The 121,896-nt window shown below is 40.4% G+C and overlaps 1 protein-coding gene across 4 annotated transcripts; it reads right to left on the reverse strand.

The window, feature by feature from the left end:
* Positions 1 to 11,947: 11,947 nt before the first annotated feature.
* MTNR1A (melatonin receptor 1A) lies at positions 11,948 to 115,398 on the reverse strand. Of its 4 annotated transcripts, none has more exons than XM_045017286.1 (4): positions 112,569 to 112,926; positions 108,598 to 108,655; positions 107,135 to 107,331; positions 11,948 to 13,711 (listed from the first exon to the last, which is right to left on the reverse strand). In XM_045017286.1, exon 4 carries the CDS (start codon positions 13,575 to 13,577, stop codon positions 12,843 to 12,845), a length of 735 nt encoding a protein of 244 aa, XP_044873221.1. In that variant the 5' UTR covers positions 13,578 to 13,711; positions 107,135 to 107,331; positions 108,598 to 108,655; positions 112,569 to 112,926; the 3' UTR covers positions 11,948 to 12,842. The 4 variants fall into 4 exon arrangements, with proteins under 4 accessions (XP_044873221.1, XP_044873220.1, XP_044873222.1 ...); XM_045017285.1 differs by lacking the exon at positions 108,598 to 108,655 and adding an exon at positions 109,532 to 110,066; XM_045017287.1 differs by lacking the exons at positions 108,598 to 108,655; positions 112,569 to 112,926 and adding an exon at positions 115,349 to 115,398.
* Positions 115,399 to 121,896: the final 6,498 nt, after the last annotated feature.

Here is a 121,896-nt window from a genome sequence, read left to right on the forward strand (position 1 = left end):
CAGGCCCTCAAAATAATGATTAAAAAAATTGGAGGGTTTCTTTTTGCTTGTCTTCTGGTTTCCAAATGGTGACACTGTGGTCACATTTTCAAGCTTTACTCTGCAACAACGAGGGCTAGAAACGTAATTTTTGTTTTAAATAAAAGCTGAGTTGCTCATCTAGCCACTGGACTCCAGGATCTGTGACTGAAGAACAACAGATGTTGCCAGATTCCCAATAAAACCATAACCATTGGGAACATGGTGTTTCATGTCAGTGATAGAAATGTAGGAAAGTATGTTTTTAATACCTCAGCTATATTATATAAGAGGGTGTAATTACACATCTTGGGTTCAAAATCCTTTCCCCTCACAAAGAGTTGGTGTTCTCTTGATTTTTTTTCTTATTGCCTTGTACTAGGATGAGAGAAATTTTACTTAGACTCTGATACTCTGAAGTATGGCCAGGGCACGTGTATGGAGTTCCATTGACTGTTATAGGACCCGGCGCAGTAGTAAGTGTCCACCACATAGATCAGATCGTAGGATCAGGCTGGAATTTGTGAAATTTCATCCCCTGCATTTAGAAACAAAATTGTACCTCTAATTTTTAGCATAATCTTACATTTTTAAAAGTTCTACATTCAGTCATTTGGTAGTTTGAGAGAGATGGCTAAACATGTTGATAAATTCATTTTTCAAACTTGGGGCGTTATGGAGGTAATTAGCTAAACATGAGCTCCTAGTTCAATGGTGTGGCCAAAATGTGCAGGCATAGGCTACACCTACAGTTGGAGCTGGGGGTGTGATTCCCAGCTCGAGTAGACATACTTGCACTAGTTCTCATGGCACTAACACACTAAAAATAGTAGTTTAGCCGTGGTAGCACAGACAGCAGTGAATGGTGTTGAAATGGATCTTTTAATGGCCCACAGTTGGGCAGTGGTTTACCAGTACCAGTGAGAATCTGGAAACCAGTATGCTTCATGCACAGTCATTTATTTGAGAGAGAATCACACAGGCAGTTAAAGTTACATGGTGTACATTCTTTTCCATAAATCTCAGTTTCCCAAGCATTAAACCCTCAGTAACTATGTTGCCTTATACAGTATCCTGATTGGCAAACAAAGCAGATATATCTACCAGCTCTAGATGGAGACTACTTCTCTTTCTTCTTTCTCCTCTAAGGCACTTGGTCTGTCTCTCAAAGCAGATGACCTCTGATTCTAAGATCCCTTGAGGCAAGGTCTCAGTTACCCCAGTGACTTCCATCTCACAGACTCAAACCTCTTTGGATATTAATTGGGGAGCTGATCTGATTTCATTCATTTTGCTTAGCATTTATATACCCTTTTGTTCTCAAAGGAATCACATGTTCCAGAAATATGCCTTGTAGGCATTTATTACTGGTTTTCTCCATAATTTTGGAAGGGACTGCAAAGCAAACACACAGACAGACCAAAGCTCATCCATAATCTACCCTCTCATAAATCATTCACTCAAACTCTTAGTGTGAGGTTATTCAAAAAGGGTCATTTTAAGCCATGTCACCAAGCCTACTGCTCGCATGATCTTACATGTTCTTTACTTTGTGAGCAGGTTCTCTGCTGATATATTCCAAAAAAAATCGGGATTAAAACACACATGCCCATTGAGCCATTGTTCACCATTCCAGTGCAGTTTCAGCACCTCCAGTAGTATTCCACTCCATTTATCTAATGCTAAGAGACTCTTGCTCCCAAAATCCTCTAACAGGTTCAAACATACTAAGCCATACCAAACTCATGCGTGCCACATTTATCCATATTAATCACAGCAATTTATAATAATTTGGCACCATCTCAACAAATGGCAGCATGGGCTAGCTGCCCTGAGTACAAACACTCTCAGACCCCTGTGGGGCTGTACTCAGGGTGGCTAGCCCATGCTGCAGCTCACCTTGCCTGTGCTACCACAGCTACACTGCTATTTTTAGCGCACTAGCCTAATGACAAACATGAGTATGTCTACTTGAGCTGAGAGTCACAGAAGTGCAGCCATAGCCTTAGCTGCATAAACAGGGGGATCTGGAGTAGGAGCAGAGAAGTTACAGTACCGCTGTATTTGGCAGTGGTGCAACTGCTGCAGGACTATTGTGTCCTGTTCTGTTGGCCCGAATTCAGGAAGAATGTTGGTAAGTTGGAGAGGGTTCAGAGAAGAGCTATGAGAATAATTAAGGGATTGGAAAACATGCCTTATTGTGATAGATACAAGGAGCTCAATTTATATAGTTTAACATAGAGAAGGGTAAGGGGTGACGATCACCGTCTATAAGTGGAACAAACATTTGATAATGGGCTCTTCAGTCTAGCAAAGGTATAGCTTCCAATGGCTGGAAGCTGGAGCTACTCAAATTCAGACTACAAATAAGGTGCATGTTTTTAACAGTGAGAGTAATTAACCATTGGAACTACTTACCAAGGATTGTGATGGATTCTCTAGCACTGGCAATTTTACATTCCAGATTGGATGTTTTTTTCTGGAAGGTATGCTTCAAACAGGAATTAATTCAAGGAAGTTGTGTGGCCTGTGTTATACAGTAAGTCAGCCTAGATGATCATAGTGGTCTGTTCTGGGCTTACAATCTATGAAGCGATGGTGTGCATAACTGTGTATTCACTTTTACACTTCCATAATTACATACAACCAGGTAATGACAGCAGAGTTGGCTGAATAATCAAAGCAACTGAAAACACTGTATGTGAAATTGTTCTTCAATATGTTACACATTCATGAATTAACATTCAATTAAAATCTTGTGTAATTCTCCAACATGAGGAAGTTATGAAAAAAGTCCATTTATATTTAAATTTTCACAAATTTCATCCAATTTAATGATCATACAAATGTTCAACAAAATCTTGATCACTAGATATGTACTCGTAGAATGACACATAACAGGCGAAGTCTGGGTTTCACATACATTTATGTAGCTGTTATGAAATTCAGTGTAATTGAAAGCAGAACTAGGACCATCAGGTTCATTAAACTGCCCAAAGGACCATCAAGTTCATTAAACTGTTCCAAATACTCAGCCATAGGAAATTGGTCAGGCTGCAGGTAGACATTTATATGAACAATAATTGTAATAACTACATTTTTATACTAACTGGGCAGGACAACCATTTATAACCTACATATTTCAGGAGATTTAGCAAATTACTCCCTGCCTGGAAATTCTTCCCCTAGCTACTTTATTGTGAAGTTGGTCATTAAAGAGGTTGTTCGTCTTCTTCAGACTGTAGTGACTAATGTCAGAGAGAAGATACAAACTAGATGAACCATTGGTTGGAACCAGTATTAGCGAGGCCATTAAGGTAGCTGTGCTAGGGAGGCGGGAAGGCCCCTGGGAAAGTAGGCCGAGTTGTGTTGTCTATCTGATATGAGGCTTCTCCCTATTGGGAACCAAACACCACCTCCCAACCAATGCTGTGAATCTACAGAGCACGAGCTTTCTGCACATTAACTGGCCGTGTGGACCTTGCTATTGTGTGCTAAATATTCCATAGTGCGCTTTCAATACTCCTGTTTCAGTGCATGCTAGTCAATAACTTTCCATGTAGACAAGTCCTCAGTGAGAGTTTGTTCCCTCCCTAAGTCCAGGAAGCAGCAGGGGAGGGTGTCATGTGACTGCAGAACAAGAAGAGCGGGGCAGCAGTGTAACCACCTGCATTTAATGGAAATAAAAGCAAACTGTATGAAAAATACAGGACACATCTTTTTAAGGAACATCACCTCGTGGTGGTTTATTCATGGTACAAAAAATATACATTGGCATCACAGTGTAGAACCCTTTGCATGATTATTGCTTAAATTATATATATTTGTAGCTGATAAAATGCTTATCCTTATTAGGTATGGGTGGAAGCCCATCTGACATCCCTTAAAATAAAGGACTGGTGGTTACATTGGGGTGGGGTACTCTGGCACACAGCCGAGAACACTGCTCGTGAAAGAGTGGATTGGCTGCAAACAGGTGGGTGGGGGGGAGACAGGTTGGCAGCATGCTCAGAACTGGGGGATAAAGGGCCATGGTTTGGAATATGAAATCAGAGAAGGGTTAATTCTGAAGGGAGAGGGAAGGAATTATCCTGGAATATGGCATGAGCTACATACTGGGTTGGGGCAAATGCTCAGGTTGAGCATATACATCATCAGTGCAACTATCATCCTTCTGTTCCAAGGGCTGTACACTGGTATTTTGGATTTAAACATGCATATTTTGATGTATCGCCTTGTGGAAGCAGGGAAAGAATTAACAAGGCAAGCATTTATACCTTAGTTACAGACAATAACTAGCAATAATACAGACAATAATGAGCAACAACTGCATTTTGTTTATACACAAGCCATTCTGCTATCTTATTTTTCTCACTCCTAGAAAACACAAGCCTGCATATTTGGTTATCAGTACAAGGTCGTAATAACTTTTTACACAGTTCTTTTCCTCTCGCCTCACACTATCCTTACTTCTACAAGTCTCACGTCATTAGGGTTACAGCTGGCCTAACTCTTGCTAACTGACTGACATGCATTAAAATCCCCTTCAAATCCTTGTTAACTCTTTCTCTGCTTCCACAGCCTGAACATGGATACAAATGTCCACCTGAGGATAGTATAGCTGTCCATCCTTGAACAAATTCTCCAATGTTTCATTGGGTATTCAGTATTCTGTCACACTTTCTAATTTATGGCTTCTTAGCAGTAATTTAGGTTACTATTCCAGGGCTTGATCCTACAGCAGTTAAACAAGTAGTTCTTGCTGAAGTCAATGAGCTTACTCCATTTTCATGAGAATACTTGTCTGAGAAAGAGTTCTCAGGATTAAGACCCATTTACGTGTTTGTAATTAAATGCAATCCTTGAGCACCCATAAGGGGACATCACTAAGGGGAAGTGTGTGTGGAAAGTCTATTTCCATACATCCATAGAGTTACATATAGGTGATCATTTCTGAATATCTGCCAAAAGCTTGTAGGCTTTCACCAATATAGGAACATTGAAGCATGGCTAGATAACAGAAGTTTAATCAAGCCATTGAGTTAATATATTTACTTTATTTAAAAAATAAATCACATAGACAACTCCATTGGATGAGGTTTATTTTGCAGAGATTTGGCAGGCAATTTCATATTCCTCAACAACCTTGGTATAGAGCTGGATAGCTGACAGTGATGGACTCTTTAAAATTAAGAGAGAAATGTAGCTAGTGTATGAGAGGTGTCCTGTACATGTATGAAAGTAAATACTGCCAGATCCTCAGCTGCCATAAATCAGTGGGGCTATGCGGATTTACATTAGCTGAGAAGCTAGTCTTTTATCTTTAATATTGTTTAATATATTGGAATAATTTGTTTATAGGCATGTTATACATAATGTATCAAATATTATGGTCAGTATTCAGTAATATGGTTGTTTTGGGTGGCCAATGTGTATTAAAGTAATCCCAGATCAGTTTTAACCTATGCACCTCTTCCTTTCACCTTTCCTTTCTTTCTTCTAGAATAGAATCTAAGAGGTGTATACTGTGGGCAAGTTCCACTCTTTGTTATGTAATTATAACTTCCTAGAAACATACAAGGTATTGAGGTAGGATTTTTTCCTTATAATTGAAAAAACTGAATCACATAATGGGGTTCTCATTTAAATTAGGCAAAAATTTGAGCTACAGAACATGGTGTATGAGGCCACGACTACTGTGTTTTTCTACAGATTCTGAATTGGCAAGCAAGTTTAGATTAGCTGGCACATAGCTAGTCTAAAGCCTCAGTCAGCAAATGACAGACAGTAGCAAGTCTTAATTCTTTTAAAGTTCTGGGAATTATTAATTATAAACAGAAAGTGCACATATTGGAACAGGATTAGAGAATATCTGTTATTTTGCATTACTACTGGTTTAGAAACAAGCTACGTTGAATGCTAGGGTTCTAGGATTTTTACACTGACAGTGTGTGTGCTTATTGTATTTAGGTTGTTTGCTGTGCAGTTTCAATGGACCAATGAATTCCTTTGTGTCATAACTCTTTTTGAAGCTAATCAACAACAACATTGCAAAGGTAATTAAAAAAGCAATCCAAAGGTGCAGTATAGACTGGTCATAGCAGGATGAGTTATTTGTTACTACACAGACTGATTACAATAGAATAGATTATTGAAAAATAATCTTCTGAAACCTAAGGTAAAGAAAAGCCAGATAACAGCTTTGTTGTTGCTCTGATGTCCATATAAAATAACACATTATTTGTTGTTGTTTTTCCGTGTAGCAGAGTGGAGAGAAAGAAATATTGTGACGAGCACTATAAATAAATTATTCAAAATTAATGTACATAGCTGCAAACTATCAGTTTATATACAATAAACACTAACATATTAATGTGTTAATTTCTGTGCTACTTAAAAGGAAACAGTGCTTTACTTTTGTGTTACATAAAGCTTTCTGTGAAAATCATCACAATAAAACGACTGTACCAAACAGTGCAATAATGTTATTCAGGATGTGATGACACACAGTGACAGACTGGTTGTTAGCACAGCCAGGATTATACATAAAAAAGAATTTTCATAGGGCAAATTGAGACTCGTTTAACCTTTGATCCTACAATTACATTGCAGGAATGGGGCCTTAAAGAGTGAAAATCACCCATATTCAGAGGGCCTATGCACCACTTAAGCTTCCAAAATACAGATTAATTGGATTAAGTGGTGTAGCAGCCCTATGCTGGTTTTCTACATGGGGTGAATTTCATCACTTTGAAGGTAAAAATATCTTTACTTATATCTCAGGGCTCATCCATTTGTACAGTTCAATTGCAAGACAGTTTGTGTAAACCCACAACTACCAGAGCTTAGTCCTATTTTTACTGAGAAAGAAGCATCCAAGGTGCTGTAGACATTACCTATTGATTATAGATGGCCCAGTTCTGTGAGGTGCTGAGCAACTTCCAGCAGTTCATCAGCTTGCAAGCCCCTCACAGTATCAGGCCGTAAATCATTCTAGGGAACTAAACATTGGTACTTTGGTTTTAATTTGCAATCGTTTTGCATTTGGATGTGCTACTGGTTGGGAGTGACTTCGCAAAGCATTCCTAAAAACATACTATGGAATGGTCAAAAAATAAGCAGAAAAATGTGAAGAGGTCAGCAAATAAATTTCCTAAAACTTCCAGCCAGCTGGTCATTAATTTGGGGGCAAACAAATAGCTACAACCAACAATAGCCCCAAAAGAGCAAGAGATTAATCTTTTTAAATTATTGCTATATTTAGCAGCTCATATCACCACCAACATACACAATTTCTGTAGTTTTAGAATTAATACAAATATTTCAAAATACCAGATCTGAAAAATGTTCTTAATTTTGATTACAGCCTGCTCACCAAAATATAGACCTTTTGTATAATATATGATTTATTGTGTTTAGCAAATGAGTTTTTTATTAGAATCAAAAATATATATTTAGCACTTGTGAATTAAAAGGGATTTTAATTCCTCAGATAACCAGGACTAATGGTTGTTTCAAGGCTTATATGTAAGCTTCCAGTTTGAAACAGGCAAGTGAAGAAATCTTTGACAATACTAAATTCACCGATGGTTAGGCTTCTGAAACTACCTTTATGCTACTTTATCAGATTAATCATAAAATGTTACATTGTTTTAAGTGAAAATATTTGTTTTAAATTAGGCAAAACTTTTTGTAGTAATTTAAATAGTGTATTTCTTATGTGACTAATATATGGTGGTCTTGCCTCCCTCATTATTGTGATATAACTACACACTATAAGCAATGTCATTACACAGCTAAGCATCCTCTAAGGATGAAATCACTGAAGGAAGCTGTGATATACTTTATACTGTTAATCATATCATATGATGATACCACAATAGAAGAGAACTGGTTATTTACACAGCGGTTTTTACATTACAGATTTGAACGTAAACAAAGATGAGTCAAGTACCTTGATAATGCAGTGACCAGCTTGTTCATCTGGAAAATGTTTCATCATTGTTAGTTAGGTTCATTATAAGCCTGAAGTGAGTGAAGGACAACATGAGGCACCTGTTTTTAAGGTAAGAAACTATTCAGTTGCCAAAATGTTAGTGTGGTTTCAAGTATGTATGAATATGTTCTGTTTAAGCTCATAATTTATATTAAGTCAACTGTACAATAATATATGCCCAAAAGATATGAGATGCTTTTAAGGTCATCTGCAGTTAAGGAATTATAGAATACAGTGAGTATTTAATGTTTTCAAAGACATCTAAGCTGTTGAAAACCAAATATTTTTCTAGTGTTTCATGTAATTATTTTAATGAACCAGTTTCAATACAGTGTATATTTTAACATATAATAACAATGTGCTGAAAAACTATTAAAACCTCTTAGTCCTGTAGAGATGGCTGGAACTATCTTAGAAAAGCTCAAGCATCAGTGATTGTGGGAAGTAAATATATGCCAGGAGAGGATGGCGAATGATTAGAAAGCTATGATAGCTGAAACTTTTACAGATCTAATTCAGTGGATCGTTCCTTTTAATGATCGTGCGAGTTAGGGAGAGAACAGTCCTTGCATAGTGTTTGAAAGGATCTCAGCCCATTAACTGAAAAAGCTGAAACCTGTTCTTGTAGGGAAAAAAAAGTTTTCACCTAACGAGTTCACTGGAAGTAGAGATTTACTGAAGGCCAGGGCCTGCCTAGCTGCACTTCCTCCCTTCCCCACCCTCTTCATTCTCTTGCCTATGCATGGAACACATCTATGGGTAGGCCACATAGGAGGTAGCTGGTCCAATACTAGGAACCATCTATTCCTTTGTCCCTCTACCACAGGGTAGCAGTGCCTTCTCTTTTCTGTTATTCTAGTCTGTTAATCACTCTAGGCTTTTATACAATTTTCATCACTAGTAACTATAGATGAGGTGTTTAGATACCAACATTTCAATAAGCTTTTTTGGACAATTTTGAGAAGCAGCCAGGGCTCTAGAGGCTTCCAGGGGTTAGAACAGGGTCACATGCTCATTTTGGAAAGCAGCAAGGGAATTTGATATGATTATCTCAATCATAGAATCATAGAATCATAGAATTCAAGATCAGAAGGGACCATTATGATCATCTAGTCTGACCTCCTGCAAGATGCAGGCCACATAAGCCGATCCACCCACTCCTGAACTAATTCTCTCCCTTGACTCTGCTGTTGAATGCTCCAAATCATGATTTAAAGACTTCAAGTAGCAGATAATCCACCAACAAGCGACCCCTGCCCCATGCTTCGGAGGAAGGCGAAAAACCTCCAGGGCCACTGCCAATCTACCCTGGAGGAAAATTCCTTCCCGACCCCAAATATGGCTATCAGCTGAACCCCGTGCATGTGGGCAAGACTCTCCAGCCAGACCCTCTGGAAAAGGCTAACAATATCCCAACATTGACCCTTTGTACTAATTACCAGTGTGGCACGTTATTGACCTATTGACTAAACCCGTTATCCTATCATACCATCCCCTCCATAAACTTATCCAGCTTAATCTTAAAGTCATGGAGGTCCTTTGCCCCCACTGTTTCCCTCGGTAGGCTGTTCCAGAATTGCACTCCTCTGATGGTTAGAAACCTTCGTCTAATTTCAAGCCTAAATTTCCTGACTGACAATTTATATCCGTTTGTCCTCGTGTCCACATTAGCACTGAGCTGAAATAATTCCTCTCCTTCCCTGGTATTTATCCCTCTGATATATTTAAAGAGTGCAATCATATCTCCTCTTATCCTTCTTTTGGTTAAGGAAAACAAACCGAGCTCCTCAAGTCTCCTTTCATACGACTTTCATTCCTCGGATCATTCTAGTGGCCCTTCTTTGTACCCGTTCCAGTTTGAATTCATCCTTCTTAAACATGGGAGACCAAAACTGCACACAATACTCCAAATGAGGTCTCACCAACGCCTTATATAACGGGACTAGCACCTCCTTATCTCTACTAGAAATACCTCGCCTAATGCATCCCAAGACCGCATTAGCTTTTTTAACGGCCACATCACATTGCCTACTCATAGTCATCCTACGATCAACCAGGACTCCTAGGTCCTTCTCCTCCTCCGTTACTTCCAACTGGTGCGTCCCCAGCTTATAACTAAAATTCTTGTTAGTCATCCCTAAATGCATAACCTTACACTTCTCATTATTGAATTTCATCCTGTTACTAATACTCCAGTTTACAAGGTCATCCAAATCTCCCTGGAGGATATCCCGATCCTTTTCCGAATTGGCAATACCTCCCAACTTGGTGTCATCCACAAACTTTATCAGCCCACTCCTACTTTTGGTTCCGAGGTCAGCGATAAATAGATTAAATAAAATCAGACCCAAACCGAACCTTGAGGAACTCCATTGGTAACCCCCCTCCAACCCGACAGATCACCCTTCAATACGACCCTCTGCAGTCTCCCCTTTAACCAGCTCCTTATCCACCTCTGGATTTTCATTTCGATCCCCATCTTTTCCAATTTAACCAGTAATTCCTCATGCGGTACCGTATCAAACGCCTTACTGAAATCAAGATATATTAGATCCACCGCATTTCCCTTGTCTAAAAAATCTGTTACTTTCTCAAAGAAGGAGATCAGGTTGGTTTGGCACGATCTACCTTTCGTAAAACCATGCTGTAACCAATTGTCCCAGTTGCCATCGGCCTCAAGGTCCGTAACCACTCTCTCCTTTAAAAAATTTTCCATAACTTTGCATACTACAGATGTTAAACTAACAGGCCTGTAGTTACCTGGGTCACTTTTTTTCCCCTTCTTGAATATAGGAACTATATTAGCTAATCTCCAGTCAAGCGGTACAACCCCCGAGTTTAGAGATTTATTAAAAATCATCGCTAACCGGCTTGCAATTTCACTCGCCAATTCCCTTAATATTCTAGGATGAAGATTATCCGGGCCCCGATTTACTTCCGTTAAGTTGTTCAAGTTTGGCTTCTACCTCAGATACCGTAATGTCTACCCCCATATCTTCATTCCCATCAGTCCCTCTACCACTATTCCTTAGCCTTTCATTAGCCTCATTAAAGACCAAGGCAAAATATTCGTTTAGGGATAATCTTGGCATGGTACAATATCTAATCTCCACTCCGTTTAAAGTTTTAAGCGGTCCCACTTCTTCCTTCTTGGTTTTCTTCCTATTTATATGGCTAAAAAACCTTTTGCTATTGGTTTTAATCCCCTTCGCTAGGTCCATCTCCACCCGGCTCTTTGCCTTTCTCACTGCTTCCCTACACCCTCTGACCTCAATAAGGTAGGTTTCTTTGCTGATCCCTCCCATTTTCCACTCCTTGTACGCTTTCTGTTTTTTCTTAATCACCCCTCTGAGACGCTTGCTCATCCAGCTCGGTCTAAAACTGCTACCTAAGAACTGTTTTCCCTTTCTCGGGATACAGGCCTCTGACAGCTCCTGCAACTTCAACCTGAAGTAACCCCAGGCGTCTTCCGCCTTTAGATCCCTAAATATGTTAGTCCAATCCACTTCCCTAACTAGTCGCCTTAATTTAGTAAAGTTAGCCCTTTTGAAATCGTAAACCTTAGTCTCAGATGCAATTTTGTTTATCCTTCCATTTATTTTGAAACGAATTAGCTCATGATCACTCGAGCCAAGGTTGTCCCCTACAACTATTTCCTCAACAAGGTCCTCGTTACTCACCAAAATCAGATCTAAAATGGCATCCCCCCTCGTCGGTTCAGCAACTACTTGATGAAGGAATTCATCAGCTATCACGTCTAGGAAAAGCTGAGCCCTATTATTATTACTAGCATCCTCCAGGCTTCATGTGGTTGAGAGTTCAGCTAAGCGGTCAGACCCCACAGAGACCTCGTCCTTCTCCAAACAAACTCCCGTTCCTCTCAGATGCCCCTCTTAAGTGCATTTGGCTTCCTGACAGGCCCAGTGTCTGGTAATTCCTAAAAACATACTATGGAATAGTCAGGGAGGAGCAACAGGCACTTCTCTCTGCTATCTCCAGAGGATATCTCCGCCATTCTCTCCTTTTGGGTAGCTTCCAGGTTTCTCCCAGTTGTATTTCTCCTGGACATTAGGGAAGTTGGAAGATCCCATACCTCAAAATCACCCGGTGTGCTTTGAGCTCCTGCTGAACCCATGTGTGCTCTATGCCACCCCTCAGCATGCCCTAGTTGTTCTATAGGCCCATGTAGCTTTTGAGATAATCACACATGCATATTTTTCCTCCTCTTTAATTTTTTTTTTTAAAGGAGAACTCAACAAGGGCTGTAGAGTTACCTGAAAGAAGTGGTGAGGCTTACTTGCCACAAAGCTATGACTACTGTAGGAACTTAAATATATAGACTGAGATTCTTAGTGAAGCATTTCAAGTATTCTCCCTCGTCTTTTCACGTTCCCTCACACTGGAATGAATAGCTCCCATTTTTCCTTTAACAGAAGTTGTTAAGGATGGCAGGATCAGTACCATAACCTGCCTTGCAATTTAGGGAGTCCAGCTGGGGGTAGTGATGCTTTTTCAAACAGTTTTATGTTTATGGCAGTTCAGTTCCAATTCATCTTCAGTTATCTATGTAAAACAAAATTTTAAAAAGTCTGTAACCCTGTAATACCGTAAGCATATAAGTGAGTCATTATTTGAAAGATATGTTGTACAACAGGAGGCTCTTTATGTCAAGGCTGTGTTACTTTGGCTCACAAATACTGTACACAGAACATTGTCCAAGTAACTTTCATATAGGACTGGTATTTCACTACAGCACTTCAACTGTGTGGCTAATAAAACAGATCTAGGGTTTGAATGTTGTAGATCGGCAATGGTGAGGGCCCCATTTTCACACAGAGTCTACCTTCACTTGATTGTTGTTCGTAATCAGTGGTGAGGGTTTGGTTTTCATCCTATCTGCTGCATCGTTAGAACTATCCTGAAAGAAAACCTTTGCTGTACAAATTGTGACAATAATTCTCTTGTATTCTCTTCTGAAATTCTGGTTCAGGAGTCCATATATGATGGCATTAAGGCAGCTGTTGAAATATGCCATGTAGTAACTGGATACAAACAACCACTCTGGAATCCTGGGGATTATTGTGTCTGGGTCAACAGCCACAGCCAGGCCTATGAAGTTCAAAGGAGCCCAGCAGATCGCAAACAGTACAAATACCACAAACATGGTGACAAAGTTCCTAAAGTCATGTGGCTTCAGCCTGGGCTTGTTGTCAGGTTTAACCCTTCGCCTTACCTGAATAACAAGGATCCATATTCTCAAGTAACAGAAAGTAACTATGGCTATGGGAAGCATGAAATGGAAAAACACCACTGCTATTGTATATGGTGAGCTCACAGATTGTGCAAATGTGCACGAGTAGATCCGCGGATCATATTGTAGAGATCCAACAAACAGATTGGGAACAATAGCAACAAATGTCAGGATCCAGATGAGAATGACATAGCACAGAGCATTCTTGTCACTATACAGCTTGTCATACTTGAGGCTGTGGCAGATGTAGCAATATCGATTAATAGCAATGCCTGTAATGTTGAATATTGATCCAATAACACTTAGGCCCATCAGGAAACCACTGATTTGGCAGTGGAGGTAGCCCAGATTCCATCCATTATGAAATACAGATGTCAGGACCAGTGGGTATGGGTAGATCGCCACTACCAAGTCTGCAATGGCCAGGCTTACAACAAATATATTTCCTGCAAAATAAATATGGAAAAAATATTTATTTCTCTTTTTTCTTTTGTTCTTTGTGTCTCTCCATATTTTTAATAGCTAGTCTCAGAGGAAAACTCTAATTTCTATTAACACCAAACTTTATTTTCATGTATTAGAAATAAGAGAGTTATTTTTCTTTAAAGAGGAAATGGTTCAATTCTAAGGTGTACCTTTAAAACAAAGGTTTTATTGGGTTTAGTTACCATAAAAATTCTACATTTATTATGTCATTTACTTGGGTTCTCCTACTCACACAGATCCAGAATTCATGTCTTATTAAAATAGTCTCTTGAAAAATGAGCATGAATAATATGACGACTAATATGGTGCCATTTAAAACTCTCATTCACTTTTCACATTTAACTCCATTGCTTTTCCTTAAGTTATCCCCAAACTTTTCTACTTCTGAAACTTAAATCTGTTTTCCTGTTTGTATCTCAAGCCTTTCTTGGATATTATCTTAATAAATTGTAAAGACTCCAGCTACAATATTGCAATTGTATTAATATTTAGAGAAGTTATCCTTCTGGTATTTCTCAAGTAAAGAGTTTCTAAAACGCTAAAAAAAAAATCCAAATTTTTCATCCTAACAAAGATAGTTTTAAGATCTTCCAAATGGAACACTGATGCCACATACTCTTACTTCTTCCTGATTGCGCTACCTAAAAGGTAAGCAAAGCAGATGCAGCAGCAAAGAGAAGTTGCTAAAAAGATACTGTTGACTTTTTAATGGGCTTTGGATAGGGCCTGCAATCAAGCAGGTAAATCAGAATCAATTTATTTTAGGTACTTATACAGCATCCATTGCTGTAGCATCTGAGCACCTCATAATCCTTCAAGTATTTTACAAATGTATGAGTTTATATTCAACTAGTGTATCCTTATGCATTTTTAAAACTAGTCAATCTACATGTTTATTTGCAGTATGAAGATTGTTATTCTCATAAGACATTTACATCATACACTGGAGGTCACATGTAAGGTCTTATTGCAAATATAGAAACTATCTTCCCTCTAGAGTGCTTAATCCCTGTCTACTGAGCACATACAGAACTCTTAGTTCTGCTAATCCCAAAGGAATAGTGTACACCAGGTTGTAAAATTCCACTCGGTATCACCACTTTATTTAAACACACAACACTTAGATATAGTGAAAATGATAAGTTTATTATCAAACAAATTCAAGCAATAGAGAGTCAGAATATTGGTAACAAATGGTTACATATAAAACAAAATCATAACATGTTTTCTAGCGACTAACAGGGAATTCCCCTATTTCCTACAAGACAGCTTACCCCAAGTCTTTTCCCCAGCGTTTTCAACCAATTTAGTTGAGACCCTTGCTTCTGAGATCAAGCCCGCTGGCAGCTTATCTTCACAGACTGAAGTAATCACTGGGGGTTCCTCTGCACCACCTAGATATAGTCTCTCAAACCATTGTTTTAGTTTGAGAACAGGATATCATTCTGCACAGCTCATTTTTTCCCCGTGAGCTTTTTTCATTGATTTCACATCCCTCCATTAGCATTTGACTCAGTATGTAAATGTTTCTCTGCTGTAAAGCTTACAATACTTCACTTGCATGTAGCCAGACAGCTAAACATTTCTTACCTCCTGTCTGGTGGAACCATTCTAAAACATGTCACCTTACTTGCTTTAAGAACATAATTTTTTGTACATACATAGCTCTTTAAATATCACCTGAACATACATCTCTCAATCATTAAGATGACCAGTATGACACAGACTTTCATTAGAGACCTTATGTGACACTCTTTCATGAACTAGAATGTAAATTCCAGACCCAGGGGATCCCTGTAACTCTAATGCACTGCTAATAGTTGATATCACATGGTCCCTAGGTCACAATCAGTAATTTACAAAACCTACAATAATAGGTGTTCAGTGTCCAGAAGATTATACAATGTAGGGAAGCGTGAAAAAGAAAAGTTCTGTAGATGCTGGAAAGTTTGTCTCTTTCACAAACAGAAGTTGGTCCAATAAAACATATCACCTCACCCACCTTGTCTCTCTGGGACCAACACCGCTACAACCACACTGCAAATTAAAAACAATGATAAGCAAACCATGGAACCAAAATTCAGATAAAAAATTGTGGCAGATTGATAATAAGGGATGAAATCCTGGCATCATGGAAGTAAATGGAATATTTGCTATTGACTTCAATGAGGCAAGGATATTTTTTAAACAAGCTGAGGACTATGGGCAATACTAATAACTGGTAGAACTAGTAATGCACCAAAAAACCCAACGTGTTCTCTTATCTTTCTATAATTTTTTTTAAAAGCCAATTTACTAAAAGAATTTATTAAAAGTAAAAGTAAATTTTCTAACACAGATGTGTTTGGGACAATGTTTTAGTCAAGTTTTTCAGCATGTAAGCAAGTACCATACTGTTAAACTATAACTGAAAATCAGCTTTAAAATGAAAATACCAATGCAGTAACAAGCCCTTTGAACTACTGCAATTCTCAACATTGTGCTCCACTTCTTTTAATATAATTACATTAATTATAACATTGAAAAAAGCGTTTCTCCTGCTAATCCCATGCTTTAAGTGTTCATAGGGAAATACTAAATCTCAAAACACACGCAGAGATGCAGAAATGTGGAAATTATTTGGCTCAGAACAGCATGTGGGTTTTTTGTATTTTAATTGTATTCAATTCAGGCACATGATGCCCATTAATAACAGAAGCTGGGATAAACGGCCTTATTTAAAAGATTAAGATACACTGTTTTTATAAGTTTTGTACCTAGTTTTCTAGTTGCCTTTCTCTTGTTGATTTCTGAAGTTGTTTCCTCTTTTTGTCTGAGGATCTAATGCCATCCTAGGGTCTGCTTCTGCTGAAGCCTGTGGCAGAGGTCCTATTAATTTCAGTGACAGCATAAAAGGAGGAAGTTTGAATAGAAAGAGAAGGAAAATATAAAATCCATTCCGTCTGTTGGTCTTTGCTCACAAAATCTGTCCATGACCCATTGGAAGATTGTTTGCAGAATGCTGTAAGTGTGTAAATACAACACTATATAAATTACAGGTGGGACCGAGTCGCTTCCTATTATAAGGCTCTGTTTCATTTGCCCATAACTTTGCCAAACTAACTATTTGGGCTGAAATTTTCCATGCTGGTTTCTTCTGCAGGCTGATTTTTTTCTCCCAAAAAAACCTTCAGCCATAATGGTTTAGCCACTTCCAAGAACAAGACTAGGGAAAAAACTGTTTTGCCCATATTGGAAAAACTTTGATCTCTTCTTTGAAAAAAATGTGCTAGCATCTCTGGACTTTGGAGCTGGGGCTTGAAATTTGGCCGCAGGGGGATTTCCATGTCAAGGGCTTGCCTTTTGCTTTCCTTGTGAAAATCAGTCCAAATTTGCCCAAATTAACAGACTCTTGAAAAATCAGTTTGCACGTGCTCAGTAGAACATGTGTAGATTTTTAGTTGCTAAATCCCCAAATGATTCTGTCTGCACCGGGCATGCTCCAGCCAGGGGCTGAGCAGAATTCTGCCTATAATTGCAGCTTTGGTCTCCTATTCGCTGGGCTGAGGTCTGGCAACAGAACTGAGAGCAAGCAGCTTGTCAGCCTGTGCTGGTTTGAATTCAGAATTCTCAAGAGCTAGACTTCATGGGGGCACGAGCCAGAGGGGGAGGCTGTGCAAGGAGGCTGGTGGGAGAGGAGAGAACATTGTGCAGTAAATAAGCCCTGTGGCTACACTCCGAACAAATGTTGAGAAAACAAAATATTAAATAGCTGTTCATTAATTGAGCACCTTCCACTGTGTGCACTGAATGAGCAGGGGGTTCTGTGGAAAATACAGGATGCCATCATGCAATTAAAGACTATATTGCAATGCATAAACACAAGGGGAGTTAATTAAGGTTTCACATGCCATCTGAATTCTGGTGTTTCCTAACTTTTGAGTGCTTGACTTTTCAAACTTAATAATGTTCTTTTAACTTGTAAAGAAGTGTGGAGAAAGTTGAGCTGGGCTGACTAGAGTCACTAGGCTCTGCTTTTAGATAGTCCAAAGAAATGCTCCATAAAATATTGGTAGAAGAAACCTGTGAGACTGCTCTTAAAAAGTACATGTTCCATATCAGACCAAACTGCCATCTTACAATTTTTACTAAAGAAAAAGAAAATGATTTTCCACACAATTCCACTTTCCCAAGAGGGAAACACCACATAAAATGAATGGAATAAATGAGACACAGGAAAGTTGTAGGAAAGACTAATACTATTAATTTTCATGATGCCATTGCCAAAATAGATGGAGAAGCAGCACAGAAGATCCACAGGCTGTTGTACTGGCAGTAATTGATATCTCTGTAATACATAGCATTTGTATGCTTGTAATGATCCCATAGACTATGTTTGGGCTTGATCCTTCAGCACTGACATTAATCAGAGTTTTGCCTGTGACTTGAATGGGAACAGAATCTAGCACAATACGAGAAGAACCAATAAAGGACAAAATTGCCAATGTTGAACCTCAGACTTAGCATTGAGGGAACTCAGCACCAAGCAGCCACATTAACAGGGAAAAGAGGCCCAACTTCTGCCCTCAGTTTTGCTGACACAACTGAGAGCAGACTTTGGTCTGAAGACCTGATGTCAAGGGGGAGGTATTGCTAGGGGCAGAATTGTCTCTCTCTGCTGGAAGCAGTGGTAAGAATCAGAAATTTTGGAGGTTTTAGATCTATGAGGCAAAATAACTACATTTTATAAGGTTGGTGAGTCCTATTTAAGATTTTGGGATTATGGAAAAACGTTAATTGAGTAGTAGAGTGGGAGGACTGGAGATCTTATTTTAGTGGCAACAGTGATAAGGGATTGCTATTATTTTTCAAACATTTATTTAGACTAATATTTTCCAGTTTGCTGTTTCTACTCCTTACTTTCTTATGCTAACTTTTTATTCTTCACCCAAAGAATAAAATTATTTTATTACTACATTTATTTTCAGGTGGATTAATGGTCTAGCCATATTGTTAATCCTTGGTGAATACACCAATCTGGTTTCTGAGTTTCAGAGAACAATTTTAGTTTTGAGAAATTTGGCTCTGAGAAACAAGCAAACCAATAACCAGCACAAGCAAAGCAGCAATAACTTAAATATGAATAGAAACAAAAGAAAATCTAGAATCATCTCAATGAAGGGAAGAAAAGAAAAACAAACAAATAATTATTTTACATGTATAGAACAGCAGAGAGTTCATACTTTGTCAACAGCCACCATGCTAGAAATAGGAAAACTATTTTCCACCTAAATAAATAGATCAAATCAAACATCTGCATTCCCCCCCTAAAAGTTATTAAACACCTGTAATTGATCTTCTCCCTTTCAATCTTCTTTACACCTCAACCTCTATGCTTTTTACCCTAACGTTATTTCAAAAATTCAGTCATACATTGGGAAAAAAATATTTTCCTGAAAAAAGACCAGTTTGCATCATTAACATCATTTTAATGACACATTTAGTATTTGTTTTGTATTAATAGCTAGAGGCCTCAGCTGTAACACGATACAAGACTCCAGTCCCAATATCTTCTAAACCTGCATGATATGTATGCATGTTTAACATATTACCTGCAACCTTATTCTAGCTTCTTGCTTAGGGACCTCCCACATCCAAGCTCATTGCTATTGCGATGTGCCATCTGCTGTGTATTGGGTATCCAGGAGCCACAAATACAGACTATATTGCATTCAGGTAAACAATGCCTTCTCTTTCTTTTAGTGGACTGTTCACATTTCATATTCACCTAGTCTAAAGGGACACAAGCATGTTTTTACATTTTTCCGAGACATTTTTCAGCCTTTCCTTTTTTACCATAAGTGTTTATTTTGAGGCAGGACCTGATCCTATGTCCACTGAAGTCAATGGGAGTCTTTCAATTGACTTTAATAGTAGCTGGATCAGGCCCTTAGTGTTTACTTATTAATTCCCCACTCCCTAATGATAGTGATATGTAACATTTACAATCTAGGGTCAATTATGAAATCAAATTTAGTTTCTGATTAGAATGTCTATGCAGTTCCTAACTGCTTTTTTTTAAATCACCTCTCAAACATGCCCAGATGTGAATGTAGAAGCATTAGTTTCTGATCTTGATATAATTATAGGCTAGGCTTAATTATTGGGATTTTTTCTATAAATGTAGGTCAAACTCTCTGGAAGTATAACTTGTTCAAAATGCTTCACTGCCAGGATTTGGTACCCTTATCACCATAACTTCACAGTAAAGCACCTTGAATTCTTCTAGTCACATCTTATAAGATTTCTGGTAATTGCTAAAGTTTTTACTGGTTATGTCCAGGGGTGTCTCATTGTATTTTATTTAATCATGAAGCTATATTTTCCCTTTAGTCTAAATATTTTCTCATTTAGTTCTATAAAATGCACAGGCTTAAAAGATAAATCCAAAGTTGTACTGTAGACTGGCCGGACTCACCCCTGCGGCGTCTCCTGCTGGTGACTTCCGGGAATTAGCTCGATTCAGCTTTGGAGCGCCCTCTGCAGGCTGGTGATCCGCTTGTCCTCTGGCCCCCTGTGTCCCTCCCTGGACCCGGTGCCCCTTTTACATGGGGTGCTGCCCCCTGGCAGTAACCCCCTTTCTCTCAGGGTCTCCCCTCCCCGGGGGACCCCCACCCTCTATCTGCACCTTGCCTCAGTATTGGCTACTGCCAGTCATTGTCTAGCCCACACCCTGGGGCAGACTGCAGTATCAGCCAACTCATCACTGGCAAGGAGGGTTTGGACCTGCTGCCTTGGCCTACCCCTGGGCTGCCCTCTGCAACCCCCAGTACCTGTTAGCCCAATGCTAGGCCACTGCCTGGGGCTTTCCAGGCTAGAGCTCCCCAGCTCCTCAGCCTTTCCCCAGCCCTGCTTCACTCAGGTATCCAGTCTCTAGCTCCTTGCAGCCAGGCCCTTTTCCCTCTATAGCTAGAGAGGGACTGTCTTGGCTTCTGGCTCACAGCCTCTTATAGGGGCCACCTGAGCCTGATTGGAGCAGGCCACAGCTGAGCCTACTTTCCCCAATCAGCCCAGGCTTCTTGCCCCAGCCTAAAGGGTGCTTTCTCCCGCCACAGCCCCTTCCCAGGGCTGTTTTTAATCCCTTCAGGGCAGAAGCAGGGGTCCACCCTGCTACATGTGCATTATTAGATAAACAGCTAATTCAACATTATGTCACCAAACACGTGTGCAGCAAAGAAGGGAGAGTCAAACATTGTGCTCCATAGTCATAAAACCAAACATCCAAACAAGCTGATATTCTCCTGTAAAACTAGCAACACTTTATTAAACTAGCAATCCTACTCCAGAGCAACACGATGCTAGGAGTGACCACAGTTCCAGATTATAGTATTTCACAGGCAAACCAGAAAGTACTGGTCTAGATTGTATGGAAAACAAGACTAGAAAGCTAAAAACAGTACAAAGTGAATTTACCTTTACTTTGCAGAAAAGGCCATGAGCTACTTTCCTCTGGATGCCATTTCTGTTTTGTAGAATAGAACGGTGCATACTCTTAGGAAGCATATCATGCTGCCATTTTCCCTGTGACCACACTGTTTTGTGAGGTCAGTGTCCCCTTTTGGTTTGCACAAAATGGCATGCAAAAAGATTAGACCAATCATGAACAGGCTACCTTCATACTGTGTGACAAGGGATGCCCTAAACATTCCTTCAATTTTAAAATTTGTTCATTGATAACTGCTCTCCAGTGGTTTTCTAAGTGTCCAGCGCTATTTAAATAACCTACTCTTGTTTACAGGACCAGGAATGCAAAGAAGTAATTTAAAAAATGTTCCATTTACATTCAAGATATCAATATGTTCATTACTTAGTACAACTATGATGGGCCTAGGTCTGTTAGAAATCAGCTACAGTCTCTGATATAGTTATTTACTACACAGTAGGGAGATGATCCTGCATTCCATGTGCACACTGATATCCCCAAAAAATAAATTAGTTGCAATATTGAGTGTTCGACGAAAGCAGGATCAGGCTCCAGTCCAGTATCTTCCCAGCGGCAATGCACAATGTGAAAACTGCTACATCAAAGTATCTAATTCGGAATTCCACAAGGGTTAAGTGCCCCAAAAGTATTATATGGAGAGGAAAACTGTACCCTGCAAGTTGAGTCAATTACCATTTCTTCCCTTCAGGGTTACTTCTCAGCCATCATTTCAAAGCCAAATAAGTTTGCTTAGATAAGTAAGTTTGATCAGACAGTCCCAGTTTCACTGAAGCACAGGTCCTAGAGGATTAAGAAACTAATGGTCTATACAACTCTGCATCAAAATGGTACAAAACCATTCAAAAGAAATGCAGAAATAAATATTGTATAAACTCTTGTTACTCTTGGGAACTTCATTCATTTTACAGATCATAATATCAACTCCCTTAGATGTGAAATGCCTATTTTTAAAATCAAGGCTCTATTTCTAAACCTGGCTTGCATCAAAAATTCCACGTGCATATTAAATTTTAATTGCGTGACGGAGGCCTTTGGGGTTTACTCCTGATTAACAAATTAAATCTGGTACTGCAGGTGGTCATGCAAGAGGATGTGAATGGCTTTAAGCCCAGCGTGTACATTTCAGCATCAAACACGTGCATGAAAACATCTCACTCTAATTTTCTTTTTAATCTGAAAAGAGGCCTTACATTACATTAGGGCTTTATTGTTATAATTGTTAGACAATTTCTCATAATGGAAACAATGTTCAGAAGGGCACGAAAAATCCAGGATTGTGATCCTTGACCTTGCAGGCACGTGTCCTCTTGCCATAGGACTATCACCTAGTGAGGGCTAACCAAACCTAGTGTGTAATTATTACAACCATAGAATTTGACACATCCATAATGTCAGGCAGGAAGCTTGTTAGCACTCAGTAGACAGTATTAAATATTTACACTCCCACTCATTTATAACAAGCCTAGTAAGGCAAATATTTTGAATACCACAGTACAGCTCAGATTCTGTCAGGAGCTGAGTATCTTCAGCTCCTATTGAAGTCAATGGGAACTTAGGGTGCTCAGGACTGGACTCCAGGAGAGCAGGAACGATATACTATGTGTGAGAGATGAGAAAGAATAGATACATAGCTAGTGTTGCATATAAGATCATAATACTGTGTTTAGATTATACTTAACTGTATACTGCAGAACAGAGTTATCATACAGAATCGTCCAAAGAAGCAACAGCAACAAATTGATTTGAAATGCCTGCTCATCCTCTATTCAAGGAAAGTATATGCAAATTAGAGTGGTTGGAGGAGAGCAACTGTAGGGACTCCCACTATACATGGAATCAAATATTAGGGATCAGCTCCAGGTTGGCCTTGGCCAAATAGGTTGTGCATATGAAGAAGAGTGACTAACAAAACAAGTTTGCAAATAAAGGATAACGTTTAAAACAATGGTGCCTAAAGTTAGGATCAAATGTCCATATTTAGGTTCTTAAATAAGTTGTCCAATTTCCAAAAGTGCTGAGCAGCCAGCAGCTCCCTTTGACTTGCACAGAGAAACACATGTGAAATGCTTATGATGTCAACAATATCTCTGAATTAGAGCTAATGAACTGGGAAGATTTCTGCAAACAATTTTGCAAAAATGTGTTCCTATTTTTCCATCAAAATTTACAAAATTCAAAAATTTTTGACCAGCTCTACTCTCAATACTAAAACCTGTATAAACAGAGTTCCCATTATATTAATATTGTAGGTTCTTGTGAGCTGCAGAGAACTGAAAATGGTCACCCAATTTTAGATTCCTGGGTAACGTATGCTTAAGGCCACCTCCCATTCTGACGTTTGTATTGTGCTTCTAAGAAAGACCTCACTTGGTGAAAATGATCAAACTGTATTGGAGTTGGGAGAACATGGAAAAAACCCAATGGGGAACCTGGGCAAAAAACAAATGGAAATAAATGCTTGCTTACTTAACCTTTTCCATGCCTCAGTTGACATAGGGAATATTTTAGTCAAACAATGTAGGCTTATTATTATTTTGAATGTATTTATGGGGCAACAATATAACACAGTTTATGCTTTATAAAAAAATAAGACACTATCTATCCTAAGTAGCTTACAGTCTACTTCACTTGTAGACAAAACAGATCAAACCCAAATAGTAGGTATTTACCAAATGATTTTGGAAGGGTTTAAGTAGCTAGCAGTGGTCAGTTTTATAGGCTTTGTAGAAATGCATTTTCAGGAAGGATTTGAAGTAGAAGGTGGTAAGTTATCTGGGCTACTGAAATAAATAAAACCTCTGTGGACATAATCGTTCTGTTTTTTAAATTTATATTTTTATAAATATTTTATAACAAATATTTTGGCTCGATCGTCCAATAGATGTGGCTTGACGTTTGTGTACAAGATTTTTGCTTAAAAAAGCAGCATCAAATCCATAGGAGAAATATTCTCTAACATTTTTATCTTGAGGTGGAAAATCTGTTGCATTAAATTAAAACGGAGGTATATAAAATCAATAGATTTTTAATGCATTGGAAGCTATTGAAGAAAGTCACACTAATTAACTAAACAAAATCTTCTGATGCCAACAATTGAGATTTGCAAACAATCCATTACCATTGTTTGCATATCTGAAATAACCATTGAAAAACTGATTGCTATTTAATCACTATCTTACAAATATTTGAAGTACTGTACGCTAAACAAAACTTAGTATCTTCTATGATAATCAAAATCAATATCATTTATTGTATCACAATGATAATCTGAACCATTCATTTTATAAACTGGGTAGAGAATTTCACAGCTGTGCAGATTAACAGAAGTTTCAGGTTTGTCAATAACGTGTAAAAATCCTACGTTACCGAGGTGTTCCTATGTTTTAGCCCTCCCCCAAGGTCGTATTATCTCTTTTGGTGCATGGTATGGAAGAGATCAAACAAGCTCAAATAATAAGCCAAATGTGGCTAGTAAAAACAGAGTGGGAAGCAGTATTAACTGCTGTCACCCTGAGAGGGTGAAAGCACATATCTCCCTCTCACTCTTGGATCAAAAGACCTAATCGTTACGCAGCATTATCAGTGGGTAAACCTGTGGAGTGTCTGGTATCAATCCAATATTGTGTTCAGGATTAATGCTGTTGATGCATTCTGTGGCTTCCACCCCCACCCTCACACTGGGGATTGAGGGGTAGGGTGAACCACAGACAGGCTACCAATAGCAGCGCAGCATGTGTATGAGCCATGTTGTCATGGGGGTGGGGACTGGAGCCCAAGGAAACACAATGGCATGTGGGCAGATTGCCTGAGCTCTGTGGTACTGGTTTTGGCTCTCAAGGCATCTGCAAGGATGGGAATTCTCTATGGATCCGTGGGCACAGAGTGGTTTGGAGGTACCACCATCTGTCCCCTTCAAATGTCCACGAGCCCCTCCTCCTGAGAGAGAAATGCATCAGAAACTGAATGGATTTACCTGAGGAACTTATCCACTTTCACAAAATGGGTTTATATTGATCATTTCCACCTTTAATTTCTATCATTCATTTACAAAACAATTCCTACAGATCAGCCTATGCTCCAGTGCTATTTCTTTGCCTGGATGTTTCAGAACACTAGTGTTGTTATCACAGTTGTAGAAACTGTATACAACTGCTTAGAACAACAATACTACTTAGTGTCACAAACTGCAGCACTGGACCCCTGCAGAACATTTTCTTCCTCAGCTGCAAGCACTGTGGAGACTGAAAATGAAGTGTAAGGAGATGAGGCTAGAGTAAATTCCAAGCAAAGGGAGGGCAAGGAGATGAGGGTGGGGCCGCAGACTAAAATAGGAATCGGCAACCTTTGGCACGGGGCCCGTCAGGGAAATCCGCTGATGGGCTGGGATGGTTTGTTTTCCTGCAGCGTCTGCAGGTTCGACTGATTACAGCTACCACTGTCTGCTGTTCGCCATTCCAGGTCAATGGGGGCTGCGGGAAGCAGCGCGAGCCAAGGAATGTGCTGGCCGCGGCTTCCCACAGCCCCCATTAGCCTGGAGCGGTGAACCGCAGCCAGTGGGAGCTGCAATCGGTCGAACCTGCGGACGCTGCAGGAAAACAAGCCATCCCGGCCCATCAGCAGATTTCCCTGACGGGCCCCGTGCCCAAAGGTTGCCGATCCCTGAACTAAAAGAAAGCAACAGAAAAAAACAGGGCATGACACAGAGAGAGAGAGAGAGAGAGAGAGAGACCCCGCCACCATCATTATTATATTTGTATTGTCAGGGAGCCCAGACAGGATCATGCCCAAAAAAACTGTACAAAAAATAGGAAGAGATGGCCTCTTTCCCTGAGACCTTACAATCTAATTTGCAGCATGACAAAGGTTAACAGACAATGTGTGTGGGGGGGGGAGGAAGGGTGATGGTAAATATAATAAAAATCATACAGTTAATGAAGTTGCTATGTGCAGTTACATCCATGTAACTGACAGCAGAATTTGTATAAAACTCAGCCCAGTAACATGGAGGACCAGACCATGCACTGATTTAGCTTTCCATGCAGCTACATTGAAGTCAGTGGTGTGTCACAGGGTTTATGGATTGAATTTGTCCATGGTATTATCCCGGGGAGGAAAAGATTAAAAAACAAAGAAGAAAACAACATCCCTCCCACAGCCCCACACATAAATCAGAAGTAATATAAGCATAGCTAGCCATCAAAGCAATCCCAACATTTAACAACAGGAACCAGGGTAGAGAGCCAGCAATGTTAATTAAACATGAGTTCTTAAAATAGCCACCCCACTGCTTTCTCCTCAATGCAGATATGTAGGACATCCACCAGGGAAATACAAAATAATGTTACAGTAAAATTCAACTGAGCAGGGGTGGTGGTGTGTTTACTCTTGCTCCCCCCAACCCAGTCCCCTTTCTTTTCTTTATCCCTTTCTTTCCTTCTTGGACTTATTCTATCTCCTCACTCCCCTCTATCTTTCCCCACAGCATCTTCTCTCCTATCTGCTTTCCCTGTGAGTTCCCTCACCTCTCCATTTAAATCCTTTTTCTCCTTTTGCCTCCTAGTTCCTCTTACTGCCCTGAGTCCCTGAAAGAGGTGGGGAGGAGCAGAAAGAAAGAGTCCTTATTTCTCTCCCCCCCCCCCCCCCGAAAAAAAAGTTTATGATGCCTTAGATAGGAGCGCTCAGCTCTGCTGTTACTGAGGGGAGTTGATGAGTTGGTGTAGTGGCCTGCAGCTGTCTCTTTGTCTACCTGCAAGGCAGTTGGCATCCCTAGATAACTAAATTGAGTTGTTTTAATACATTAATTAGTAGGATCTGTTTGTGTGGGTAACTTTACAAAGGGCTCTTTGGCAATGGAACACTTGGGGGGAAACTGTGCATAGGGGGAGAGGGAGGTGATGTTAGTCCCTCTCGAGAACAGCTCCTTGCTCATCAGTTCATTAAGTGGAGAGGGGAGACAGGAGGCTACCTGGCTGGGCCAATGGAAGGAGGAGCTAGGGTCATATGATCCACTACCATACGGATCTTCTTCCTTGTGAAGAGCTTGCATAAAGGCCTGAGGAATCTACTTCAGACACTGGGCTGCAGTAACCTTTCCAAAACAACTCTGCAGGGGCATTCCATGCACGCGCGGGGGTGGGGAATACCACCCAACATGCCCCTGCCCAATACTCACCCTAGCAGCTAGATTGCTTTGTCCCTTACTATTTTAGCAACTGTCAGAACAAAATGTTTAACCTGAACTACATACACAGAGTGCCGGTCAAAACTTAAATGTGTCAAGGTTACAATTTATGTTTCAGACACCTGGTTTAGGAATAGCATTTAAGCTAGTAAATGCCAGTATAAAATCTGTGTAAGAAAGTACTCCTGCTACAGCAAGCAAATCAAGTAATTGCAATGACAAATAATATGGTCATGTCAAAAGCAGTTGTATAACTTTGCTTCTTAGATCTCGCTTACAAGAACCCTAGATTCAAAGGTATGATACAGCAGAACTGTTTTATAAAGGTATTTTGGGAAGAATGCAGTTTTTCATGGCATCCATTCAGCAAGGTAATTTTCAGCATGTGAGTAGTGTCACTGACTCCAAAGGCAACATTCATTAGCTTGAATATAGGCAAGTGCTTAAGTAGCTTGCTGAATAAGGGCATAGAAAAGGAACAAATCTGCAATCAACATTTTGCAGTGGGGAAGATAGAATATTACTTTCAATCCAATATGTATTGTAATTTATTTAATAAAGTTTGCAAAAAACTCTATTCAGTTTTTTTTTTAATTAAAAGTTTTAAAAAAATTATTTAGTCTTCGGCGCACTATCAATACCTTCATGCCACATCAAATCATGATGTACAATTTTACAAATGCACGTGAATTAATCCATCGGTCACCACTGTAGTGTATTCACTAGGCCTTTTCATAAATTAAAAGAATGCCAGTTGGCTGGGATATTGTAGTTATAACAGTGTGGATAGTTCCATCAGAGCTTCACTGATAGCCGATATATGAATTTGGAGTGTCTTGTCTTTATACAATATGACTAATGACTACTCATGATAGCTTCCTGTAACAAACCCCGTTGCCTACTCTATTCCCATATCTACTCTAGTGACACCATCAGAGGACCCAACCACATCAGCCACACCGTCAGGGGCTCATTCACCTGCACATCTACTAATGTTATATAGCCATCATGTGCCAGCAATGCCCCTCTGCCATGTACATTGGCCAAACCGGACAGTCTATATCTAAAAGGATAAATGGACACAAATCAGACAGCAGGAACGGTAACATACAAAAGCCAGTAGGAGAACATTTCAATCCCCCTAGACATTCAATAACAAATTTAAAAGTAGCCATCCTTCAACAAAAAAAACTTCAAAAACAGACTTCAAAGAAAAACTGCAGAGCTACAATTCATTTGCAAACTTAACACCATTAATTTGGGCTTGACTAGGGACCAGGCGTGGCTGGGTCACTACAAAAGCAATTTTCCCTTTCTTGGTATTGACACCTTCTCATCAATCCACCCTGACTGAATTGGCTTATCAACACTGGTTCTCCACTGATAAGGTAATTCCCTTATCTTCATGTATCATTATATAATGCCTGTATCTGTAATTTTCACTCCATGCATCTGAAGAAGTGGGTTTTTTACCCATGAAAGCTTATGCCCAAATAAATCTGTTAGTCTTTAAGGTGCCACCGGACTCATCGTTTTTGAGCTCATGATAGGAAATTAGAACTGCACTATTATTTGGGGAAATGTGAAATATGCATGAATGCTTGTGATTATATCTTTTCCCAATATAATCTTTCCCCCCTTAGAGTGAATGATAACACTTCCTTAGACTTTGGTGGGAAGAGAATCAGGCCCTGAGCCCTGGTATACTCTACAAATTTATGTCAGTATAACCACACAGTTGTATCGACCTAACTCCTGGTGTAGACAGCATTATGTCGATGGGAGTGCTTCACTGCACTGCTACCACCTCTCAGGGAGATGAAGTATTTATGCTGATGGGAGAAGCTTATATAGAGTTCTGTTTTTTCCTACCCGAGGGGATGTTTTACTCCACTTAAAAGAAATTTACCAAGCAATGAATATACTCAAAGAACATTCAAGATGTGACAGAAGCTAATTGACCTTTTGTACCTAGCCCTAATGGGGTGACTCCTTGGCTATTTTCATAATGCACCGTGTTGTACTTAGGTCATTTCAAGTCAGGCTTTGTCTACACTACCCAGCTTTTAGCAACATGGCTGTGCCACTACAGCCAAGCGGCGAAAAGGCATGCAATGTAGCTGCTGTTTATCAGGAGAGAGCTCTTCTGATAACAAAAACCTTCCACTCCCAACAAGTGGCAGAAGCTTTGTCAGCAGGAGGACTCTCCTGCCAACAAAGTGCTGTTCACACCGGCCCTTTTCGTCGGTAAAACTTTTGTCCTTTGGTTTTTTAAATGACGAAGTTCTAGCGTAGACAAAGCCTTAGTCTCAAATAAACTTCCTTCTTTTTAATACCTTCTGTCACACAATCTTAACATTTTTCAGTGTATTTTGAGTAATTAAATAATACATGGCTTTGTTGCACGTACGTATTTAGTAACATTAGAATGTGGTTAGAAAGTGCATCTTTCCTCCTATCAGCACTGAACAAAGTACTTTACAATATACAAAGTTATACATCACCAGTGCAATGAGTGCATTGGCAAACATGGTAGCTTATACTTAGAATAGGCTCAGAAATTAGGACCAAATTCTATTCTCTGTTATAGTAATGCAACTAACTCGACTGACTTCAAACAGGTTGAACTAACCCAATGTACTGAATGCCTCCTAATGTCATTATTGAGGATATTATGTTGGTACACCTGAGCCTGGATTTGGTAACTTTAATCTTGCACATTTATCTAGGCTTTTCCTCCATGTGTAGTGGAGTTGAATTTTTTTAGAAGCTTCTGTTTATCTAATGTTTGATGGGTATAATTCAATTACCCTTGGTTCTTACCTGCTGTGGTGCCCAAGCAATTCTGTCAGGTGCAATGCAATAAACAAAGAAGCCATAGTTGGAATTTTTATTAGTGTAAATCCCACCTGGATAGTTTCTAAGGAATAGAAAGATGGACCTCAGTTTAATATCTCAGCTGAAATATTTGTAATCATTGACTTCTTTTTCAGGATACAGAAATGATATTTGCTCATTGCAAGAATCAAAAATATTCACTGCAAAAATCACAAAGTTCAGAGCTTGTCACATGCATTTGAACATAGCTCCCTATGCAAAATGAAAATAAATATGGAAAATCATTCCTACAATATAATCCTGTCTCATTTTAGACTCATAATATTGTGTCTGTTATAACTTTACTGATAGAGCCCTTTCTGCTTTTTTATTTCTGTTTTATGCAGTTTTTTAATCTCTATTTAAACATGCAAGAATAAGTCTCACACCAAAAAAAGCTTTTAAGGAAACTGAACAGCTAAATATAGACAGCTAAAGATAGTTTCCTTTTAAATATTCAATGAGAACTCAGCCTGTTCTCCCTCTAAACCTTACTCTTGAGTTCTCCATCCTTTTTTTAGCTACACATCTATATGCAAACCTACTTTATTATTTAACAAGATTTAACAAACCAGAAAACAACAAGGAAATTCTTCACTTAGGAAGCTAAAAATAAAAAAGGGCGCTGACAGAAGATGGGATAATTATCTCAATGGATAACAATCAAAAATTCCATTATCAAATCTTGAAAGGATGGCAAAATGCTGAGAAAATGGAGAGGTACTGCCTAACCAATATATGTACTTTTAAGGCCTAGTATAATGGCACCACTGTGATACAAATGCATTATAACATGAAGTTTATTATTTAAATAGTGCATTGTGTCCAAGTTATACTACAATCTTAGTTCCTGACCCCAATGGCAAACCAAAGTGACCAGATTTAAATTCATCCATTTGGTTTTCTTTGAGAAATCTCATTTCAGTAGGGACAATCACCTTTAAGTCTTTTAGAATGTCCACGTAAACTGGCTGAGCTCTTCTAAAGAGGGCTGAAGATTAAAACTTGGCAGTAACCACTTGGTGAACACATCCTCTTTTCACTTCCTTTTGCATCCCTATTAGGGCCTTCTAGCTTTCCTTGTTTCTATAAACATTCCTTTATCCAGATTTTTAGGTGAAGTGGGGTTTCTGACACAAGGTGGGAAGTGAAAGACAGTTTTGGCCTCTTGGCGAGCCACTTAAATGCAGTGGGTATTTTCCCAGGTGAACACAAGACCGTATTCTATCTGCAGGTAGACAGAAGCAGATAGATGCCTTTGATAGTAACAGAAAGTTTAATAGAAAGGTTGCCCCCAAATAAATGAGAATGTTTAGTTCTTTGATCTTGTAAACAAGAAACAGAATCACTTACCCCACCAGCACTCTGCGTGGAATTGCTCTGCCCCCATGATGCTACAGTGGTGGTAAAGGGAAAGGGCTTTTTGATAATCTGGAGAGGTGGCTCCTTCAAATCCATCTTATAAGACTTGGGGGTCTCAATGCCAGCCATTGAAAAGACAGAGTGCTATTTGTTACATCTCTATATAGTCTTCTCCACAGGCTAGTGTTCATTACAAGTACCAATTCCAACCCCTTCAGTCAATGATAGCAAAATTCTAAGTGTTGCAGGTCTTGTTTTGCCCAGAAACATACGAGTTAGGTCAAGCCATTTCTTTACTGATTGAACTTTTATCTTAACTGCAATTACTCTTATTTGTTATGATAAAGACTAGGGCTGTCAATTAATCGCAGTTAACTCATTTGATTAACTCAAAAAAATTAATCGGGATTAATCGCACTTATAACAATAGAATATTTATTGAAATTCATTAAATATTTCTGGATGTTTTTCTACATTTTCAATATTGATTTCTATTACAACACAGAATACAAAGTGCACAGTGCTCACTTCGTATTATTATTTTTGATTATTTGATTATTTTTGATTTTGTCACCCCATCTCAAAAAAGATATATTGGAATTGGAAAAGGTTCAGAAAAGGGCAACAGAAATGATTAGGGATATGGAACGGCTTCCATATGAGAAGAGATTAATAAGACTGGGACTTTTCAGCTTGGAAAAGATACGGCTAAGGGGAGATATGACTGAGGTCTATAAAATCATGACTGGTGTAGAGGAAGTAGATAAGGAAGTGTTGTTTACTACTTCTCATAACACAAGAACTAGGGGTCACCAAATGAAATTAATAGGCAGCAGGTTTAAAACAAATAAAAGGAAGTATTTCTTCACACAATGCATAGTCAACCTGTGGAACTCCTTGCCAGAGGATGTTGTGAAGGCCAAGACCATAACAGGGTTCAAAAAAAGAACTAGATAAATTCATGGAGGTTAGATCCATCAATGGCTATTAGCCAGGATGGGCAGGAATGGTGTCCCTAGCCTCTGTTTGCCAGAAGCTGGGAATGAGAGACTGGGGATGGATCACTTGATGATTACCTGTTCTGTTCATTCCCTCCGGGGCACCTGGCACTGGCCACTGTCAGAAGACAGGACACTGGGCTAGATGGACCTTTGATCTGACCCAGTAGGGCTGTTCTTATTACAAACAGATGCACTGTAAAACTGATGAATTGAAAAATACTATTTCTTTTACAAGTACTGAAGTGCAGTCTTTTTATCGTGAAAGTGTAACTTACAAATGCAGATTTTTTTTGGTTACATAACTGCAATCAAAAACAAAATAGTGTAATACTTTAGAGCCTACAAGTCCACTCAGTCCTACTTCTTATTCTGCCAAACACTAAGACAAACAAGTTTGTTTACATTGACGGGAGATACTTCTGCTTTCTTCTTATTTACATCACCTGAAAGTGAAAACACATGGCACTTTTGTAGCCTGCGTTGCAAGTTATTTACATGCCAGATATGCTAAATATTCATGTGCCCCTTCCATGTTTCGTCCACCATTCCAGAGGACATGCATCCATGCTGATGATGCTCATTAAAAAAAGTAATGCGTCAATTAAATTTGTGACTGTACTCCTTGGAGGGAGAATTGTGTCTCCTGCTCTGTTTTACTTGCATAATGCATATATTTTGTGTTATAGCAGTCTTGGGCCTGGTCTACACTAGGGTGGGGGGTCGAACTAAGGTACGCGACTTCAGCTACACGAATAGCGTAGCTGAAGTCGAACTACCTTAGTTCGAACTTCTTACCTGTCCAGACGCCGCGGGATCGAAGTCTGCGGCTCCCCCGTCGACTCCGCCACCGCCGTTCGCGGTGGTGGAGTTCCGGAGTCGACGGGAGCGCATTCGGAGTTCGAACTATCGCATCTAGATTAGACGCGATAGTTTGAACTCCGAGAAGTCGAACGCTATGTGTCGACCCGGCAGGTAAGTATAGACCTACCCTAGGATGATGACCCAGCACATGTTTGTTTTAAGAACACTTTCACAGCAGATTTGACAAAACGCAAAGAAGGTACCAATGTGAGATTTCTAAAAATAGCTACAGCTATTTAAGATTCTGAAGTGCCATCCAAAATCTGAGAGGAACGAGGTGTGGAGCATGCTTTCAAAAGTCTTAAAAGAGTAACGGTGCAGAAACTACAGAACCCAAACCACCAAAAAAGAAAATCAATCTTCTGCTGGTGGCATCAGACTCAGATGATGAAAATGAACATGCATCAGTCCGCACTGCTTTGGATTGTTATCAAGCAGAACCCATCATCAGCATGGAAGCATGTCCTCAGGAATGGTGGTTGAAGCATGAAGGGACATATGAATCTTTAGCATATCTGGCACGTAAATATTTTGCAATGCCAGCTACAACAGTGCCATGCAAATACCTGTTCTCACTTTCAGGTGACATTGTAAACAAGACGCAGGCAGCATTATCTCCTGCAAATTGTAACCAAACTTGTTTGTCTGAGTGATTGGCTGAACAAGAGGTAGGACTGAATAGGCTGGTAGGCTCTAAAGTTTTACATTGTTTTTTTTAATGCAGGTTTTTTTACATAATTCTATATTTGTAAGTTCAACTTTTATGATAAAGAGATTGCACTACAGTATTTGTATGAGGTGAATTGAAAAATAAAAATTTGGTTTTTTACAGTGCAAATATTGGTAATAAAAATAAATATAAAGTGAGCACTGTACACTTTGTATTCTGTGTTGTAATTTAAATTAATATATTTGAAAATGTAGTAAGCATCCAAAAATATTTAAAATCAATGGTATTCTATTGTTGGTTAACAGTGCAATACTTTTTTTAATCGCTTGACAGCCCTAATAAAGACCAAACCCTGCTCAGTTATACTGAGCCTGTGTATCAGAGAGATGATATCATTGCCACTTTTGCTTATCACCTTGCTCTTTCTTTAATTATTTGTACTACTATTCTCCAGAGTTGGAGCACTAGTGTACAGCGTGCTGTACAGATACGTTAAAAGACAGTTTCAAAGGAGAACTGAGAGGATCCAATGGGTAATGTCTATATTAAAAACCTGTTCCCGTTGGCCTGTTCCAGCTGACTCAGGGTATGTCTGCTCTACAAAATTAGGTCGTAGGCTTGCAGGGCTCAGGAGCTGTTTAATTGCAGCGTAGATGTTTAGGCTCATGCTGGAGCCCACGCACTAGGACCCTGTGAGGAGAGTCTCAGAGCTCAGGCTGCAGCCCGAGCTGGAATGTCTACATGACAATTAAACAACCTCTTCCTTTATTAAGTGGTTATGCCACTAGTAAAATATCTGTGCTTATTCACTCTTCTCCCACAAACCAAGTCCTGTCAGCAGATCAGAACACATGTACATTTCCATTGGCTATGTTTGTTTGCAGTTGCCCTTTCACTCTTGATTTTTCATGCTATTACCAAGGGGCAGTAAGACTAGAGTTCACTGCTTTCAGAATACTGCTCTATTGTTAGAATACTATGCCTGGAAGCAACAGAATTAAAATATTAGCTTTTGCTCATCTATGTCATTCATCTTGAGAGCTACTTGAAATGTCTTTGTGGACAGTAACTCTGGGTTATTCTTTTTTATGCAGTTCAGAAAATAAAGAGCAGGTTTATTTTTTATTGAATTGAAATGGAGCGTGAATAAATAACTACATTTTAATGGTAAGATATTGATCTTTGCAAGTTCCAATGCTGTAATCAATATTGGACCAGTCCCCAGATTAGTATACCTGTCAAGTCTGTCTAGGTGTTGGCTGTAGAACTTTCCCTGCTTTTCACTGCTCATTCTCCAGGCAGACGGACTGGTTTTGTTGTTGTTGTTGTTGTTTTTTTTAAAGAAGCAGGAACACTAGACTGGGTTGAGAACTTGATGTGAAGTGGTAGCACTGAGCTAAGACACCTGCCTGAAATGTAAGTTCTGCTAAAAGGTCAGAGGAAGAAGCAGCAAAAGCTGCTACCCTTGGCATTTTCAGGGGTAGAGAAATGAGGAACTCCCCAACCCTAGGGCTATCAGAGAGCTGCAAAGCTGCTTACTGCTCATCTCCACCAGCCAGAGTCTGAAGCTAGATGTCTGGCAGCAGAAGAAACTAGAACTAATTCCCTTATTAATAATGTTCAGCTGAAGGGATTGCAGCCAGAATGGACATTACATGAGGCACATGGGGGGAAGGATTTCTTCCTTCTGGGGATAATAGAGGGGAAAATTGAGGAGGCGGCATATTCCAGCTCCAGTGAATGCCTCATAGATCAAGATCTGACACTGATCAACATTTAGAGATGCTCTTTTTTCTTCTTCAATTCTTATTATCACTGCATCTTTTTGACGTTTCCTTCACCTAGAGGCAGTGGAAATTAAATTTTAAAAAAATAATATGTGTCCAGCAGCATATACTCCATGATTCTGGAGCAAGAAAGACAAAAAGACAGAAGGCAAGTGATATGTATTAATATGTACCTACCATTAATGACAGTTATTTTGATCTTCTTTCTTGGTAGGTACTGGCATACTACTCTGCTCTAATGGGCTGTAGACAGGGGCGGCTCTAGGAATTCCGCCGCCCCAAGCAGGGCGGCGCGCCGCGGGGCGCGCTCTGGTGGTCGCTGGTCCCGCAGGTCCGGGGGAACCTCCTGCAGATGCAGAGCCGCCCAGAGGGGGGCGCAAGAGGGGCAATTTGCCCCAGGCCCCGAGCCCCACAGGGGCCCCAACCAGAGTTTTTCGGGGCCCCTGGAGCAGGGTCCTTCACTCGCTCCGGGGGGCCCCAGAAAACTCTTGCGGGGCCGGGCGCAGGAGCTTCTTCGCTCCCGGTCTTCGCCGGTGGGGGGTCCTTCCTCTCCGAGGCGGAAGGACCCCCCGCTGGCGAATTACCGCCGAAGACGGAGCGGGACCCGCCGCTGAGTTCAGCTTGGTCTTCGGCGGTAATTCGGCGGCGGGGGGCCCTTCCGTTCCGGGACCCGCCGCCGAAGTGCCCCGAAGACCCGCGGCGGGAGCCCCCCTCCGCCGAATTACCGCCCAAGACCGGGCTGTACTTCGGCAGCGGGTCCCACTTCGGCAGTAATTCGGCGGCAGGGGGGCCCCCGCCGCGGGTCTTTGGGGCACTTCGGCGGCGGGTCCCGGAACGGAAGGGCCCCCCGCTGCCGAAGTCCCCGGGCCCCCGGAAACCTCTGGGCAGCCCTGTGCAGATGTGCCTGCGGAGGGTCCGCTGGTCCCGCGGCTCTGGTGGATCTCCTGCAGGCATGCCTGCGGATGCTCCACCGGAGCCGCGGGACCAGCGGACCCTCCGCAGGCATTTCTGCAGGAGGTCCGCCGGAGCCGCCTGCCGCCCTCCAGGCAAAATGCCGCCCCAAGCGTGTGCTTGGCGCGCTGGGGTCTGGAGCCGGCCCTGGCTGTAGATAGTTAAAGGAGACCCTCTCCATAACAATATATCATATTCACATTTCAACTAGGCAGACACAGAACATTATTGAATGTCCCAACTTAATTCTTACCATGAAGAATTTGTAGATCATGCAGGCAGTTAAGAGAGAACACTACTTTTTCCAATGGCCTATATCATGCTAAAGGTGATTTGATTGTACTCCTGATATCCTCATGTAAAGCCGCACTGGAAGTCTTACACTATAGTTTGTATAAGTGTCCTTTACTTGAGCTCTTGATTTTTTTTAAACACATGGCAATAATCAATTCAGACTGAGGCTTTATAACTAATATGCAGATTTTCAACAGCTGAAAATTTGGGTGGTTAAAGTTTGGTCAAAGTTTAGGCCAAACAACCTTGACAATATCCCAGTAACAAAAGATAAAGCCAGTCTCTATTGATGGCCTGCAGACCTGTCAGAAAATGAAAGTCCCTAAACTCTGCACTGTAATGTAATACCTTTGAAGTCTATGGCATTACACTAGCATTAAAACACCTTCATGCTTTCTCCCATGATGCCTCTTCTGGTTGGGCTGAGCTCTCCATAAACATTCACAAAGCTACTTCACTATCCTTCTTCAAACTCTCCTTTGCTATGGTAACTACAAAAAACTTGACAACGGTAAGCTCACTGGTGCATTGAGACTGGTGCACATTCTACCCTGCTGACCAATACTGTCTCATTATTTCCTTGTACTTCCTATTATATTACTTCTAAGGAGGAGGTCCAGGTTGGTCTGCCTGTAAGCTTTTTGGGACAGGAACAATCTTTCTGTGTTTGTACAGCACCTAGACAAAGGGATCTTGGTGCTTGACGAAGGCTCCTAGACACTGTGGTACTACAAATAGTAAATAATAATAATTAATAAATACAGCATAGTGGAGAATCAAACCTATGCTTTTAGCCTTAAATTATCAACACTATGCAAAGAAGGATAGATACACAATTCTTTTTAAAAATTAACATCCAAACCCTGTCCGTTATTCTATTCTAAAACAGTCTGTTAGGAATATTGTTAGAGATATGAACATACAATTCTTAAGCAACCAAGAGCATTTGAACAACTTATTTGTTCTAGGGCTTATTCCTCAATCACATTACTCAGTGGATGTCATGGCAATGAGTATGAATGTTCTTCAAATCACCCTATCAATCATGATCTGAGATATCCAAAGGGTCCTGCTCCTGGATGGATAAACTTGATATGAGAAGCTTGCCATTACAAATGGCCATTTATTAACACAAGCATGAAACAGAACTCAAACAATTAAGCACCTAAGAACAGGTCAGCAATGACTTTATAGCCCTCTTCCAGCATAACATACTGGATCTAGTAGGTACAATTTCAGGGATTTCAGACTTCTGTTCCACAGCCAGAACTGACATCTGCTCAATCCTATTTAAAATGTTAACTGTAAAAATAAAAGTTTAATTTGCTAATCTTTGGCACTGGCTGATGATTATAAATCATAAAACATGATTTATATTTCTAGTTACTGTCGTCGTCTTGCTACAAATCAGCAAAATCAGTGTTAGAAGAATTTTTGAACTCTGATTACTTATATATGTTAGATAAACTCTCTTTTGACCCCAGTGTTAGCCTACAATTTTGAGACTGATATCACTTGAAAGAAACAGAAAGGGCTTATCATGGCAGCTCAGTCACAATTTGAACTACACAGCTGTTACTGCTAATCTACAATGATTATGCCTAGCGGAGTAGAGGGGTCAGAGAGAGTAACGGATGAATACTTAATAGCACAAAGACTTATACATTGAAGGTGATCAACAATCTTGGTACTCCTCTGGTTCTTACCTGGCTGAATCTGAATGGCTCAGTGTAAGAAACTTTACCAGAGGTGAGAAGGAGATATACAAAAAGAAATAAGTGGAGTAGTGTCCGAAAAGCATTTACATTTGCCCATGGCGTGCCTGCTTTTGGAGGCTCAATATGTGAACTTAGAGCTGGATGGGAATATTTTGATGAAGCAGGTTTTTGTCAGGATAAGCGGATTCATGAAAACCAAAATGTTTGGCAGAAATGTTTCAGTTTTGATGAACTTTTGCTGAAATACAGTCAGGCAGGGTCCTGACTGAACCCTGCCTGGTTTCCTGCCACCTCACCTAGTGAACTGCTGAGGAGCCTAGAGTTTCAATGGTGGTTCTGGGGCAGCCCCATCATGCTGACACCTCAAAGTTGGGGACCCCAGGGCTTCCTGGTCCATGGCATGGAGGCTGGCAGCCCTGGAAATACTGAGTGGACTTCTAGGCTCCCCCACTCCTTTGCCTCACAAGGCTTCCTCCAATTGCAGGGAACTCCCTGAGCTGTTCTCTGCTCTCTGGGAGCAGCAGAGAGAGTGCCATGGGGGCAGTGTGAGGAATCCCTGAATTAGGGCAGCTGGCTGCTCTGGTTCTTTCAGGAAAAAAAAAAAGAATGGATAACTCAGTTTTTCCAAAATGAAAATTATTTGGCATTTTCACAGAAAATGCCTAAGTTTTATTCCAGTTTGGAACTAAACATTTTTGAAATGTCATAAGTTCCTGCAGAACAGAAATTCCAAGTTTCTACTAGCTCTATCTGAAATATAAATGGGCCCAACCCAGAGAATTTGGACCTGGACTTCTAACCTCCTACCCACAAGTTTAGGTTGGGGGGGCTGGTTCAGGCCCATGTATAATCTGCTATGCAGGAGACATGCCTCTGGAATGAATTAGCAGAATCCCAAAGATCCTCAGTTAAGTAAGGTTTATGGTTAGTGAAAATGTTTCAAAGAGTCATTTTTTGGAAATAGGAAGTCACATATCTGACAGCAAAATTTTGCCCAATGAGTTTTGGAGAGCATAGATATACTTGGGAACAGTTCTGCATAAAGCCAACCGTAGCCACCATTAGGAATATACTCAGTTAATTCAAAGGTTTTATTAATTTAATGAATAATTTTCCCCCAAAGAAGATTCTTGCTGCTTCATAAAGTTTTAATTTACATTTGTAATATATTTTAAAAATCCTGAACAGCTCTGAGCTGTGAGTTAAAAGACATGGAAAGATCTTCTTCCAGGCACTTGTTTGCTCATGCAATAAATTATACACAATATTTACGTACCTGCCAAGCTTCACTCATTTGAAGTGAGACTAATAGCTGGCATGCATTCAAAATTCATTTGCTCAAAGAAAAAGTTATGTATAAAGAAATGCTGACATAGCTAAAAAAAAAGCTTTGTTTGAGCAACAGTTGAGTATTCAAATTGCAGTGGTGGATCTATTCTAGGCAATTTTAAATATACATTCTATGAATACAACCAAAGATCTGTTTTAAAAAGTAGAATTAAGTGACCTGAAAATTGTGCTGTCAGGTTGCTCTCACCTCTTAATGTTTGGGTATTGAGTTAGTCTCTTCTCTCTGGGTGGGATTACAGACAAAAGAGGTGGTGAATAGGTTCATAAGTAAATGTAACGTGGAAAATAAATCTAGAAGGTACTTGTAGCTATTGACAAGGCCAAGGATATTATGGACACTAGTTTTGGATACATTATCTTTTAGTTTTTGTTTACTAAGACACAATTTGTAATATATTGAATATTTTTATAAATTTTTTCTACAAAAATTACCACCTATGCAAAAATCTTCCATGAGATTCCAGAATCCATAGTCAACTGGCATGTGATAACTAACTCAGTGGGTGTTTGCACTGTATCTTAATTCCTTTTAAAGCTGGGTCTAGGTTGAATGCTGCCAGTAGTAAGAGACAGTGGTAGGAATACCACCGTAAGTAGGAAATACACATTGTCCCTGAGGCTCTCTGCTATGCTGGAGCAGGAAAGTAATTTGCAAACCTCATATTCAGGAGGCAGCATACTACTCCCCTGCATCTTCAAGCTAGTGCATAGGGAAGCAGCATTATGGTTACCCACCAGTTCTCGTGTTGAGGGGGAGGGCGTAACGTGGCATGCAGCCCATTATGCTCCCTCAAATACTGAAGTAGCCCTAATGCAGGCCCTGTGCGGGTGTGTTAAGACTAGGCACAATCTAGCCTTTAGTCTTATACACATAAAGCCACTGTTAACAGTTTAAATAGAGTGTAATTAGTAATCACTGATTTAAAAGAGAGAACTCAATAGTTAAATTTGCAATTCTAGTCGATGAATCTGAAACAAGATAAATATCTGTAATCATAAGGCATACTCAGATGGATGTTGAAATGGAACTGCCAACTCATTCCAACTTTTCCGTAGAAAAATAATTGTAATAATAGACTATACTGAATCCAATGGCAAACATGTAAATGATTTTTTTCCTAACCTCTAAGATATTGATGCATGAATTTTATAAACAGGAAAAGCCATTCCAGGACATTGGAGGATTTGGAACCGTAAACAGGAGTTTTAAAGTGGTCATTTTCGACAAAAGATTGACTGACAGTTTTGTAATAAAATGAAGTACCTACAACCACCAAACTAAAAGCCAACAAAGTGTAATATGTGGAAGAGTATTATCTTTAGAGATGTACATCTACATTACAAGAAATGGAGATGCTTTGAAGAAATGAGATTCAGCTCCAATGGATGAGCTTTTCAGCATCTAATTTCAGGCATGTACTCCCAGTTACAGTAATGCAAATACAATATCATCTAAACCACAAGAACAAATTAAGGTCTGCACAATAGTAAAGGACTTAAATACAGTAATTTAAGGATTAGTATTTTCCTACTAGCTGGATACATGATGAAAAAAATATTGTAATTTGGGCACATATGTGGTATATAATTGCTTGAAGTAATAAGGAGACTGAATTATGCTGCCAGTGATCCTCCACCGGTATAAAGCATGTGAAAAGCATACCCACTGACAGGTACTTCTAGTGAATTAAAAGTTTGTTTAACTGCTTTTCCTAGGCAGTAAAAGTCATAGCCAAATCAGGTAATGGGTTTGAGTCCCTTCTCAGTGTAAATTAGGAGTAATTCAATTAAAGGCAATAGAGTTTGACCAACTTAACATTATTCGGAGAGGCAAATCAATCTCAGCATTTTTAATGAATATTTAGCTCCGAATCATGATCAAAGCCGCATAGCTATGCAGCGGCATAAGAGAGAGTTAGACCCCTCTCTCTGCTTCCATGTAGCATCACTGGACTTTGGGTCTGGGAGCATAACGGTAAGCAGATTCTGAGCACATGCAACTTCCTCTTTGGAGCAGGCGGGCGGGATGGTCAATAGAGTACACAGAGACTAGGCTCTGACCTCCAATCTTCCAGCCAACTCAGTTGAGACAGCAAGAAGGAGTAATAAAACTATGGATATGGGGCTAGTAACCAAGTACCCACTGGAGTAAACTGGGTTGCACGGAAGGAATATGCTTTGAGACCCCTTTTAATAGGGCCAAAATAAATGCTGAGGAAGAGCCATAAAGATTCACTAGATGAAAAAGATAAAACAGCATTAAAATTAGCTACAAAAGGCCTTGTGTTTGTCTCCATATGAAACAGTCACATGTAGCAGAAGTATATCATGGCCTTCTTCACTCTTGTACAGCTAATGGATGTGGCAAGCAGCTTATCAAGCAAGTCAATCTGAATTCCATTACAGCAGTATCAACCAATCAGTTATCTATTTGGTGGCAATGGCTGATGCAGCAATGAAATATGAAAAGCAGTCAATGAGATGTATTTCTCCAGTGACAAGAGAAAGCTCTTCCCTGGTGAGTTATATACAGTTATATACTGCAAACAAAGCATTAACCTGTTCCCCAGTGACATAGCACCAACTGGTGAGTGTCAGGAAGAAGGTTAACCGCCTTCAGAAAGGGCCCTGGTCCCCTTAATCTTATTGAATGATACTTTCAAAGCCACCATGGGTATTTGCATTCACATTTTACAGTAATTGTAATTAGAAACTGGCCCTCCAGCTCCTCTAGGAAAATCTCATCCACCAACTTCTACCTTACTCCATTGGTATTCCTATTGATTTAAATCAGGCCACTTGCAGAGTATGGTATTACCCACCATGAATAGAGATGCCAGAGCCAAGACCAAAATAAAGAGATGGAGAGGGAGGGGAAAGACATTTTTGTCTAAAATCCAAGATGCTGTGAAGAGAAGATGAAAACAGATTTCTGTAAACTTGTCACATTGTATGTCTACTTCACAGTTCTCTGCTGTACAAGCTGTGGTGAAGGATCTCAGTCAGGGTGAGGTGATTTTTAGTGACAAATATAGTTCCTGGCAGCAGGATTCAACTTGACTTCTAAGCTTACGGAAAACTGTAAATGTTTTTAGATAAATCATATACAGAAACAAATGCACTTTGTATAAGGGTGAGAACACAAAGGAAATACAGTGAAAAAAATAGAATAAAAAAGACACCACTACAATATTAAACATGATACTCCTGTTGCAATAAGGGACTTTTTCTGAAATGGATTTTAACAAAGAAAATATATTTCTTCAAAATACCTGTTTCATTTTGCCAGCCTCTCTTTCTTGATCCCTCATCTCAATAGTTATGTTAGCAGCATTTGGGTACCCAGTGCCTCTTTGTCATCTCTATCTTATACCATTATCATTCCATTCAGTCCTTCTCCTCTCTCTTCTCTTTCCCTGTGGCCACGAACCACCTCTCCTGTGTTTGCCCTTCTTCCTTCCCCCTCACACACAATTAAATCACTTTCTCCTCATCTTAGTACCATACCTACCTTCTGAGTGACTTCATTTGTCATGTTCATAACACTTCTGATTTCATAGGAACATATGATGTAAGACTGGAAGGAACCTCCTGGATCATTGAATCCAGTCATCTGCTACTGCAAGCAACCCCATAATGTAATCCTATTAATAAATTTGTCAAACACCATCTTAAAATTAGTTAGGTTGTTTGGTCCTGGGAATAGTGGGAGCAATCAGACAGGGGGCCAGGACGACCATTTGGCCAGAGCCTCAAGTTCAAAGGGGACCTCAAATTTAGACACTTGTTAATTTTTTGGCACTTTATAAATTTCACAACTTGTTTTTATGCACATTCCTATCGGACCAAAACGTGACACTCTTTCAGCTTAAAGCTGCAAATTTAAGCAAATAAGAGATATGATTTCGTAAAAGAAATTTTTTGCACAGAAAGGCTAGAAAAGCATTTGTTAAATAAAAAGATATTCAAATTATGTCTCACTTTTTTTGATGCCTTATTTTGTTTTCATGTATCATCATTTTTTATTTTTATTATGGCAAGGGGCTTCAAAAGCCTGAAGTGGCCCAGACCTCTTTGGACCTCTGAAAGGGCCTGGCTATTCCTCATGGAAAGCTGATCCAGAACCTCACTCCTCTGATGTTTAGAAATGTTCTAAGTTCTACCCTAAACTTTTTCATGACCCGTTTATACCCACTTGTTTCTGTATCAATATTGTCTTTTACCTTAAAATAGCTCTTCTTCCTCCTTAGCGGCTACCCCTTTGATGTATTTATAGAGAGCAAGCATATCCCCTCTCAGCCTTTGTTTTGTTAGGCTAAACAGGTCAAGCTGTTTTAGTCTCATCTCATAAAATAGGCTCTCAATTCCCCTGATCATCCTAGTAGCTCTGGCCCACACCTGTTCCAGTTGGAATTTGTCTGTCTTGAACACAAGTGACCAGAATTGCACACAATATTCCAGATGAAGTCTTAGCAGTGCTTTGTACAATAGCATTAATACTTTCCTCTCTCTAATGGAAATACCTCAGTTTATACATCCTAGGATTGCATTTGCCTTTTTCACAGCTGCATCCCACTGATGGCTCATAGTCATCCCAGGACTGACTAATACACAAAGGTCTTTCTTCTTCTCCCATCATTTCCAACTGATAAGGCCCCCATTTACAGCAGAATTCAGATTAGTCCCTAAGTACATAGCCTTGCATTTTGCACTATCAAATTCCATCTTATTTCTCATTCTAGTCTTCAAAGTCATTCAATTCTTCCTACAATACTCTGATCCTCCTCTATATTGATGATGTCTTCCAACATTGGGTGGGTGTGGGTGGGGAGAGTGAGTTGGTCTGGAAGCATGGGTAGGACAGGGCTGGCTCCAGGCACCAGCGCACCAAGCAGGTGCTTGGGGCAGCCAATGACAAGGGGCGGCATGTCCGGCGCGTCGGCGGCAAGTCCCTCTCGGAGGGAAGGACCCACCGCTGAATTGCCGAAGAACAAAGTGGTGGTGGTAGAGCTGCTACCAAAGTGCTGCCGATCGCAGCCTTTCCCCCCCCCCCCACCGCTTGGGGCGGCAAAAATGCTGGAGCCGGTCCTGGGTAGCGATGTGGAATTATTCACTATAATAACATAAATATAAATATAACACTACTGGTTTTAACTGGAATTTGAGTATGTTGTGCTGGGTTCACAAATTATTATGACAACTAACAAAAACTAGAACAGAAGTTATATTTATTGATATGTCATTATTGATAAATTAGACATACTATAATATTTAAAGAACAGTTCACACCACATGGAAAAACTTTAAAAAGCATTCAATTTAAGGCAGAATTAATTTAGTTATCAAATTACAGATGTGTGCATTGTCAGCAGCTCTTTAACATTCTAACTATGAGTTTTGCACCAGTTAAGTAATTCTAATGTCGTATTCCAGGAATGTACAAAATAATCATTTCAGAGCACTCTGAAGGAATTTAAAATTCCAGAAGCTATTTTGCCATTTGAAGCCGCAATAGCAGTCACTCTAACTGCAGGCAGAATGTGCTGGTACTATCACCAGAATTAGATATCATATTATGGGCCTACTAATTTAAAAATAAATAAAAGCAAAAACCATTCCAGTGTAATTAGATTGCCTGTAATTAGATTGCCAGAACAATTTAATTTCACAAATGCTATGTTAGAGAAGAAATTTCTTGGGGCCAAATGCATTTCTAGTATAAATAGGTGCAATTGCTTGCACCTCTTTGCAGAGTTGCACCGGCTTGCACCAAATTGGAATTTGACCCAGAGCCCCTCCAGAGCCATAGCGTAGTTTCACAAAAAACTATTCAAGACAGAGGTGGTTAGTTTCAGAGCTTGTCCTTCAGTAAATGGCACTCTGTTCTTAGGTCCTCTGAATTAATCTTTGGAAGAACATTGGTAAGTACTGGTGATCTGGGAGGACAACATGGTCCAGAAGCTAGAACAGAACATGATGTTCACAGTCAACATATTGTGGTAATCAGTGCTTAATTTGTAATGAAAGAGGCACTGGGGCTCAAGCAATATTTTTACTCTAATAACTGACACAGCAAGCGCAGAGGACCTGGGGCTATGAACTACCAAGCCCAGAGGTGCCAGGACTCAGCCAATGCAAGCCTTGGCACAAATTATGCATTGGTTGTAATGTCCCACATTATCCCTCAAAGTGTGCAGCAGCATCCTGAGAGGGCAGATCATAGAATCATAGAATATCAGGGTTGGAAGGGACCCCAGGAGGTTATCTAGTCCAACCCCCTGCTCAGAGCAGGACTAATCCCCAGACAGATTTTTACCCCGGTTCTCTAAATGGCCCTCTCAGGGATTGAACTCACAACCCTGGGTTTAGCAGGCAAATGCTCAAACCACTGAGCTATCCCTCCCCCCACAAGGATCATCTGATCATCTCTGCATACCCTCCTCATTGACAGGACACTGGTAAGACCCATGATAGAGGTGTGTTCACTAAACTCCAAACATCTCTCTCTTCACTTAAGAACACATACAGAATCCACAGTGTGCTCACTTGTATGTATAGAGCCAAAACTCATTTGGAATAAATCTAATTGTTGATATGAAAACCAAATATCTCAGGCCAAAGTTGTCATCTGCATGTGTACACTGCAGACCCTCTCCCCATTCTCCACCAGAGATAATTTCTGGTGACTCTAGTACAAAGACTGCCTTTCGATTGGCTGATGTAAGATGCATTTCCATGTTAGTAGTTTATAAGTCCTAAGATAAAGTTAAGTGGATGCACTGGAAGGACTTCATCTCTCGAATCAGACATTTTATACATCTCAGGTCAGACACTAACCATCCCAACACCTCACCTTTCCCCTTCCCACCATTTGTGTTACACTATGTGGATAGCTAAGAAGAATTGCGCTATTACAAGGCCTACACATAGGTCTCAGTGATATATAGCTTTAATATTACATTCATGACCATGTCATAGATAGATATTTCAAGAATATCCATGGCCAGGAATCTGAATGCTAGTGCATTAATGATGACCAGCCTGGCATTCAAGTTTAGGGTGACCAGCCGAAGTTTAGTGTTATTGTCACTGTCGCTCTGTGCTTTAGAGATTTGCTGCCAAAAGAACATCTCATGAATGTCTACCACTTCATGTCTTTTCTCCCCATGCAACTTACAAGAATAAGAGATGCAGCAAAAGGCAGGAAACAAACCAAGAACCACCATACCGAACCCAGATCTAGCAACATGCTAGATTTCCAAGGAGAGTCATTCTATCTTCTTAGTTATCTGGTTAGAACTGTGACAGCTGTGGCTCTGAATTTAAAAAAAAAAAAGTCACCTGGCAGTTTGCAAGAGGCTTTTTTCTCCCTCCCCTTTCTGATACATTCCACATTAAAGCAGAATCTGTGTATGTCTGTGTGTGTGGAAAAACCCTTCTAACATCCTCCTCAATTTCAATTACTTCACTATTGGCAATTCATCCTTGGGCAACACATCTCTCACACATGCAATATCATTCAAATGAGGAAAAAATGTTCTTGTGCCACATTCTTAACGGAAAGGTCAAGAAATAGAATGAAAAACTGCACTCCAAACGATCTGAGAGCTCAAGAGAGACCCTTTCCTCCAGCTCACAAACTCACTTCATGTCTATCAGAACATTTAGATATACTGTATGGATCAATCCTGTGGAAGCCAGTAAATAATTAACAAGGTTTTAAAGAGATCTTAATGAATGTTAGTTAGCATGAGTTAGGTTAACTGTGACCCTGGTGACGTGAGGAAGCAAGATAATGTAAGACAGAGGGAATTGTGTGAAAGTTATTACGACCTTGCAATATGCAGTCTTGCAGTCTTGTTTTTCTAGTGAGATAGCAGAGAAGCTTATGTATAAACAAAATGTATTTGTTGCTTTTTACTGTCTGTATTATTGTTAGAAATTGTCTGTAAAAGGTATAAAGGCTTGCTGTGATTGTTTACCAGTTGAGAGACCTGTCCAGGACTGGGGTGACCCTGTGTCCTATGGCACTCTCTCCCTCCATGGTAATTACTGGAGAAATAATAAAGTATTTGGTTTTGCTGCACCCAAACGAAAAGCGAGAACTGAGTTTTTCTTCGACAATTTGGGGGCTCGTCCGGGATGGCAACGCCCACGGACCCACAGACGGCTACTACGGATCATTCCCCTTCGAACCCCATGGCGCCACATGAGAGGTATGAGACCTTTTGAAATCTCTATTGGGGTATCGGAGGAGGACTTTCCGTGAGGACGTCTGTCTCTGTTGGGCTCACGCCATCTGAACTTAGTGACTGTGCAGCAGGATCAGATGCAAAGTGGTATTGGGGAGAGGCCCCAATAAGGTTAGTTTATAGCAGTACTGGGAACTGCTGAGTTGGCCAAGGAAATGCATAAGGTAATGCATAAGGTAATGCATAGGTAAATGCATTAGAATGCACCGGTGCTGAGGGGTTTTTACCGCCTCAAGAGGGGTTGTCATACCGCCTCATGGTATTGGTCCGGACCAGGTAAAGATGCATCATGAAAAAAAAAAAAAAAAAAAAAGAGATAAAAAGGTTAAAAAAAAAAGGGTTAAAAAAAAAAAAAAAAAAAAAGAAAAAGGAAGAAAAAGAGGCCTTGGTGTGTGTGTGTGTACACCAGTGTGAGTGGCTGTTACCGGGCTAGCCCAGTAACTAGTGGATCTTTAGGAGATCCGACCCACGGTGGGCTGACTCAGCCTGGCATAGTCCGGCGAGGAAGCTGCCTGGGTCTAGGGGTGTGTGAACCCATCTTCCCTCCCCTTTCCCTTCCGTGTGGGCTACTGACAGTCTAAATATTCCACCTTACCCCCTAAGGGTACCCCAGCATATTACATGTACGTACATTATGGTTCTAAAACCTGCAGGTATTTAAATGATTGGAATTTGTACACGCGTGAAATTTCATTTAAACAATGCCCATTAGAAGGTACCTTCAATCTAGATAAGATCATATATCTCAGTGGAGCTTTAATCACAGAGAAAAACCTCTGACACAGTGTGAGCAATTTGTCTAGGAACGGGTTAATTTGAAATTCGGCTTAGCCCAGAGATAAAGGAGAAGTTGTTTTGTGTTCAAGGTCATGAATTAGTGCGGACTATGCTAAGTGCAAAGAAAACTGCTTTGCACTTGTGGAAAATAGAGACAGGCAAACCGAAGGCAGTACAGATTGCAGAATTGGAATTATATTTGCAAAGCTTAACTTCCCAGTGAGACATGTGTGAGTATTAAAGTGGTTTAAGGCTTGGGGCATTCATGTTTTTCCTGAGTGATGTGGGAGCATTCCCAACACTCTCCATTGTTGTTTTATTATTTGTAATGAAGCTTTAAAATTTGATTGTATGCTCTGTCAGTCTGATCACCTGACATGAGGGATAAATTAGTAACAGGAATTTGTCACAGTTTGGTGAGCAATTAATAATGGGGGGGCCCTGCAGAATTTACACCATCTCTCTGTTTACCCTTGTTATTTTGTGTTTGCTTTGTTTGGTATTGTTGGTTGCATGATTAAAGGTGAGCTCTAATAGAATAAGGAAACACTATTTAGCTTTGGCTCTGTTTTGTTTAACCGGTTACTGATGTTTTTCTGCTCTGTTCATTTGGGCGTTAGGTGTGTGAGCGGAACTGAACTTCTCGTTCGTAATTCCTCAGGGTGGAAGCCATGTGTGCGATGAAGCTCTGAGGTTGTCCTGAGATTTTTACAGTCCCGCCCCCCCGTAGCGGACAATATAATAGAAGTAGAAAAATTTGGCTTAGACTGTAATTTTCTCTGCTTTCTGTGTAATTTTTTTTCTGTTTAAGTGTCAGCAGACAAATGGGTGGGTCTCTGGGTAGACCCCCAAAGGGGTTAGGATTATGTGTTAAGTAAATGGCCATGTATTTTTGCCCATGTGGCAAGCCTTACTAGGGAGGACTCGGGTAGTCTTGTGAGTAGAAATGTTTTGGGGACAAGACCAGAAGGGTGAGGGCTAGTTGTGAAGCCCACCCTCCTAGCTAAACTGGTAGTGGAGCAAATTGGTGCAAAATGGAAGGGACGGCTCAGCAAGAAAAAGGATCGGGCCCAGGCGAGCAGGCAACAGACAGAGTGATTGGACAACAGGTTGGAAACTTTTGAGGGTGTAGTGGAATAAAGGAGTAAGTGAATATAAGCATGAGAATTTCAAATATTCAGAAGTATATTTGGAATGGTGATTTGAATTGGTAAAGTGGCTGTTGGAAGGGAAAAGCAAGTGAGGACAGTTTTTTGGTGTCTTTGAAATGTTTGTAAATAAATTCAGGCAAATAAATTTATTGGATTGTAATAATTTGGCTGTGACCAATTTTGTTAAATCAGTTGAAGACTGTATACAGTACTATGTAATGATAATTTTATTAGGCTCTACAGGCACTATAAGTGGTGATGTTTTCTTTCAGTGTACCTTGATTTACTGGCACAGTAAAAAATTATGTTGTGTGTTCTATGTTCTGTCTTGTTGTGTTTTTTTCGTAGCCAGAATTGTTGTGTTTAATATTTTCATGAGATGGTCTGATTTGATATCAAGCGGAAATGTTGGATTGAGATGCAGATACTTGTTTTGTTCAATTTAGAATACAAAGTGTTTGGTTACATCAGAAAATGTGATATACTAAAGTCTAATACATTTTCTTAAGTAAGAGAAAGAAACTACATTGGCCACATCTTTTAATTGAGAATTGTTGTTAAAATTTGCATACTGACAGGGTTAATTGGAAGCGAGGACATGAAAAGTTAACCCACTCCCCATATTGTACAAGGGATCCTTCTGGCTACCTCAGACTTTTAGCCAGAGGGCTGGGGATGGTGGATAGCTATTGGACTAGAAGTTATATTAAGTGGACTTCTCAAAGTGGGTGTGCTTGTCCTGGCTTGTTCTTCCGAAGTTCTGTAATAAGGTTATTTTAGTGAAAGGGTATATGTGGCATACATTGAATGATAATACTTCTGTACTGTATAACAGTACTGTTTATGTGTTCATGGTATGAATAAGGTGTATAATTGAAGAGTAAAAGTTTCCTTTGTAGGTTAAATGAAAAAAAAAAAAAAAAAAAAAGCCAAGAAGAGAATGGCTAACATGCGCTGGCCCCAGTCAAGGACACCGCTTGGCTGCCTACCAAGAGAAGAGGGGGGGGACTGCTTGCTGCAGTTACACGAGATTGGTGTGCACCGGCCAGCCCACTCTCCTCCTTGGGACCTTTTGTAAATATTCAGATTGATTTTATTTAAATGTCTAAATGTTGTGGTTAAGAATATGTATTAGTTTTAATTGATGTATTTACCACTTGGGTTGAAGCTTTTCCCTGCAGGACAGTAGATGTCTTTGCTTACAGATTTTGTACCACGTTTTGGCATCCCTGTGACTATCAACAGTGGTCGTGGAACTCACTTTACTGGACAGATTGTAAAGGAGTTATGTGCAACTCACTGCCCTCACCACCCACAGTCTGCTGGGACAGTGGAACGCCGGAACGGGACTTACAACAAATGAACTGGCCAAGATTTGTGCTGAGACACACTTAAAGTGGCCAGATGCCCTTCCTTTGGCACTGATGTGTATGAGAGCCATTCCCAATCGAACGACTGGACTCAGCCCTCATGAAATTTGACAGGACACCCAATGCTGACTACCAACTGCACCCCCACTAACCCCAGCTCAGATGGACATTCATTTGCTGGATAACATAATGCTTAAATATTGTCAGGCACTAATGAAATGTGTTAAGTCTTTTTATACACAGGTGATGGAAGCACTACCAAAGGATCCTGTGCAACCTTGCCACTCGTTGGAACCAGGAGCCTGGGTCTACATAAAGATCCATCAGCGAAAGACTGCCTTGGCTCCATGCTGGAAAGGCCCTTTCCAAGTCCTGCTGACTACCGACACCGCTGTGAAGTGCCACAGACTGACTGCTTGGACCCAGGATTCTCACTGCAAAAAGACCCCTCCACATCAGAAGAATTTTCCTATAGATGATTAGCCTATTCTTTCTTCTAGTTCTACTGTGCTTCTGGACAGCTTCTGGACAACCTCTCCCTTGTCCACTGACAGACCAACTGTGCCTTTAGACTTTTCTAGAAAAAGCACAGCTATTAAAGGGTGATATGTGCTGGAAACCTCTCCCCTGTAGGATGCTAAACCTTGATTGTTTTGGGAAGGCAGAAGAAGCACTCACTCCACTGCCATTGCCAAAGTCCAGGAATTCCTGACTAAAAGGACATTGAGAACTGACCCTGGTGAAGAAACACAGAATTACATACTGGCAGGAAGAATTTTGTGGGACCCATGCTTGGGACTGTGGTATTAATTGGATTTTGGGGTTTATTCTACAGGCTGCGCCCTGTGTTCTGGATAAATCCTTCAGTATGTATTGCCCTCCCTAATTGGATTTTAACTGACATTGCCCTTATCCAGTTTTCTACATACCCAGATTGCTCACAAGGGGCTGCCATTAGATTAGCACAACAAAAGGCCTGGGTTATTTCCTCTGGACAAGAAGGGAATTGACCAGATCCCTGTGGGCTGGGGCCAATAGTGTAGTAGTCATTTGGACTATTCTTAAAGGCCAAGAACATGATAAGAAATTGGGGCAACTAGAAAAGGCCACTAGTCTTATTTTTGAAGCTCAGCTATCTTAAGTACAGGCTGGAGTTGGTGAGTTACATGTCATTTCCACCCTTAGTTTTATGACCCAGAAGTTACTGACAGAGATGGTATTGAATATCACTGAGGCTGGGAAGGCATTGCAGTGGGATCTGGACCAGACTTGGCCCACTGCCCTTACAGACACGTCAGGAGTACCATCTGATCTGTGGTCATGAAGACATACTTGGACACTTTCTGGATGGAAGTGTGGACATTCACAGTGCTCCTTCCAAGCATATGGACCAGTTAGGGGGTGTGGGCTCCCACATACCGAATCCTGCTGGGTCCATGGGGAGGATGCATGTGGAACTGAATTATTTACCGAGACATCTGGGAAATTAGACCACCTGGTATACCTACCTGATTTATAGACAGTACCCCTAGAATAACACCTGACAAGATATACATATTGATCTTACCACTGCTGCAGCCAATTATATCATTTACTGGCCTGCAGATAGAATGCAGATAGAATGTTGTAAGTAGCTCTTGGATTTCAGGTATATCTTGATTGGACTAGTGTGGTGCCTGATCGGTTTCAAAATTTGCTTTCATTGTTACCAAAGGTTCAAAGAATCTCTGAATTGCAAGGGCAAATTCACATACTTTAGAATATATATTAAGCTGAAAGGAATGCCTTTCATACAGCTTATAGGGTGTTTACTTTATGTGCTAGTTATGATGTTTTGTGCTTTGTGTTCACGATTGTACGACAGCCCCATTATATTATTCCTATAGGATTGTTATTGTTTTTTGTGTTGTTAGTTTAGGATTATGTTATTGTTGTTGTTTTTGAAAAAAAAAAACATAATTATAGTACTAATACCTTTTATGTTCATGCTAATCATGCATTGTCATTACGTCCCATGACGGTTGACATGTTTGCTGTAGACTCTGAAGTCCATGGTTTCATGCGAATTGAGAGTTGAAATTGTTTGTTGTACTAGAAGTACAAAAGGGGGGAGTGTGGAAGCCAGTAAATAATTAACAAGGTTTTAAAGAGATCTTAATGAATGTTAGTTAGCATGAGTTAGGTTAACTGTGACCCTGGTGACGTGAGGAAGCAAGATAATGTAAGACAGAGGGAATTGTGTGAAAGTTATTACGACCTTGCAATATGCAGTCTTGCAGTCTTGTTTTTCTAGTGAGATAGCAGAGAAGCTTATGTATAAACAAAATGTATTTGTTGCTTTTTACTGTCTGTATTATTGTTAGAAATTGTCTGTAAAAGGTATAAAGGCTTGCTGTGATTGTTTACCAGTTGAGAGACCTGTCCAGGACTGGGGTGACCCTGTGTCCTATGGCACTCTCTCCCTCCATGGTAATTACTGGAGAAATAATAAAGTATTTGGTTTTGCTGCACCCAAACGAAAAGCGAGAACTGAGTTTTTCTTCGACAATCCCATGACTGAACTAAGTTGTCACTCTTTTTTGACCACCTAGCTATATACTGTATATCTAGAAAAGGTCAGAGTATGTCAAGCATACAAAAGTGAGATACCTACAGAACATAGCAAATTAGAAAAGAGTTAACCACTTAAAAGCTCAAGACACAATTGGAGTTATTACCCACCTTTTTCCCCCACCACTCCTGGTCTTCTCCACCCCCCCATCCCCAAACTAGAGTTCTCAAACATGAGTTGAAAATAATCTGCAATAGAATCTCTTCTACGAACATTGACAAATACATTAGAATTGGCATAAAATCTGCAGAGTTTAAAGAACATACATCTCCTAGTTCACTGCACACTACACACATTTATAGTTTCATTAAAATCATCATTACTTTAGTAAGGGCTTTTTTCCCCTGTAGAATTTCAACGTAGAGTTCCAAAATCTTGAACCATTTACTCGTTAATGGGCTACAAGTAACTTGGAGAACAAAGAGTTAATCCTTTTTATTCTTGCAGACAATGTAACAACTGGTCTTTATGTTCTGATGTTGACTCTCCCCAAAAGGACATGATTCAAAAGTAGGTGCATTTAATACTTCAAAGGCCAGATTCACAATAGTGTCCACACAGGCCCCACGAAGGGGGCCATCAGAGGCTAAAAGCCCATCAGTCTTGGGAAAAGTCTAGGGAGATTATTATTTGGGTTTGACCATTCATAACTATGAAATATGATCTGATCATGTCCTGAGGTATTAAAGTTGCAGTCTATAAAGTTTGGGAGCATAAAACTTTTAGAAGTTTATCAGAAATATATAAAGATACTTTTTGAGGTTTCCCAATGGTCATTTATGTTACAGTCTTTGAGAAACCAATGAAAGAACCACGCCCATAGAATGTAGACTAGTTTTACAAAGAATTAACCGTTATATCATACTTTTATTAGTTACATTTGAATAATCATCTTAATTATCAACATACCATGTTGTATGCAGTGAGAGAACAAGCTTTTAATCACTGGGTGCATAAATAAGGATTAGGACTCCATAAATCTTGAGAGGTAAAGCTGGAACAGAACACTGAAGGGTTTTTTCCTAGCTCTTTCTTTTCAGATTTTGCATTCCATTTATGTGGCTGTATGTTGGACATCTACAACTTCATAACTATGAAGACAATAGGAATTGAGGGCACTCACACACCACGCAGGATCAACCATTTGAAATCGTGTTTGATGGAATTTGATGGGCTGTATTTTTCGAATAATTTCAGAGTCACGAGCAAAATTTTAAGTGGCAGACGTTTGTGAAATTCATAGAATAAGTACGTGCTGGGCCATATAAGTTCTCTTTTTAATATGTAATATGAGAAATTATACTGAACATATAATGGAGCTTATGCTCCAATACGTCTCTTAGTCTATAAGGTGCCACAGGACTCTTTGTTGCTTTTTACAGATCCAGACTAACATGGCTACCCCTGTGATACTGAACATTATGTAATTCATGCTTTTGAAAGTTTGCTGGGAGATTAACTATGTCCTAGTGGCTCAATTTTATTGGATTTGGAAAATAGTTTTAGTTGCTGTGAAAATTACTGTTCAAGCAGTGATTTGGACAAAAGTATTTTGTACTAAAACTATTCCCAAATGTATAGCTATCTACACATACACATATTGTGACACAGAAAAGCAATGACTTCTAGTTTGATTTCACGTATGCCTCCATATAGCCTATAATTTCAGCTAATCTAAACAATATTTTGTTTTCTTTTTTCTCATAGTGCATCTCAGGGAACTTGATAAGTACATTAAAAAAAACCAAACAGATGAATGTCCAAGAAAGTCACGGAGATAGTAGAGAAAAATGAGGAATTAACTTACACAAGTATATATAGATGTATATATGTCTAGTCTCTGTTTTTAATTTTCAAAAAACTGGTTGCATAAGGACATAAGAAATTCAATAAGGACAAATGCAAAGTACTCCACTTAGGAAGGAAAGATCAATTGCATACATACAAAAAAGAGAAATGACTGCCTAGGAAGGAGTACTGCAGAAAGGGATCTGGGGGTCAGAGTGGACCACAAGCTAAATATGAGTCAATAGTGTAACACTGCAGCCAAAAAAAAACAAAAAAAAACACACCACATCATTTTGAGATGCAGTAGCAGGAGTGTTGTCAGCAAGACATGAGAAGTAATTATTTCACTCTACTCTGCGCTGATTAGGCCTCAACTGGCAGTGTTGTAACCAGTTCTGGATACCACATTTCAGAAAGGATGCGGACAAATTGTAGAAAGTCCAGAGAAGAGCAACAATGATTAAAGGTCTAGAAAACATGAGTAAGGCTACATTTTAGTCACAGGTATTTTTAGTAAAAGTCATGGATAAGTCAAGGGCAGCCAGGACTTGTACCATATATCCCTGACTAAAATGTGGGTGCTCTGAGGCGGGAAGGGGTGCAGGGGGTGCTCTGGGATAGGGGGCAGCCCAGGGGCTCTGTGGGTGCTTTAGGGAGGTGCAGCTGAGGATCCCCACTAGTGCTGGGGGGAACAGGTGGCAGCATGCAGTCTGGGACCCCCACTGCCGCTGGGGGTGGGCTGGCAGGCTCCCTACCTGGCTCCGTTTGGCTCCCAGAAGCAGCTGGCATGTCCCTGAAGCCCCTAGACAGAGACACGGTCAGGGGGGTCTCCACGGTGCTCCCACCCCAGCATCTGCTCTGGCACCTGCAGGCAGAGGCAATGCGCAGAGTTGCCTGGCCGCGCCTCTGCCTAGGAGCCAAGGGAGGAACATGTTGCTGCTTCCAGGTTCCCCTCCACACACACACACAGGTAAGCACCACCCAGAGCCCAAACCCCCTCCTACACCCCAACTCCTTGCCTCAACCCTGAGCACTCTGCTGCTGGAGGGAGGGGGGGCGCAGTGCACAGTGGCTCAGGCAGCCCCCAGACCAGCCACACTGGCCACTGCAGAAGTCCTGGAGGTCCCAGAAAGTCACAGCATCTGTGACGTTCATGACCTTTGTGACAGACCCACAGCCTTACCTATGAGGGAAGATTGAAAAGACTGCGTTTGTTTAGCTTGGAGAAGAGAAGACTGAGAGGGGACATGATAACAGTTTTCAAGTACATAAAAGGCTATTAGAAGGAGGAGAGAGAAAAATTGTTCTCCTTAACCTCTGAGGATAGGCCCATAAGCAATGTGCTTAAATTGCAGCAAAGGAGGCTGAGGTTGGAAAAACATTAGGAAAAACTCCCTGTCAGGGTAATTAAGCACTGGAATATAATGCCTAGGGAGGTTGTGGAATCGCCATCATTGGAGATTTTAAGAGCAAGTTAGACAAACACCTGTCAGGAATGGTCTTGCTAATACTTGACATGAGTGTAGGGAACTGAACTAGATGAGCTCTCAAGGTCCCTTCCAGTCCTATGATTCTACAATAAACTGAAATAGTCCTGAATCAGTTTTAACAAGCATGACTAACGCTTACTCAGTGAGTCAACATGAGCTTCCAGGACCTTGGTAATCCAGCAGTGGTATGTTATCTCACAGATGAGTAATTCTTGAACCATTAAATTTATTAGATGCAAATAGGTTTTCCCAAACCATCATGAATGAAAATCATCTTTCCACCTGGTTCTTTTTTTTTTTTTTAAGGAAAAAAATTAACATTGATATTGTTAAGAAACTGTAATTTTCCATAAAAATTTCAGTTTCCCCCATACGTCTTTTATAGTATCTTAGGTTACAGAGGGAATGCCAAGCCTTATTATAGAACAATTTCTTCTTCTTAAAGAAGTCACCTGAACTTAAGGTACAACCAAACAAATAATGTCACCACACTGACTGGCACTATATTTTTTTTAAATACAAAAAGTTCTCTCTCATTCCAAACAGTTATAAAATCATATCTTCTTAAAAGAAGTATCATTGTTTAACTGAAAATTTATGAAGTATTTTAAATAGAAAATACATGCCATAAAAATGACATAACCGCAGCAGAAAAACCACTGGATATTATTGTGCTAATCTAACCCTTCTGCCTGTCTGAGTTGGCAGCAACAAGGACTGGGTTCAGTATCTAGGGGTTCCATTTCAACAACACTATGCAAAACCGGCTCGAGCCCCCACCCAGTGACCTGGGACAATTACATACCACACCACCCGGGCGCCTCTCGCAAGCACAGAGTCTGAGTGTAACAAAATCCTTGCAATAAAGGAGGGAAACAATGTGGCATTATGTTAGGGAAACACCACAAACAGGATTCATAACACAACCCATGAGCAAAAGACCCACCCCCAAGTAAGTTTGGCAGTGTCTTTTCCCCTCAGGGTCTTAAGTCCAAAACCGAGGCCAACTGCCCCACCTCTCCGTGGGGCTCTGCTGCAGCCTTCACCGCGAGCCACTCCGTTCCATCAGCTGTCCCGTGAGCTGCTCCAGCCATCCCACGAACGGTTCCACCCCGCCAGCCGCTCAGCAACATATCTTCAGCCCCCCTCTTCACCCCATCCCCCGCACTCAGTGATTTCATCTCTTAGTAATTTCAGCTCTTTAGTGATTTCAGCTTGTAGTAGGGGAGCCTCAGTGCTGGTGCACCATTGGCCCAAAGTGAATTCAGCTCAGCAGCCTGTAACTAGATTCCTAATGGAATCAAAATTAGCTCTGATATTCCACAGTGGAGAGAGGAGGTGGTGCGATTGGTGTTTCAGGCCCTCAAAAGGGGCGCATACCATCAGGTACAAATGCCTGTCCCCAGCCTTTCTCCATTCACTGGGTTTTGGAACCCATGTCCCTTGTCTAGCGAGTGCTACTTAGTTGATAGCAAGTCCCTCTGTCATAAAACAGTTCCACTGTCCTTGATTCAAATAATCAGGGTAACACTTTATTCTTCCTGCCCCAATAACAGAGAAACTGGGGATTCCACAGCAGCCAGTGTGACCATTTGAGCTGCTGTGAGCTCATGCTAGGTGGGGTGAGTGTGCCTATGCAAACACGATCAGCCCCTGAAGTTCTTTTCCACAACTTGCCACAATTCACCACCAGATGTCAGGGTAGAGCTCATCCCGACTCTGCTTACACTAATATAGAGAAACTAAATCAATACAGTACTTTTCATTTATATTGTTGTACTAGTTTTCAGCTTCATTATGACTGATTTTCTCAATGAGAATTTCTTTCATTGAGGATTAATTGCAATGCTATGGAACAACAAGCTTGGTACTGAGTACAGCAGAGTTCAATTTTGTAGAATGCAGATTAATCCATCTTGAATTACACTTAATCTTTGTTAGTAGATTAACAAAATGTATGTTCCCATTTCTTGCAGCTTACATAGAAATGCTTGCTGTAAACATAGATTGGCGCTCAAGATCCAAATCTTCTATAGTTATGGCTAGGACAAAAAACATTAACTGTCATTGGCAAACAGTTTATGAAATATGAAGACACAGCCAAATCAGAAAAAATAATATTTATATAAAGGTGCTTCTTGATGTATCAAAAAATTCTTCTCTTAATGTCTCCTCCTGTTCCCACTTAAGTTAATGGGGCCCTTAGTGCTCTTTTAAAAAATTATATACATAGGGTCAAATTCATCATTGGCATAATTACAGTGACATGGAGTAACCCATATGATAAATTTGGCACACAGAATGTTGGTAGACATATGAATGGTGGCAACGTAACTATATACTGCAGGAGGTACTGAACCCTCACTTGAACTTTAGTTAAGTTCAGATTCATATCCAAATTCCCAAAACTGAGCCATTCTTTGTAGATGACAAATCTGAGGAATTGTCACAGATTGAAGTGTCACTAGAGGTGGTTTTGGAATTAATTGATAAACTTAACAGTAACAAGTCACCAGGACCAGATGGCATTCACCCAAGAGTTCTGAAAGAACTCAAATGTGAAATTTCAGAACTATTAACTATGGTTTGTAACCTGTCCTTTAAATCAGCTTCTGTATCCAATGACTGGAAGATAGCTAATGTAACACCAATATTTAAAAAGGGCTCCAGAGGTGATCCCGGCAATTACAGACCGGTAAGTCTAACATCAGTACCGGGCAAATTAGTTGAAATAATAGTAAAGAATAAAATTGTCAGACACATAGAAGAACATAAATTGTTGGGTAAAAGTCAACATGGCTTCTGTAAAGGGAAATCATGTTTTACTAATCTATTAGAGTTCTTTGAAGGGGTCAACAAACGTGGACAAGGGGGATCCAGTGGACATAGTCTACTTAGATTTCTAGAAAGCCTTTGACAAGGTCCCTCACCAAATGCTTTTACGTAAATTAAGTTGTCATGGGATAAGAGGGAAGATCCTTTCTTGGACTGAGAACTGGTTAAAAGACAGGGAACAAAGGGTAGGAATAAATGGTAAATTTTCAGAATGGAGAGGAGTAACTAGTGATGTTCCCCAAGGGTCAGTCCTAGGATCAATCCTATTCAACTTATTCATAAATGATCTGGAGAAAGGGGTAAACAGTGAAGTGGCAAAGTTTGCAGATGATACTACACTGCTCAAGATAGTTAAGACCAAAGCAGACTGTGAAGAACTTCAAAAAGATCTCACAAACTAAGTGATTGGGCAACAAAATGGCAAATGAAATTTAATGTGGATAAATGTAAAGTAATGCACATTGGAAAAAATAACCCCAACTATATATACAATATGATGTCAAGTATCAGAGGGGTAGCCGTGTTAGTCTGGTTCTGTAGAAGCAGCAAAGAATCCTGTGGCACCTTATAGACTAACAGACGTTTTGCAGCATGAGCTTTCGTGGGTGAATACCCACTTCTTCGGATGCAAGTAGTGGAAATTTCCAGGGGCAGGTATATATAAGCAAGCAAGAAGCAAGCTAGAGATAACGAGGTTAGATCAATCAGGGAGGATGAGGCCCTGTTCTAGCAGTATCTGCTCTAACCCCGCAGACAGAGACCAACACCTAGAAAATCTCCACCAAGCATTCTCAAGACTACAGTACCCACACGAGGAAATAAGGAAACAGATCAGCAGAGCCAGACGTGTACCCAGAAGCCTCCTACTGCAAGACAAACCCAAGAAAGAAACCAACAGGACTCCACTGGCCATCACATACAGTCCCCAGCTAAAACCCCTCCAACGCATCATCAGGGATCTACAACCCATCCTGGACAATGATCCCACACTTTCACAGGCCTTGGGTGGCAGGCCAGTCCTCGCCCACAGACAACCTGCCAACCTGAAGCATATTCTCACCAGCAACTGCACACCGCACCATAGTAACTCTAGCTAGGACAGTGGAACTGTTTTATGACAGAGGGACTCGCTATCAACTAAGTAGCACTCGCTAGACAAGGGACATGGGTTCCAAAACCCAGAACCAGTTTCTCCTCCCTTGGTTTTCACACCTCAACTGCTAGAACAGGGCCTCATCCTCCCTGATTGATCTAACCTCGTTATCTCTAGCTTGCTTCTTGCTTGCTTATATATACCTGCCCCTGGAAATTTCCACTACTTGCATCCGAAGAAGTGGGTATTCACCCACGAAAGCTCATGCTGCAAAACGTCTGTTAGTCTATAAGGTGCCACAGGATTCTTTGCTGCTTCTACAATATGATGGGGGCTAATTTAGTTACAGCTTATCAGGAAAGAGATCTTGGAGTCATCGTGGATAGTTCTCTGAAGATGTCCATACAGTGTGCAGCGGCAGTCAAAAAAGCAAACTATGGTAGGAATTATTCAAAAAGGGATAGAGAATAAGATGGAGAATATCTTATTGCCCTTGTATAAATCCATGGTATGCCCACATCTTGAATACTGCATACAGATGTGGTCTCCTCATCTCAAAAAAGATATACCGGCATTAGAAAAGGTTCAGAAAAGGGCAACTAAAATGATTAGGGGGTTCGAACGTGTCCCATATGAGGAGAGATTAAAGAGGTTAGGACTTTTCAGCTTGGAAAAGAGAAGACTAAGGGAGGATATGATCGAAGTATATAAAATCACGAGTGGTGTGGAGAAAGTGAATAAGGAAAAGTTATTTACTTCTTCCCATACTATAAGAATAAGGGGCCACCAAATGAAATTAATGGGCAGCAGGTTTAAAACAAATAAAAGGAAGTTGTTCTTCACACAGTGCACAGTCAACCTGTGGAACTCCTTGCCTGAGGAGGTTGTGAAGGCTAGGACTATAACAGGGTTTAAAAGAGAACTAGATAAATTCATGGAGGTTAAGTCTACTAATGGCTATTAGCCAGGAAGGGTAAGGAATGGTGTCCCTAGCCTCTGTCTGTCAGAGGGTGGAGATGGATGGCAGGAGAGAGACCACTTGATCATTACCTGTTAGGTTCACTCACTCTGGGACACCTGGCATTAGTCACTGTCAGTAGACAGAATACTGGGCTGGATGGACCCTTGGTCTGACCCAGTATGGCCATTCTTATGTTCTTATGTTATGGCTCAAGCCCATCTCTGTTATGAACACAGATCAGCCAGGTATTTTTTTAAGATGCATTCATCTGATCCAACCTGGTAATTTGTTATAGAAATTGTTAAATAAATAGTATTAGAAAACAGTGGGAAACAATAATATGCAACTTGATTGTTTAATATTCATAAATCTTATCAACAAGACTCATGCATTAGGGATATATTTTCCCCTTGTTGAACATACACCAGTCTCATTAGTATTACTTGGACTAATTTATGCATATTAGGAGGTGAAGAGGACATTTAGCAACCACATTAGCAACTGCATGGATACGTGCTCAAACAAGCCTATCATTTACTTCTGTGTACTTGTGGAAGTCATTATCTGAAACTTTTCAATCATGCTAAGTAGGCTGGTTTGCTGTCTTTGTAAATATTTGCAGTCCGTTACTTACAATGCCTTTCAAAATGTGTACTTTTGAACATCTCCTTGATATATTTTACACAGTATTAAATATATCACTTCTAACTTATTTAGCACCCTGAAAAGTTCTTCTCATTAGGCATATAAATTCATTATTAGTCAAGTCATTATACTACGAGAAAGCCAGGCACTGGCAAGTGATTGATAGGAAACAAAGTTTCAAAGTCATCATGCAGTCACATTCCTAACAGATTAAATGAAAATTATAGTCTGGTAATAACTTTTCAGAAATTTAAACTAACTGTAAACAAGCTTCAAACACACAACTTCTAATCTGGTTAAATATATACAAAACAATTCACTTTCTTATGGAAATTGATCAACTTGTAGAACTCCTTTCATTAATATTTGGCTGCTTTTGACTATCAGGACATAAGTGCTTATGCTCCACCTTTGATGCTCTCAGCTCGGAGCACGAGGGACGTCACGGTACATATGTGGCTGCCCCTATGGGTACTGCTTGAGAAAACTTTCCCACGCTGCTGCACGAGACACGCACTGCCTACAGCATAATAGATATGTGCAACACATCTCAAAGAACATTAGTTACAAGAAGGTGAGTAACCATTTCTTGTGGAGAGATGGATATAAAATAAAGAAAGGCTAGCATGGAAGAAGCATGTACTTTTCATTTTGAATGGCTGCCAACCCAGCAGTGAGAGGAGACAAGGTTAAGTCTGTTGGTGAAAACTAGGCAATAGTAAGAATATTCACAAATAGGTTCTATATAGATTAACCACAATAAAAAAACTGAACTTGAAAATCTTTTTACAGCATATAGTAATTAAGGCAGTCATGTAACAAAATCCAGACTCTTATTTTTACACTGGTATATTATTATGGAATAATTAATAGTTAACAATGCTATTTCCAACTGCATTTTCAAAAAATACACTTCTTTTTCCTGTAAAACTGTTTGCTCCAGAGAAAACTGAACAGCATAGAACAATATAAAATAAAGGTAAGCAGGACAAACTGAAATTGCTGAAGAAAACCACAGGCTATAATTTGTACTGGGATAGCCATGAAGAGTAATTTAGCAACATGTTCAATATATTTTTCATCAGGCCTGTGAACAGTGACTTTATTCAAATAGTCTTAAATTATCTATAGAAGAACTCCGTTCCCTTCATATTTTCTTGGACTTCATAAGGACTAAATAAGAATCAATATAAAAGGATAGCCGGTGGTTCTGTTGATACTGGTGGAAACTAAAAGTAGAAACCCCTCATGCATAAAGGGAACAATCCTTTTCAAATATTCAAAAATGAACACAAAACATGACTTCATATAAACAGGGAGGACAATTTTATTATAGATTTTCTTTTCTTTTACAGAACATGACCATCAGTCCTTCCAATGGACTTGCATTCTCTGTGTAGAGAAGCTCTAGCACTATCAGTCATGAGCTGGTGAATAAAATGAAGCAATTTTGCTGTTTCATTCCAGTGAAATAAGTTCTGTTGCCACAAGAAGGATTTTCTGGAGGGGAAGGTTAAGGCCTCCAGCTCATTATTCACTGTGTAATTTTGGCTTTGAGTTTTCTTTTCCTTTGCTTGCTTATTTTACTTATTTATTTTCACATCAGCATTCAAACCTGTTCCAAATCTTTGAGGGTGCAGAGGAAATAGATTCGCTTCTAGATGGCAATAAAATGAGACTGTGTGGTGTTCATATCTTCCTTATTCTGGATTTTTTTCTTAGTAACCCAATTTTGTAAAACAAAATGGTGTCCTCCCCACAGCATGACCTTGCATGCCCATAGAGGACACCATTTTGTAGTTTACGCCTTGTATGCAAAAAAGTTGTGGCATGCCTTACTGAAAGTGTCACGGTATGCCACTGCTCAGGCTGAGTTTTAAGACATTCAGGTGCTGCATATCCTGTTCCGCAAAGCTTTCCAGATATGACCACGTCACTGTTTGCCTATACAGTCCATGTGCACACTTTGTACTATACTCTATACCCACTCCTTCTCTTCAGGTTAGAAATTTGGTTCTTTATTCAGCATACTCTTCCTATTGTAAAGCACTGATGGCACAATATAAATAAGACCAAGAGCAGCAGAAAAGATATTGGCCAATCAGTTATTTAACAACTCAAGCATCACAGCCAGTTGGTTATTAAAATAACATAGCTGTTTTCCCTCTCTCTTTTTTGATGGACTCTGATAATAATGATAATGGGGAAAGGGGCTGCTGATAGGGTCTTCTCTGTGAAGAACAGAAGTACAGTAACTTTCCTAAATGAAAGATTAAGTTGATCATGAGAGAGCCATACTGAAGAGAAGAGGTTGTAAATGCCATTCTTTGTCCCAGGTTTGGATTACTCTCTCGCCTTTGAAAATAATCACATAGCAAAACTGGATAAATCAGGAGACTCTCCTCTTTAGGGTTACTATTTGTAATCAGTGAGAGTCTGTCTACCTGGGCAGGAAGGCTCATTGTCAGCTGGATTGTAACTATCCCTGCAGTGACTACAGGTGTATATAGGATAGGTATCCTAACATTCTGTCTCTTGGTTGTTTGGTGATTAGAAAAGAGTCAGTGGCCTCTGCTCATTTCCTAGCAAAGAGATGTTTGCAGATCACAAAAACCACCACCAGATGATGACCCTGATTGGCAATCTCAGCAGAGAGGCCAAGTAGTGAATGGATCTGAACTGCATGCTCATCTGTAAAGGTCCTCAGTCAAAGGAGGCAGCATATTGGCAATATGGGGAAGTGTGCGCTATTGATAGCTAGATTTAACTTCAATTTCTAAATTAATTTTAGAAGAAAACAGTCAGATGGAGAAAGTTTGTCCTGAGAATCCAAGTCAAAGTCCTTGTTACCAAAACAAGAAGATAAACAGTTTTCTTATTGGAAAAAAAGAACAAAAACCAGCTTCTTGTAGAGGATCTTCGCTAGATTGTGAAAAAAATCTGTAGGTTCTTCTGGGGACATACTTTCTTTTCAATACAAAAGAAAAAAGTAGTGTCTCCTGAAGAAGTAGACTTTTGGCCCTGTCTTCTTCCCTTACTTGCTATTACTATGCCAGGTAGTGGAGGTGAAAGACTGCTATTTCATTAACAAGATTACAAAAATTGTTCCCTGCAGATATATAAAAAAAGAAAGTAGAAGAAATGTGGGTAATTCATTGTTAAATGAAAGAATGTTAAAAAAAAAACCTAAATCTCTCCAAGAAAGTGAGTGCCAGAATATCAGAACTGACACACATTGAGGGCACAATGTTCTTCTTGTAGGAACAACAGTAGGCTGCTCCTTCATTTTAACTGACTGATGATTGTTAGCTTTAAAACTGCTTTCAGTTCTCTGCAAGAATGGTCATAACTAAGTAGTAATGATTAGTAGACGTTTTTAGAAAAAAAATGCAGCACTTATAGTTAAGTGTGTCTATTGTACTGAGAAGAAGGGGAGAAAGGAAAACATTAAAACTGGTTCTCTTTTGGTCTAATCCTACAGGGTGCTGAAGTCCCTCAACTGTTGAAGAGAGCTAGAGTTGAGGGACCTCAGCACTGTACAGGAGACATTCTGATTCTGTACCCTAAAGGACTACAGCTTCTGGGAAATTCAGACACATTGTAGAATATGAGACTTATCCAGCAGTCTTTAGTCAGGCAAAATCCCCACTGATTTCAGTGGGGTTTACCAAAGTAAGGACTGCATGATCGGGGTCTATCATAGGCTGATTGCAAATTACTGCTCAGTAAAGAAATATATTATGGTGCGCAGTGCTGATTCAAGAAGCTATTACAAAATGACTGCTGTATAGTCAATCAGTTGTTACTAGTGCTAGAATATGAGTGAGAAATGCTATTTAAGTAACAGTATTCTATTTATGAAAATTGGTGGGTAAGGTGAAAAGTTCTACATTTTGGATTGTATCTCTAGGCTTGAAAAATGTGGAATATTTTTCCCTCTGGTGTCTAAGAGGTGAAACTACACACACTTGAACAGATTTTTGAGCAATTCCAGTATTTTAATGGATTTTTAAATATTATGAAACTTTGCTATAGGTCAACGGCATGTTTAGATATAATTTGAATTTAGTAGACTTTATTTTCTAATTAACTAGAGATTGTGGGCCCAATCCTCCTCCCACTGAAGTCAAAGACAGTCTTGCCATTAACTTCATCGGACCTGCATCCCCCATTAGAGGGGTCAGCAACCTCTGGCACATGACTCGCCAGGCCAAGCACCCTGTCAGGCCAGGCCAGTTTGTTTATCTGCCACATCAGCAGGTTCGGCTGACTGTGGCCCCCACTGGCCGCGGTTCACCTCTCCAGGCCAATGGGGGCTGCGGGAAGCGGCGCGGGCTGAGAGATGTGTTGGCCGCAGCTTCCTGCCATCCCCATTGGCCTGGAGCAGCAAACTGCAGCCAGTGGGAGCCGTGATCGTCCGAACCTGCCAACGCGGCAGGTAAACAAACTGGCCCAGCCCACCAGGGTGCTTACCCTGGCGCGCTGCGTGCCAGAGGTTGCCAACCCCTGACCCATTATAATAAAAATGGGAAGGGAGGAGGAAGCTACTACAAAAATTAGCTGCATAAGTTAATTTATATCATACCACTGAGTCATAAGAAAATAAAATTTTAGTAAACGGCAGTGAACATGGCAAGAAATTCCTGTTGCACAGGAAAATGTGGATACTTTAATAGGGGAAGATGTGAAACAATGCACTGCTACAATACCAGTATAATCTGTAATAAAAGGCCATAGCTTCTAGACATGGCCAACATACTTTTCCAACCGCCTTGCAATCTTAGATTAAGCCTACCACTGAGCCCCACTATTTATCAATGGGTCTTACAGGTTTAAGATATTCACTTCTCTGTTAAATTTTACCACATGACTTTGCATATTTTTGCCTATAAATTTTGCCACTAAGGACTGTCCCATTTTCTGTAACTTACTTGCCAAAGTAGCATTTGCAGCACTTTGCTGTTGCTGACTCCTCACACATTTTTTTTCATACCAAACTCCTTCCCCCCGCCCGCCCAATGAAGGGTCTGCCCATTTCCAGAAGCAGCATACTCCCATCCTCGCATGTGGAGGAAGGTGGAGAAAAGAATGGGGCTATGGTTCCTCCTACTCCTCACCATTCCCTCCTCTCTTGCTCTTGAAGGTTCGGAGTGGGGGAGAGCACAGAACTTTCCTGCTCTCCCTCTACCCAGGCTGAATAAGACTTGAACAATCACACAGAGGGAGAGAGTGGAACAGCTATGTAGGACTGAGTCACAATCAAGTCATCAGATGTTAGCCCAAGTGTTGCTACTCTCACAATAGCATTGCAAGCCTCACAATAAAATCAGACATTGCAAGAAAATCTCAGCTCCCTGATTTAAACCACTTTCCTAGAAATGAAAAACGTACTTACTAATTCCAACTGATTTTCCAATTTAGTTTAGAATCATGCCAGTCTCAGTAAGGTTCCAGGTTTCATGGCACATAGGGGGGAGGGATAGCTCAGTGGTTTGAGCATTGTCCTGCTAAATCCACGGTTGTGAATTCAATCCTTGAGGGGGCCATTTAGGGAACTGGGGTAAAAATCTGTCTGGGGATTGGTTCTGCTTTGAGCAGGGGGTTGGACTAGATGACCTCCTGAGGTCCCTTCCAATCCTGATATTCTATAATATGTCATTTAGAAACACCATATGTTGGTGTTCCTGAAATGAATTTTTTTATTTTTTATTTTTAGTTCATGGAATTTTCTAAGCCATATCTTCTGTGCACCAGAAATTCTGAGTTTCAGCCAGCTCAGGTTAAATCTCATGAGAACAGCTCACAAGACATATGTACTATTGATTCTGAACTCATCCCCTAGCCCCCATTTAACTTTGAATCTATTCCCAGACTCTGATTCAGTCTCAAACCTGAACCCTACTCTGAATCTCATCTAGTTCTGGAATCAAATACCATGCTTTTGGTCATCTCTACTATTTACTTTGATCAACTTTTCAAATCTCTTTTCCAAAAAAATCACAAATACCATTATTCCAACTTTTTTATTCGCTCTGTAGTATTACAAATATGATTTTGCTGTCCCCTAAATAAGAAAAGATGCACTGGACTAAAAAAGGCAAGCCTCTAGATGAAGTGGAAATCATATTAAGGTTTCTTTTTATTCTCAAGCAAGTAACCATTCATGCACGATAGTTAAAAAGAGCGAGCAAGATGACGTACTTCATTTCACTGAACCAAAATAAGCAGAAAGAAACCTTTGCTCTTTAGTAGTGCACATAGTCACAATACAATCTGTTTAGGTATATATCTACATCTGTACCCTGAAGATATTTACCTCCTCCAGGGAAAAAAAAGAAACCTAACCAAACATGGGTTTTTGTTGGGATTGAAAACAAGAAAAAGAATTAGTAACTCAACCTTTCCATCAAAAAATATTTACTTTACTGGGATCATGGAATACCATCCTCTGACAAAGGCTTAAATAATTCTTTCTGAAAATGCAAAACAAATTGAAAAATTTGTTAGAATATTTATGCCTGCGCTCTAAAACTGGCAATGGTTAATTATAATTTCTATTAATCTTCACAGCTGATGGGAGAATTGTTTTCAGTATATACAATATTATCTGCTTTGAATGACGAAGAGTGTGCATCACTGTTTCTACTGCAGTTAAGCCTTGCTTTCCCACCTGACCCCAACGAACAACAAACCAACACAAACAGCAAAACAGGTACACATGGACTATTTACTAAAAAGGAGACTAATGAATGTTATTTTTATTTTATTTTCCTGCTGAATACATCCAAACCATTGTGTGTTACTTCAAAAACAAACATTTTTACTGATCCTAGGTTGAATGTATCATATGGCGCAAACGTAAAGAAGCAAGGGATTTAGGAAAAGTGCCATCAAATGAAAATTAAAAGCCTAGCTTCTTATTTCATAAGAACATACGGACATAAGAGTAACCATACTGGATCAGATCAAAGGTCCATCTAGCCAAGTATCCTGTCTTCCAATAGTGGACAATGCCAGGTGCCCCATGAACACGTAATCATCAAGTGATCCATCCTCTGTCAACCATTCCCAGCTTCTGTCAAACAGAAGCTAGGGACACCATCCCTGCCCAACACCTGTTTCATAATGAAAAGACTTGAATTAGCTCTGCAGGGTTTCAAGTAACAGCAGTGGCAGAGATCATTTTCAGTATGAATGAATAAAAGGATGATACCACCCTCCCAACTAGGTTATCATAAACCTTACCCTTTCCTCTTTTCTGCCTGTTACCTTTGTGTTCTATAGAATACAAAATGGAAGACTAATGTTGATGTAGGCTTTAATGCTGAGTTTAACATATTTGAAAGGGTAAAGTACTGTATTTTATTAAAAAATAAGGAGTAAAGTATGGAAAATATTTGATTTCAATGGGTTAAGTTTTGAAAAGGGCCACAACCTAAATTTGCATTCAGAATTTTGTAGAAGATAACCACCTGTGGTTGTTAATAATAGAATTCATATATCTCACTTTCTGACTGCTTTCACAAAAGCATCTACTGGACTAAGTCCTCCACCATATACTTTCTCCCAGCATACAGTTGTCCTTTCTTCATTCAGTACCACTGGACAAGCATTCCAACTCTTCTCTGATGCAGTCTCATTCCTTTGATCCTATTTCTCTTATCTACACTCATGCATTTAGCACCTTAAATCCTGTTCCCTTTCCATTTCTTTTCCTTCTCTTTCTTCCCATGTTCCCTGTCTTCCCTTGCACTCACAGTTATTCATTCCATGGCTTCTAAATTCTCTCTCTTTTTTTGCTTCTTCCCTTCTGCACTTACATATGCTGTTATTCCTATCCTAATAAAACCTTTACTCGACCCACCCCCTACTTCCCTTTTCTCCAAGCTCTATGAATAAGATGCCTACTTCCAGAGTCTCAGCTTAATCTCCTCTAGTGCTCTCCTTGATTCTCTCCATGCAACCTAAACTGCCCTTGAAGTTACTCATAACTCTTCCTTTCAAAATCTCCTCTCCATATTCATTCTTCACAATCACTCCCCTGTATTTGATGTTGTGGAGACCCCTCTTTTCCTTAGGCATCTGTGACTGTTCTTTGCTTGCTCTCCACCTACCTTGGTACTGCTCCATCATTACCTTTACATTCCTCCTTCCTCTTACTCTGCACTTGAATTTCCCAGTCAGTCTATCCTTAGTTCCCTCCTTTTTCCTTGTCTACACTAGCTCTCTGGTGGCCTAATCCACTTCCACTCTCATCAGCTCTGCGCTAATTACTCTCAAATCTTTCTCTCCTCATTACCGCTTTGCCCTCTGGACAGACTCCTATCTCTACTTGTTGCTCTTATATCACCTTCAAGGATTTCTTACAGCTCCATAAAATCAAATTTGAGAAAAAAACAAACATCTTTCCTGCTAAACTCTCACCTCTGCCTCCTTCTCTATCACCACTGACAATCCCTTCATTATCTACCCAGTCACTCAAGCATGCACTGTTGTGAGGATTTGCCATTACCTCTGTGATAAGGAAAAAGAAAACTTAACAGGAATATTTACCAGCTGGAAGGAACAGAAATGCAGCAGAGAGCTGCCAAATGGATACTATCTTTGCCAAATGGAAAGAGCCAACAATGAGAAAAGCATGTTGCGAAAGATAATCAGCATATTCAGCCAGTTATTACTATTCATTATTTGTACTACTGTAACACCTACTTGAAAGATTCATAATTCTAATAAGGGAATGGATATGATCAGCTTTTCAGTCTGACAGCTAGTTTTCTCCTTAAGAGACTCTCAATAATTGCAATATAGGCAGTCTCACAGTGATATGTAAAACTTATCAAAAAAAAATTATATACCTGTAGAAGCAAGTTTCAATGCCTTGTTACAATCCAACATACATATACTCTATGTGCATCAATAACTTCTGTCACTAGATGCTGAAACTAAAAGAAGCTGCAACATATTATTTCTAATGTACTTTAATGAAGACAACTGCCCTATGGGGGAAAAAAGTTCCAAGGAGTGTTCCATTCAATATTATTAAAGTGAACATTTTTAACATGGTAACTACTGCCAAAAGCACTGCCAACAGATTATCTTCAAAATCTCAAGCAGCAAAAAATCTTATAAAGCTCTGGTGAGCTGTAAAAATCTGATGTTTGTTGAACCTTTGGCTAAGTGGTGCCAAAGGAAGTATAAATCAACTACTTTGCCTAAAATGGCTTTTTAAGAAAATCCCTCAGAGTTTGTTGTAGATGAATTAACAAGCAATTGGTTGTGGAGGGAGTTCTCTGTACATGGCAAGCTAATGAAATCTGACAGGTTGAATGGTGCAAAGATAATGGGCTGAGCTGTCCACTGACTATAAAGCAGAAGCTGATTAAGGTTAAGATTTTGAAACCAAAACCAAAACCCAAACCCTAGAATTGGGCTGAAAGGAACTGTGTGTTCAGTTTAAGGGTTCAACTACAAAGGTTCAATTTTCTTACTAAAGTATTAATCTAATTCAAGAAGAATAGCACTCTCTACTTTATGCTTATATCATCACTGTGTAATTCACCATTGCCTCGATTCTCATATCATTCATCTCTCCATTCTAAGTGTGAGCACACAAATATAGTTATATTTAGGCATTTTAATATAATACCAGAAATTCTCTCTGATTCAGTTCAGCATAGAGATTCTATCATCACTGCATCAGAACACCACCATTCCTTAAAATAAATGTTCAAAAAACACAGATCTGTCCTGAATCAGACTGCAGAAGTTGAAGAGTTACAATAAGATCAATCCACCAGTTCAAATAACTGTTGAGCAATTTAACTTATAGCAGAAAAAGCACAATTTGGTGCTTTTAAAATAATGGGCTGCTGTCAGCAAGACTATATGTAAGAAAAAATACAAAAGAGATATATCTGAGAATGGTGATTTTTTTGTCCACTTCAAGGTCAGCCAAAAGTCATAGTGAGCTGTATAATCAACAAAAGCTATCTCCCCATAACCATAAGTCAGGTGCCAGCTAATGCAAGGCATTCTCCTTATCCACATCACAGAAAAGATTCGAAAGCTCCACAGGATCATACTAGAGCCAAGGATGGAATCTGAATAGATTAAGGTGACCATATAATTTTGCCAAGTTGACCTAATCACAGGAGACTTAGAAAGTGCTGATAAAAGTGCTTTTTACCACAAGATGTATTAAATGCTTACATCAGTAAGATGCAATTGACAAAGACCAGCAAGAACTCTCAGGGTACGGAACACACGGATAGGCTGTTCTCAATGGAAAGCTCTCAAGTTTGAAAGACTACCTTGCCAGCAATCAGGTTGGGTTGTGACTTGCCACTCTCAAAACACAACACAAAAACTTGGAGTACTGTAAAATAGATCAAGGACATTTTTCTCTTTCAAAAGAGAAATCTCTCACCAAGCACACCCCACATAAATACTATATAGCTTTAAAAGGAGCAGAGAATTTGGGACCCGATCCTACAAACACTTAAACGTGTATACTTTTACTTGCATAGGTTTAAATGGGATTACTCATATGAGTTAAGTTATGAGCTCATTTAAATTTTGCAGGATCAAGTCTATGGTCTTTAACTGGTAGAACTGTTGGGCAATTTTCATTAAATGTTTTATGGGTGAAAGTAGAGGGAAATGACATATTTTGGTGATACATTCTTCATATTTTTCTATCAGTTCTATTAATAAGAAATTGATGATTTTTTTTTTAAATCCTTGTATGAGACTCCTAGATGCAAGGCACATCAGGGATAGTGAAGGTTAGCAACTCCAGCCAGGAAAACAGAAATTAAAAAACACAGCAGGTTGATTGGCAATACAGCATTTGCAGTGTACCACTCAAAGTTGTTGCTTCCAGATTATGATCACTGTAAGCACTGCACTAGAAATAGGAAGTAAGGAGACTAGGCAAACAACAGCCAATTTCCTGGTGAGAGTGAGACTTAAAGCTGATCTCTGCTATTCATAAACTCCACCATTTACACAGAATTAATTTAACAGGTTGTGAGAGAAAGTGATGGACAGGAAGGAAGTAGGAGATATATCCAGTCTGAAGATGTAAGAGGGCCCTCCATGTTTTATCCTGAAAGAACGCAAAGATTAACCAGATGAAGCACAGGAGGATGTGGCAAATCAGAATTTCTTGCCAAAAGCAGATGCCATAACTAATATGCCTTAGGGCCTGACAAATGCCTTAATGCCTTTAATTAAGCAACTCATCCATTCTTCATTATTATTATTATTTGTTGTGCCCACAGGCTTCATTGAGCACTGTTTGCAATCAGAAAAGCACATTACACTCATTACAATCTATCAGCTAGAAACCAGAGAACAACTCATTTACACTTAGTTTCCAGCCTCTTCAAATATGCTGATATGAAACATGTTTCTAGTTTGATAACTAGAATGTGTAAGTATAATGACAGATGGAGTGTCAGAAGGGTTCCCATTCAGTGTAAGCACCAGTCACAGTAATAGACAGTTTATCCATGTCTGGAAGAGGCATTCCTTTCTTGAAAGTTTAGCTCAGAAGTCTAAAAATGAACAAGCACCAGACAGATACTACTTTATCACAATGGCCAACCTGTTAGAAAAAATTAGGAAAAAAGTTGCTGTTTGAACTAGCACAGGAGACACAATCAAAGCATTAAGTCATCAGATGCAGTAGTGAAGCAGTTTATCTGGTCGAAGTGATCAAATCTGACCTATTTGTAGGTACAGTGTAGGTACAGATGTTGGCAAACCACGCTGTCCCTGCACTGAACCATATTATTAGCACAGTATATTATGCACTTTCTGCTATGCTAGCCTAGTCACACAAGACAATGGCCCGGTGAGGGAAACCAGCCTTAATCAATCAGAATGAAGTAAACAGGTGTATCAATCATATAGTAATAAGTAACCTGTGTGATGTCAATGATGTAATACTGAGTAACCGGTCTGTAAGAAAGAGAATAAAAGCGGCGGTCTGGGACTATCCAGGGACGCCTCACTGCAGCTTTGTCTCGTCTCTGTTTCCCGATACAACACCTATTGTTACATGAACCTTAGTAATACTTCTGAAAATGGAAAAAGATGCCTATTAACAGTGTCAAATAGAGTTCTTCAAATAACAAATATTCTAAGACAGAATGAAATGCATACTGAGACAGGTGGACTAAAATCATCCAGAAATTGACAAACCAGGTAATCTAACCTCCAGAGACCATCCTGAACTTCAGATTGAATGAGATGGAAAAAGTCAGTTTTGACTACCCAGCATGCAAACAAAGGTATCACAAATTTTATGTTGATTAAATGCAGCTGCAACTATTAACTTTTGTGAAAAAAAATCAAGCAGCTATAAGAGCCCTACTCCCATCTGTAGGAAATCCCACACTGGTACTGTTAAATACTCTATGCCCTTTGGACTATTGATGGCTAGATCCTGTTTTAGTCACATCATATTCAGTCCCAAGACTATGCATGATAAGGAAGAAAAGGAGTAGCAGAAGAAAGGTGCCATTTGATTGGGGAGGACAGAAGGCAATGGTTAGGAGGAGATGGCTGACCAGGGGCAGTTAGCAAGAGGACATAAAATAGGAAGCAACTGGAGAAAGGAAAAATCATGGCACTAACAAGACATGCCTCACCCTTGGCTTTAGTCATTTTGCTAGTATGTTGTGTGCTTTTGATACAGTCTCTCACAGTATTCTTGCTAGCAAGTTAAAGAAGTATGGGCTAGATGAATGGACTATAAGGTGGATAGAAAGCTGGCTACAGCGTCGGGCTCAATGGGTAGTGATCAATGGCTCCATGTCTAGTTGGCAGCCGGTATCAAGTGGAGTGCCCCAAGGGTTGGTCCTGGGGCCAGTTTTGTTCAATATCGTCATTACTGATCTGGAGGATGGCATGGACTGCACCCTCAGCAAGTTTGCAGATGACACTAAACTGAGAGGAGTGGTAGATATGCTGGAAGGTAGGGATAGCATACAGAGGGACCTAGACAAATTAGAGGATTGGGCCAAAAGAAATCTGATGAGGTTCAACAAGGACAAGTGCAGAGTTCTGCACTTAGGACAGAAGAATCCCATGCACTGCTACAGACTAGGGACTGAATGGCTAGGCAGCAGTTCTGCAGAAAAGGACCTAGGGGTTACAGAGGACGAGAAGCTGGATATTAGTCGACAGTGTGCCCTTGTTGCCAAGAAGGCTAACGGCATTTTGGACTGTATAAGTAGGGGCATTGCCAGCAGATCGAGGGACGTGATCATTCCCCTCTATTCAACATTGGTGAGGCCTCATCTGGAGTACTGTGTCCAGTTTTGGGCCCCACACTACAAGAAGGATGTGGATAAATTGGAGAGAGTCTAGCAGAGGGCAACAAAAATTATTAGGGGGCTGGAGCACATGACTTATGAGGAGAGGCTGAGGGAACTTATGAGGAGAGGCTTATGAGGGATTGTTTAGTCTGCAGAACAAGAATGAGGGGGGGGGTTTGATAGCTGCTTTCAATTACCTGAAAGGGGGTTCCAAAGAGGATGGATCTAGACTGTTCTCAGTGGTTCCAGATGACACCACAAGGAGTAATGGTCTCAAGTTGCAGTGGGGGAGGTTTAGGTTGGATATTTAGGAAAAAACTTTTTCACTAGGAGGGTGGTGAAGCACTGGAATGGGTTACCTAGGGAGGTGGTGGAATCTCCTTCCTTAGAGGTTTTTAAGGTCAGGCTTGACAAAGCTCTGGCTGGGATGATTTAGTTGGGGATTGGTCCTGCTTTGAGCAGGGGGTTGGACTAGATGACCTCCTGAGGTCCCTTCCAACCGTGATATTCTATGATGTCTGTTGTTTCTTTTGTTCTACCCTTTTCCATTGTTCAAACCTTTTCAATTTTCTATTTAGATCCTAAACTCTTTGAGGCAGGGATTTGTCTAATTCTATATAAGTGAAGCACCTAGCACATTTTGGCACTCAATAAAATAATAAACGATAATACCAAAGCTGTTCCTGGATATTTTTTTTAAATAAAAAAATCTTATGGGAAAGATTTATTCTTTTAAACTAAATGTACTGATCTCTGGTCAGAAAAAAAAACAAAACAAAAAAGCAAACCCGTAATCACAGGGCCTGAAAACACAATTCAAAGGTTTTGTGTATTTTTCCTCCCTAAATCATGTGCTTCAGTGAAGCGGTTACCTAAGGTCTGTTCCTACTCCATGGAAGTCAGAGTTTTACCATTGACTTTAAGGGGAGAAGGAACCTACCATAGCCTATTATTTCTTAAAGATGGATTAGAACAGTGGTTCTCAAACTGTGGATTGGGACCCCAAAGTGCGTCACAACCCAGTTTTAATGGTGTCACCAGGGTTGGCTTAGACTTGCTGGGGCCAGGGGTTTAAGTCCTTGGGCTTTGGCTCCCTTTCCCCCACCCCAGACAGTGGGGCTTTGGCTTTTACCCCCCTCCCACCAGGGCAGCAGGGCTCGGGTGGGCTCAGGCTTCAGTCCCCCCTCCTGGGGTCATGTAGCAATTTTTGTTGTCAGAAGGGGATCATGGTGCAATGAATTTTGAGAACCCCCTAGATTAGAATATGCAAAAATAATTACAAGGGGGCATATCTTCAAATGATGTAATTTATAATAGATAATGGAGCTATGTCAATGTACACCAGCTAACGATCTGCCCCCAAGATACTAATCAACTGGTTAAAGAGAAGAACTGCCTAACTCTGTCATGACACATGAAACTCCAGTATCACACAACAAACTATGGGCAATGTAGGCAGTACTGACACAGTTAGGTGTAAAAATTCAGCAGGCTTGAACATAGTTTGGCAGATTGCACTGAACTTCCATCATACAGATGAAATAATACTCTGAAGTGAAAGAACAGATTGAGAGACTCCACAGGAATCTCTTAAATCCTGTTTGAAGATCAATATACCAGTAGAGCTGCATGTATTGTGAGGACAGCCATTCTAAAAACCTGCAATTAAAGGTGTGACTGTTAATTAAGATCAAATGATATTCTGATGATTAATAATAGAGATGTTTTTATGGACCTGCTCACTTGCAATCTGCCATCCTCTAACATAAGTAAAATACAATTTAAGGCCACAATACATAGACTTAGAATGTAGGACAGACCCAAAATACTTATTTAGCTCATTTCTAATTAATTGATTGTAAGTCCTCTGGGACAGGGACCATCATTTTGTTCTGTGTTTATACAGTGCCTGCCATAATGGGACCCAGGTCCATGACTGGGGCTCCTACACATTAGTGCAATACAAATAAATAACAGTAGTAATGGCCATGCTAACCTGGTAAGCATAGTCCTTTCCCCCATCACCACCACCTTTTTCTGAACACTACAATATATTACAGTCTCATGAAAAACAAACAAAACAAAAAGTGTGTAGAAAAAACAAGAAATTCTTCCTTCTAAATACTCACATAAGTGGGATTGGAGAAAAGGAAAAAGTTTTATTTTGGAAAAGTGGAGAGGTCTAGATCTAGTGAGCTTTTGATCCTGGTGAGTTTTGTATGTGTTTATAACAGCTGTAGAGCAAATAGATATTGTGGCAGAGCTCTGACCTTGTCTCCGTGGGACCTGAACTTCTAGACAGTTTATGCTAGCCTCAGTGGCTCACTGTGACCCTCCACGTAGCCCTTCTCTCTCTAGGGACAGGATTTTAGCCTACTGAGCCTTTTTCATCATAGGCCTGCAAGGAGGTTGGTGAGAGAACTCCCACAGTCTCTGTTGTCCCCAGGGGAGGCTCTATGTATTTTGCCACCCCAAGCACAGCGGTCTTGCACATTCGGCGTGCCACCGCCGAATTGCCGCCGAAGCCGCGGGACTAGCGGACCTCCCGCAGGCACGCCGCCGAATGCAGCCTGACTGCCGCCCTCACGGCGACCGGCACACCGCCTCCTGCAGCTTGCTGCCCCAGGCACGCGTTTGGTGTGTTGGTGCTGGGAGCCACCCCTGGTTGTCCGTAGGGGCTTATTTCAGAACAATTTAGCCTCTTGTTCTGACAGCAGCCTGTCTTCCCCTCCCACTAGTGGCAGTTGGAGGGAACCCAGGCCTGCCCTCTACCCGGGTTCCAGCCCAGGACCCTAATGGTAGCAGCTGTTGGCAGCCAACCTTTCACTGTCAGAGTTGCTACATTTCTCTGGGCCACTTCCCCACAGCTCTCCTGCTTCTCCCTTCTTCACCCTTACCTTAGGGCTCCCTTACTGATGGTTTGAGGGTGTCTTCATTAACCAATCCTTCAACTGCACTTCCTCTCCTCTGGCTCCCTAGCTCTCTTCAGCCTGACTGGAGTGAGCCCTTTTATAGTATCATAAAGGCCTTAGAGTCAGGTGTTCACATTACCTTAATGGCCTCACCTGACTCTTTGCAGGTTAATTGGAGTCAGGTGTTCTCATTAGCCTGGAGCAGCCCATCACTCAGGAAACAGAAAACTGCTAATCCAGTGGCCGGTATATCTGCCTTCTACTACTTTGTTGTACCCAACTGGCCTGGGTCTATCACAATATGCACAGGAATATGACATTCTAGATCCTCAACCCTCAAGTGTTGTAAATGGGGAAACACTACACCAACCTGCACAGCACTGGCCTGCTAAACCCAGGGTTGAGAGTTCAAATCCATTTAGGGATCTGGGGCAAAAATCTGTCTAGGGCTTGGTCCTGCTTTGAGCAGGGAGTTGGACTGAATGACCTCCTGAGGTCCCTTCCAACCCTGATATTCTATGATTCTGTGAGGTCATAGCACTCGGAATTACTCTGGAATTTCCACACACTAAACCCACTGGGACTAATAAGAAAAGTCTGTCATCTGTACGTGGAAGTGTTAAAGTTGAAAAGTTTCACATATAAGGGGAAGTCAGAGTCTGCTAATCAGGTTCTTACCGACTACCTAGGACAGCATCATTATACCATTTCACTTTAAAAGAAAAATAAGTAAGAAAGATTTCAAAATTAACATCACTGACAAGGCAACAGTAGAGGTAATAATTTATTTTTCTACTGTCATGGGTATTACACTGTTTCAGTTGTGCATAGGAAACAAGATGTTTTATATTAGGGAATTTAATAATGAACAACTGATTGATAAGAAGAGCATTAAAACTGGGAGATTAGGTGAGAAGATTGGGAGACACTCTAGAAATCTCCATGCCTGGCTTCACAGGAGAATGAGTGTATAGAAATGGAAATTACCACATCTGAGACTTAGAGAGCTTAATGAGCTCAACTCGGCATAAGTGAATAATTTCCCATCACAGAATGCTGAAAAAATTGGCACGAGATTGCTAGTCTGGTAGCAAGAATGTTTCATGAATCCATGTATCTATCTGTTTAGGGGGAGTGGGGTGGCTGAAGAATAGATAACAACAGACCTATATTTAAGAAAGTGGAGGTGGGGAAGTGATCTAACCTCGGTAGCATGCAAGGTTTTAGAACAAACTTTGAAGAAAAGAATAATTAAATTAAGGGAAGTAAATGGTAAAGGGGAAGTAATGCAACCAAAATAGATCATGCCAGACTAACCTGATTTCCTTCTTTGAGAAAATAACTGATCTTTTAGATAAGGGAAACGCAGTAGATCTAATATACTTGGACTTCAGTAAAGTATTTGACATCATACCACTTCAGAAATTATTAAACTAGAGAAGATGGGGATTAATATAAGAATTTTAAGGTGGCTGAAGAAGTGGCTAAGAACTGGAAAAGGCAATATGTTGTGCTATGGGACTGGAGGGAAGTTACTAGTGGAGTTCCTCAAGGATCAGTCTTGAGACCCATATTATTTAATATTTTTATTAATGGCCTTGGCACAAAACGTAGGAGTGTTCTAGTGAAACTTGCTGAGGATACAATGTTGGGAGGCATTTTCAATGCAGAGGATCATTAGAATATTATACAAGAAGAGCTGTATGACCTTGAAGACTAGAGTAACAGAAATGGGATGAAATTCAATAGTACAAAGCGCAAGGTCATGCACTTGTGCTTTAATAAAAATTTCTGCTACAAACTGGGATCTCATCAGTTGAAAGTGACAAGGAGGAGGAAGACCTGGGTGAGCTTGTCGATCACAGGATCATTATGAGCCACCAGAGTGGTGCAGCTGTGAAAAAGGCAAATGCAATCCTAGGATGTATCAGGCAAGGCATTTCCAGTAGTGACAGACATGTATTAATGCTACTGTAAATGGCACTGGTAAAACCTCATCTGGAATGCTGCATACAATTCTGGTCATCTATGCGCTAGAAAGGTGAATCCAAACTGGAACAGGTGCAGAGAACTACTAGGATGATCAGAGGAATGGAGGGCCTATCTTATGAGAGGAGAATGGAAGAGCTTGGCTTGTTTAGCCTAAACAAAAAGGTGTCTGAGAGGAGATATGATTGCTCTCTATAAATATATTAGGGGAGTAAATACTAGAAAGGCTGAAGAGCTATTTAAGCTAAGGAACAAAGTTGGCACAAGAAGAAATGAGTAAACTGGCCCTGAACAAATTCAGAATGGAAGTTTGATGATTATAAACCTTCTTCTGAGTGAGAGTCTGTAACAGCCTCTAATTATGAGTTGGCAGGGAGTGGGAGGAGGAAAACATTAGTTTTAAGAAAGAGCTAGAGAAATGTCTAAGTGGAATTATCTGACGGGGATCTTGTGATGGTAGGAGGCAGGGTAGCAGCACTGGGGCTCCCTTATGGCTTTTCTTATGTTATTAAAGCTCATGCTTCAGGAGTTCAGCCACTCCCCTGCAGGGGTCAGGAAAGTATTCTCTCCCCACATTCTTCCTAGAGCTATTTTGTTTTGGCTTGGCTTGTTCTCCTTCCTCTGAAGCATCACAGATGGCCACAACTGGAGATTGGGCATTGGACAGGGAGGGCCAGGGCTTTGAAGCCACACTGAGCATTCTCTCTCTCTCTCTCTCTCTCTCTCTCTCTCAGGGCTGGCTGGCTCTTGCTCAGGGGCCCAGGATCTAACTGACCTCCATATGTGGGTTCAAGGAGGAATTTTCCCCTGATCAGATTGGCAGTGAGCTTGGGGGGGGGGGTCACCTTCCTTTGCAGAGTGAAGCTGTGGGTCACTTGCCAGGATTACCTTAGTGTATCCCGTTTAGTCAACTCCCTGCCATTGCAGGGGCCACGTGTATTGGTGCATCTCAGTCCCTCTTATTCTCTGCCTGTGACACATAACAGTTTAGTCTCTTGAGATCTGTAGTTACTGGATTTAGTTTGTAGTTGGTGGTGGCCTGTGATATACAAGAGGTCAGACTAGATGATCCAGTGGTCCCTTCCAGCCTTAGACTCTCCTTCCACCTAGAGATTTTTAATTTTTAATAATTAAATACATTTTATAAATAACTAACACTGCCTTAGACTAAACACAAGTTCCATTATTGTCTTTTTACGCCACTTCACCTTTTACTCCTAAAGTACTCAAGTTGTGTTTTTAAGATTTAACACAAGACTTATTTGACTCAAATACAGGCTAGAATTTAATCAGGGACCATGATATATCCTAAATGTCAGCAATCAAAATATAAATATAAGAGCAGTGTGACCTTTCTGCCCTGTATACCCAATACTATAATATCACTTTAAAATATACTGTTTGGCATGAATATTAACTAATTTTATTGTAAACTATTAACAGATTAAACAATGCTTGTACACTATTTGCATCCTCTCATTTACTTAGGCCTTTCTGCTTTACTCTCACCTATGAATTATTTCTGTAATACGGGCATGTGAAATAACTGAACTATTTACTCATATGACATAAGCTCATCATATATGTTCCACTCCTGCAATAAATGTTACCTGCCTCATGCTTTAATTTTTCAGTGTAATGCTTAGGGTTTTTTAAAGGGGAGCCTTTTTTTTTTGGTAAACATTACTTTGGGATGCCAGTGGAGCTTCATTAAAAGATGTTTTGAACCTTAACTCTTTTTAAATGCAGTTTGTTGTTTGCAAATCCGTAGTTAAATTGCAAGATTCTACTAAGACTAAGCTTTGAGGCAGGAATTGAGTCTCCATGTCTTGTACAGCATGACATGCTCTGGCTGCACAATAATAAAGTAAATTAACTATACTATACACTTTGGTTCTTGGGTTTTTTGTTTTTTTTAAATAATTATTGATATTTGTAATTCTCTCTAGAACACTTTATAACTATCTTCACTGTTTTGATGAGCCACTAGTCCTGGGATAATTATGTATCTTATGGTTCACAGAAGCATTACTATCCCCAAAACTGAATTACTAGTATCCAGATTTGAAAGGGTGAGTTCAGTGAGTGTACCAAAAATTTAACCTGGAATGGGTCCAGCTGGTACAAAATACAGACACCTGACTACGCATGGGCAATAAGTGAATTTACAACTACAACTTTTATTGCCTTACACTTTCAGTTTGCCATAGACCAGAACCAAGGCCAAACAAAGGCCTCCTCAGGTTAAGGGTGTTCTGAAGTGTAACCAATAGTCTGCATTAGAAAGGATAGTAAAGCTTCTGCACTTTTAAATGTCACACAAAGCAGCTGGAACATATTTGAAATGCCTCACAAAAAATAAACACAAACAAACAAGGGCAAAACCTTGTTTGCAGATTGTTTACTTCTGCATAAGCACCCCGCCAGCAGCTGAAGAGGTGGTAAGACATCCCTATATTGTGGGGCTATGGAGGATTCTATTTAGTGGCAACTGTACTTTAGCTCCCACGGAGACAAAGCACTGAAGGTTGGGGAGGTGAGGACTGGAATCAAACAAACAATGCCAATTACTCTGTTCTGAACTCTGACTTCTGGCCAAATGCTGATCCTTGCCTCTAGCAAAGACAGTTACAACATTCATTTGGCAAGTTATGGGATTTTGAGATAGCACAGCTACATGTAAGGCAGTGGAGCCAGAGAGCAGCTGCTCTAGATTGCATGCTCCTCTTTGAATCCCACAGAAATCACCTCTGAAGTTTATGTTGCTCAGAGCATCATTAACTCCATGCACTTTGTATCCCTGTGGGGGTTTAATGCACAGCCGAGGAGACACTGGAGGGGAGATTGAGCAAGCTGTGCTGCAAGAGGCAGGAGAAGGCTCCACAACATCATGAGAAAGGGAAAGCAGCCCTGGGATCATTAGGGCTAGTTCAAGGATTCCTTGTAAATACCTGAGCTCTACAAAAATGATAGGGACCATTCTTTGCTCCAAGTTTGTGCCTGTGACTGTTGTCCCAACCCACCACTAACTGAGGCAAAAAAGTGTCAAACTTAGTTTTCCCCCCTTCTGCACGTTGCTGCTTGGAAAAGGATTATTTGGTTTATAGAACTTTATATGCTGCAAGCAAGACACTGACTGCTTCTCTGGTCTTTCAATAGGATTCCCATGTGGAGCAGCACACACCTTGTTTGTAACTCCTAGGTTTCTACTCGTGCACAAAGAACATAGGGATTAATACATTGCACTAAGTACTTTTGGCAAGTGCCTGGAACATCTTTGGCATTCATAACAGAAGAGACAGCTCATTTTGGCCTCCCAGAGAGCTGAAGAAGGCTAAAAAGCAAATGAAGGGCAAACAAGGAACTTAAACCACAGAATTAGCCTAAAGGCTTCTTAAGGTCATTGTCTTTAGATGCAGAATTTTATACACATGGAGAAGAAAAACAAAAAGTAGTATGTCGCGAGTAACAAATCTCTGTTTTTTAATATAGATTTAAGTTTCTAAGAAGGAAATTAAGGAGCAACTTGAAACAACTGCAGTTATGACAAAATGAACTTTTATCGAGTAGGTAAAATCTAAAGAATTAAGTGACAGTCTCATGGTAACCCACCATTATGAATGTCTCATACTCTATGATGACACTGATGAGGAAGAATTAGTTGGAAGCAAGACACACAAGAAGGAAATGTTAATCTTAAACTGTAGGAAATTGAGAAACATTTTGTTGACTTGTGGCCTGACCCAAAGCTAACTTAAGTCAATGGGAGTTTTTACAGCTATCATGAAACATTTTACATTATATTTTTCCTCCACACCTAAACAGAGTCAGTCTGTCACAGATCCAGTCAAGTACCCCATCTTGGCCACTCACCAAACTACTGGGAGTGGATCAAACAATTTTAAACCTCCGGAGTCTGAACCCTGTCTAAGGGTACAATCTCAGGGTGCAGATCCTCTACTGAGCACCCCCTTCTGAAAGCAGAAGCCTCAGTCTTGCCCATTACTAGGGCTAACCCAGCTCAAACACACCAGCTCCAAGAATTCCAGCCATGTGTGTGTTCTGGGTCTGCAGGTTAACTCTTCAAACAGCACGCATTAAGCATAAAACATAAAATGCATACAATAGACTTTGCACAGGATTCTAAGATGCCATTGCTCTTTATTTAAGCACAAGAAATACATAGAGTATATATAAAGACAACAAAACATTCTGAATGCAATGTCCCTGACTCTACCTGACTCTTCCTTTGAGGTACCATTTGAGTTCAAGGCAGGGTTCCTCCCTGCCACATCGGACTCCTGCAGCAGCTTCCATCTGCTTGAGCTGGTGAAAATGGCTGAAGACCATGAACAGATCAGCTCCTGCCTTTTGTAACTTTCCAGTCCCTCTGTCTACAGGATAAGCCTACTCAGGTGATCCCAGACCTTTACCATGAGACGACTTTGCCAGGTGACCTCTTATGATGAACCAGCACTGTTGCATCGCAGAGGAGCAGGGACAGAGTCTGACAACCCATGTGATCATAAGCAGAGAGTACTTTATTCATTTCCAGCATGCTCTTTATACTCTTAAAGCAGGCAAGCAAGCAGTTGCTAATTGGTTAACAAATTTAACACACCCGCAGCTGTAACTTCATAGAACTAGCCAAGGCCAACTTCTCAAAACAAGGCTCAAAGCCTAATTAACCCATCCTAAAAACCTAAACATCTTAGCTTCCCACACTACCAACTGCCAAGCTAGCAAAATATTCTCAACACAGCACTCTTGAGTGAAAGCCAGTCTATTGTTTAGCATGTTTGTATTTGAATGAAGGGCCATCGAGATTTAATAACCCTCTTTTGTCAGCCCTGTATCACAACCATTTGGAACATTAGTCAAAATGGAGGTAAAAGGACAACAGAGAAGACAAAAGGCTGCACCTTTAAAATGGAGTTTGCAGCTTGGTCAAGGCACAAAAAGTGAGTTCACAACCTCTCACAAAATTCATGAATTGTACAAAACAGATTCCCCCAAATCAGAGTGTTTATTTTTTATTTACTGGAGGACTCCTTACATGCTTAAAGTTAAATACATGTAGGATTGTAGTCATCACATTTACAGTGACTGCAGTGAGCATGCATGGAGTATGCTTGAAGACCACTAAGGTATGTCCACACTGCAATGTGAGCCCATGGTTAGTAGAACTTGAGTTTGCAGATTCTACATTTGTTAACGTGGGGCTTGAGCATCTACATTCATTTGTAACCTCAAGTTAGGAATAGTTAAACTCTGGGTCCTAACCTGGAGCTCCAATGACCATACTGCATTATGCAGGTCCGAGTCCAACCACCCATATTCCAGATTTCCTAGTGCCCTCCCAAAATGTGGCCACTCTAACCCTTTGTTCATGGTACAGTGTGGAGAAACCTGACTGTCCACCAAACTTGACTGTCCAGACGACAAAGAAAATCACCCCATGAGCTTATGGGATACTTTTGGCGGATGTCCAGAGCATGAGTAAGGTGGGGCTGCATTTTCCCTGCAAGGCAATAGGGTTTGGACCCCAACTTGACTCAGGCTTAGATCCTCCATCCCCAGTTGGGTCCTGGGACCCTGAGTATGAGACCTTGGTTAGCATGATTTGTGTGTAGATGGAAGAGGGAGGGGTTAGGCTTGAGCCGGAGTTTGAATCCTAGTTTACACTGCAGTGTAAACATATTCCAAGAACCTTCAGCTTGCTCATAATGTAGCTGAATGAGTACGAAGCAGCATTTCTTAGACAGGGGAATTTTACAGTTGCAGTCCAGGCAATGCCCTCACTTCCTTCCTATCCAACAAAGAGTGAATCTGTCTCTCTCTGTTTGACCTTTACTATACTGCTGGTTCCGGCATCACTGCCATATTATCCAACTCATTTCCTGTCTGCACCAGTTCTTTGCACACTCTTCAATAGCCAAATGCAAAGGAGGAGAAAATAGGAGAGAGCATAACTAGAGACTCGTAATATTAAATGCTCTGTTTTTTTACTTTTTAACAGAGGTCTTCAGACAAGAGTCTTAAAGAACCTGTAATAAGGTGATTTTTAAATTTAAGTGAAGCTACATATGAAAGAGAGAGAACTCCAACATAGCTAACATTTTTAGGTGCTGAATTTGGCAAGGGAGGGGAGGAGAGGAGGACAGGAAGAGTTGTTAGTTTCGTAACTACATGCAATGGACATCCCCGAAAAGAAAAATGTATAAGGGAACACCAAAATAGCTATTTCAAGTAGATGAATGACAGAAAGGAAATAAAGCAGCCTTGAAAATAAAGTTGATAAACTAAGAGGAATATTTTATATGTTCAACATACAGAAATCTCATTAGCATCAATCTGAGTTCTATGTGTGGATGAAGCGTAGAATGTCAGTTTAGGAGCAGATTCTTACCTGGAGATTTAGGGCCAAACTCTACACTTGTTCACGCTCTGTTAACCTTCATTTAAACCAATAGGATTGCATGATATAAAATCAGTACAAAAAGTTCTGATTTTAATGCCTGAGCTAAATTCAGAATATGACAAAAATAACTGAGTAGAAGAAACAAAAACACAAACATGACAAAATCTAAAACAAACTTTTCTGCTTTTAGGGTTATGGATTTTTTTTTAAACAATCTTTTCTTCCAGATTTGGGACCAGACCCTTAGCTGGTGAAAATCAGAAGAGTATCATTGATTAAACCAATGTACAGCAGCTGAGGAACGAGCCCTTTATTTTTAAAATAGTATCCACTAGTAAATGTCTGCTGAAACTAATTTGCAGATATTGCTATATAAAATTGTAAACCAAGAACAATATTTTCTGTGCATCTCCAATCCCCTCAAATGCAGCCTCAATTTGCTCTCAGGTCAGTAATTTCAGTAGGCAGGGGAATTGTATATTGTTTTTAATGCGACAGAGGCTGTTTAATTTAGGAGAGTATTCTGACACGAATTTTGTATCCAGACTGTAACCTCAAAAGAGTGAAAATTCTTCAGTGATTTCCTTTAAATCAGAAGATTCATAGTCTGTTAAAATTAGCATCAAATTAGCAAAGTAACAGTAACAGCATAATATACTGAACTGCTCTTGATGTCTATGGTGTGAAGAAGTAGAACTAGAATGATAGTAAACTAGCACTATCATCTACAATTTTAGTGCCAGGCTATGCCCTTGATCTATGTTGTCCCTTGTTGTCAATGGGATTGTCACACAAAGATTGAGGGCAGTAATTGACCCTCAGCTGGCATTTTATCTTGCTCACAAGAATGAACAATTCTTAACAATTTCATCAAAAGCTTAAAATGATTCTTAAACTAAAGAATCCCTGTATTTCTCACTATAAATAGGTCTCAGGGAAATCTTTCAGTGGGAACATCCGAAGGACAAATCAAGGACACTTTTGAAGCTGTTCAAAGGAAGATGATGTTTTAAAACTCCCATGAGATAATTCACCTGACTTTCACAGGTCAGTTTAATTTCAGCTTATGGATGTTTAAAAATAAATATTTGCTCCCTCTGATTTGACATCACTATATTGTTGTAAACATGCCTAGAATGTGAAACAATGAATTAACATGTCAGGTGAAGCCTAAGCAGTAGGAACAGATGAACCATCAGAGTGGAATGATCCTTTTGTTCCACACATGTCCATAGCTGACTAAAAAAAACACAACATAAAACACCAGGAAAGGAAGATAAAAGTATAAGCAAAATCGCTTTAAGTATTTTTAGACTCCTTGTCTTGGTAGATGAATCTCAAAGGGTTAAAAGTTTTGGGGTATAATTAAAACCAGTGATTAAAGTGGAATGTCAGACACAGCAGAATTCTAAACACACCAATCAACTCTCTGTCCCCTTTACATTGTGCTAATTGCCTAGCAGTCGTCACTTAGAACAGCTCTCTCTTCAGTTTCTGGAGACAATTACTGATTGAGGAGTGAGTTTATAATCCCTACCCAAGGTATTCTTGAGGTCAGTATCTTATCCACACAAGATCACCTTTTACACAGCAACACAAACCTGGGTCTCCCATTAGGCACTCTGACCACTCCTTCAGACTTATTTTCCCAACAAGGCAGGAGGGGAGGGAAGCAGTCCTCAGAAGCCAGTTTACATATGTTATTTAGTACAATTTGGCCCTATTTTACCAATAAACAACTGCTTTCCAAAGAGCTGAGTGACCCTCTCCAAAGTCTGCTTTTCTTGGCTCTCATTCTAGTTTGACTAGAACAGTTTTACAGAATGCTCAACATTTTGATTTACTCAATGTGCATCATGGAATCCTAGTAATTACATTTGCGCAATTTATTGGTCCAAATTTTACAGCAAAATGAAGTCTCTCAAAAGAAGGAAAAAAGCTGCTTTCAAGTGTAAAATCCCTGGCCATGACCATACAATCTGTTTTGCTGGCACAAGAACCTTCTGTATGTGGCAACTAACAATGTGAATAATAAAATCTTAGAACTTTTTGTAAAAAGCGGCTTGGATGCAAGGATGATACTTCCCAAGCCCAAGGCTGGCTTCTACAAATTGTTAGATTTTTGTTTTTATGGAAAAATATGATAATGAATTTGACCAACAGAAATTGACAAAATTCCAGTAGATATGCAATGGAAACAAAAACAAAAATCTTGAGTATCTCAAACAAACCATGCCACATGTACATCACATTGTAGTGACTACCGGGCTACCATACTTGAATAAAGCATCAGAGGGGTAGCCGTGTTAGTCTGGATCTGTAAAAGCAGCAAAGAATCCTGTGGCACCTTATAGACTAACAGACGTTTTGGAGCATGAGCTTTCGTGGGTGCATGCATCCGAAAGCTCATGCTCCAAAACGTCTGTTAGTCTATAAGGTGCCACAGGATTCTTTGCTGCTCATACTTGAATAACTAATTTGTAGCTGATTTTTTTTTAAAGGAGGGAAAGCTAGTATTTACTACTTTGTTTATTATTAAACAATCTACACAGAGATGCAGGCCTGATTTTCATATAGACCCTGAAACAGCTTCTGATCCCATTGAAATCAATAAGAGTTTTGTCAGAGATGAAAAAGCAATTAGGTTATCTAGTTCACTCTCTAAAAGTGAAGAATGATATTCAGAAAATGCTTTCTAGTGCTTTCTCCAGTTCACTGTTAAATGACTCATTTATACAGCTTTCCCTTAAAAGACCATTCAGCATTGACAGATCACAGGAAGTTTTTCCTTTTCCTGATATTTTCCCCTAACTATTCCCCTCTCTTAATTGCATCACATTACAGTTCTATTTTCAACCTAATCAAATCCACTCTCATATTAGTGTTTGCATCTTTCAAACGTGTAGGACAAAATACAGTACAGATGTATTTTGAAGCTGCTGAGTGCATTCCATATTATCTTTACAGAATCTTCCATCCTGGAAAGAGATCCAGGCAATACCAGGTTTCCTCCTCTTGAGCAAAGGGAAATTCAAAGTAATTTCCCACTGCACCACATACAGACACACACTCAACTTGTTCTGTTTTCTACTTATATTTTGCTCAGTACCACCTGGGCTAATAGCAAGCAGAAAGAAAGCAATAAATCTCTCTCACTTTGAAGCAGAACATGGAACATTCTACAGATCAGGATTTTTACTCGTTCTGTTTTTGCTACCAGTTCAAATGGAGTATTATGCAGCAGCAAAACAGGGGGAAAAGTATGAACACACTCAGGGGAGGAAGACCAAAGAAGGAGGGGGAAAAACGCAAAACAGGTGGAAAGGGGAGCATTAGAAAAGTCTACCTGGGCTAGTGTTCTGTTTCAGTTACAGTGCTCTCTCCTATGTGGTCCCTTCCCAATACTAAAATGGCAGAATAAAACCTTCCACATCTCAGTGTCCAGGAATCCAGTGATTATTAAAATTATTGGACTTTGAGGATAAGGACACTCAGTGCTCCCCAATTTAAATGTTCACTTTCAGCTTCATTAAGTCTCTGATGGTTAAAATAGAATGAAAAGTTAAAATACCATAAATGGTTTTGACAGAGAAGCTGATATGGAGTTCCAAGCTGTTCTGCTCCCTAAGCACTTACTGATTAGAGCATTTTTTTAAGTTTCTAACATGTAGAAACTTCTGTTTTATATACACTGCAGTCACAAAAATAAGTAATGATAGCTTATCCAATTATTACTGAACCACTCTGCTGTCACCTTTGCCTTTCTACGCAGATACTTTGCAGTATTTGCACATGTCCCTCATTCAAATAATTTTTCTTTGGCCCATTAGACTACGAAATATTTTTAAATACCGTCTGATAATCTGAAGGTTTTCCAGAGAATTTTATGATGTCATCTAAACAAAGGAGTGCTGATTAACATAACAGATCAGCCCTAGCAAATGCAATAGTAATGGGACTGAACACATTACTCTAATATTCCCCCCCACACACACACACACACTTTAAAAGGAAAGAGAAGCATTGCTACTGTGTTTCACTTGCCAATTGTTTGAAGGAAGAAAAAAGTGGTTGAACTAAGCATTACTTTAATAATATACATTGCTGAACTTCAGTACCTGAGCGGGAACTTCAGGACACACTGTAACCAGCCACAGAGCATTAAAGTGCTGTGTAATCTTCAATAACTGACATTGCCAATTTCTAAGGTACCTACATAGCTCAGCTTTGGCCTCTGTTGGGTTACCTAAAGCACTGACAGTCATGCCATGTTGTTTCTGGCCATCCTTGAGGAACTATACACACACAAAAAGAACAGGAGTACTTGTGGCACCTTAAAGACTAACAAATTTATTTTAGCATGAGCTTTCGTGAGCTGCAGCTCACGAAAGCTCATGCTAAAATAAATTTGTTAGTCTTTAAGGTGCCACAAGTACTCCTGTTCTTTTTGCGGATACAGACTAACACGGCTGCTACTCTGAAACCTATACACACAGAGTAAACTCATTTTACCTGTAATCTAATTTAGCTCTGAGGTTTCCAGCCATGAAAGGCAAATGCATTATCTGCTGTATCACCAGGCATCCAGAACGCAAAAATTCTTCACATTATGTCTCTGGAAAGCATACTATATAGCTTCAGAGATTGTTAAATTAAAGTAGACAGCCCAACAGATATGGTTGTTCCTCAAAGATCACTTACTATCTTTTAAGACAGACAGACAAACCGTCTCCTAATTGTCACCCACCTTGTCTGAGGCATAATTTTCTAGCTAAATGCCTATAATTCAATCCTTATGCATAAAAACTCTTGAGAATAATCTACGCAATTCTATAAATCATGGGGTTTATCCTTTACTAACAAAAAAATTCTCACTTTGTAACAAAGTATACATAATGATTTCTGGAAGGCAGGAGATTAAATATAACAGGATGAAACATTTTCTATAAATCATGCTGGCCAACAATATACTAACATCCACTGTAAAACTTCAGAATTGTCTTTCAAGTTAATACTCTTATCAGTAGGTTAGCCACACATGAGTTACAGCAGGTGTTCTTATCACAGCTGTTTAATGGAACTCTTTGCTCAATGATACCCTTCTTCTTGATTTCTATGTCATACTCCATAATAGCATCCTATTCAAACTGCTTTGTTGACTTTCTACAAGGCAGAACTTAAACAAAATAAACTTTAAAATAGTACTGGGGGCTATTTTCTGAACACTCACATATTTCCCTAAATTATGTCATTAGGATGGATCCAACTTTCTTTCACTGCATTTCATAAAATTTTTTGAATCCATTTTGAGTGTGTGCTCATGTCTCTATTTTCCACGTTGCACCCTTACACCATGATTCAGTAAGGTACTTAATGACACATCTAACTTTAAACTAGTTCCAGTGAAGTCAGTGAGACAACATTCATGATTAAAGGTAAGCATATGGCTAAGTGCTTTTCTGAATCAGGTCCTATATATCCCTTGGTTTGTTTTCACACAAGGTACAAAAGCATTTTAGTAATGTTTCATTCCACAATATTATAATCCACTAAGATTCCTGTAAATTTAAAAAGACACTTTCAAGGTTTGGGGCCTTAGAATTTATGTACCTCAACAACAGTCTCATTTGCTGTATAACAGGGGTCGGCAACCTCAGGCACGCAGCTCGCCAGGGTAAGCACCCTGGCGGGCCGGGCCAGTTTGTTTACCTGCCGCGTCGGCAGGTTTGGCCAATCACGGCTCCCACTGGCCACGCCAATGGGGGCGGCAGGAAGCCACGGCTAGCACATCCCTTGACCCGCGCCACTTCCCACAGCCCCCATTGGCCTGGAGTGGCAAACCGCAGCCAGTGGGGCCTGCGATCGGCCGAACCTGCCGATGCAGCAGGTAAACAAACTGGCCCGGCCCGCCAGGGTGCTTACCCTGGTGAGCTGAGTGCCAGAGGTTACCGACCCCTGCTATACAACATACACTAAAGATCTGTTAATGACTCATCAGTAAATATTTTGTTTAGATAATTTATCATATTTTCTGTCCTCTCTTCCTATTTGTTTTGTTCGGTTTATTACTACTAGGCAAATTTGCATTAAAAGTTTATTATTTAGGTTTTCATCTGCTCCTGTGGTTTAGTCCTCAACTGAAGTCATAATCCGGTTTGTGACCATAGACGTCAAGCATCAATGTCCACGCTATTCCTTCCAACATTGGGAAAAATGAATGCCAGCCATACCGCCTTTGGTACCAGTAAGAGTGGTTCTGTTTTCTTCTCCTTGGTTGATTCTAGCAGAGATCCTTTTGTTAATCTGGTCCAAGTGCCTCTCTTGGGAGCCATTAGGTCTTTGGACTGCCATCAGGAACGTAGCTCAAGGCCAGTGCCAGGGTTCATGAGTGTCCTGATTAAATTAAGTCTTATCCTCTTAATTCCTTTTCCTAATCCAGCATCTACTTTATCCAGGCCCTAAGACTCAAGTAATAGATTCATGGAGGCTTTCTGGACCTCTTCATCATCATGGAGCCATGGGTTCCTTTGGCTTTTTTGGTACCTCAATATTTAGAGTCAGAACCAAAGGGCAGATCTCCACATAGGCTAGACAGATGTCTCCTTCCTGAAAATCTCCACCTCAGGAAGTAAGATCTATCAGTCCTCCTGCTGCTGCCACCAACTCGGCCTTCCCACAACTCTTGGTTTAGACTGAGAGGTCAATAACAGATTGAATGTAGATGCGTCCGATGAGCCAGTCAGAAAGACCTCGACCATCCTCATATTTCCAAGAGAAGTTTGTAGCCTCCCTATCTCCCTCCCGCCACATCTTGAATCAGTTATAATTTATATCAAATCCCTTAGAAGAGCTTCAGTATCTTTAACCCACATCTGATAGGTTTCCTATAAGTAGCAGTGGTCCATGGGGGGTGGAGGGGAAATCTGACAAGGCTGGATCATTTAGATTTATGTCCAAAGATAAAAATGTCTTCTAGTCCTACGGCCCTTTATATTCATTATTGCTGATATCTGGTTTTGAGTACCAAAAGTACGCTTGGCACTTAAATTGCCCTTGCCCAAAGGAACGTACAGTCTAAGATGAAGAGAAAAATACAGACCCAAATATTGCATAGTATGTAAATATACGAGTCAGAGGTGCCACAGGAAACTTGCAATGATCATTTCTGAAAGGATTCATAGAAGTAGTAAATGGGAATTTTAGGTGCACAGGGACTACAAGTTCATATCTGTAATATCTTTAATTGAATCACTTAACTCAAACTCATTTTCAAGATTCATATTTTTCCTTTTCCACATTAAGAGTTCCCAGGATAATGACAAAGAGAAAATTAAGTCATTAAAGTAAGTAATCTGTTCGGACAATTAACAGAGTATTAGTTACTGCATTAACAGCTTAGCTGCAGCAGTTTTTTTTTCCAGAGGTTTGAAGAATCCTTAATCCAAAGAATTTAAAGTAGCAAGAAGCAAAGAACACTGTTAATTAAATCTCTTCAAGAGCCTTGCACAATAATACTGTAGTTAAGATAGATTGGTAGTAAATTGAGAGAGAAACACAGTGTTTTTCTTCTGACATTCTTTGGAAATAAAAAAATATTATCTCCATAGAAAAGACTGATCCGAATCTGAACATCTGCGGGTGCTTTACACTGACTTGTAAACGGAAGAGATTTGATATGGAAGTTACTGAAGGAGAATAAATATGGAATGTCAAAGCTGTAATGTTTAAAGTCTTTGTTCTAACTGTAGTCACTCTGTAAACCTGTGTAGTGCTGTGTACTGCATATTGAAGTAATGGATTGAGACATGCAGAAAACAAAAGAAGCCAGTGATTTTTAGCTATTTTCTATACTGAGTTAATTTAAGAACAGCAGCAGAAAATTATATTTATAAAGAAATTAACCTTTTCCAGTGCACAAAATTCTGTCTAAGTAACGTTATTCAATTGAAAATTACAATACAATGTATTTTAATACAGCATTTTTCATGCAGAGTATCACAAAATGCTGTACAGAGAGTGAAAATTATAACAAAAAGGGAAAAGGGTTTAAAGGTGAGATTTAAAGAAAAGGAATGACTCAAGAAGGAAAATGTAAAGGTAATCAAGACAGATGGAACAGCAAAAATGAAAGAACAGTCCCAAAATCAAAAGTCATGGGGGGGGGGGGGGAAAGAGAGGAGGAGAATTTCCAGACACGTGGGATAAGAAGCAACAGGTCCACAAAGAAGCCAGAAATACAAGAGGACAGTTTTGAACTCAGTTTGGAGATGGAAGTATAGTTAAATTAGTGAAGATTATAAAGGATATGTTGATATGGTCCCATTTCCTGGAGGAAGCAGGAAACCTCACTGTAAAATTCTGGACTCTATGAAACAGAGTAAGGCTGCAGGAAGATCATAGTAGAGTTAACTGAAGAAGTCATAATAGAAAATCATTAAGGAAGGCACAAATGAGAATTTTTTCAAGAAGAACAACTGAGTAAAAAGAAATTATGGTACTGAACCAGAGGTGATGACAAGGAGATGTGGCAGAGGAGTAGATAATTTTCAAGATAAAAAATTTCTGAAATTTCTAGCATTGGGAGCTATGTTTTCAGAATTAAGAAAATGAGCAAAGGCAGAAAAATGCAATACGGAGAACTTTTTTACCTAAAAGAAAGAATGTCAATGGGAGACAAAGGGATAGGGAGAATAGAGCTGAATGTCAAATGGGAAACCACCAAAAAAATTAGACATCCCAGAGAGAGTCTGAGGCATTCCATAGGAGAACAGATAGGGAACAATTTAAAATCTCCGCTAGAAGTGGAAGGGATTATGTAAGTAGGATTAAAGCCAGGATAGGAGAATGCTGGAGAAACTGGCTTCTTCTATGATGTGCTCAAACCATGATATGTGAGCCATATACTATAAAAGAACATAAGAACAGCCATACTGGGTCACACTAAAGGTCCATCAAGCCCAGTGTCCTGTCCTCTGACAGTGGCCAATGGCAGGTGCCCCAAAGGGAATGAACAGACCGGTTATCATCAAGTGATCCATGCCCTGTCACCCAATCCCAGCTTCTGGCAAACAGAGGCTAGAGACACCATTCCTGCCCATCCTGGCTAATAGCCTTCAGAGCACCCTCTGGCAAGGAGTTCCAGAGGTTGACAGTGTGTTGCATGAAAAAAATACTTTGTGTTTGTTTTAAACCTGCTACCTATTAATTTCATTTGATGGCCCCTTGTTCTTTTATTATGAGAAGGAGTAAATAACACTTCCTTATTTACTTTTTCTATACCACTCATGATTTTATAAACCTCTATCATATCCCCCCTTAGTTGCCTCTTTTTCAAGCTGAAAAGAGACCAGCAGGAAGTGCTGCAGGGGTGAGTCCACATGTCTACAACCCCCCTCAAAGAATTCTAGTAGATTGGTGAGGCATGATTTCCTTTTGCAAAAACCATGTTGACTATTTCCCAACAAATTATGTTCATCTATGTGTCTGACAATTTTGTTCTTATTCATGGAAGATAGGTCCGTCAGTGGCTATTAGCCAGGATAGGCAGGAATGATGTCCCTAGCCTCTGTTTGCCAGAAGCTGGGATTAGGTGGCAGGGCATGGATCACTTGATAACCAGTCTGTTCATTCCCTTTGGGGCACCTGCCATTGGCCACTGTCAGAGGACAGGATACTGGGCTTGATGGACCTTTAGTGTGACCCAGTATGGCCATTCTTATGTACATTTAGTCACATTTAAAGTTGCATCACAACAGAATTCCTAGTTCACTTGGGCCCAGGCCCTCCAAGCTAGTTAGGCACCTAGCTCCCATTGAAGTCAATGGATCTGAACCTTTGAGGATCTAGGCCTTTGATTATATGGCCACAAAGGACTAAGCCACAATTTAACCCTTACTAATCAACTGAATTGGGAGTGTAATGTCAATCATGAAGTGTTCTCTGTAAATTCAGATTTTTTGCTATTTAACAAGTATGAAATGCCTGCAGTGCTTATATATTTAAGATATTTGTATTTGAGTCCTTTATTTTTTAGTAACAGCCCACTGTGCTAAAGCATACATATTTCTGAGAGTTTATAGAAGAAATGATCAATCACATACTTCAAAAGCACCTTTCATACAGGCACTAACAAAAAAATAAATAAAAATGTAAAAGCCATGTTTAAACTTAACCTCATGATGTAACTGCTGCCATATGTTACTCATGTAGTAGCGCCTGAATTTCCATTAAGCATATAGCAGGAAAGAACAGCTATAAAGGAGTTCATGATTTGAAGATCAATTTGCAAAGGAAGCAAGATTGATGTTTTTAAATAAGGTAAGCAAAAGATGTAGGCACAAATATTGTTGTCCTATCACAAGGAATTGTCAGCAATTCAATACACAGACAGGTGAACCTCATGGAATGATGATTAAGAAGTTTTTATGAGGAAATATAGTAGGAAGAGAATGTAGAGTTCTGAATTTAAGCAAATATAATATAATATAAGCTCTTCTGGTAATCTCTGACATCCTCTCAACACAAGAATAACATGCTCATAGACACTGATTTCAGTCAGCATGTTTTCAGACAAGTTCTGTAGCTGCTACTGCTTGAGGGAAGTAAGAGAGAGACCCACAAACAAAAACTTACAATTAAGTCATGTAAAAGGTTTGTGACAAATGAGTGATATCCGAGATAGAAAGCAAATGCATATAGGCAATTGGATTGCCAATCCACCCTTTCCTGAGATCCCTGATCACAACTTACTTACCATTACCTTAACTTTGTGGAAGCCAGTAAATAATTAACAAGGTTTTGAAGAGATCTTAATGAATGTTAGTTAGCAAGAGTCAGGCCATACTGTGACCCTTATGACGTGAGATTTGTAGAAGCAAGATAATGTAAGACAGAGTGAACTGTGTGAAAGTATTACGACCTTGCAATGTGCAGTCTTGCTTTTTCTAGTAAGATAGCAGAAAAGCTTATGTATAAACAAAATGTATTTGTTGCTTTTTACTGTCTCCATGATTGTCTAAGCTTGTCTGTAACGAAGGTATAAAGGCTTGATGTAATTGTTTACCAGTTGAGAGACCTGTCCAGGACCCTGTGTCCTATGGCACTCTCTCCCTCCATGGTAATTACTGGAGAAATAATAAAGTATTTAATTTTGCTGCACCCAAACAAAAAGCGAGAACTAAGTTTTTCTTCGACAACTTCAACCAATGTGTCTACATTAATCAGGTCCAACATCTCTTTTTAGGGCCTCACATTACTTGTGGAGACTAAGATTATTCAAGGCTTCAGGCTTTATATCAGGACACAGCACACACACAAAGAGCTCTGTTCAATTTGACAATCATCTCTAGATTGTCTTTATTATGTTACAGCAAGTCTTCCAAGGAAAAATGACCGGGGAAGAATAGCGGTCCCTTTTTAAATGGCAGTGTGCTATGCCCTGAGAACATTTCAATAGCCTAACATTCCAGAGACTAATAAAACAATTTCAGAAAATGTTTAACATGAGTCTTAAAGGAAAGCCCACTGTCAAAACCAGCTAGTAATTCCACAAGATATCAGAGCAAAACTGAAATATCTATCATCAAAAAAACGAGAGAAAAGTATTATTCAATTAAACACAGAAGGCAACTTAAGAAAGATGGTGCAAACTTAACCCTTGCTATGAGTAAAGTAATCCTTCAATATGAGAGTGCTCACAGAAGCTACAGGAATCTGCAGATATATCAGGGAGCGGTCTTCATACTTGCATATTAAACCTATGAAGTATCCATTAAAAGCATTCAAATGTACAACAAATAGAACCAAGAGAAATTCCTAGGAGCTTCCAGAAACTACTGGAAAAAAATGGATAAATGAGACAAACATATAGTGCTCTATCGACTGAGAAAAGGTAATCTTTAAATAATGCAAGTTCTGTGCCAAGAAAGCAATTAAAGTCAATGTAAGTGTTCCATCAGCTATCAAAGCACCTATAGTCAACATTATTTTCAGTCACTGCAGAGATTCCCAGTAGTAGGTTTCACTGACTGTGGAAGAGACAAGGCAATCAAGAAGTGAGCTGAAAAGGTAGGCAGACTTATAATGGAAATAACCAAAGAAATGCTAACACATTTGCTAAAAATAATGTTTAAAATAACGCATTTTTGGTAGGAAATAGCAAGTGCGAGAGTCTTATGAGCTTTACATTAGTTACCACCACATACTGGGACATATCCTTGGCCCTGCTCAACTCCCATTGTTCCTATCCAAGCTGTGCATAGAGGAAGGAAAAATAGCTTAACCAGCCAGCTGGAGATTATCTTTGTTGGCTCTACAGCACCCATTCTTGAGCCCATCCCTGATATACTCTGTGTGCACACATACATGCAGACACAAATACATATCATTTATATACATGCATATCATGTATATAAACACTCAGACCAGCAATTTTATGCAAACCACTCATAAATTTGCAAAATTTGATAATCTGGAGCATTTGCTTTTGACTAGAAGGCAGAGGGGGGCAAAGAACATCAAGAACAGATTGATGCTATCCATCCAGACAACGTGAATCCAGGCAAACTGTCCTTGATCCACTGAACACAAAATCCATTTACTGAAATGTTTAGACAAGAGAGGTATTGCAATAGTCTGTGGTCTTCTCCCTGCTCGCCACCTTTCCCCTCTCCACAGAGAATCCTGAATCATCAACATCTGAGTCCTAATTTATTCATCTAACATCTAAGAAATTTCAACTGGCTTTCTAGTACATACTCCCCAAAGGATACAGGGATTGGAGAAGGGTTAGTAGACAGATTCAGTACATATGGCCAGCTATGTAGCCACATACTTCCACTAAGTGTACTGGTCCCAACTATATAGCTCTCTGGGCATCTGCACTGAACGTCAGCCCCACTGCGAGCTGTGTAAGGAGAAGAGGGGGACCAGACAGCACAGCTGGCTTGGTGGTCATAGTCTAGCCAGGACAGTTCTAGGTTTTAAAAGATGGTCCCAGGGCACACACAGGATGGGGAGAAAGACGTTATGTCTTGGTCCTTTACTGCAGTTACTATTCATGCATAAAAAGAGTAGCTGTGGCAGGGTCCCCAGTGCCTGGCAAGTAAGTATTTGTATCCTGACTATGGCAGATCAGGATTCCTACCTTTCATAGTCCAATCACTGGGCCTCCCCACAAGAAGATAATCACCTGTAGGTGAAGGGGCACCAGATATGGGTCAGAATTTTTTTTTTTTTTTTAAAGGGAGAAATGAGATCTCCATGAGTTCTGGCCGCTTAACTGAAATCAAAGCCAGCTGAGGCCTTGAGAATTAAAATATTCATGTTACAAATCACTTCAAAGTCTCTTCAGAAATCATACCATACCTTTTCCCTCCCAACTCCCCCTGAGCAGACTCCAGATTACCCCCGTTTGTTGTCAGGATATTTTGAAATGCTGGCATCTCTGAGCAGCCATGTTGCTTTGGTCCCTCTATTTAAGGTAGAAACAAGCTTCTGCTGAGCTTTCTGTGGGAAAATCTACAGGTTCTGAAGGAGAGCATACTGTGTCGAGAAACTGTTCCCCAGCCCCATGATATTTCCACCAGTCACACTACCTCCCAAAAGCAGCAGAGCCCCAAACATGTTTTCTTCACATGGAGGGCTTCACAGCTCAGGTGCCAGGGAAAGCACACTACAAGACTCCACCCCCCTGCTTTGCAGCATAATTTTCGTGATTAGATGAGGTTTGCTCTTCTCCTTGCCCTGCAGTTTTAGTTTCACTTAGCTCAGAGCCAAAAATATTCAAATTTCATTAAATGCAAATGATTTTTTTAAGATAAAGAACCAGATTAATGAACATCCCACGCTCAACTGGAATATGGAAAAACATGTATTTTGTTTCTTTAAAACCATTCACATGGTAACAACAAAAGGGTTGGTATGTTTTGACTGTAGAAAAAGCCATCCTGGAAGCCCACAGTTACAAAAATATTACACTTCCAGCCTATAAAAGTATCAGTAAATAAAAATTTGCAAACTGAATCATATTAAAAACTGTAATTATCTAAATGCCCGATTATTAACCACTGCATTGCTAAAACATCAACACGGATTGTTAGTAAATCATAATCATATGAACCTGAAGTTAGATTAACAGTATTACAGTACTGAAGTATTATAATCAGATGGAATCCCAGTAAAAATGAATTCAACAAAAGATAATCTGAAGAGATACTTTCTATGTAAAGATTCCCCATAAGTGAGCCATGACAAATGCATGCACCTTACTAATAAAATAAAAATGTTTTAAAACATTTTATTTGCAGATCACCCATACTAATTTGCTTCCCATCCAATATCAGAAAGTTTGCTAAACTCTCTCCTAGAGAAACTCTTTTTGAAGTCAATGAAGTTGTACCAGGAATGAATTTGGTCTATATGAATTTATACGGAGAACATATATTTATAGTTAATGGCCAGTGTCTAGCTTTTCACCAAACCTAAAAGATCTTCAGTCCTAGCCTAACAAAGCTTCTCCATGGTCTCAAAATAAGACTGTGGATACTGACACAAGCTTACCTATCCAAGGGGAGCTGAAGAAAAGCAAAAATGCCAATACACTGCTCTAACTCAACAGCCAGGAACTAGAGAGGTGCTCATAGAGTGAAGGGGTGAAAGGTGCAATGTAATGAGAAGTGATCAGGGGCGGCTCCAGGCCCCAGCATGCCAAGCGCGTGCTTGGGGCGGCATGCCGCGGGGGGCACTCTGCCGGTCACCGGGAGGGCGGCAGGCAGGGCTCTGGTGGACCTCCCGCAGGCGTGCCTGCCGAGGGTCCGCTGTTCCCGCGGCTTAGGTGGAGCCGCGGGACCAGCGGACCCTCCGCAGGCACGCCTGAGGGAGGTCCACCGGAGCCGCGGGACCGGTGACCGGCAGAGCACCCCCCGCAGCCTGCCACCGTGCTTGGGGAGGCAAAATGTCTAGAGCCGCCCCTGGAAGTGATCATGGAAGTAGCTTCTGTCCTTTCAGGCTTTCCAGGTGTACATGTTAAACTTGTTTCCCCCACCTCCAATTGGGTCATATCACTCTATCAACTCTAAAGGTGAAGTAAATGCACTTATTTGCCCCCAACACAGATTGGGAAAGGAATAGGTTCTTACAATTAGCTAGGAGTAGGGAGGCTCATTCAATCTAGCTTGTTGATGTTGACAGTAGAGGCATTAAGTTTATTGCTGCTGACAATGGAGAGGAGACTACCCACAAGAGTTGCTCAAAAGTTTTCCACTGAAACTGTTTTTCAGTAGAAAACTGGGGTTTGCATTAAACAAATTTTTTCCATGAAAAGCACTTGCTTTTTGGAGACATTTTTGGATATTTCATCAAGGAAACAAATGCCTGAAAAGCAAGAAGTTTTTAGCTCTGGACTGAAATATTGCAGTTTTTGGATGAAAAGCATTCATTTTGGACAAAATATTTCCATTTTTGATGTTTTGCCAAAAACATTTCAGGAAAATTTTTGATGGAAAAAACAAACAAAACCCCCACTTTTGTTGAAATTTACTGTGGCAAATATCCTACTACTCACATAAACAGTTTGCTTCTGGGACTTCCAGTATTTCTCCTCTACACCCCCTTCACCTTCACCTCCCTTACAAAGACTAGGTTTCGTAGACTGCATGGAAATCCTCAAGACTGTATATGGCACTTACCCCTCCATCTGCTTGGCCAACAGTTCCTGAGTGGTCAGACAAGGAAAGGCCTGCATGGGATTTTTTACCTATTTTTCCAAAGGCAACAAGTGACCACAGTTCCCATGTACTTCAAATGGGGTTATGAGTGTTCAGGCCCTAAATGTCTTCTGTGGCTGATTAATCCAAGATTGTACATTAGTACTGTACTCCTATTCAGGCTTAGTTGACATGGCCTACTAACAAAAGCTATGTTTTTGATTAGTCACTTGGAATATCAGTCAGCAAGATAAGAACTGATTCCTGTGTTAGGACACGGGGAGGATTTATTTACTTGGAAAGTCCTAACCCAGGAAGTCCTGCTCAGAAAATACTGCTAAACTTGCAGCTGCTGAGGGCTCCATCCCAACAGTGACAGGCTAAGGTGACAATGCACAGTTTACCATTCACATTCCAGAGCCCATGGTATAGAGTACAGGCTGTTTCACAATGAAAGCTCTGTGGACAAAAATTGAGTTCCCTGGGGAAAACCACATTCGTTTTGATCAAATTCCCAATTGGACCTCACCCTATAGATCACAAACCTTCCCCCTGTTTTGATGGCAGAGTTATTAGAAGTAGGGTGAAGATGTAGGGTCCAGAGAGAAGTATACACATGAATCTTGGGCCTTGCAGAAGGCGGCCCAATTGAATAGCTTTACAGGAGTCCCGGATTTGTTTGCCATTCAGCCGCCGTGAGGCACCATTCCCATAAATCTGATGGTCATATAGGCCAGTTAAGTGAAGTGAAGCCAAAATCCATCCTTGAAAGGGGAAGAGGACAGTCAACCACATACATTGAATTGCCAAAGCAACATAAGGGGATTTAGCTAACTTAATTCATTAATATCAGTGAGAGTCTTATGAGTAAATGTGGTGACACGAGTCAAAGGAAAGAATAGTTTGTATCCTGTTTTCTACCTTTGCAAGGAATGTCATCTTTAATGATTGAAAAATGGAGGTTATACATTTAATGCATAGTACATACATAATCTCTATAAAATATCTATGTAGCATAATTTTATGTCAAAATAAACTTTTCAATTCTGAGTTGCTCCAAATGTTCTTCACTGTTTAAAACTCATTGGCTTTACAGAAATGATAAAAGTATGTTATTAAAAAAAACTTTGATAAGCCAATAAACTATAAAAAGTACATTTGAAATATAATTACTTTTTGGATTTCCTTTTTGTCATTAGAGGAGAAAATGATGGCGCATATTCTTCAAATTTTGTACCCGGACTTCAATTTCTAAACCAACAGGAGGAAGATCTATTTCTCCACTGTCATGTAACCTATACAATCACTTAGTTACACACATGCAAAGTGTGGGGAAAGCCCCTATTGTAAAGTGACAGCATTTTAATCTCACTTTTATTTATGTTGGTGGAAACTACCAAACCAGAAGTCAATTTCCTGACCTCATTAGGACACTCCCTACTGGAACCGTGAGCATATGCTTCTATCTCCTGTTTTCGCTGGAAGAGCAGGGGTATGAGGGAGAGGTGCTCTAAACTGCAATCTCTACAGTTTGAGTCCTTTAGGTCTATCCTAGGACTCTAAACTATAAAGACTGCTAGGAGTCCTCCAGGAGTCTAGAGAATGATCCCTAATCTAATCACATTACTTCACACTATGCAGTGCTACAGCTATCACTAAAGCCCCATCTCTAATCATGTGTAGGTTAGGGACCATGCCTTAGGAAAAGTCTATATATTCAGTATGTTATGGAGAGTCTCAATGGGGAAAAACAAGCCACAGGTGTTGGGGAAGAAGAAACTTGAGGAGGGGAAGCGGAGGGAGACAGAGAAAGGGAGGATGATGGGAAATCTTTGGGGCTGAAGGGAAAAGAAGGTAGCAGTATGCAAACAAAGTAATGCATATCAGCATATTTCTGTAACTGTGGCTTTACAAGGTATGCCAGACAAGGCAATAGGCACAGAAGAATCAAGAATAGAATTCCTGAGCAGGTGCTAATCCTGTCTGAAAGTGTGGAACCAGAAGCAGTGACATTCAGGTATGATTTTTGTTTGTTTGGGTCCTCTCGCTATTGGGGTGAGTTGGCTGAAGATATTTCTGGTGCAAAACTGCCTTTAAATGGAAATTGACATGGCTTTGCACTTTTTTAAAAATACTGAACTTGGAGCTTTTGTATTATTTATTACTGCACTACAAAAGGTGTCCATTCAGTGCTCTAAGTAACCCAACCCATAAGTTACAAATCATAAACACCCTCCTCAAAAGCCTAACATTGGAGAGGAAGATGGGGTTGCAGCATACCCACAGAGTTGACAAATCTGTTCTCTGGCATACCATAGGATTCTTATTTCGTTTATTTCATTGTATTTTCCATCCTTTAAATGACATAGGTCAAAAGAATGGTGAGACTCATTTCAGCATGAAAGATACACACCTTTACAACCCTATTCAGCTCAATCATTGCCCCCAGTGCTGGTGGACTTTGGAAGGGCTACCTGCTGGAAGGGTACTTCTCTCTTGGTAGTATTTATATAATAAAGGCTCAAGAATTATTTACATACATATTAAAATACATGTTTATTTGTTTACAAAAGACCCATAAAATAATTTTTAAAAGCTATTAACACTACAAATTTTTGATTCATTCCAAAAAAGAACTCCTTTACTAATCACGTTCTCCTGGAGGAGATGTTGGCACACATTACTCAAAAGTGGAACGTTAATGTGATATTTGAGGCAGTTTTGAAGCAAGTGCATAAGAAAAAAAAGATTGCCAACAGAAAGAGTGCAAGGTGTTTTTTCAGACTGCAAAATTGCACTCTGGATGCGCAATCCTGGTCTGACATTGCAGACTTTTTATTCCCCTATGAAAGCAAGCCACAATGTCTAAGAGGGGTTTGTTAGTAGTGCTACTGGTATCGGATATCTATTGCTGGTAGTATTTCTATCATTAGAAACTAGAATTATTGTTAGTATCTAGAAACATATGTAGCGGTGGAGAAAAAACAGCAAAGAGATAAGAGTAAAAGAACAGTAAGTACTGGGGGGCAGGGGAGGAAGAGAGGAAGTGAAAAGAGACTAGAGACAACAGGCGAAGAAGAGGGGAAAAAACCAAAGAAAAAAACAGAAAAGGGGTGAACTAAAATCTAGAAGAGACAAAGTGTTGCCAACCAGAAACAGTGTTTCATGACAGCAAGAGACCCGAAGCATTGCCACCAAAAATGTAAGCCAGTTCAGAAAATTAAAAACTGACGGGAAGAGTAAGGAAAGACTATCATTTGACAGAAACTACAAAAAAAACAAAAAGAAAAAACCACATGCGCTTTTTTTTTTTAAATGCTTACCCCTAATTTTTAGTTACTGAAAAGATGAGGTCTCACTTCAACAAGTTTCTGAAGTGAACCCTAAACTTGAACAAATTATTAACCACTCTAAAGGAATTGTTTTGTTCAAAACTGTACATCTTGCTTTGTAATTTTGTCCATCAGGTGGACAAGTTCAACAACTCAGCTAGACATTTCCCCCTCCACCCCCAATTGGCTTACCATTTTTGCTACCTGAAGTAACTCAAGTCTGAAATACCAAATGTTCATTGCCATCAATATGTCAGTCAATTTTCTTCTGACCCTTATTTTTCGTGTTATTATTTGGTCTTCTACAGCTGTTCTCTCTCTCCGATGATCCAAACATTTCTTGGGCTACCCATTTTCTCCCTGGGTATGCAAAAGTCATCCAGGGAAATCTGTAATAAAGACAATAATTCCTTTATGTTTCACAACAGAAGAAGTTTAGTTTCTTTTTGTAAGCAGATAATGACAAATATTCTGTTAAAGAAGGTCTTGACATTAAAAAAAAACAGATCATCAAGAACAATTACCATAATGAAAAGGCTGAATGAAAGCTGCAATCTGATCATCTGAAACCCCCCATGTATAATATTTCCAATAAATGTAAATATTGAAACTAAGAAGTCTCTTCACCAACCAGATTAATATGCTGCTATGCAACATATTTAATTTTTTTAAAGGGCTCAGTTCTGTAAGCCCTCCACATGCAGGATTCCAACTGACTGTGCCCCTGATTCTAAAAATACAAACAGTATTAATAAAAATACTTCAGGTTATTTTTTATTTAAAGGGACTTTTAAAAAAGACATTTCACATAAGTACCTATCTTCCTTCATTTTTTCCTGGATGTCCCCAATGAACATACAAATTTAATTTGGGGCTGCTCTCAACCTCATGCACTGCTCTCCTGATATTCTTGGTCCTGTCTTTACAAACTATGCTCCCTGAACCCAATTTAGCAAAGAAATGAATTCAGAATATAAAAATTGCCTTCTCCCTTCTTTGCTTCTGTCTTGAGTCTTGATTCAGGAAGGTTGTTATGCACACGCTGAAGCTTAAGCATGTGAATAATCCTGTTACCTTGCTGATACAGCTTTGGAGCTGTATCAATATCAGAACCTCTTTTCTGCACTCTTAGCTAGTGACAATAGTGTTTGTTGGTAATAGACATGCTGGTAATAGATTCAGCTACTGATTTGGGAAACTGAACAAACGTGAATAAAAGACCAAATTCATCCCTGAGCAGAAGCAGAGTGCACAGCCATCAATGGCCAGGATGAGTAATTCCAACAACAAGAAATAGGCCCGGGGTAGGAAAGGCCTGGTCACCACTTCTGGCCTGTGGAAGAGGGTGAGGAGTGGAGGCTCCCCAGGAATTCAGTGGGTGGCTCTTCAGACCACTTTATGACTCCTTTATGCTGGCTCTGCCAAGTAGCCACGCTAAAACCAATGACGTTGGCCCAAAGAATACAGTTTGGAAGGGGAAGAGGAAGAAGCTCAAGAGGGATAAGACTGAAAGCAGCTCCCTTTATTAACTAATAAGGTCCCAAACCTCCAATCCTTGTGTATGCAAAGCTCCCAGTGATTACAATGGTTGTTTTGTGCATATGCAAAGAGTGCAGAATGAGGTCCTAATAGGGGACAAATCACTTTTAACTTACCACGTGATAAGCTATTTTTTGCAACTGCTTCATTGCCTTGTTCTTGATGCATTGTTTTCTTGACAAGGAGAACAAGGAAGGCATAAGGACAGTCAATCATATGAATTCTTACTTATAACATTTGATAAACTTCTTTAAGTTACCTGCTTTCTAAATTCACTGAGGTGCTCTAATATTTCGCTTTTTTAGTTTTCACATCGCATAACGTTATGGCTATCTGTATTTCCCCACTTACCTTCCCTGAGGCTAGTCACTTGGGCCCAGATTCTTAAACTATTTAGGCATTGCTCTACTCAGCACTGAAAGGCCTAAGTGACTCAGGAGTCAAAGTCTTATATTCACAAGTGATTTAGGCCCAGAGCCTCAAAAGCTATTTAGGCGCCTAACTCTCCCTGATTTCAGAAGTTAAATACCTTTGAGAATCTGGGTCTTAGGCACTTAAGAGCCCAAGTCACTTTAGACTTTGCAACACTGAGCAGAGCAACTGAGCAAAAATCTGTGTCTATAATTTTTCAATTCAGGACTTTTAATAAAAGAATTTATCAGCATAAGCTGATAAGAATTATAAGAATTTATAAGCATTAACAAAGAATCATGAAACACATTCCATGATTTATACTGAACCTATTTATAAAAAAAATAAGAAAGCACATGAATAGTTTACTAAAGTTTTACCTATCTGGACATCAGGTCAAGACTTAAAACATCAGATTCCTTATGCCTTGAATGTTTCCCATTAAATCTATGTCAAAGTTAAAAGACATCAGGAGCCAAATTGAGCCCTGATGTAAGCCAATGAGACCTGGGTCACAGCTGCTTGCACCGAGACTGAACTTGGCCTAGTAGTATGTTGGATCATAAAAATCACCATAACAATAAGTCAGAACAATGAAACCCATTACAGTCAAGTACATTAAATAAAAGAGGATCCTACCAGTTGCATCAATCGGCTTCTGTGTCTAGAAGAGCATCTACTGAAGCCACGTCTGTGACTATGAAGGAGTCTGGTGTATCAGACACTCCTCGCTTGCCGAGACAAAGCTTCTTTGAGATACTGACTCCTTTGCTTTGATCACAGTACCTCACTAACCTTCTGACTGGCAGGCAGGTGATACCACTTCTTGTGAAGGTTTTTCTAGGTTTTCCTACTATTCCCCAGGGCATATGTTAGCAATAAAAGAAGTCCCGGGATTGACTTTGTAGTTATCTTCCCAAAAAAGTGAGTGAGTGTGTGTAGAATAGAGAGATGGAGACGCAAGACATTTTCCCCCACCACATCCACCTGTTGTGGTACAATGTTGAATATTCCATAGTTCAGTTTGTCCTCTTTTCAGAGAAAGAAGAGAAATCTTCATTGAAATACATATTCTTCAGGAGGCATCTTCTGCTCCTCCCTGAGGTGGAATTTTCACCTGTGTCCTTTTTTTCCTCAATGAATGTGTCAGCAAATGTCTTATTAATATGTGATGCTGCAAAAATCAGAAGTTTCTTTCTCATTATGGCTCTGCAAATAGTTGCAACTTTCTTTGTAATTAACAAATTACAAATAAGATGTCTGACATTTAAAATTTAGCCTGTTCCTAAATATCCTGATTTAACAGCAAAAAATTAAAGAAAATCCTCCTTCCCCTGCTCAAAATAATATAAGGCCTGGATCCTAAAAATACCTACACACATTCATAACTTTACTCATGAGTGGTCCCACTGAATTCAGTGTAATGTTCAATGGGGCTACACACATCTTTGAAGTTATGCACTGCTTAAATTTTCGCTGGGTGGGGTCTGAAAAGTTTCAAATTAGTTGTATGAGGATTATAAGATGTTTGTTTAACCATTTTCTATGTTTTCCAAGATCCTGAAGTCCATACATTTTCTTTCAAAGTATTCAAAGTTTTTCTTACAGGACAGAAGTTTTAATCTATCTCCTAGGAAACTACTTTGTTTTACTCTTAGATTCTATCCTGAAACATAATATGAATTATTTCCTGCTATTAAGCCAGTTTTTTAGTTAAATTACAGCAGTATCTGTCCCACAACCTAGCCTAATACAATTCAATATCCAAAGAACATTCTCTGGCCTTGGCTCTATGTTATAATTTGCTGCAGTTCTCAATAGCCACTGAGAAGGAAAAAGGCATAGAGTGAGAAATGTGACAAGTGAGCACTTGTGAAAATGTGAGTGGGATGTGCTGAGAGCAAAAGCAGAACAAATAGAGATATAAGAGTCTAAGGATTCAATTCTACTCTTAGGTACACATCGCTATATTTTGTGTGGTTCTGTTACTATGGATCTCTAGACTTCAGATTCCCAAGAGAAGAACTGAGGCATGTGAATTAACACTGGGGTTTATCTAAATCCATTAACTCTCACCCACAGACCCATTACAAATATACACCTACTTCAACAAAAAATCCCTAGGATAAAAAGAAAGGTCTACATGAGAAAAAATGGCAAAACAAAGTTCAGCTTGACTTGGAATTCTAGAATCTGATTCTGTGCTCACACCACTTTTGGTTTTGATGGAAGTACTCTTTATTTACATCAAGGTAAATGACAGAAAGCTCCAGTATCTACATTTTAGATCAGTGATAACTACAGAAGAAAACCAGTTTGCCTTCATTTTAATCATGCTTATTGACATTATTTTAATTACCTTACTTAGAAAGTGACCATGAAACCTTTTATGCCATATCAGTTAGATTTATAATGCAAACAGAGAACAGTTACATAGCTGTTGTCTAGATTCAAACCCAAGCTTCCTCTCTCACACCAGTGTCAAGTCAGTCTAACTCAGCTGACTTCTGTGGAGTTAACACTGAAATTCTGCAGGCCATTCATCAATAATAGGATCCAATCCTTTACAATAGTTTAGGGGGTGGAAAAAAATAGCAACACACAGTCCTGTTTTGTTTAGCACCGCAGCTCCCTGCATAGATTGCCTCTCCCCCCATGAAAGGTTCAAAAGGGTTTAGAGTGCACCGATTTGGTACACGTGCGCAGCAGCTGGTCTGACGTGATAAAGCAGAACGCTTCTGAAGGAGAAGTTCCGGTCTGTCGGACCAATAATCAGTAAACTAAGAGGGATTTACTCAATAGCCCCTCACAGATCCTAGCCTGTCAAAAATCCACTTTTCTGAGGCGTGCCTAAATCTGCTTTTCTGTCAGATGGTTTCAGTCTTTAAAAGAAGTAAACAGCAAGTAGCTGGCGAACAAAGAGAGATGCTCATCAACATTGTGCCTTCGTTTATTCTGAATTATGCATCAGCCATAACTGAACCTTTTGACTTTGTCTGATGTCACAACCCTGTTATTTTATGCAGAGAGATGTATTAAATAATATTAAACTTAGAGATCAGTAGCGTGACATCTGGAAGGTTCACCTACTACTTACATGCTATGGCACCCTCCCTCCCTCCGTGTTTCATTCCATTGCAAAACACAGCTTGTTTGTTTGTTTTTATACCGGCTCACACTTTTACTGAACGAAAGCTTTAAATAGCACCACGGTTTGGTTGCAGTTGCTAAAAATACACATCAGAGAGCTTGAGCTCTGATTTGCCGTGAAACACGCGGCTTTGGGCATCTGTCACATACTGTATCCGCGGTCTCGCAGTGAATTTTAAAGCCCCATTCCCCAGTTTTATCTACAAACGAGCAGGATACAACAGCTAGAAAACCTCCAGTTGTGGCCGGTTAAAAATAGCTCTGCAGAAGGGGGCTGGCCGGAGGCTCGGGTTCCAAGGCACCGCGTTTGCTACAGACGCCTCAGCGCCAAGGCAATGAGGACCAGCCCTCCCGGGGTCCCAACTTTCCGTGCCCAGCCGGTTGGCGCGAGCGACAGCTGTTGGCTAGCAGCGCCCACCGCCTCACTGAAGCAGGGAGGCTGGGGTGAGGGAGGAAGGCGCTGGGGCTGGCACGGCCCCCTCCTCTGCCCTCCGCCGTGCACTTCCATCCCCCCCCCCGCCCTTACCAGCGTTCCGCAGCTTCTTGTTCCTGTACACGGAGAGGATCACCAGCAGGTTGCCCAGGACGTCCACCACGATGGTGAAGATGAGGATGGCGGCCAAAGTGGAAGCCACCCAGGCGGGCCGGTCCAGGCTGAGCTCCGCGGGCGGGTGGGAGGCGTTCAGCCCGCTCCCATTGCCTCTCATGCTGCTCCTCCTCGCCCCAGCCTCACTAGCCCAACATCCCGGGGCCACGTTGGGGCGGGAGGGGGAACAAGGAGCGGGCTCGCCGGCAGCCCTCGGGGATCCGCCCGCCCGGCTCAGGCGGAGGGTGTCCGGCGCGGCGCAGGCTGCCCCAGCGCCTTTCGCGGCCGCGGCCGGGCTCCGAAGTTTCCCTGAAGTGTGCACGTGCCGCGGAGAGTTACTTTTATAGCCTCCCCTCGCCCCCTCCCCCACCCGCCACCGCTGCCTCCAGGTGACATCTAGCGTCGGCGGCGCTCGGCCTCCTCAGCCCCGGACACGTGCGCGGCCGGGGGATTCCAGCCGCCGCCTCCGCCACGGCGGGGCAACAGCGCCCCGGTGCGGCGCTGAGGCGCAGCGGCGGGCGAGCGGTTCATTCATTGCGAGCGGGCGGCGTGTGGCTGCGCAGCGGGGCCCCATTCATTCTTTTCCCGGCTCTCCCCATTCACGCGTTCGTTCGTTCATTCATTCATTCCTCTGGACAACACCGCGTGTGGTGCAAGCGTAGGCACCCGTCCCTCCTCCGCTGCTGCTGTAAGCCGAGATCGGTGCCCTTCGAGCTCTGTGTCCCAGTATTTGGGGCTGCTTTTTTATTTACTTATTTTTGACCGGTTGGGTTAATATCTCTTGTTAATTGCACTCGTACTAAATTTGTCCTTTACTGACGGACAGGCGGACTCAGTCACTAAAGTGACTGAGGAGAATATGAAAGTCCCAAGCTTGGATCTGCTGTGTGTGCTATAAAAAGCTCTTTGCGAAGCTGCCGGGGGGGGGGGGGAAGGGAGGAGGGGAACCTCAGGACCCGAATCCCCAGAGCAGCACGTGCAATTGCTTCCCTGAAAGCGAGACAGAGCGAGAGATGGCACCGACCGACTGTCTCGTCTTTGCATGAAAATACACAGTGGAGACATTTCTTCCTTTGCAATGCAGCCTCATCTCCTTCCCAAAACGTGATTCGGGGGGGGGGGATGCATGTGCAAATGTACGAATCTGACACACAGTCCGCTTTCGCCGCTCCCCAAAAGCATGAGACACAAAGTGAGGTGCCGTTGCTAAAAAGATAGCAAGGATCTGATTATAGTGAACGTGTTATTTCTCGTGCGTAGTTACACTGGATTCTATAATAGGAACTTCTCATCCCCCAGAAAGTGTTTTCTGCTGAATGTCAATCGCTGTATTGAAATACCTCGTTTATGTGATGGTATGTCGCATGAGACTAAAAGATGTAACCCGAGAAAACTGATCTGCACAAAACGTCCTAGAAATCACACTTCTATTCGGGACCTGCCAGCTGTGATTTCAAATGGTAATTCACGTTGTGTTTTGCTAAATGCCACAGTAGTGGATGTAACCCAGATAAAGTATTTGCACTATTCAAACAGCCATGAACGATCTCCAGCCGCTTAAATTATGCTTGAAACCTTCAACAGGGAGCTGTCTCGTGGACTTGAAATCTAGTAGGGAAAGGGATGATGGAAGCCTAATGTCTTCTGCACAAAGAAGAAAGTTACACTGGGAAGAATGAAAACTCTCATTAGTTCAATTTGTGTAATTTGGGAAACTGTTTTCAAATTGCATAAAATGTTCTACTGATTATGATTTTATTATAATGCAATTTGCACATTTTGAAGTCCTGGGTGACAAATAATTAAAACCATAATGATGAGCAGTAACAACATAAGTATGGATCCATAAACTAGTTAAGTCACAAAAAAGTCATACATTTTACTAGGAAACTAAGTAACATTAAAATAAGCAAAGTTTAAGAAATGTAGGTAGCTTTTGTTTGCCAGATTTTGACCTGTCATTTATGAAGAAATTAAAATAAAAATAGAATCCAATAGCAGAAAATTCACTCCCTGCCAGAGTTGTTTTTCAAAATGTTTTGATGATAATGTTGGCAGATATTCACATTAAAAACCTCAACAGTAAAGCTACAGGTGCCTTATCCTGCTTACACTGAAGTCTGATAGCAAAACTCCCACTGACTTCCATTGGAGGAAGATTGGGCTCATTTACACCAGAGCTGCAAAAGCTGTTAGAGCTCAATCCCAGCCAGGGAACCCTTGTCTCCCATTGAAGTTCCTATGAGCTGAGGGTGCTCAACACCAGAGAGGAGCAAGCCCTAGAGACAATTCTGTGGTGGATTGTGTTTAAGGCTAAAATCCTGCTGGCCTTACTTAAAGGCATCTTTCATTTGTTTGTTTTGTACCAGACCTGGTGCCTCCCACTGCATTCCATTCAAGTTTTAAGTCTGACTCTTGGCATCTAATCATCGGTTTCAAGTATCCTGTTGCACTGATGAAGGGACTGTCCAACCCCCACTAAATCCTCCATCTCTTAATTTGTCCTTAGTACATTGAGTCTGGCTATGACTGAGGAAGTAGCTGATTGCCAAGTGCAAAATACCCACCCTGAGGGCACGACCCAGAATGTGAAGCAATAGATATCACATCTTATGCAGTAGTCTGTATCTGCCTCGGCTTCCCTCCTTTTGGCTGGGGTCTTCCATTGCACCACTTAACTATGCCTTGGTTTCCCCGGTAAAGGAAGGCAGTTGTCTTACCTCTTTTTGGGATTTGGGTAGGCTTTCTCTGCGTCATCTGTGTGAAGCACCACTCCTCTTTAAACCTGCCACACTGGAGACTGAAACTGCTACCTGCTGGGGCACTCGCCACACCATACACCTTCTCCATGCAAGGGCTGCATTCTCACTGGCCTTTGGCCCTGCATTTCCTCTGCAAGTTAGATCAAAGCTGTCTGATCAGTAACATTCTGCCTGTAGCTGATACCTCCACTCTGTTGGCTGCTGCCCAAACTATACATGGCCTGCAGGGTGCCAGTAGGGTGGCTTCACTACCCCTTAGTTTCCAGACACTAGGATAGGCCCCTTAGTTTCCAAACCCTGCAAATATCCCTGCCCATCCACCCTAGCTCTGTCATGCATGGTGGGAGGGGGCAGGGGTGAGGAGAGCCCAGTAAACCTAGTCCATTTCTGGTCAGAGGGCTTATAGGAAGGGATTGGAGGACCATCATGTTTGTGTTGTGATTGCCCTTAGTTGCACTTCTTTACTGTAGCTGCTTTGGGGTCTGCCCCATAGCAAAGGCAGCAGTGGCTACATCAGAATGTAGCACTGATGGAACATGGAGGCATGTGGATGTATGAACGCAGAACATATTAAGGGGAAAAAACTGGCAGTTGAGCCTGAGTTAAGTCTGCACTGGATGTTAGACTGAGGTTAGGACTGACCTGGTATTTAACTAAAGAAAAAAAGTGGATCCCAGACACTGAGCACTGAAAGAGTTTTCTAGATTCAACACAGGTGATAGCACTTTAGGCCTGGCCAAATGCTTGCACATACTTTGCACTGAAAAAGTGAAGGGAGCATTCTACTCCTGCTAACCAAATGCAAGTGCAGTATTAAATCTAATAGTTGATGAGAGAATTGCTCAGAGGACAACATCCAAAAAGAGAACTTGTCTTACTATTCTTCAGCACTTAAGGTTCTGAGCTTCTTGGCCAGTAAACACCACTGAAAAGATTAAAGTGGTAGACTGAAGAGCTGTTGAAATGGCAGATGCCTGCACGCTCTGCTGCAGTAGGTATCTTCAGAAGGGCAGCTTTATATGCCAGAAGCTGCAGATCCTTACAGGAGTGCTGACTTCCTTGCCTTCCAAAGAGAGCAGGATGGGACTTACTGTTAGATTTGACTTCGCTTCAGAGTGGGCTTTGAACATATATATTCAAGCATTTGCATTGGAAAATCTCTGCAAATTCTAATCTTCCACAGTTACCGCCCCAGAACCCCCTTTGATCTCACTGGAAGCCATTTTGGAGGTTTCTCTGGCTCATCTCAGAAATTGCTATTCACACTTGTTTTCATCCCCGTTGTTGTGAGGTGGCAGTTTTTGAGAAGGACATCTCACCCTTCAGAAGTTGTTACTGCTACCCTTGGAGGGTTGTAGACAGACAAATCATTTAGATGCCACCTGATAAGCAATATATGAAATGTCAGGAATAAAATAAAATAAAAACTCTCTAATTCACAAGAATTGGAAAACATAAGGCAGGCAGTATCATGGACAGTGCATGTGATACCATGATTGCTGCTTGCCAAACAAACCACATCATGTGCATTGCTCTTCCTTTTATAACCTCTCTAGTTAGTGCCTTGAAAAACTCAAACTGTCTGTTTTAGCACCCCTAAATCAGTTGTGCATTTTGGATTTGTGATTTTCAAAATGTGACCTAATGAAGTACAGACATACTTGAAATGAGTAACAAGTGACAAAATGGTTGGTGAAAGTGGGTAATTGAGAAAATCAGATTTGAGATTTTTACTTGTAGCCTGATTCTTCCACTTATATTTGTGTAAATCAGGGAAAACTACACTGCGATCAATGCATTTACTAGGTGTGAGGTCAGAACCAAGCCTTTGGCAATTTTGTTTTAATGCATTAAATAACACAATGTCATAAATATCACTGATTTGACTTGTTTGTAAGTGAAAAGTAGGTCAATGAAGCTGCCCAAGTAACCCTGGCAGGTGATGTACCTCAGGGATACCTGCCAGACACACAATCCTTCAACCTTACTTTGAGTACCTCGAGTTGTGATCCCTTCTGCTTATTCCTACGTGCTGGTGCATAGTCAACATAACAATTCAGTCCTCTGAACACTCTCTCATTCCTGCTGTACCCAAGAATTCTTAATCTTGGACAACTACTGATTGTGGGAGCTGAACTGGAGGAATGTTTTTGGATATAATGGGCAAGGCATAAGCTATGGGAGAGGTAAAATGTCTTATTTCAATTAACACTGGATTTCTTTTTGTTATTTTTTGTCTATTTGAGTCTGGTTTAGTCAGACCAAAATAATATTAATTATTAGGAAATACATAACAAAAGTACTGTACATGTGAGGTATTTGATGGCAAAGAGTTACTCACATAGAACATCTGTTTCTCTTAATTGAGTCTCTCTAAAAATTTGAGAACGTGTACTGTATTTAATCAAAAATCCAAACGGGCATTTGAATAGGTGTTCTTGGGGTGAGGGCTGATATGTCTGCATTTGAGTAACTAAATGGCCCAATCCTGCACATGCATGTTCATGACTATTCATATGGCTAAGGGTTGAAGGAGTGAGTCCATGTTTTCATTGCAGGTTGACACACAGGGCTTGATTCTGATGCACTGCAAGTACTACTATAGGGCCTGATTCTCCCAACCTTACATCACTAGCTCTGTTGACATGAATAGATCTATTTGATTAAGGATCAGTCATGTGACTAATTCCTCTCAGTACAGCAAGACTACATATGCGATGAGGGTAACTTGTGAGTAGATTCATAGATTCCAAGGCCAGAAGGGACCATTGTGATCATCTAGTCTGACCTCCTATATAACACAGCCCAAAGAACTTCTGCAGAATATTTCCTAGGACATATCTTTTAGGAAAAACATCAATTTTGATTTAAAAATTGTCAGTGATGAAGAATCCACACTTCATAAATTGTTCCAGTAGTAATTACTCTGTAAAAAAATTATTAATTTCCAGACTGAATTAGTCAAGCTTCAGCTTCCAGCCATCGGATCATTATACTTTTCTCTTCTAGACTGAAGAGCTCATTAAAAAATATTCAATCCCCCTATAGATACTTATAGGCTGTAATCAAGTCACCCCCTTAACCTTTTCTTTGTTAAGCTAAATGAAGTGAACTCTTTGAGTCTACCACTTAAGGAATGTTTTCTAATCCTTTAATCATTCATCTGGCTCTTCTCTGACCCCTCTCCAATTCATCAACATCCTTCTTGAATTGTGGGCACCAGAACTGGACACTATTCCTGAAGCAGTCACACCAAAGCCAAATACAGAGGTAAAATATCCACTCTATTCAGGGGTGGCTCTATGTATTTTGCCACCCCAAGCATGGCAGTCAGGCGGCTTTTGGCGGCGCGCCTGCGGGAGGTCCACTGCTAACGCAGATTCGGTGGCATGCCTGCGGGAGGTCCGTCGGTCCCGCGCCTTTGATGTACCCGCTGCCGAATTGCCGCCAAAACCGCGGGACTGGCGGACCTCCCGCAGGCATGATGCCAAAGGCAGCCTGACTGCCGCCCTCACGGTGACTAGCAGGCCGCCCCCTGTGGCTTGCCACCCCAGGCACGTGCTTGGTGTGCTGGTGCCTGGAGCCACCCCTGGCTCTATTCTTACTCAAGATTCCCTTGTTTAGGCATCCCAGGAGGGCATTAGCTCTTTTAGCCTCAACGTCACACTAGGAGCTCATGTTCAATTGATTATCCACCACAAGCCCCAAATTATTTTCAGGATACTGCTTCCCAGGATAGAGTCCCGTAAGTTGGGCCTACTTGCTTTGTTCCTAGATGTATACATTTAGCCATATTAAAACATTCTTTGCTTGCACCCAGTTTACTAAGCGATCTAGTTTGCTCTGAATCAATGACCTGTCCTCTTCATTATTTGCCACTGCAAACTTGTCTTGTTTGTCTTCTGCAAACTCTATCAGTGATGATTTAATGTCTTCTTCAAACTCATTGATAAAATAATGTTAAACAGCATAGAGCCAAGAACTGATCCCTGTGGAACCATACTGGAAACACTCTCTCAATGATGAGTCCCTGTTTACAGTTACATATTGAGACCTCTCAGTTAGCCAGTTTTTAATCCATTAAATGTGTGCCAGGTTAATTTTATTTTGTTCTAATTTTTTGACCACCATGTTATGCAGTACCAAGTTAAATGCAAGTAAGGCTTGCAGGATTGGGCCCATAAAGAGGAATTAGGCGTCTGTCTATAATACTATACAGTAGTAGTTAGGGGCAGGAGCACCACCAGCTTTTCTGCTGCCCTAAGCATCAGAAGGTCCCGCTCCCAAAATACCAACAACGATTGGGGTGGCCGAAGATCCGGCCGCCACGGTCGCCGCCCCCCAAATGTTAGCACCCTAGGCAACCGCCTAGGTCGCCTAATGGGTTCCGCCGGCCCTGGTTAGGGGGCTGGTCTGCCTTTTGTATAGCAAAGAAGTGATTCTGTGGCTGCTTTTATGAAAAGCATAGTGTGCATTGATAAATCCTCCTTCCCGCAAGGCACCGAACACATCCTGTGAGATTGAGTGCCTTCAGCAATTCTCACAGGTGTTAGCACCTTGCAAGATTGAGCCCTTAAGGCCCTACTTTCAGAGATGCTGATAGGAAATTCCACATTTCATTTTGCAGGAAATTTGTTTTCATTCCAAGTCAGAACAAAACCAAATATTTTTCCAGTTACTGTACAATGGTAGAACGAAAGTGAACAGTAAATAGAGAAATGATTACAGGCTAATACAGATATTGAAAACAGCTTCTCTTCTAACTAGAACACAGTACTTAACTTATTTCCTAGATCAAAGTATCAAACTGTTTCATTATGATACAAACAGGAGACACTTTGATCTAGGAAATAAGTTAAGGCATTTCAATCCATACGAAGTACGGATTGAAACGCCTTAACCACTTTAAAAATAAAATGTTTTGATTACAGTGTCACACCATATCACATCAGTAGTAGTATATAACATTAACCACTACTCCTTATGTGTCATGAAATAATGTTCAACATAAAAGTAAGTAAATAAATGTAAAACATTTTGAAGTGAAAATTGTGTTTCAGAACAAAACTTATCTTTTTTAAAACAAATTTTCTGAAGTATTGAACCACAGTCTCCTAAGCACTGCGCCATACAAAATTTCACTTAAGGTGAAAGAGGAAGTATCTTGTATAACCCCGAGGGCTCCGCCACATCAATTTACAACACAATGTGAGTACTCTAGAACATGATCAACACAGAGGTGGTATAGCATCCGGAATATTTTTAAGCTTAAAATTGGTCATGTAAAATATAGAACTATTGATTCATCCTGACACTCATTGGGGTAGAGGGCATGATAACTGGATGAAGGTATTATGTAAATCTGTGTGAATAATGGATTTTTTAGTATTTGGTAATTACCAAAAAAAATTGTTTCATGTCAAACAAAATGTTTCATTTTGAGCATTTTTAATATTTGGTGTTTTAAATAAAATTAAAGGAAATTGTTAAATAAAAAGTAGTTTCAAATTAAAAAAATTAAATGTTTTGTTGCAAAGGTATTAATCCAAGATATTTTTATTTTTTTTAATGTTTCTTTTGTCTGAAACTATTCAGCAAAACATGAATTCATGAAATGTTTCAGTGTTGCTGAATCAGTATTTTTCACTGAAAAAATCTGTACAGCTCTAGAGTTACAGTAATATGGTCTTCTCTGAGATTTGCTCTGTCATTTCAGGTGGATGATTCCAGACTCTGTCCTAGTATAGTTGCTTACACTGAAAAGCCTACTCATGAGGATGAAGTGTGCCTGATTTTCAGAAATGTTCAGCACTTGTTTCCAGTGACTTTGGTGAAGTTCTTAAAAAACAACAAAGCTTTCCTTATATAATGCTTTTCTTTTGTTGTTGAAAGACTAACACTGTTATTCTCAACTTTACTGTTTCAATGGTCTATGTCAAGGTTAGGACTTACATGATTCTATTTGACACAAGATTTAACTAAACAGAGTGCATTTATTTCATTACACATCTAAATAACCAACTTGTGTGATACCTGGAGTTGTGAGCCTGCCCTGTGTAATATCTGTGTACCATGTTCCTACACATTACTGGTTCCTGTTGTCCACCCTTAGGAGTGGATTGTAGTTTACTGGTACTTATAAGCTTGTTGTGTAGTCCAGATGAACCAAGGGTTCTGGATACCTGGTAGCACTTATCACTGTGTGCTATAGTGCTTGTAGTCAGAAATAGTTGGTGGAACCCTACAGTAATGCTGCGGTGATCTTTTGGCCACCTCCTGCATTCTCCATTTTACACCCTACAAGGATATCAATGGTGGTTTCAGTTGACTTGGCATCTTTTTGATGTCATGACATGCCCTCCTTTGGTGGCCAGATATGGTCTTTATAGTGGCAGTTCTGGGTGCTTGTTGTGCAACTCTAACACATAGAATCCACTTTTACAAACTGTGGAAGCTAAGGTACTGATTCAACAGCTTAATCATCTGCTAAGCCTAACTGATACTGT

The sequence above is a fragment of the Mauremys mutica genome, chromosome 5, assembly GCF_020497125.1.
Source record: "Mauremys mutica isolate MM-2020 ecotype Southern chromosome 5, ASM2049712v1, whole genome shotgun sequence".
Taxonomy (NCBI): Eukaryota; Metazoa; Chordata; order Testudines; family Geoemydidae; genus Mauremys; species Mauremys mutica.

Excerpts from the sequence above, each read along its gene's own strand:
- MTNR1A (XM_045017287.1), bottom strand. The coding sequence starts at position 13,577 with ATGGGCCTAAGTGTTATTGGATCAATATTCAACATTACAGGCATTGCT.